The sequence below is a fragment of the Rhinoraja longicauda genome, chromosome 18, assembly GCF_053455715.1.
Source record: "Rhinoraja longicauda isolate Sanriku21f chromosome 18, sRhiLon1.1, whole genome shotgun sequence".
Lineage (NCBI taxonomy): Eukaryota > Metazoa > Chordata > Chondrichthyes > Rajiformes > Arhynchobatidae > Rhinoraja > Rhinoraja longicauda.
Window position 1 is genome coordinate 10,261,577 of NC_135970.1, and position 144,179 is coordinate 10,405,755.

General features: G+C 45.2%; 1 protein-coding gene across 5 annotated transcripts; it reads right to left on the minus strand.

Annotated features, from left to right (window-relative positions):
- Positions 1–18,508: 18,508 nt before the first annotated feature.
- On the minus strand, positions 18,509–103,586 carry LOC144602064 (proline-rich protein 5-like). 5 transcript variants are annotated; one of them, XM_078414747.1, is made up of 10 exons: positions 103,114–103,586; positions 71,614–71,852; positions 67,453–67,742; positions 60,347–60,427; positions 56,614–56,662; positions 49,786–49,843; positions 45,636–45,727; positions 42,439–42,579; positions 39,744–39,882; positions 18,509–19,968 (listed from the first exon to the last, which is right to left on the minus strand). In XM_078414747.1, the coding sequence occupies exons 3-10, from the start codon at positions 67,569–67,571 to the stop codon at positions 19,595–19,597; spliced, it is 1,053 nt and encodes a 350-aa protein (XP_078270873.1). In that variant the 5' UTR covers positions 67,572–67,742; positions 71,614–71,852; positions 103,114–103,586; the 3' UTR covers positions 18,509–19,594. The 5 variants fall into 5 exon arrangements, with proteins under 5 accessions (XP_078270873.1, XP_078270875.1, XP_078270876.1 ...); XM_078414751.1 differs by lacking the exon at positions 18,509–19,968 and adding an exon at positions 23,533–23,667; XM_078414749.1 differs by lacking the exon at positions 71,614–71,852.
- Positions 103,587–144,179: the final 40,593 nt, after the last annotated feature.

The following is a 144,179-nucleotide window of genomic DNA, read 5'->3' on the forward strand; positions in this document are numbered from 1 at the left end:
AAGGGGAAAGTATACAGTTAATGGCAAGACCCTTAACAGCGCTGATGTACAGGGAGATCTTGGGGTCCGAGTGCATTGCTCCCTGAAAGTGGCAATACCCGTACATAGAGTGGTAAAGAAGGCATATGTGTGCTTACCTTCAAAGGTCGAGGCATTAAGTTTCAGAGTCAAGAAGTCATGTTGCAGTTTTATCAAACTTTGGTTAGGCTGCATTTGGAGCGGAAGTGGTGGGTGCCTGGAAGGTGCTGCCAGGGGTGGTGGTGGTGCAGGCAAATATGACGGTGGCATTTAAGGAGCATTTAGATATGCAGATGGATATGCAGGGACTTAGATCACATCCAGGCAGAGGACATTCATTAAACTTGGCTGCATGTTCAACGTGGACATTGAGGGTTGAAGGGCCTGGTCCTGTGCCTTACTGTTCTATGTTCTATGTTCAAGTGCTTGAATTATCTCACCAAATTATCTTCCCTAAGTAATGCCTGCATGAGACAATATTAGCTATCAGGGGACATTGGATTGATTTGGATTGTCACCAAATCCCACATTAATGTGTGGTACCTGTTTATAGTTCAAGGTTTCAAGGTTTCAAGGCGAGTTTATTGTCACATGTACCAATTAAGGTCAGGTGAAATTTGAGTTACCATACAGCCATACTAAGTGAAAAGCACCAAGACACACAACCACATAAAAGTTAACATAAACATCCATCACAGAGGATTCCACGTTCCTCACTGCGATGGAAGGCAATAAAGTTCAATCTGCTTCCTCTTTGTTCACCTGCGGTCGGGGCAGTCAGTCCATCCACAGTCGGGGCGATCAAAGCCCCCACAGCCGATGATCGAAGCCCCCGCCGCGGTGATCGAAACTCCCGCGTCGGGGCAGTTGAAACTCTCTCCGCGGCATGGAGCTCCCGAGTCGGCCTCTTCTTACCTGAGACCACGGGCTCATTTACCCAGCCAATTAACCTACAAACCTGTACGTCTTTGGAGGAAACCGAAGATCTCGGAGAAAACACACGCAGGTCACGGGGAGAACGTACAAACTCCGTACAGACAGCGCCCATAGTCAGGATCGAACCTGAGTCTCCGGCGTTGCATTCGCTGTAAGGCAGCAACTCTACCACTGCGCCACCGTGCCACCGTTCTATTGTATCGTCTCTATATGGCAGTGTTGCTCATGACTACAGCGTTCATGATGAGTTACGTTCAACATTCTTTATCTGAATGTAATTGATAGGGGTCCACAATTCTATCTTTGGACCCTTTGAGTTCAGCCTGAAACTCAAGTGATGTTGGAACCTGGGGACTGCTTATTATCAACCATCCATCTAAGGGTCACTTCATCACCTGCAGGCAGATAACAGCTTGGCTTGGCATCATGTTTGATACAGACATTGTGGGCCAAAGGGCCTGTAACTTTTCTATATATAATCTGACCACCTTGTCTGCCTCAGGACCTACCATGATTGGAGCTGTCCACTTCACTCTTTCTTGCATTCACTAGATATCCATCCTGTTGTAGGAAAGATGCTGTTGTGGGAAAGAGTGCAGAGAAGATTTACAAGGACGTTAGAGTCTGAGCTATAGCGAGAGGTATCGCATGCTAGGACTTTATTCCTTGGAGTGCAGGAGGATGAGGGTTGATCTTATAACGGTGTATAAGATTATGAGGGGGATAATTAGGGCAAATGCACACTTTTACTTGGAGTAGTAGAATCAAGAACCAGAGGACATCGTTTTAAGGTGAGAGGGGAAAGATTTAATAGAAACCTGAGGAGTAACCTTTTCAAACAGAGGATAATGGGTGTATGGAAAAGCTGCCAGAGGAGGTAATTGAGGCAGACACTATAACAATATTTAAAAGACATTTGGATGGGTAAGGTTTCAGTGAAAGATTTAGACGGACAAGGGCCAAACGTGGATAGGTGAGACTTGTGTAGGTGGAGCATCTTGTTCAGCATGGGCTAGTTGGGCCAAAAGATCTTTTTATGTGTTGTATGACAATGACTGTATGATTCCTCTCCCAAATGAACCTTTAGTGAATACGGCACTAGTAGCTGTTAACAAGATATTGGCTTGCTTCCAGGCTTGATGTCTATGTCTGCCTTACTGTCATTATTTCCAGTAGAAGCACCCTTAATGTTTATGGAATTGTTTCCACATGTTGAGGCATCTGTATGGATACAAACACATCTTTCCAATCAAGCTTCAGTTTCCATAGTCAATCTTGTGCAGTATTGCCAGTCAACAATTGCAGTCAACTGCAATTACTTTCAGTTTCGATTTTTGGCCATTGTAACAGACAATACATTGTATTTGACCTGTTTCTTCAATACTTGGCCAGTGAACGTCTCGAGGCTAGCTGTATTTTCTGATGAAGGTCTGATATTTGGCAGGCTTCTCTTTCCTCAGATGTTGCTCGGCTGGCTGAGTTCTTCCGGCATTTCTACTTTTATTTCTGACTCGACCAAGTGCCACCCATGTTTATATGCTCTGCTCTTCCAGTCAGCTTCTGATCATCATTGCCCTGCACTATTACCTCATCATTTTGCTTTAACTTCTTAGATTGCCTTTCATTGAAACTTATAGCTTCTAAACTGAGCCCTCGTGTTTCAATTAACTAGAGGACTGGTTGCAGCCCGATTCAAGTGAAGCCCTTCTCAACACACCAGCTCCCTCTTCCTGAAGTAATTGACCTAAAGTTGAAAACCATTTCTTCCACATCAGTCTATGAGCCACACATGATTCTCTCTCACCTTATCTGCCCAATGCCAATTTACATGGGGTTCTCGCAGTATTTCAGATTGATAAATTTTATAATATTTTATTTTTTAAATTTGGTTTAATAACTACTTCTACTCTTTCAGTAGAACCTCCTTCTTTGCTTTATCTATGTTGCTAGTTTCCACATAGATTGTGACAACCGGATCTTTGCTTTCCCTCTCCAAGTCCCATGCCAGCCCTCAGGAGATGCCTTTGAAACAGTCTTTGCGGCAGCAAAGAGCATAATCAATCTTTCACCATGGGTGCGTTGTCCTCCATTACCACCAGATTTGTTTTCAATCCCACACTTGAATGTACCATGGGGTTGTGATTTGCTCGACCCACCTTCAGTCTCTGCTCTTGTCCACACAGGTTGCAAGAATTGTGCACACATCGGCCAAACCCAGGAGCGGAGCTTTGACCCTTTCAATCCCCGTGCCTGGCTAACTCCAAGTCACACACCTCAGATTGTTTCTGCAGTATCTAATCTGCCAACGGAACAAAAGTGCCCGGGTAAACCTCCCCCTCTCTGAGCCATTGCAGTGTCCACGTCTCTGAGCCATTGCAGTGTCCAAAACAATGACTCCAGTTCACCAACACTGAGATCATGTTCCTTGAGCTTCAAATGCTGGTTGCAGGTACAATAACCAATGGTTTTGTGTCGGAAGGAACTGCAGATGCTGGTTTACACTGAAGATAGACACCAAATGCTGGAGTCTCAGCGAGACAGGCAGCATCTCTGGAGAGACGGAACGGGTGACGTGAAACCAATGCTTTCAGTCGGCTTCTACATACTGCAGATGGAACTCACCTGCCCAGTCATAATACTCTAAAGTTAATTACTTTAATTGCCCTAACCTCATCAATGTCCTTTATTCACCAAAGTCCACACCCTGTAGATATGTCACGTGGTTAGCTTTGCATGATTTGCTGCCTCACGTCAAGGTCTGCAAACACGTGTTGGCAAATGCTACCGAGTTTTGAGCGTGCACAATGCTAATCTCTGCACACGTGAAGTATTAGTGTGCACAGACGCTGTTAACAGGTATACTCTGCTAGGTTTTCCTCATACATGTACTACCAAGGTGTCTGGGCAAGCACCTCTGCAGACGTGCTGCCAAATTATTCGCGTGCACCCAGTGCCTGTCTCCGTGAATGCGCTGCCATGGTCTCAGCACACACGCACAGCTAAGATGTCTGCATGTTCATGCTTGTGAGGTCTCTCCATGGTAAGATCTTCGCGAGTGTGAACTCTGAATGAGCTCTCAGCAACTCTGCACAGGCATCGCCAAGGTCTCTGGGTAGGTGCTGTCAAGTTCCTTATCAATGTGTGCTCCTTAATTTTGCGCGAGCACGCAGAGCTAAGGTCTCTGGACATGCGACACTCAAATTTCAGCATGCATGCCACAAAGGTGCACGCTGCCTGGGTTTGCGTAAATGCTGCTTTGGTCTCTGCACGTGTGCTGCCAGTAGGGCTACCAACTGATCCGTATTAGCCGGGACATCCCATATTTTGGGCTAAATTGGCTTGTCCCATATTAGGCCTGGGGGGGCGCTGTAGGCCAGGACGCCGCCTGACGGAGGTTGCTTAGCAACCCGCCTCCCGGCCCGGGCGGCCGCCATTGGTGGAGCCGGGGTGGGGGGAGGGGGAGAGTCCCGCCCAGTCCTGTCCCATCCCATCCCAGTGCGGGTATGTTCAGTGTGGTGGATCGACGGTGACGGCTCTCCCACTGACGGCCCTCCCACTGACGGCCCTCGGGGGGGCCAGAGCATGTTGCTGCGCCGATTCCACTGGACTCTGGGCGGCATGGGGAAGACACTGAGCTGGCCGGGGAGAGAAGGGGGGACGGGGGAACTGAGGGCAGGCCCAGCGCCAGGCTGGCCTCGCCGCCGCTGCTGCTGCCGCCTTGGCCCACCTCAGGCTCACAGTTACCCGGTCACGTCCAGGCTCAGGCTCCGGCTGCTTCCCCCGGCACCAGGCCTGGCTCTCACGCCGCTACGGAGCCGGCAAACCCGCCCCCAAGAGACAAGCGGTCGAGCCCTGCTCGTACCCGAGGGCCAAGGAGGAGGGCGAGGAGAGAGCGGTGGCTGGCGCTGGGTCACAGCCCTGACCACAGCAAAAATACCGTGCAAGTTCTGAACCGGGCAAAGTAAAGCAAACTGCACTGCTGACAATGGCGTCTGGAATCAGTCTGAGCAAAGCAGGAAATGCATCTTGATTTTTATGCAGAAAAGACATTGATTAAAATAATGTAGATATATATGGAATTATTTTCCTACAAAAGATACGAACTTAATAATAAGTTTAAAAATCTGAAATAATTTGGTGGAGCGGGAGCACGTGGCCGCTGGCTGGGTGAGGTCACGTGGGGCGCTGGCTGGGTGAGGTCACATGGCCGCTGGCTGGGTGAGGTCACGTGGCCGCTGGCTGGGTGAGGTCACGTGGCCGCTGGCTGGGTGAGGTCACGTGGCCGCTGGCTGGGTGAGGTCACGTGGGGCGTGGGGCGGTGACGTCACCTTGTCCCGTATTTGGCAACCCTAGCTGCAAGGGTTGCAACTGCACTAATAAGCCACGGTCTTGCATGCTTCAGCTCACTGCACACGCTGCCACCGTGTCTCAAAGGACCAACATTATTGTGGAAACCAATTTGAGTAAGGTGTGTCAGTGAGCAACAACGGTAAACAGTGAAACATCTTTCAGGCCAACCTGAAATGATCTTGTGGGGTAGTGAATGGGGACCGATGTGTCCAAATAGTCTGCTGTAATAGCAATGCTACAGGGGAAATTGGGTTGAAGTGCATCTGGCAACATCTGCACTGATGCCTAATCAATTTCATTCATTGTAGAAAAGCAGAGTTTCAATCATACTTGCCTGTGAGGAGTTGAGATGAGGGAGAGAGGGAGGTAAGGGGGGAGAGAGAGAGGGAGGGAGGGAGGGGAGAGAGAGAGAGAGAGAGGGAGGGAGGGAGGGGGAGAGAGAGAGAGGGAGGGAGGAGGAGAGAGAGAGAGAGAGAAGGAGAGGAGAGAGAGAAGCATAGAGAGAGAGAGGAGAGTTAGAGGAGAGAGAGAGAGAGAAGGAGGGAGAGAGAGAGAGGAGAGAGAGAGAAGGAGAGAGAGAGAGAGAGAGAGAGAGAGAGAGAGAGAGAGAGAGAGAGAGAGAGAGAGAGAGAGAGAGAGAGAGAGAGAGAGAGAGAGAGAGAGAGAGAGAGAGAGAGAGAGAGAGAGAGAGAGAGAGAGAGAGAGAGAGAGAGAGAGAGAGAGAGAGAGAGAGAGAGAGAGAGAGAGAGAGCAAACAAATATAGGGATGATAGACACAAAATGCTGGAGAAACTCAGTGGGACAGGCAGCATCTCTGGAGAGAAGGAATGGGTGATGTTTCAGATCAAGACCGTTCCCCTTCTTCAGACGGAGTCAGGGGAAAGGGAAACAAGAGATATAGACAATGATGTGGAGAGATATAGAACAAATGAATGAAAGTTATGCAAAAATGTAACGATGATAAAGGAAACAGGCCTTTGTTAGCTGTTTGCTAGGTGAGAACGAGAAGCTGGTGCGGCTTGGGTGGGGGAAGGGATGGATAGAGAGGGAATGTGGGGGTTACTTGGAGTGAGAGAAATCAATATTCATACCACTGGGCTGTAAGCTGCCCACGCAAAATATGAGATGCTGTTCCTCCGATTTGCATTTAGCCTCACTCTGACAATGGAGGAGGCCTAGGACAGAAAGATCAGTGTGGGAATGGAAAGGGGAATGAAAGTGTTTGGCAACCGGGAGATCAGATGGGTCCAGGCGGACTGAGCAAAGGTGTTCAGCGAAATGCTCGCTCAGTCTGCGTACAGTCGATGAGGTTGGAGGAGGTGCAAGTGAACCTCTGCCTAACTTGAAAGGACTGTCGGGGTAGACATTGGCGAGTCTCCTCAACCTCATCTACTGTATCCATTGTTCAAGATGTGAACTCAAGCATTGGCCAGTACCCCAACAGTCCCTTCAGTTTAGTCGATTTTTAAACTGTCGTTTTTTAGAAAAGTTTTGAGAGGGGAATGACTCCATGGATCCTGTGGCGTGGTTCCCAGAGCAGACTGCCCAGCTGGTCTGGCAAAATGCCTCATCGCCAGAACTAACCAACAAGCACCAAGACCTGGCTTGGCTGGCGGTGAGGGGAGCCCTCTCAGTCAGATCCTTCCTGCACCGCCGGAACCTCACTACCGGCGCACGCTGCCTTTGGGGACGGCTGCTACGGAGAGGAGATGGTGGCCCACCTCTTCACAGAGTGTGGATTTGCAAAGAGAGTCTGGAGAGGTCTGCAGGGGTCCCTGTCACGATTCATTCCGAGCAGCTCCGTCACAGAGGACTCTGTGATCTACGGACTGTTCCCAGGGACGCATTCGGAGACTGACATCGAGTGCTGCTGGAAGGTCATCAACTCGGTGAGAGACACTCTTTGGTCTGCCCGAGCTTTGTTGGCCTCCCGGCGGAGCGAGCTGTCCGTCAAGGAATGTTGCCGACTGGCCCGCTGCAGACTGCAGGAGTACGTGCTGAGCGATGCACTGAAGCTTGGTGCAGCCAACGCCAAGGCCCTGTGGGGGAGGACCACAGTCTAGGGTCCTTCCGCTGCTGGACATGGGGGGGGGGGGGGGCAGGGTGTGGTGGAGAGAGACGCCCCTCCAAATAAGGGATACTGGGTTAATGTCTGTAAATGTAAGTGAATGTCTAAGTGAATGCCTGTATCGAATGTGTAACCTCCGGAAATGTCGGATGGGCTTGTTAAAAAAGATGGTTTGTAAATGATATTTATTACTTGAATAAAGTATTTTTTGATATTTAAAAAAAACATTTTTTTTTGATTTTTTTTTGCTTAGGGTAGACCCTAGACTGGGTCCTTCCACTGCAGGACATGGGGGCAGTGTGTGGTGAAGACGCCCCTCCAAATAAGGGATTCTGTGTAAATTTCAGTGTAAATTTGGAAATGAATACCTGTATTGAACGTGTAACCTCCGGAAATATCGGATGGGGTTGTTGAAAAGAAGATGTTTTGTAAATATTTATTACTTGAATAAAGTATTTTTTGATATAACATTTTTTTGCTTAGGATAGGCATGACACCGTGGCGTGCAACATGCTTGTCAGCTGGACATGGCCGCACCACCTGTCCTTTGTTCTTCCAGACCAACACTTTTGACCACAAGTCCTTCGGGCAGTCCTGCATGGATCATCCTGCAGGCACTGCAGGACAAGGACTCAATGGATCTTGTTGCGTGGTTCACTCAGTCAGATCGTTCCTCTACCATTGGAATCCTAGCACAGGTGCACGTTGGCCTCGGGACGCCTGCGACAGAGAGGAGATGGTTGCCCACCTCTTCACAGAGTGTGGATTTGCAAAGAGGGTCTGGAGAATGATATGAGGTTTGCTTGTCATGGTTCATCCCGATCAGCCCTGTAACAGAGGACTCATTCAGAGACAGACATCAAATGCCGCTCTTTGGTCTGCCCGAAATCTATTGGTCTCTCAGCACTGTGAAACGTCCATCAGGGAATATGGTCGACTGGCCAATTCCAGACTGCAGGAGTTGATGCTGAGGGACCCACTGAAGATTGGTGTGGCCACCGCCAAGGCTCTGTAGGGGTGGGCCACAGTCTGTGAGGCAGAGTTTGGCGAGGACACCCCTCAAACAAGGGGAGGCATATCACCCCAGGGATTACATGAGTTTAGAGATACAGCGCGGAAACAGGCCCTTCGGCCCACCGGGTCCACGCCGACCAGCGATTCCCGCACATTAACACTATCCTACACCCACTAGGGACAATTTTTACATTTACCAAGTCAATCAACCTACAAACCTGTACGTCTTTGGCGTGTGGGACGAGACCAAAGATGGCGGAGAAAACCCACGCAGGTCACGGGGAGAATGGACAAACTCCGTACAGACAGCACCCGTAGTCGGGATCGAACCCGGGTCTCCGGCGCTACAAGCGCTGTAAGGCAGCATCTCTACCGCTGTGCCACCATACCACCCAGGAGTTGCTGGGGTGTTGTTGTTTAAAGATTGGTGTGCACACTACCGAATTTGACACTATTCAATGTGTAGACTCTGAGAATGTCTGAAGAGTTTTTTTTTCCAGTTTCTATTTTGTATATTTTTTTAAATTCTGAATAAAGTTTATTTTTGGGGAAAAAAAAACGCCTGTTATTTGGATTACTTTGGGAGAGCGTGAAGTTGAATTACACTACTGTCTCTGCCGTGAGTTTCATATTCTGGACCTCTTCAAAGGAAAAAGATCAATCAACATTGAGAAGAACTTTCTGGAATGTTCACCCTATTCCGGCATCCTGAGCCCAGCAGGCCAAGAGTTTGCTGACGAGACTGGGGAGCATTGTTTATGTGCTTTGGCACTCTGCTGTTTACTTCAAAACAAGGGTTCCAAGTTACTTTTTACTTTAGTTCAAAGATGGTACATCTTCATTTGAAGGAATGTTTAATGTTGCCAGGTGCAGTGTACCAGGTCATGATCTGTCTGCCACTACTGTAGGGTTGATGAGTACTGCATTAAATAAACTCCAGGAATCGACAGAGCTTTGGGACTTGTCTGAAGGTTTACAACCGCCAAGACTCCTTGTGAAACATGCATGAATCCTTTGTTGCATCTTGCCCACATGCATTTGAAGAATCACACAAAATCATATCACATCACTATCACCCTTTGAAAGAGTGTTTTACATATGTACAGCAAATATGGATTATCTCTTAATTGCCTTTATCACAACTTAGAGCTTCTCAACTGCGTTTGTGTCTATAGGATTTTGCTTACTTCTAAATGTGAAGATAAAATCACCCCCCGATTAAATTTGAATTCAATTTGTGTCTTTTTTTGGTGGGTGGGTACTATACCCAAATCCTGGAATAATTTTATCATTGCGTATATCAATCATGTGTTGGTACATCTCTTGTTGCAATCATTTATCAGATGTGCACACTTCTAATTCTTCCTCCAATGAGAACAAGATATTAGTATTGCACCCTAGGAGGTCGAACTTAAGGGGAAAGTATACAGTTAATGGCAAGACCCTTAACAGCGCTGATGTACAGGGAGATCTTGGGGTCCGAGTGCATTGCTCCCTGAAAGTGGCAATACCCGTACATAGAGTGGTAAAGAAGGCATATGTGTGCTTACCTTCAAAGGTCGAGGCATTAAGTTTCAGAGTCAAGAAGTCATGTTGCAGTTTTATCAAACTTTGGTTAGGCTGCATTTGGAGCGGAAGTGGTGGGTGCCTGGAAGATGCTGCCAGGGGTGGTGGTGGTGCAGGCAAATATGACGGTGGCATTTAAGGAGCATTTAGATATGCAGATGGATATGCAGGGACTTAGATCACATCCAGGCAGAGGACATTCATTAAACTTGGCTGCATGTTCAACGTGGACATTGAGGGTTGAAGGGCCTGGTCCTGTGCCTTACTGTTCTATGTTCTATGTTCAAGTGCTTGAATTATCTCACCAAATTATCTTCCCTAAGTAATGCCTGCATGAGACAATATTAGCTATCAGGGGACGTTGGATAGATTTGGATTGTCACCAAATCCCACATTAATGTGTGGTACCTGTTTATAGTTCAAGGTTTCAAGGTTTCAAGGCGAGTTTATTGTCACATGTACCAATTAAGGTCAGGTGAAATTTGAGTTACCATACAGCCATACTAAGTGAAAAGCACCAAGACACACAACCACATAAAAGCTAACATAAACATCCATCACAGAGGATTCCACGTTCCTCACTGCGATGGAAGGCAATAAAGTTCAATCTGCTTCCTCTTTGTTCACCTGCGGTCGGGGCAGTCAGTCCATCCACAGTCGGGGTGATCAAAGCCCCCACAGCCGATGATCGAAGCCCCCGCCGCGGTGATCGAAACTCCCGCGTCGGGGCAGTTGAAACTCTCTCCGCGGCATGGAGCTCCCGAGTCGGCCTCTTCTTACCTGAGACCACGGGCTTCACGATGTTAAAGTCCACAGGCCCCGCGGTTGGAACTTCGATCCCCGGCAAAGGGATCGCAAGCTCCACGATGTGAAAGTCCCGCAGACTCCCGCGGCTTGGAGTGCCCGTCGATCTCCAGCAGAGGCCGCCAACTCCTCGATGTTCGGCCGCAGTGGGGACGGAGATACGATACGGAAAAAAATCGCATCTCCGTAGAGATAAGAGATTGAAAAAAGTTTCCCCCAATCCCCCCCACCCCACCCCCCACATAAAACAAACCAAGGAACACTAAAACATACTTTTTAACACAAACTAAAAATAACAAAAAGAAGAAAGGACAGACAGACTGTTGGCGAGGCAGACACTGCTTAGTAATGCTTTCACTTTCTCGTGTTGCTGGGACAATTTTTACATTTACCCAGCCAATTAACCTACAAACCTGTACGTCTTTGGAGGAAACCGAAGATCTCGGAGAAAACACACGCAGGTCACGGGGAGAACGTACAAACTCCGTACAGACAGCGCCCATAGTCAGGATCGAACCTGAGTCTCCGGCGTTGCATTCGCTGTAAGGCAGCAACTCTACCACTGCGCCACCGTGCCACCGTTCTATTGTATCGTCTCTATATGGCAGTGTTGCTCATGACTACAGCGTTCATGATGAGTTACGTTCAACATTCTTTATCTGAATGTAATTGATAGGGGTCCACAATTCTATCTTTGGACCCTTTGAGTTCAGCCTGAAACTCAAGTGATGTTGGAACCTGGGGACTGCTTATTATCAACCATCCATCTAAGGGTCACTTCATCACCTGCAGGCAGATAACAGCTTGGCTTGGCATCATGTTTGATACAGACATTGTGGGCCAAAGGGCCTGTAACTTTTCTATATATAATCTGACCACCTTGTCTGCCTCAGGACCTACCATGATTGGAGCTGTCCACTTCACTCTTTCTTGCATTCACTAGATATCCATCCTGTTGTAGGAAAGATGCTGTTGTGGGAAAGAGTGCAGAGAAGATTTACAAGGACGTTAGAGTCTGAGCTATAGCGAGAGGTATCGCATGCTAGGACTTTATTCCTTGGAGTGCAGGAGGATGAGGGTTGATCTTACAACGGTGTATAAGATTATGAGGGGGATAATTAGGGCAAATGCACACTTTTACTTGGAGTAGTAGAATCATGAACCAGAGGACATCGTTTTAAGGTGAGAGGGGAAAGATTTAATAGAAACCTGAGGAGTAACCTTTTCAAACAGAGGATAATGGGTGTATGGAAAAGCTGCCAGAGGAGGTAATTGAGGCAGACACTATAACAATATTTAAAAGACATTTGGATGGGTAAGGTTTCAGTGAAAGATTTAGACGGACAAGGGCCAAACGTGGATAGGTGAGACTTGTGTAGGTGGAGCATCTTGTTCAGCATGGGCTAGTTGGGCCAAAAGATCTTTTTATGTGTTGTATGACAATGACTGTATGATTCCTCTCCCAAATGAACCTTTAGTGAATACGGCACTAGTAGCTGTTAACAAGATATTGGCTTGCTTCCAGGCTTGATGTCTATGTCTGCCTTACTGTCATTATTTCCAGTAGAAGCACCCTTAATGTTTATGGAATTGTTTCCACATGTTGAGGCATCTGTATGGATACAAACACATCTTTCCAATCAAGCTTCAGTTTCCATAGTCAATCTTGTGCAGTATTGCCAGTCAACAATTGCAGTCAACTGCAATTACTTTCAGTTTCGATTTTTGGCCATTGTAACAGACAATACATTGTATTTGACCTGTTTCTTCAATACTTGGCCAGTGAACGTCTCGAGGCTAGCTGTATTTTCTGATGAAGGTCTGATATTTGGCAGGCTTCTCTTTCCTCAGATGTTGCTCGGCTGGCTGAGTTCTTCCGGCATTTCTACTTTTATTTCTGACTCGACCAAGTGCCACCCATGTTTATATGCTCTGCTCTTCCAGTCAGCTTCTGATCATCATTGCCCTGCACTATTACCTCATCATTTTGCTTTAACTTCTTAGATTGCCTTTCATTGAAACTTATAGCTTCTAAACTGAGCCCTCGTGTTTCAATTAATTAGAGGACTGGTTGCAGCCCGATTCAAGTGAAGCCCTTCTCAACACACCAGCTCCCTCTTCCTGAAGTAATTGACCTAAAGTTGAAAACCATTTCTTCCACATCAGTCTATGAGCCACACATGATTCTCTCTCACCTTATCTGCCCAATGCCAATTTGCATGGGGTTCACGCAGTATTTCAGATTGATAAATTTTATATTATTTTATTTTTTTAATTTAGTTTAATAACTACTTCTACTCTTTAAGTAGAACCTCCTTCTTTGCTTTATCTATGTTGCTGGTTTCCACATGGATTGTGACAACTGGATCTTTGCTTTCCCTCTCCAAGTCCCATGCCAGCCCTCAGGAGATGTCTTTAATCCAAGCACTCAGCAGGTAGCCTTTGAAACAGTCTTTGCGGCAGCAAAGAGCATAATCAATCTTTCACCATGTCCTCCATTACCACCAGATTTGTTTTCAATCCCACACTTGAATGTACCATGGGGTTGTGATTTGCTCGACCCTCCTTCAGTCTCTGCTCTTGTCCACACAGGTTGCAAGAATTGTGCACACATCGGTCAAACCCAGGAGCGGAGCTTTGACCCTTTCAATCCCCGTGCCTGGCTAACTCCAAGTCACACACCTCAGATTGTTTCTGCAGTATCTAATCTGCCAACGGAACAAAAGTGCCCGGGTAAACCTCCCCCTCTCTGAGCCATTGCAGTGTCCACGTCTCTGAGCCATTGCAGTGTCCAAAACAATGACTCCAGTTCACCAACACTGAGATCATGTTCCTTGAGCTTCAAATGCTGGTTGCAGGTACAATAACCAATGGTTTTGTGTCGGAAGGAACTGCAGATGCTGGTTTACACTGAAGATAGACACCAAATGCTGGAGTCTCAGCGAGACAGGCAGCATCTCTGGAGAGACGGAACGGGTGACGTGAAACCAATGCTTTCAGTCGGCTTCTACATACTGCAGATGGAACTCACCTGCCCAGTCATAATACTCTAAAGTTAATTACTTTAATTGCCCTAACCTCAGCAATGTCCTTTATTCACCAAAGTCCACACCCTGTAGATATGTCACGTGGTTAGCTTTGCATGATTTGCTGCCTCACGTCAAGGTCTGCAAACACGTGTTGGCAAATGCTACCGAGGTTTGAGCGTGCACAATGCTAATCTCTGCACACGTGAAGTATTAGTGTGCACAGACGCTGTTAACAGGTATACTCTGCTAGGTTTTCCTCACACATGTACTACCAAGGTGTCTGGGCAAGCACCTCTGCAGACGTGCTGCCAAATTATTCGCGTGCACCCAGTGCCTGTCTCCGTGAATGCGCTGCCATGGTCTCAGCACACACGCACAGCTAAGATGTCTGCATGTTCACGCTTGTGAGGTCTCTCCATGGTAAGATCTTCGCGAGTGTGAACTCTGAATGAGCTCTCAGCAACTCTGCACAGGCATCGCCAAGGTCTCTGGGTAGGTGCTGTCAAGTTCCCTATCAATGTGTGCTCCTTAATTTTGCGCGAGCACGCAGAGCTAAGGTCTCTGGACATGCGACACCCAAATTTCAGCATGCATGCCACAAAGGTGCACACTGTCTGGGTTTGCGTAAATGCTGCAACCCGCCTCCCGGCCCGGGCGGCCGCCATTGGTGGAGCCGGGGTGGGGGGAGGGGGAGAGTCCTGTCCAGTTCTGTCCCATCCCAACCCAGTGCGGGTATGTTCACTGTGGTGGATCGACGGCGAAGGTTCTCCCACTGACGGCCCTCAGGGGGGGCCAGAGCATGTTGCTGTGCCGATTCCACTGGACTCTGGGCGGCATGGGGAAGGCACTGAGCTGGCCGGGGAGAGAAGGGGGAGCCGAGGGCAGGCCCAGCACCAGGCCCAGGCTTCGACCTTCACCTCCACCAACGCCCGGCCTCACCGCCACTGCCGCTGCTGCCGCCTTTCCCCTGGGCCCACCTCAGGCTCACAATTACCCGGTCACGTCCAGGCTCAGGCTCCAACTGCTTCCCCCGGCATCAGGCCTGGCTCTCACGTCGTTACGGAGCCGGCAAACCCGCCCCCAAGAGACAAGCGGTCGAGCCCTGCTCGTACCCGAGGGCCAAGGAGGAGGGCGAGGAGAGAGCGGCGGCTGGCGTTGGGTCATATCCCCTAACCACGGCAAAAACCAGGCAAAGTAAAGCAAACTGCACCACTGACAATGGCGTCTGGAATCATATCATCATATCATATATATACAGCCGGAAACAGGCCTTTTCGGCCCACCAAGTCCGTGCCGCCCAGCGATCCCCGTACATTAACACTATCCTACACCCACTAGGGACAATATTTACATTTACCCAGCCAATTAACCTACATACCTGTACGTCTTTGGAGTGTGGGAGGAAACCGAAGATCTCGGAGAAAACCCACGCAGGTCACGGGGAGAACGTACAAACTCCTTACAGTGCAGCACCCGTAGTCAGGATCGAACCTGAGTCTCCGGCGCTGCATTCGCTGTAAAGCAGCAACTCTACCGCTGCGCTACCGTGCCGCCCTGAGTCTGAGCAAAGCAGGAAATGCATCTTGATTTTTATGCAGAAAAGACATTGATTAAAATAATGTAGATATATATGGAATTATTTTCCTGCAAAAGATACAAATTTAATAATAAGTTTAAAAATCTGAAAAAAATTGGTGGAGCGGGAGCACGTGACCGCTGGCTGGCTGGGTGAGGTCACGTGGCCGCTGTCTGGGTGAGATCACGTGGCCGCTGGCTGGGTGAGGTCACGTGGGGCGCGGGGCGGTGACGTCACCTTGTCCCATATTTGGGAGTGAGGAAGTTGGCAACCCTAGCTGCAAGGGTTGCAACTGCACTAATAAGCCACGGTCTTGCATACTTCAGCTCACTGCACACGCTGCCACCGTGTCTCAAAGGACCAGCATTATTGTGGAAACCAATTTGAGTAAGGTGTGTCAGTGAGCAACATCAGTAAACGGTGAAACATCTTTCAGGCCAACCTGCTATTGAGGGCGTGCAGCGTAGGTTCACTAGGTTGATTCCCGGAATGGCGGGACTGTCGTATGTTGAAAGGCTGGAGCAATTAGGATTGTATACACTGGAATTTAGAAGGATGAGGGGGGATCTTATTGAAACATATAAGATAATTAGGGGATTGGACACATTAGAGGCAGGAAACATGTTCCCAATGTTGGGGGAGTCCAGAACAAGGGGCCACAGTTTAAGAATAAGGGGTAGGCCATTTAGAACGGAGATGAGGAAGATCTTTTTCAGTCAGAGAGTGGTGAAGGTGTGGAATTCTCTGCCTCAGAAGGCAGTAGAGGCCAGTTCGTTGGATGCTTTCAAGAGAGAGCTGGATAGAGCTCTTAAGGATAGCGGAGTGAGGGGGTATGGGGAGAAGGCAGGAACGGGGTACTGATTGAGAGTGATCAGCCATGATCGCATTGAATGGCGGTGCTGGCTCGAAGGGCTGAATGGCCTACTCCTGCACCTATTGTCTATTGTCTATTATTGAAATGATCTTGTGGGGTAGTGAATAGGTACCGATGTGTCCAAATAGTCTGCTGTAATAGCAATGCTACAGGGGAAATTGGGTTGGTGCATCTGGCAATATCTGCACTGATGCCTAATCAATTTAATTCATTGTAGAAAAGCAGTTTCAATCATACTTGCCTGTGAGGAGTTGAGATGAGGGAGAGAGGAAGAGAGAGGGAGGGAGGGAGGGAGGGGGAGAGAGAGAGAGAGGGAGGGGGAGAGAGAGAGGGAGGGGGAGAGAGAGAGGGAGAGGAGAGGGAGAGAGAGAGAGAGAGAGAGAGAGAGAGAGAGAGAGAGAGAGAGAGAGAGAGAGAGAGAGAGAGAGAGAGAGAGAGAGAGAGAGAGAGAGAGAGAGAGAGAGAGAGAGAGAGAGAGAGAGAGAGAGAGAGAGAGAGAGAGAGAGAGAGAGAGAGAGAGAGAGAGAGAGAGAGAGAGAGAGAGAGAACAAACAAATATAGGGATGATAGACACAAAATGCTGGAGGAACTCAGTGGGACAGGCAGCACTGGACAGAAGTAATGGGTGATATTTCAGATCGAGACCATTCCCCTTCTTCAGACTTGGAGCCAGGGGAAAGGGAAGCGAGAGATATAGACAATGATGTGGAGAGATATAGAACAAATGAATGAAAGTTATGCAAAAATGTAACGATGATAAAGGAAACAGGCCTTTGTTAGCTGTTTGCTATGTGAGAACGAGAAGCTGGTGCGGCTTGGGTGGGGGAAGGGATGGCTAGAGAGGGAATGTGGGGGTTACTTGAAGTGAGAGAAATCAATATTCATACCACTGGGCTGTAAGCTGCCCACGCAAAATATGAGATGCTGTTCCTCCGATTTGCATTTAGCCTCACTCTGACAATGGAGCAGGCCTAGGACAGAAAGATCAGTGTGGGAATGGAAAGGGGAATGAAAGTGTTTGGCAACCGGGAGATCAGATGGGTCCAGGCGGACTGAGCAAAGGTGTCTGCTCGCTCAGTCTGCGTACAGTGGATGAGGTTGGAGGAGGTGCAAGTGAACCTCTGCCTAACTTGAAAGGACTGTCGGGGTAGACATTGGCGAGTCTCCTCAACCTCATCTACTGTATCTATTGTTCAAGATGTGGACTCAAGCATTGGCCAGTACCTCAACAGTCCCTTCAGTTTAGTCGATTTTTAAACTGTCGTTTTTTAGAAAAGTTTTGAGAGGGCAAGGGGTAGATTTGTTAGCTAGTAGATGGGGTGGGTAAAATGAGTAGATTCCCCTCAATCGGTGACATTTCCAGGAGTGTGCAAGAGGGTGTGATCACTGCATGGCCTCACCTGATGCACAGTGCTTTACTCACAGTGAATGCTTAGTTTAGTTTAGTGATACAGTGTGGAAACAGGCCCTTCGGCCCACCAAGTCCGTGCTGACCAACGATCGGCCACACACTAGTTCTATCCCACACGCTCGGGACAATTAACAGAAGCCAATTCACCTTCAAATCTGCACGTCTTTGTAGGAAAACGGAGGACCGGGAGAAAATCCATGTGGTTCTAGGAAGAACGTACAAACGCTGTACAGACAACAGCCATAGTCAGGATCGAACCCGGGTCTCTGGCGCTGCAAGGCAGCAACTCAACCTCTGTGCTGCCCCAAATGCGAACCGATTCCACTCACAAATTGAACTGTGTGGAGTTTACAGTCCATCGGAGCCATTCGATTCATTGAAAGTGCTGCCATATTTTTCATATTCCCCTAACGGCATTGAAAAAGACCATTGAACCCATTGAATCGATGCCAGCTCCAGTGGGATCCCTTCAAGCCTCCACTTACTGCCTCACGTGCCCGTTAACTCCCCATTGATTCCACCGCCCAGGGGACATTTTCAGTGGCCAATGAAAGTACCAACGCAGGTCTTTGGGATGTGGGAGGAAACCCACATGGTCATGGGGAGAATGTGCAAACTCTACACACGGACAGGACCCCAGTCAGGATTGAACCCGAGCTGCTGAAGCTGTGAGCCGGAAGCTGCAGGGACCGCCCCACTGTATCCCCCCATGTAGCTTTCAGGGTGAATGTGAACCCACTCACCACATCGACGGCACCGTGTGGTATTGATGAATATGGGTGTATACAGCTCAGTCCTCTGATCGACTGTGGTGTTTAGTGCATGGAATGGGATCCGTTAATTTGTGTCTTCCTCTGCCACACATTTCAACATTTTCTCCACTGTAGATAAATCTACCGCAGGCCACTCACTGTCTGTAGCTCAACCTCTGTCTTTGAACTTGCCACTGATACAGGGAAGCTACAGTTCACTCTCTTTTAACCAAATGGTTCCACGGTTTATTTGTTACAATGAGAAAGAAGACCTGTTGGAGGTGAAATAACATTAATTTAAAAATAACTTTTGTATGTAGCCTGTGTCCAGTGGGCTTGGTGAAATGCCACCATTTGAAGACCCCCCTATTGAGAGGCAAATGAGCTGACTTTAAATTCTGGTGTGTTTTCACAAGGGCTTACAGTTGAGGAATTGTTCCAGAGGTCCCAGCACTCTCTTTGACTGATTGGTATTGGCTTTGCAACACTCGCACACATATCGCAGTTTGTTCTGCTTTCTCGGAAGTTACTACAAGGGTTTACACTGCTCCCTCGCCTGTCACGTGACACAAGATCATACAAACACATTTTGTAAAGGAAGAGGAAAATAAGGCATTTCATCACACAGAGAAGTGCAGTGAAAATCTTTATCTGAAAATGCTGCAGCTAACTTTGTTTTGAAAGACCAGTTGAAAATTACTTCAGCAATGTCTTCATAAAAGGCAGACTGGCAGTGAAATGAACTGATGGCATTTCTGGACAATTCTCCGTCATGAACCAGTGGTTTATAGAGAGACAGGGGAAGAACAGTCCAGTAGTTAATCAATGCTGCCATCATAGTGCAATCTTGGGTTTTAAAGTCGAGGACTTCTCTCAGTCTTAACTTTAGTGCAAACGTACTACTGCCAGATTGCTTCTTTGCCAGGGCATCCATTACAGAGTGTCCCGACTCAATAGCATACTCTGTCATCATTTCTGCTGGATCGGTTTTGTTTTCAGTTCTGAGATATATTCGGTTGTTACAGTAAAGGCTTGGGCGAGGCGAACAATTCTGTATACATGACCAGCTGGAATTAGACTTGCTGAGTGAGGGACAGCTCTTAAATTAATCCTATCATGGGATTCAGGCAGATCATGGAATTATTTCTTTCCACGAATACTAATGAAGTGTGTTAACCAAACAATGACCTTGTGATCTAGCCAAGGGCTGTACACTTCATGTCCGGAGCCTCCTCCAGCGAGACAGCCATGAACTCCGACTCAGCCTCCTGGATGTTGAGCTCACTGCAGTAGTGTCTGTGGTTAAGGTCGGGCTGCATCAGCAGGCATTTGTCTTCAGAGTCCGGCCCTTCTCTCATCCTGGGGTGCAGCATGGAACTCATGGCCAAAAGCTGGAGCTCCGTGGGTGCGTTGGCCACTGTGTGACGCCGTATGCTCCCACATCTCTCTAAGTAAGTCTCACCCTCCTGCTCAATTAAAGGAGTCAGCACAGTCTCATTCGATGCAGTTACTTCAGAACCATCGCCGAATGAATCAACTGCCTTTGATCTTGAACCTGCAAATCTTCGATCTAGAGGGGAAAATAATAGACATTAGTACGTGACAGTGGTGGACAGGTTATACAACAGCTTGGTTCCATTATCCAGCGAGCGTAAAGGTACCGTGCCACAGCTAGCTGAGCAACTGCCTTGCATTGCTGGAGGCCCAGATTCCATCCTGTCTTGGGCGCTGTCTAAGTGGAGTTTGCACGTTCTCCCTGTGAGGTTCCACTGGGGATTCTCACTTCACTTCATCGCACTTCCCATGACGCGTGCATGTTAATTGGTCACGATAATTTGCCCCTGGTATGTGGGTGAGTGGTGGAATCTGGGGGCAGCTGTTTGATATAGCTTTTAGGGCTAACGGAATCAAGGGATATGGGGAGAAAGCGGGAGTGGGGTACTGATTTTGGATGATCAGACATGATCATATTGAATGGTGGTACTGGCTTGAGGGGCCAAATGGCCTACTCCTGCACCTAGTTTCTATGGGAAAGTGGGAAGAATAAAAAAATATGGGATTAAGGTGAGATTATGCCAAAATGAGTGCTTGATGGTTGGGCCAGTGGGACAAAGGGTTTGTTTCCAGTCTCTATGACTCCAGGAAAAAATGGAATTTATTTTTTAACAGATCAGTAAATAAATAAACAGACATCAGTCAAAGTGGCCTTGAAGCTGTAGGGACTCAACGCAAAGCTTCCTGATCTTATACAGCAAGCAATGTTGTACCAGACGTCAGTCCCATCCACAAAATTGGCCACACTCTCAACCCTGTATTGATGGAGGTTGTGCTGTAGGTTGGGGAGGTCCAGTGTATGGTTTCTACAGCCTTCTCCACACCCAAGTGCCTTGTAAATCTTTTCCAGACAGTCAGGAGAAAAGCATCATCATTGCACAACTCCCTGAACTCCTGTTGTACTCCTGACGTTCTCCTGGATGTCCTTCATCCCAATCCTGATCCTACGTGCTGCCTCGGATCTGTCTCCAGGATAAGACTGGATACGTTCATAAACTAAATTCATAAGTTATAGGAGTAGAATTAGGCCAATTAACCCATCATTATGTGGGTGAGGGCATAGGAAATCAAAATGGAAAGGAAGGCAAACATCACACTGGACCTCCCCAACCTGTATTATCTCAAGATAATGTTCATTTTGGGGGAGTTCCTGTGTACAGGCTCTGCAACTTTTTTCATCATCTATCCTTGTAAGCTTTTCCAGACAGAGAAGGTTCCCAGGCACATGGACAAGAAGGCTACAAAGGCCTTTACAGACTCTAAAGGCTGGCTATTTGTCCCCACCAGGCACCTTTTGTCCCCACCAGGCAGGGATCCGATGGACCAAATGGCCTTTTTCTGTGTCATGATAAGATTAATTTTAATATAAGTAGCAAATAGTTAAGTACAAATTTTAAAATGTCATTTTCAGTCATTTAATATTGTGTTATCTTTAGTTCATGGACAGTAATTAAAAATGCTTCCTTATCCAATAAACCGATCTTCATTGGGATTAAGAAAATCGCTTCCAAATATATCAAGGGATAGTGTGGAAATGACAGGCCAGAATTTCAGAGTGCCTTTAATTGGATGTTAAGCTGCAAATGTTCTCACCTTTATGCCTAAACGCACAGTCATAGAGTCAGACAGGACGGTAAAAGACACCATCTGTACTGATCAAGAAGCACCCATTTACATTAATCCTACACTAATTCCTTTTTATTCTCCATCATATTCCCATCAATGCCCCCAGATTCTTCAGTATATACCAGGTAGCAGGGACAATTTACAGTAACCAATTAACATACCTAACTGACGCATCTTTGGGATGCGGGAGGAAACCAGAACGCCCGGGGAAACCAAAGCGGTCACTGGGAGAACGTGCACACTCAACACAGACAACTCCCAATTGAACACAAGTGCCTGGCGAGTTCAATGCCGCACAAGGTCCTGTCGGTTGTGGCTGTTCATCAGCTGTTGTGTGTCAGACAAAACTATCCACATCACCGCGGCAGATGAAGAGCTCAGCTTTCCTTTCAGTGCTGCAAACGTACGTCGCAAAAGATTATTAACAGGCAGGAACTCAAGACAGGAGAACAGAGGTACGGCTTGAGATAAAATACTATGAAGCTCTTCAGGCAGGAGGGGAGAGGCCGAAGGCAGGGATAGAACAGACTAACAGAGACATGAGTCGGGGTAGAGACACCTCAGTCCGTGGGTTCATTGCTGCATCCCAAGGCTCGTGTGCAGTGGAGGTGTACACGCTGACTTGAGTTTGATAATAAAGGGGTAACTTTTTTACACAAAGGGTAGAAGGTGTATGGAACGACTTGCCAGAGGAGGGAGTTGCGGAAGGGACTTTTGCAACGATTAAGAAAGAATTAGACAGGTACATGGATAGGACAGGTTTAGAGGAATATGGGCCAAACACAGGCAGGTGGGACTAGTGTAGATGGGACATGTTGGTCAATGCGGGCAAGTTGGGCCAAAGGGCCTGTTTCCACGCCTGTTTCCATGACTCTAATAAGCCAGACAGCAGAGTTGTATGTAGAAACAAGGAACTGCATATGCTGGTTTACACAGGACACAAAATGCTGGAGTAATTCAGCAAGTCAGGCAGCATCTCTGGAGAACAGATGCTGTTGACTAACTGATGACTTTTCGGGTCGGGACCCTTCTCCAGTTTGAAGAAGGGTCCCAACCCGAAATGTCACATATCGACATTCTCCAGAAATGCTGCTTGACCCGCAGAGTTTACATCAGACACTGGGTGTGACTGGAACTGATTGTGAGGAGATCAGTGTCGGGGCAAGGCCAAGGGATATAAGCTGCTGAATCCTCAACTCACCCACTTGTCAGAGTAAGGAATAAGTGACGTTTCTCATTGAAGTTGTTTGGGACAGGGCAAACTTCCTGCCCACTGAATTATACCATGGGACCTTTAACAGGCAAATGCATGTACCAGATGGGCGGGCATTCAGTATAACATCCTCTGTAACAGCTGGCACTTGTGACTATTCCACCCAGCCTGAACACAGCTTTGAAATAGCAGCCACAGTTACATACTGCATTCCCCGGGCCTGACCCTACAATCCACTGACCCTGGGGCAGGTGTGCTATTAACTGAGCCAAACTGACACGCGAGTGTGGAATGTTCAAGAGGTGAAAGAATGCACTCTTGGCAACTGATCTGCCAGGGTCGAAGGTCAGGATCGAACCAAAAGCTGAGGTTGCACAAGATCAGATTTGCCTGAACGATCACTCAGGGAAGTCTATGACATGAGAGACAGAGGAACGCATATGAACCAAAAGAAATAGATTCTACATGCGTTGTGGCGATACGTAGGAATTTCCTTAATCGGTGGCATGACAAATGGATGATATTAATGGAAGTTAACACTTTAGTCTAATAGACTTTTAGACTTTAGACTTTTGAGACGCAGCGCAGAAACAGGCCCTTCGACCCGCTGAGCCCATGCCATCCAGCGAGCACCCCATACACTAACACAATCCTACACACTGAGGACAATTTTACAACTTACAAAAGCCAATTAACCTACAGACCTGTACGTCCTTGCAGTGTGGGGGGAAACAGGAGCACCCGGAGAAAACCCACGCAGTCACAAGGAGAATGTACAAACTCCGTACAGACAGCACCCGTAGTCAAGATTGAATCCGGGTCTCTGGCGCTGTGAGGCAGCAACTCTACCGCTGCACCACTGGGGCACCACTGGGCCTACAGAAAGATAGCAAGGAAAGAACTTGCATTTACATTGTGCCTATCACATCTTCAGGATGTCTTAAAGCCTTTTGTAGACCTTTGTCAACCTTTGTTACAGCCTCATGCAAAAGTCAAATACCTTTGAGATGTAGTCACTGTAAGACCAACTGTAAGTCTCATGAGTAATCAATGAGTAATCAAAGAGATAATGACTTGAGCACCTGCTAGATAGTTGGAGAAAGAGTGGCAGACATACCGCTTTGCTTTCCATTTACCAGGAAGAGCAGACAGAGTCCCCATTCAGCGCAGTGCCCTATCCGACAACACAGCAGTCCCTCAGCGATGCATCAGGCTATATGCTCTTTATTGGGAGTGAAACGTCTAGCTTCTGCCTCAGAAGTGAATGTGAAACCACTGGATGTTGGATGTAGCCAGGGACCTTTGGATGCCAAGGAGATGGTGGGGAGAATGGAGAAGGTGGCGAATAGCTGACAAAGCTGGGTCCTTGAGAAACCGCGGCATGGACAGAGAGGGGAAACTGTTGAAGCAAATAAGGTGACAATGGGAGTGGTGAATCAAGGGAAGCTGGAGGGGGAGAGAGGGCAAAGCAGCAAAAGAGGACAATGGATGTGATTCGTGGGGCGACAGCATGGAGTGATTGCACAGAGGGTGGTTGCGGAGAAGAGAGGCAAACAGAGTCTTTAATTGGAAAGGTGCTGGGAGTAAGAGTGGGGATTGTTCAGCCAGTGGTTGTCCGAGGCGACATGGTCTTTAGCCGAATGCAGACACCAAGAGATAACATTTGGGGAATGAATGTGCCGTAAGGAAGGTGATGAGCAAATGATTATTGGAGATGTTCTACCATGGGGAAGGCAGGTGAGGTGATGGTTGTTGAGAGGAAGCAGTGATGGGAAAGGGGAGTGGGCGGGTGTGGTGCGCTCAATACCTGAACATGAATATCCAACCAGCCAGTCACGGGGGATCAAGGAGCTTGGCACAAGAGTGTGCACCTGATCAGAATATGCCTGCAATGGATGTCATGCGAATCCTTTGCCAGACTGAGAACTCAGTGGCATCACTCATTCAGGGTAGAAAGCAGTCTACAGCTGGCTCTGACGCTTGCCAATTGTACTCACATCCTCCTGTATGGCGTGCGTTGAGTTTACATTCCTGAACCTCTTCCTGCATGGCTGCTCGTGAAATTCGATACCCAAATTTAGTTGACCTCTCTAACAGTTCGGAGTGCTTGCCTACCTACTGACCTGGAGGAAATGAGAGCAAACCCATGTGGTCATGGGAGAACGTGCAAACTCCAAACAGGAGGTTCAGGATTACGGAAGAGGTCTGGATACACAAACCTCATCCCTCAGCTTGCAACCCTCATATTATTAAATTGCAAACATGGTTAACAGTGGGTGATGGAATTAAATAAGTACATCTTTCTCCACCATTAGGGGCTACATCGTTGCAGCTGCTTAATCTTTAAGCCCAAGAGGACTGTATTTGCTTTGAAATTATTTAGGAAGATGTCCTGATTGTCTGGAACACATTTCAGACACTGTTTCTTGGGAATGGGAGCCTACCAAGTCTGCACTGATTGTAATTTACACTAACCCCATACTAATTTCATTTTCATTACCTGCAGATTCTCATCACCCTTCTCCGAATCTATCGCTCATCCACACGCAAGGGACAATTTACGGTGGACAATTAACCTACCACCCTGCACGTCTTCGGGACATGAGAAGAAACGAGCACCCGGGGGAAACCCATGCAGTCAAAGGGGGACCACACAAACTCCACACAGATAGCACCAGTGCTCAGGATTGAACCCGGGTCACTTGAACGTGAAGCAGATGTGCCATGATACTGCCCAATTATTGTGCATTAATTGAACCTGCCTCTGCCAACATTTTAAGCACTAACCGCAGACACAGTTGGCCCATGAGTCCTTTTGAGGACCAAAGTTATGCCATTGTTTGTCAGCTTGTGATTGAGAGAATACAGATGAAGTCTTACGCCTGGAGGGTCAATGTTTATGATCTGGATGAGCTCTGACAGCCTCAGTTAAAGCAGATCGTGATTCCAGGGTATGTGATTACGTTAGCTGTCACTGTCTTTACTTGTGGGTACACGGCCCATGCCAGGAGCTTTTTTATGGAGGAGATGGGGCTGGCTTCCAAAGTACGAGAATGATAAATGGCACAGGATCAGAACAATGCAAACAGCACCATCACATTAGGCTGTGTGATAGTCGTAACAATAAAGAGCTTATCATTTTACTAAAAAATTATCAGTTGTTTGTTTAGATTCCAAAGTCCAAGATTACTGTTAACGATATCTGTAGGCCAAACTGTTAACTCATTTGCATAGCAACATAGCTTTCCTTGTTATTATAACACAGGCTGGTGATTGTTTCAGCAAACAGCAGATCCTAACCTCAAGAGACATCTGGGATGAGGGAAGTAAATCGGCATCAGTGCATAAAAAGGATCAAAAGATAGAAGTAATGATTAGTCAGATATATTCGCCCACATGAAATGGCGTCAATATTTGAAAATATTTGCATCTCAGAATCCAGATAATACAGTGTAAAATATGAAAGAATCTACATTTAGTCATAATCATACAGCATGGAAACAGGCCCTTCGGCCCAACTTACTCATGTCGACCAAGATGCCCCATCTATGTGCTTTCTAAACTAAAGAGGCTGAAGTGAAGGCAAGTTATCAGGGCTAACATCTGATGAAAAAAAAGCTTAATATTATCCGTTATAGATTCCTTTTGACACCAATTCCCTTCCTTCTTTACCGCAAAACGTTTTCTAATTTTAAAAATCCCTATTAAGTTGCCCTAAAGCTTTCTGATTTCCAGAGACAAAAAACCTGGAGCCTTGGGGCGGCACGGTGGTGCAGTGGTAGAGTTGCTGCCTTACAGCACCAGAGACCTGGGTACGATCCTGACTGCTGAGTTTGTATGGAGTTTGTACATCCTCCTCGTGACCTGCGTGGGTTTTCTCCAGGAGCTCCGGTTTCCTCCCACTCTCCAAAGACGTACAGGTTTGTAGGTTAATTGGATTGGTATAATTGTAAATTGTCCCTAGTGTGTAGGATAGTGTTAGGGTGCGGGGATCGCTGTTTTGTGCAGACTCGGTGGGCCAAAGGGTCTGTTTCGCGCTGTATCTCTAAACTAAACCAAACTAAACTCAACTAAACACAACTAAACTAAACCAAAACTAAACAAAACAGTGACTGCCTTGTGAAGATTTTGGTTATGTTGTTCTGATCCTGGATCATTTGTTATGTTGTGTCTTGAAAAATTACTTTGATCAATTTCCAGATTGATTTGTTCCAATCTGGAAATATTCTCTATCCACATTCCAGTGATAACCCATAAATCAATCGGATTCCATGATTAGATTTCTGTATCTAACTCACTCAGGGAGATGCCAGTGATAAATCACTGGATTAAAACATTGCAAAAGTCTTGTGATGCTACAAGACTTGGCTTGAACCTCACTTCTAGCAATTGACTCACTCCATTTCACCAGCTGATAATAGGGTTACTGTTATAAAATAGTGGGATTAATTTTCAGATTGGACAAAAAAAAGGCTTTTAGGGAAAGGCATGTGGGCCACCCAGTAAACGTTTTTAAAATTTGGAAGCAGCTTGGTGTACAGTGCATTCAGAAAGTATTCAGACCCCATCACTTTTTCCACATTTTGCTACGTTATAGCCTTATTTTAAAATGGATTAAATTCTTTTTTTTTATCATCAACCTACACACAATACTCCAGAATAAAAAAAAACAAAAACAGGTGTTTAGAAATGTTTGTAAGGTAATTAAAAAGAAATAACTGAAATATCACATTTACATAAGTATTCAGACCCTTTGCTCTGACACTCAAAATTGAGCTTATGTTCATCCTGTTTCCATTGATTATCCTTGAGATGTTTCTACAACTTGATTGGAGTCCACCAGTGGTAAATTAAATTGATTGGACATGATTTGGAAAGGCATACACCTGTTTGTATAAGGTCTCACAGTTAGCAGTGCATGTCAGAGCAAAAACCAAGCCATGAAGACGAAGGAATTGTCTGTAGACCTGAGACAGGATTATATTGAGACACAGATCTGGGGAAGGGCATAGAACAATTTCTGCAGCTTTGCAGGTCCCGAAGAGCACAGTGGCCTCTGTCATTCTTAAATGGAAGAACTTTGGAACCACCAGGACTCTTCATAGAGCTGGCCGCCCGGCCAAACTGAGCAATCGGGGGAGAAGAGCCTTGGTCAGGGAGGTGACCAAGAACCCAATGGTCACTCTGACAGAGCTCCAGAGTTCCTCTGTGAAAATGGGAGAACCTTCCAGAAGGACAACTATATCTGCAGCACTCCACCAATCAGGCCTTCATGGTAGAGTGGTCAGACGGAAGCCACTCCTCAGTAAAAGGCACATGATAGCCCGCTTGGAGTTTGCCAAGAGGCACCTCAGACCATGAGAAACAAGATTCTCTGGTCTGATGAAACCAAGATTGAACTCTTTGGCCTGAATGCCTAGTGGCACTGATCATCACCTGACCAATACCATACCTATGGTGAAGCATCATGCTGTGGGGATGTTTTTCAGCGGCAGGAACTGGGAGACTAGTCAGGATCGAGGGAAAGATGAACGGAGCAAAGTACAGAGAGATCCTTGATGAAAACCTGCACCAGAGCGTTCTGGACCTCAGACTGGGGTGGAGGTTCACCTTCCAATAAGACAAAGACCCTCAGCACACAGCCAAGACAACGCAAGAGTGGTTTCGTGACAAGTCTGTGAATGTCCTTGAGTGGCCCAGCCAGAGCCCGGACTTGAACCCAATCGAACATCTCTGGAGGGACCTGAAAATAGCTATGCATCGATGCTCCCCATCCAACCTGACAGAGCTTGAGAAGATCTGCAGAGAAGAATGGGGCAAATTACCCAAATACAGGTGTGCCAAGCTTGTAGCGTCATACCCGAGAAGATTTGAGGCTGTAATCGCTGCCAAAGGTGCCTCAACAAAGTACTGAGTAAAGGGTCTGATTACTTATGTAAATGTGATATTTCAGTTTTTTCTTTTTAATAACTTTGCAAAAAATTTTAAACACCTGTTTTCACTTTTTAATTATGGGATATTCTGTGTAGATTGATGATAACAAAAATATAATTTAATCCATTTGAAAATAAGGCTGCAATGTAGCAAAATGTGGAAAAAGTGAAGGGGTCTGAATACTTTCTGAATGCAGTGTAAATAAGGAAGGGAATGGGAATGAAATTTTAGGCCAGTGTGTCAATGATACAACAAAATTGGGGGGGGGGACAGTATTTAATGCACATGGGTGCAGGAACTGTGAGAGTGTTGCAGAAATATGTGCATAAAGCAGTCCCACAGTTTTAATTTACTTTCGAGATACAGCACAGAAACATGCCCTTCGGCTCACCAAGTCTGTGCTGAACAGCGATCATCCCATATACTAACACTATCTACGCACTAGAGCCAAATTACAATTTTTACCGAAGCCAATTAACCTACGTCTTTGGAGTGTGGGAGAAAACCCGGAGAAACACCCGGAGAAAACACACACGGTCACAGGGAGAACGTACAAACTCCACACAGATAGCATCCGTGGTCAGGATCAAACCCAGGTCTCTATCGCTGCGCCACCGTGCTGTCCCAAAGGACAACAAGTGTGAATTCATTCACAATGGATTGAGGAAATGTGCAAGTCTTTTCTAAACGTTTAGGAAAACTAAAATTAAACTAAGAACTAAAACCATTCATCACCAATTGCTGGTGGACAGGTAAATCAAAGGAACCAGTAAAATGTGCTTTTATTTCAAAAAGCCATGAAAACAATAACTGCTGTACAAAGTCTCTTGGTCAGATTCATCCTTGATAATGTGTTCAGCTTTCTCCACCATACCTCAGGAGGACACTGTGGCTCGGAAGATTTAATGATGAGGAATTTGCATTCCCTTGGTTTGTATTTCATGCAACGTGGTAAAGGGCATGTTGCCGAGAGAAACATTTCTTCCATGACGGGGGCAATCCAGTATGGATTGAAACTATAGTCAATCTGTTCAGTGGAAAAGCAGGAAGCAACTTTTGTTCACAGAAGTTACTGAAGGATAGAGTTCTTTGGACCATAGGGCTCTGGGCACGGTACCACTTGTGGCTTCCCAAACATGGATTTGTGCATCTTTGAAAAAGATATGGAGGATCAATGGGAAAATGAGATGTAATGGGGATTAGATTATTGTATTTGGGCAAAAAGGTCAGTATAGGATAGGATGGATGGAAGGGCCATTTCTATGGTAAATGCCTCCAGGATAAAATAGGCCTACAGACTGAATGGCCAGTTGTTGTTCTCACAATATCTGCTACTAAAAGCAAGAATAAATCAGCAGGCGCGGCTGTGACACAATGTTTTGTTTCGCACTGTATTTTTAAAACCACTTCCTTGATACCAAAATGGCATCAGTCATTGGCCGTGTTCCTCCTGTTAACACTTGCTCACCATGGTGACGCACACATGCATAGGAGGCTGGCGGACTGCACCAATAACCTGCCAAAGCTCAGGTCCCTCGTTCCCAGATGCAGCTGCATTCGGCTCTTGGAACCTGGGGCCAGATTTCGAAGGCACAGGGGTGACACCTCAGCTGACACAACCTGCAACTCGCACATTTTCAGAGCTAGCATACAAAACACGCAACTCGGTCACTTTCAAATTGATGGCGGAGCACGACTGCAACGCCCTCTTCATTTTACCTTTCCAAGGCCTGGCTCAGTTGCAAGGGCAACGGACCTGTGAGAATGAGACTAAGGTTGGGTTGCTTCTGCAAACTGGGCAGATCTTTCATTTCCTCACTCAATCAAGATAGAATAACATGTTCAGCAACACAAGACCCAGTCAGAATGGAGATGACAGTGATAATTCCCTCCAGCCACAATGCCACACAAGGTCGGGACTAACTTTATGCCCAGTATTTCTCCAGAAATCTGTAAACCAGAATAAAAGCAGCCTGCACAATGAATAAAGAAATTGATGAATTGAATTGATTGAATAATACAGCATGGAAACAGGCCCTTCAGCCCACCGAGTCCACACTGATCACCTCTCCACACTAGTTCTATGTTATCCCACTGGCCGCAATTTTGAGACATAGAGTGTGTTGTGGCAATTTGGCACCATTGTACCCATTCTAATCAGAGTACAAAGGGGCTGACTGACGTGTTAAGTACCCCGCTGCCAGTTCCCTATCTACACTGTACAACGGTAATCTTTCAGGACATCCCACAAATTTTATAATTAGAAATATAATTTAGCAATTCCATTCATATAAAATTTAATTTGGTCTTTCCAAGGCCATGCAAATAAAACCTACATCACCCAAGCACAACTCCTTATTATTATATGAGGGACTGACGCTAGGCATATCTTTCCATCAGTAGATTAAATACTTTACAACCTTTCAGAAAGGAGATACTTGCAGACAAGATAAAGGTTAAGGAAATGTGACAGTTTGCATTTTGCTAGCTGTGAAGAAGAATGCATTAACTGAGAAGTGGTAGACTTGAAACAAAGTTGATACACGCCTCAATCAATGTGGTTGATGGATTGAGTTCTGAAATGCTGAAGAAAGTGGTTGGATAGAAAGGACGAGCTTAATGCCTTGCGGGAGCAAGGAGCGGGGAAAGAACTGGGTAGAATTGCAGACAAAACATTACAACTGATTGAGCATTTGACTCTTCGGGGATTCAGGTAGCCAAACCTGATGTAACCTGAATCCCTAAACAGCCGAACAGTGTAAGAGCTATTGAGAGGTCAGAAGGTCATACGTGACAGGAGTAGAATTAGGCCATTCGGCCCATCAAGTTACTCCGCCATTCAATCATGGCTGATCTATCTCTCCCTCCAAACTCCATTCTCCTGCCTTCTCCCCATAACATCTGACACCAGTACTAATCAAGAATCTATGCATCTCTGCCTTAAAAATATCCACTGACTTGGCCTCCACAGCCTTCCGTGGCGAGGAAAAGAAAGGTTTACTACAAGAAGGAAAACTAAGTTGTCTTGGATCAATTTTAGCAGTGAAGGAGAAAGGACAAAAGGTTGGAGTGTGCTAAAATTGTCCTTAGCTATTATGGTGACAAGTACAGAGGTTAAAGGTATTCAGATGTTAATTAAATGTACAAGAGACTCAAATTTGGGGCTCTTTTGGAAAGAGCACAGATGGTGTAAAATAGAGAGGGAGGATTACCAATGTTTTCCCCCTTTCACCCCAGTTTAATGGCTGTCAATGAATTGGCAGGGTTCCTGGCCTTTTCTAAACGCTTCTGCAACTTGTGACCGCCCCCTTTCCTTTATTCATCCTTGCAATTATCTGCATCCATCTGACATTACTATCTTGTGTCTCCATCACTCTCCCCTCAACTGCTCAAAACTGCATCCGGAACACTGCATGGTGATATATTGGATGGTCTCGAGAGACGGGAGTGCTGTATCAGGGAAGGCAGCACATCTTAAGCACTCAGAGCTGAAAGACAAATTCACCAAGCATTCATCATAGCGTGGCACTGTAGAAATGAGTGAACTCATAATTCACTGAACTGGCGGTTTGATACATCCTTTTGCAATTGGATCCTCGACTTCCTCACCAACAGACCATGATCGGTACAAATTGACAACAACATTTCCTCCTCGATAACGGTCAGCCTCGGGGCAGCTCAATGCTGTGTGCTCAGTTCCCTGCTCTACTCACTCGAATGCCTATAACTGCAGCACCGTTTTTGGAAAGGTTTGGGGTAATTATGAGTCAGAGTATCGGAGAGAGATTGATTATCTAATAGAATGGTGCCAGACCAACAACCTAGCTCGCAACGTCAGTAATAGACAATAGGTGCAGGAGGAGGCCATTCGGCCCTTCGAGCCAGCACCGCCATTCAATGTGATCATGGCTGATCATTCTCAATCAGTACCCCGTTCCTGCCTTCTCCCCATACCCCCTGACTCCGCTATCCTTAAGAGCTCTATCCAGCTCTCTCTTGAATGCATTCAGAGAATTGGCCTCCACTGCCTTCTGAGGCAGAGAATTCCACAGATTCACAACTCTCTGACTGAAAAAGCTTTTCCTCATCTCAGTTCTAAATGGCCTACCCCTTATTCTTAAACTGTGGCCCCTTGTTCTGGACTCCCCCAACATTGGGAACATGTTTCCAGCTTTATGTGTCTATGTACCGCATAGAAGGGCCTGATTTTAATTGGTTTGTGATTTCTATAACCTTCACCCCATTTCTCACCACCCCTCCCCACAGCACAACACTCCCCCACCTACTTTACTAAGTATTTTCACAAGTTCACACGTTATGGGAGTAGAATTAGGCCATTCGGCCGATCGTGTCTACCACGCCATTCAATCATGGCTGATCTCTGCCTCATAATCCGATTTTCCTTCCTTCTCCCCATAAAACTTGATACCTGTTCTAATCAAGAATTTGTCTATCTCTGCCTTAAAAATATCCACTGACTCGCTGTCCACAGCCCTCTGTGGCAAAACTCCACAGATCAACTACCCTCTGACTAAAGAAATTCCTCCGCACCTCCTTTCTAAAAGAGCGCCCTTTAATTCTGAGGCAATGACCTCTGGTCCGAAACTCTCCCACCGGTGGAAACATCCTTTCCACATCCACTCTATCTATGCCTTTCATTATTCTGTAAGTTTCAATGAGGTCCCCCCCTCAACCTTCTAAACTCCAGTGAGTAGAGGCCCATCATATGCTCAAATGCTCATCATATGTTAACCCACTCATTAGACAATAGACAATAGGTGCAGAAGTAGGCCATTCAGCTCTTCGAGCCAGCACCGCCATTCAATGCGATCATGGCTGATCACTCTCAATCAGTACCCCGTTCCTGCCTTCTCCCCATACCCCCTCACTCCGCTATCCTTAAGAGCTCTATCCAGCCCTCTCTTGAAAGCATCCAACGAACTGGGCTCCACTGCCTTCTGAGGCAGAGAATTCCACACCTTCACCACTCTCTGACTGAAAAAGTTCTTCCTCATCTCTGTTCTAAATGGCCTACCCCTTATTCTTAAACTGTGGCCCCTTGTTCTGGACTCCCCCAACATTGGGAACATGTTTCCTGCCTCTAACGTGTCCAACCCCTTAATAATCTTATACGTTTCGACAAGATCTCCTCTCATCCTTCTAAATTCCAGTGTATACAAGCCTCGGAACAGATTGTTAACTTCAAGAGAGAGAGGCTGAGGATCCATGAACCTGTCTTCATCAACGGGTCGGTAGCAGAGTCAACAACCTCAAGTTCCTGCGCATGCACATCTCTGGAGATCTGTCCTGGACCCAGCACTTTGATGCAATCATAAAAAAAGACGAGGAAGGCCTCAACTTCCTTAGAAATTTGAGGATATTTAGCATATTGATGAATACTATCTTCAGCTTCTACAGATAGTAGAGCACATATTGACTGGTTGCATCGTGGCTGGACTAACTTAGTTTAGAATTACAGCAGGGAAACAGGCCCTTCAGCCCAACTAGTCCACGCCGACAACTGATCACCCGTACACCAGTTCTATGTTATCCCACTTATGCATCCTGCCTACGGGTGGCAATTTACAAAAGCCAATTAGCCAACAAACCTGCACATCTTTGGAATGTGTAAGGAAACCGGAGCACCAGAGAAAACCCATGCATCTCAGGAGAAACATACAAACTCCGCATACACAGCACCCGAGCTCAAGATCGAACCCGAATATCTGGCGCTGTGAGGCAGCAACCCAACCGCTGTAACACTGTGCCACACCGGCAACTCGAGCGCTCAGGAACAAAGGAGATTACAAAAAGTGGTGAGCACTGCCCGGTCCATCATGAGTACTGACCTCCCCACCATTAAAGGGGAGGTGCTGCTCCAAGAAGGCAGGTGGCATCATGAATGACCCATACCACCCTGGCCACATTCTCATTGCACTCCCACCATCAGGTAAAGTGTATCGGAGTCTGAAAACTATGACCTCCAGGTTTAGGACCAGCTTCTTCCCAACAACCATCAGACTAAACTTCAAACTACAAACTATCTCGGTTGCACTGGGGCCTTCTGGTTTTTCTTTGTTTTGCACTAATATTGTATTTGCTTTTCATTGACCTGTTTTTTGTTGTTTGTTTCGTTATATTACCTATTGCGTACTATGCTTAAGGACCTGCTCTGCTACTGCAAGTAAGAATTTTGATGTTCCGTTTTGGTACAAGTGACAATTAAACACTCTTGACTTTTGAAGCTAAAGCTTCAAGGAAGATAATATGGTAAGAATCTGAATGAACTGAACAACAAAGTAAAAGAATAAATCTGGATGATGAGTGAAGGATTATGAAAGTAAGGGTGAAATATGTATGTGTGTATGTGTATGTGTGCTCGCATATGTATGCATGTATGTGTGCGTGAGTGTACACATGCACATATAAGTGCACGTGCGTCATGAGTGTACTCGTGTGTGTCTGTCTGCATGTATATTTGTGTTTTATTGTGTGCGTGTATATTTAAGAGTTGTGTGTGTGTGTGTGTTTGTGAGCAAGTGCATGTGTTTATTCAGGTAATAGCCTGATAATGTCCCTGATTCAAGGATGCTCATTCTTTGTACTTTGGCCCTTAGATCAACACATTGCTCATTAGTTTCAGTGGTGAGAAACACAGCACAGAGAATTGCAAGCGCAGCAAACAATTGTCAGCATAGAAAACAACCCTAACAGTTGAAAATCTTTGTTTCTTCTCTGAAAAAGTTAAGATCCAATTTGCGGGAATTCTTGAACAATAAATAGAGGGCAATCAGACATTTTGCATCAATAGCTATTTAGTTGCTTCAGAATCATTATAATTGGTAATTAAATCTCTACCCTGATTTTAAATTTAAATTCGGGGCGACGTTTCGACCCGAAACATCGCCCATTCCTTCTCTCCTGAGATGCTGCCTGACCTGCTGAGTTACTCCAGCATTTTGTGAATAAATACCTTCGATTTGTACCAGCATCTGCAGTTATTTTCTTAAATTTATCAGGGTTGATTTTTCTGCAGGGTGCACTTTAGATAGACTCAGGAGGTTTGGGAAAGCAGTGCAAACATACATTTTACTGGATCAAGGTCATTCAAGTTACCTGAAAATTACCAATGCATCCTTGGTAGAATACATGGGGGGAGAGTTGTAGAGTTATCCAGAGTGGAAACTTGTTGAGTCCACGTGGACATAAAGAATCATTTATCCATTTACTATTCCTACACAAATTCATTTTTTTCAGGGTGTAAGGGGCTGGAGTTGTAATGGATAGAAGCCAGATGAATGAGATTAATTCTTAGTAGGAAAATAAGTGCAGATGCTGGTACAAATCGAAGGTATCACAAAATGCTGGAGTAACTCAACGGGTCAAGCAGCATCTCTGGAGAGAAGGAATGGGTGAGGTTTCGGGTGCAGACCCTTCTTCAGACTGATGCCAGGGGAGGGTGCGGGACAAAGATAGGATGTAGTTGGAGACAGGAAGACACTGGGAGAACTGGGAGGGGGAGGGGAAAGAGAGGGACAGAGGAACGATAGGAAGACAGTAGGAGAACTGGGAGGGGGAGGGGAAAGAGAGGGCCAGAGGAAAATCTCAATATTAATTCTTAAATTAACTCACTGTTCTGCCACTGGCTGCGACTCAAGGATCGAGGTGATTAGGATTGGGTTTAGGTCTGAGATGAAAGGAAGCTTCTTCCATTAGAGTGTACAGCCAGCTCAGCGATTCATCATAGTCAACCTTCTACCTCAACTCAATTTCCCTGCCCAATATGCATGTCCCTTGATTCCTTTAATGTCTCGAACGTTATTGATCTCTGTTTTGAATGGTCTCAGGAACTGAGCCACTGCAGACCATGGGCACAGTCAACTCCAAAGATTTACCACTCAAAGAGTGAAAAAACGACCTCTTATCTCATTCATCCGGCTTCTATCCATTACAATATCTTATTTCATCCTAAAAGGCCTGGCTCATATTCCGAGAGTGAAGAACCATAGTGAAAAAATGTAATTACATTTTTTTTTGCCATTTCCAAATAATGCATCTTGGCACCAGACTGGGTTAAGATTATCATTAGATTACTGTTGATAATGTCAGTGGGGGGGGAATGGAAATGATGGTGGAGTTCTTCTATTGGGCACAATGGCATCCTTATGTGTTGTAATTAATAATTGTTCATATTTAAACAGGATCCTGCTCCTTCCTTCCTACCTGCCTCACACAAGGAGAACAAGGTAGACACAAAATGCTGGAGTAACTCAGCGGGACAGGCAGCATCTTTGGAGAGAAGGTTTGGGTGATGTTTCGGGTCGAGTCCCTCCTTCAGACTGATGTCAGGGGAGGGGGCGGGACAAAGATAGGATGTAGTCGGGGACAGTAAGACTGGTGGGAGAACCGGGAAGGGGGAGGGGATGGAGAGAGAGGGAAAGCAAGGGCTATTTGAAGTTAGAGAAGTCAACGTTCCTACTGCTGGGGTGTAAGCTACCCAAGCAAAATATGCGGTGCTGTCCTTCCAATTTGCGCTGGGCCTCACTTTGACAATGGAGGAGGCCCAGGACAGAATGGTCAGATTGGGAATGGGAGGGGGAGTTAAAGTGCCGAGCAACCGGGAGATCAGGTAGGTTAAGGTGGACTGAGCAGAGGTGGATAAGGAGAAGATGAGTACCAGGCAGATCACTATCAAAGGGTCCATTTTGCAGTCTGTTCGCTGGCCTCCAATTGGGGATTGGGGAAGGTTCCTACCCCTGTCATAGTGGCACAACAATACAGCTGCTGCTTTGCAGTGCCAGAGACCCAGGTTCGATGCTGACTATGGGTGCTGTCTGTATGGAGTTTGCATGTTCTCCCTGTGACTGTGTGGGTTTTCCCGATTTTCTCTCACATTCTAAAGACATGCAGCTCTGTAGGTTAATTGGCTTGTGTAAAATTGTCCCGAGTCTGTAAGGTAGAACTAGTGTATGGGGATTGCTGGTCGGTGGAGAATCTGTGGGTCAAAGGATCTGTTTCCATGCCCTACCTCTAAATTAATGTCCCTATTTTACCAAGGAAGGTTTACACATCTACCTGGAAGGGTCAAAGGTACCTTTGTGTGAGAGTCCAAATGAGGTTTTTTTATGTTACATTACTCCAGAAATTATTGGGAACTCTTTATTTACAACCAGCAGTGTCTGCCTCGCCAACAGTCTGTCTGTCCTTTCTTCTTTTTGTTATTTTTAGTTTGTGTTAAAAAGTATGTTTTAGTATTCCTTGGTTTGTTTTATGTGGGGGGGTGGGGGGTTGGGGGAAACATTTTTTCAATCTCTTACCTCGACGGAGATGCGATTTTTTTCCGTATCGTATCTCCGTCCCCACTGCGGCCGAACATCGAGGAGTTGGCGGCCTCTGCTGGAGACCGGCCCGGCGCTCCAAGCTGCGGGAGTCTGCGGGACTTTCACATCGTGGAGCTTGCGATCCCTTTGCCGGGGATCGAAGTTCCAACCGCGGGGCCTGTGGGCTTTAACATCGTGAAGCCCGTGGTCTCTGGTAAGAAGAGGCCGACGGGAGCTCCATGCCGCGGAGAGAGTTTCAACCGCCCCGACGTGGGAGTTTCGATCACCGCGGCGGGGACTTCGATCGTCGGCTGTGGGGGCTTTGATCGCCCCGACTGCGGATGGACTGACTGCCCCGACCGCGGGAGAACAAAGAGGAAGCAGATTGAACTTTATTGCCTTCCATCGCAGTGAGGAACGTGGAATCCACTGTAATGGATGTTTATGTTAACTTTTATGCGGCTGTGTGCCTTGTTGCTTTTCACTTAGTATGGCTGTATGATAACACAAATTTCACTGTACCTTAATTGGTACATGTGACAATAAACTCACCTTGAAACCTTGAAACCAATATAATCATATAATATAATCATACATCCATTAACAATCCATTTTGCAATCAATGAGGGTCATTTTAACTTGTGCGATGCCTAAAGTGGGTTGATTGGTTTACAGGGAAAAAGAATCTGCAGATGCTGGTTTAAATCGAAGGTAGACATAAAATGCTGGAGTAACTCAGCAGGTCAGGCAGCATCTCTGGAGAGAAGAAATGGGTGACGTTTTGGGTCAAGACCCTTCTTCAGACTGGTCTTCTGTCTGAAGAAGGGTCTCGACCCGAAATGTCACCCATTCCTTCCCTCCAGAGATCTGCCTGACCTGCTGAATTACTCCAGCATTTTGTGTCTACCGTTGATTCGTTTACATCTATCTAATCTTCTCATTGGAAATGAATGACTTTGTGAAATAATTTTGGAAAACTGAAATGTCCCAGATTTATTTCACACAGTCTTTTCCCTTTCCACCAATGCTGCCTGAAATTACTAAACATTTCCAGCACATTCTGTTTGATTTTAGATTTCCAGCATCTACAATAAGTTTATAAGAAGAAACCTTTTTTAGAAAAACATTCCTTAGAAACTATATTGGAGATGAGGTAAATAGACACAAAAACTTGGAGTAACTCAGCGGGTCAGGCAACATCTCTGGAGAAAAGGAATAGGTGATGTTTCGGGTGGAGACCCTTCTTCAGACTGAGATGAGGTGACTGAGCAAAGGTTTAGTTTAGTTTAGTTTAGAGATACAGCGCGGAAACAGGCCCTTCGGCCCACAGGGTCCGTGCTGACCAGTGATCCCTGCACATTAACATTATTCTACACACACTAGGGACAATTTTTACATTTACCAAGCCAATTTACCTAAAAACCTGTACGTCTTTGGAGTGTGGGAGGAAACCGAAGATCTCGGAGAAAACCCATGCAGGTCACGGGGGGAGTACATACAAACACAGTACAGACAGCCCCCGTAGTCGGGATCGAACCCGGGTCTCCGGCGCTGCAAGTGCTGTAAGGCAGCAACTCTACCGCTGCGCCACCGTGAGAGGGCAGGCTCATGTGCAGCTGCCAAGGATATTGAAAATTGCCAAAGAATACCAGCCCTCTCTCATGCCCCTCCAGCAAGTTACAGAAGGCATTGACGTACCAAGAAAGTAGACAGGGTTCGTGATGTTCCTGTCCCTGGGGAGAAATCCATACAAGCCCAGATACGGTGAGACCGCCAACTCTACCAAACGCTCCAGCTGAATGTATTCCTCAGTTGGTCCTTTAGGCTCATGAGCACCCTGGCAGAAAAAGCATCAGCAAATGTACAAGAAAGTCATAAAAAATTGCAGATGCTGAAAATCTGAAATAAGAACAGAAAACATTGGAAATACTCAGCAGATCAGGCAGTATCTGTGGAAAGAGAAACAGTTAACACTTCTGGTCAAAGACCCTGCATTTAAAATGCTCAACAACTGCAGTATTTTATTTTCATGCATTAGCGATCAATTTTACTTTGGCAGAACTGCCTGCACATGAAGTGGTTCCAAAAGATTGCTCCGTAAAATTAGAGAATATGTCAAACTGCCAAGGGTTACACTGAACTTCTGCAGGGGTGTGAGCTCACTCCATGTGCCGGCTGAGAGACCAACACCTCTGCTGATGTGTTGCTGAGCACATTGAGCAGGGGCTCTGCTTGGTCCAGCCCAGAGCAAGCACCACACACGCTGCGCCTGACCTGCTGACCATTTCCAGCACTTTTGCCTTTGTTTCATAAAATTTACAAGATTTGACCTGTTGCTGTGAAGCAGAATGCATTTAGAGTAATGATCCTGCGTGATTTTGCAGGATCTGTGCATGTGCACAGAAATAGATTGTTTTTTAATAGACAAGGGAATTAGGGGTTACGGGGAGCGGGCAGGGAAGTGGACATGAGCTATGGTTAGTATAGTAAGACCTGAGTAATCTCCTGGACAAGTTTCGATCGCCTAGCTTGGGGTCGGAGAGGAATTTCCCGGATTTTTTTTCCCAAATTGGCCTGGGTTTTTATCCGGTTTTTCGCCTCTCCCAGGAGATCATACGGTTCTTTTGGGTGGGAAGAAGGGCGATAGTGAGAAGGGGGTTGGGGTAGGATCAGCCATGATCGTATTGAATGGCGGAGCGGGCTCGAGGGGCCGGTTGGCCTACTTCTGCTCCTATTTTCTTGTGTTCTTGTGTGCATTAGGGTAATGATCCTGCATACTTTTTATCCATTCTTCTGTGAGTGCTTTCCTACTGCAAATCTCTCAGTTTCAGCCACGTTCTGTGGGAAAGTTCATCCCCCGATATACTGTCCAACATTATTTACAATAACCCTCTTAGTTATTTAGAAAAGCCTGCTTTTGGGCAGATGCTATCTTTTAATTCACTTCAAATAGAGGTATAATTCTCTCCTAAAAAATCATGTGTTCAAATGACTTATTCGTTGCATAAAATTATACAGTAATAGGTGTGGGAAAATAAGTGCAGATGCTGGTTCAAACGGAAGGTATCACAAAATGCTGGAGTAACTCAGCGGGTCAGGCAGCATCTCAGGAGAGAAGAGAGACGTTTCGGGTCGAGACCCTTTTTTAGACTGATCAATATTAATAGGTGTTATTTTCTGTTTGTCAGCTGCGTGTTTATATCAGTTTAAAAAGAGTTGTGCTGTTGCTGGAGTTACTAATTCACTTGTAAGTAAGCTTGTCTGTGTGTGTGTCCGTTGTGTGTTTAGGTGCTTTTGAATGTGCATGTAGACGAGCGACTGTTCGTGTGTGTTGATGTGTGTGTTTTTCTGAATGCGTGCATATGTGAGTTGTGCTGTGAGTATGTGCACACGGTAAGCGTGCTTATGAATGAATACTTACGAATGTGTATCACTAAGCATGTGAACATGTGCATGACTCTGTGAGAGTGTGAGTCAGAGAGAGTGTGAGTCAGAGAAGAAGGCAAGATTAGGTTTGGCTTCCCATTGACCTCTAAGTTAAAAATGAAAGGTTGCGGTGGCAAGCAGAGGTGGGTTCAGTAAATTTGAAGCTGCATCACACCAAGGAGCTGAAGATTATAATAAAAAAGATTAAAATGGGATACAGAAAGCCAAGGCCATGAGTGACTGAATCGGATTTGGAGACCCTGCATTAGATATATGGAGTACCCCAGACAGGGCCGTCTTAACGCATGTGCCTGATGGGCACTTGCCCGGGGAGCCCACGAGCATAGGGGCCCCATGCTGATCTGTGTATGTTAAGTGACTTGCAATAAATAAATACTACTTTAAAAATGTAGGTTCAATAAGTGCTTTTTTCGCAACATTTTCGGTCACTAAGTGCTTCTCACAGCGATCTGTAAGTGCTTTTCGCAACAATGTAGCACCCTAAGTCCATCGCTAAGTGCTTTTCGGTAAGTGCTTTTCGCCGGCACGACAGGGGGGGGGGGGCTGGTAGGGAAAGGGGGGTGGGGGAGAGTAATGGTAGGGGCCCTAGTACACTGCTTTGCCCGGGGGCCCATAATGCTGTAAAAACGGCCCTGACCCCAGAGTAACTGCTACATTTTGGTGTCCAGTTCTCCTTCCACTCATAATGGACATTGTACTTTGTCTTTGGAATTGTTACGCTACATTGTTGAGAACTATATTCTGCACTGTCTCTTTCCCTTTGCCCTACATGTACGTGAGTTTAGCTTGGTTGTATCTATATGTAGTATCAGGTTTAATTGGATAGTATGCAAAAGAAAGCTGTTCACTGTACCTAGTGCATGTGGCAATAAACTCAAACCTAGCCTAAAAGGAAGTGCATGCTTTAACCCATTTAAACAATGGGAGACTACATCAAGTCCCTTACCTGAAGCACGAGTAACATTTGTGTGATGGATGGAGGCATGTCAGCATGATGTTGGTGTAGCACTTGCTCCAGATTAGCCTTCAGCAGTACTAGATCTCGGAATCCAAGCAAAGCCATCTGACGAATGGTTAGTTCTTGCCCCTGGCAAAAGGACCAAGCATCCCAGTTAATTACTGTAAGTTTTCCCCTCTGTCACACCAGGTTATTTCTCATTTTAGGTCAGACATTATTTTGTTCCTGGCATTGTACAAATGCTTACCACATTATCGCCTCTGGTTGTAGCGTGAGAAATATATGTGAGTGTATTAATAATAGCTCTCTCTATATTGGGTCAGCCTGGCCTGTTTAGTTTAGTTTAGAGACAGCGCGGAAACAGGCCCTTCGGCCCACCGGGTCCGCGCCGACCAGTGATCCCCGCACATTAACACTATCCTACACCCACTAGAGACTATTTTTACATTTACACCAAGCCAATTAACCTACCGGGGCGTGTCTGACTACTATGCTATGATCAAATTATAACACAGATAAAGAAGTGTCATGTGCTTCTAACTGCCACCTCATCCCTTTGATTTGCCCTACCAGAGATATGTCCTTTATTCTACATATTCCCCTCCCCCAGCCTGCTTTCCCTCCCATCAGCCCTCTCTCCCCACTCCTCTATCCCAACCATCTCTGCAAATGAAAATTAATTTGTTTCCTCTCTTACCCATTTCTGATGAAGGACCTTGGGACTTGAAATGTTAACTCAAGTTTCTCTTTCCACAGATGCTTCCTGACCTGCTAAGTGCTTCTAGCATTTTCTGTTTCAATTTCAGATTCCCAGTATTGAAATGTTTATTTTTATTTTTTACAATAATAGCAATTCTGCTTCACGTTCACTGAAAGCAGAATTGCTATTATTGTAAATTTAAAAAAAACCATTAAAATTTATTAGTGAAGAGTAATTTGGTGTCACATTAATGCACAGGGTAGTAGCTGTACGTTCAGCTTTGTTACTGTTAAGTGTAATTTAATACATGGTTTATTTTATGAAAGTCTCATTTAGGAAGAGTGGGTGAAAACAGTTTTCAGACGTTTTTTTAAAAAGAATGTACCTGGTGTCAAGACTGCACAATCAAACTGGTGACGTTTGGTCAGCACTTTCGAAAACAAATGACAAGGGGAGTCAACAAAAAGTGTGACAAAAATGTGACAATCAGTCCAGCAGCCTGAGGTTTTAAAATAGGCACAAATGTGTGCTATCCGCACCGGCTAAACAACAGTTTCTAGCACCTGCGTGGTTTTGCAGAGGCTACACTGGTCACATTCTGTGCTCCAAGCCTGAGGACACCATGTTGGATTTCTCACTCATGGGTCTCCAGATCACTATTGGGCAAGCTGAGGTCCAGGAACGTCTCCGAAGGCTGCTGGAAATTAGTGCAGGTTTACAAATACTTTGCAGGTACCAAAGGCTGAACACAGGACTTAAGCGCAAGGAACTGCAGATGCAGGAATCTTACAAAGAACACAAAGCGCTGGAGTAACTCAGCAGTCAGGCTGCATCTCTGGATGACATGGGTTGGTGACATTTCGGGTCGGGGCCTTTGAGAGACAGAGAGAAGGCCGTCTATCCCCTACTACAATCAGCTTTACTGCTGCAAACTAGTCATCCCTCCCCAACCACAATCATTCTGAAGAAGCATCCCCAACCCTAAACATTGCCTGTCCATGTCCTCCATAGATACTGTCTGACCTGCTGAATGATTCTAGCACTTTATGTTCTATCTTAGAAATTGCCCTGAAAATGTGACGCTGATTCTTGTTAAACAGACTCACGTGCACTTCCCTTCCTGCATAACTTTTATACTAAACCTATGGAAGTCTGACATGCACAATAAAAGCAGTCACCATTTATGTAACTGATATTAGTACTGGGATATTTTCTTAGATTATACTCAGTCAAAAAAATGACTGCTCTAAAATCGGATCACATTGGCTAAATTGGATCTCACATCGCCCTTGTTCATTTATGCCATTGACCAGTGGGAGTCAGTTATTAGTTATGCATGGGACACCACAGGCAAAAGAGACAGACACACAATTCTTCTTCGTACCAGTCTTGTGGCTCTTTGTGCTCCCATCTAGTTTTGTGAAGTGCTGAGGGCAATGTGGGAAGTGTGCAGTCTTCCTCTGAAGGGGTGGGTGGTTGCTGAAGTGGGTGGGCAGGAGGGTGGATTGGGAGCGAGTCAGATGACGGGTCTCAACCCGAAACGTCACCCATTCCTTCTCCCCAGAGGTGCTGCCTGTCCTGCTGAGTTCCTCCAGCATTTTGTGTCCATCTTCAGTGTAAACCAGCATCTGCAATCCCTTCCTACACAGGCTCTCCCCTTTAACTGTGTAAGTGAGCTTCCACTTGCTCCTGATCCAGAGCCTCGAGCTTCTCAGTACTGTCCTGAGAGCCTCTGGTTCACCCCGAGTGGACAGGGGCCAGAGAATCCCCAGGGGTCAGGAGGGATGACGCATTTCTTCAACGAGGAAGCACATCCTTGAATCTGTATCTCTGCCTGATAATCGTTTCCCACATGCACGGTCTATTTCAGGGATCTGGTGTCAGCCATGTAAATGACGTGGCTTGCCTACTGTAAGGATGGAAGATGTTGGGGACTCTCAGGTGACGGCGGTGGAGGGTGGAGCGGGCAAAGTGATGGCCGACAGGAAGAAGCAGCAGCTGGTGAGAGGGGAGGAAGCCCCACGGTGACTGCACGGCTCCTGTCGGTGGCGGTAGCCTGAAGAAAGTGCTATCGGCCAGGGGCTGCAATGTGAACCGCAACAACAGCCACATCAACCCGGAGATTAAGCAAGTCACCTATTACTTTAGTGAGGGAGTGCCTTGTGCATCAAAGTGTTGAAAATGGCTCAGAGCTTGGCCTCTGAGTTGTATAACTGTACGTGTTATCGTGACTCTGTTGCTTGACTACTTAGTTGGAGGTAACCTGGTCTCTGGTGTCCCAATCACTGTAGGCTGAACACTCACTTGCACACACATGTGTGCATACATGCACACGCAAGATGTATATGTGCACCTATCTATGGATATACTTCCATATAAAACTATAGCACACGCTGGTGTTGCTACTGGATCACAATCTCACCATTCCCCAACCAAACCTTCTCATCCATCATTAACCTTCGACTGATCTGTGCTCACTCCTTACCTGTACAGGGTGAAAAATGGCCTGCAGCATGGGTAGGATTTCAGTGAAGAAATTATCCCAGATTCTCGTTAAAACTTCCAAAATACTTTCGCCTGAGAACAAAAAAAGAGACAGGGCTGGAATTGTCACTTTGGAGTGGTAGAAGCTGTCCAATGGAAACTCGTTAACGTCAACTTTACTCAACAAGTACGATGCACCAGGTCTTTCTAGATGAAGAATGTTGGTGTTGAAGAATGTAACATTTGTTTTATTTCTCAATTAACTAGACTTGAGCTGAACGCTGGGTGAATCATTGCACAGATCTGGGCAAAGACTCTGTGAGTGCTGAATGAAAGGTTAAATTGTGACTCTGCTTGCAAAATGTCACTCAGAATGTTTTCAAAGAAGAGTAGTCTAAATCTCCCTGGCCAACTTTATCCATCCATCAACATGGCCAAAGTAGTTGATCTGATCACTTTTCACTGTGAATGAGGGCGGCACAGTGGTGCAGCGGTAGATTTGCAGCCTTACAGCGCTTGCAGCACCAGGGACCCGGGTTCGATCCCGACTACGGGTGCTTGTCTGTACAGAGCTTGCACAATCTCCCCTTGACTGCATGGGTTTTCTCCGAGATCTTCGGTTTCCTCCCACACTCCAAACTCGTACAGGTTTGTAGGTTAATCAGCTTGTGTTTGTATATTTGGTATAAGCATAAATTGTCCCTAGTGTGTGTTAATGTGCGGGGATCGCTGGTCGGCGTGGACTCGTTGGGCCGAAGTGCCTGTATCTCTAAACTAAACTAAACTGTGAATTTCCATCCATGAGTGGGTGGCACAGTGGCGCAGTGATAGAGTGGCTGCTTTACATCGGCAGAGACCCGGGTTCGATCCTGAATGTGAGTGCTGTCTGTACGGAGCTTGCACGTACTCCCTGTGATTTTGTGGGTTTTCTCTGGGTGCTCATGATTCCTCCCACATTCCAAAGACGTGCAAGTTTGCAGGTTAATTGGCTTCAGTAAATTGTCCCTGGTGTGTAGGATAATGTTAGTGTACGGGATCTCTGGCCGCCGTGGATTCGATGGGCCGAGAGGCCTGTTTCCATGCTGTATCTCTAAACTAAACTATAAAAGAAAGTCGAGACAATCCTAAACCTATGGTTCACACAATGAGAAGACTACCATTAGATGGTGGATTGGAACTGGACACAGTTAAAAGGATCTCTGTGCAAAGGTAATGGTGTTTGTGGTCAATTCTAAATATGTGCACGAACCCGACTGACAATACATTCATTTAATATTTGAGTTAGTAAATTGAAACTGAAGAAGCACGGATAGAATCTTCTGGTGCACACTGCTTTCAGTCAATGTTTGATCATAATGGTCTTTTACAAATTTGTAACCCTATGGCGAGTCCGAAACTTGTTGGTTGTAGACGAAGTTTATTGCAGCCGCAATACACGAATACAGAGTTAAACAACAAGGTACAGGACAACCAATACAAACTTACTGTCTTCCTTGAAGACTTCGCCGAACTGACTAAAACGGGCGCCAAACGCGCACCTGACATCGCTGGCCAATCAGCGATGTCGTTCCCTGGACCAATCCCCATGGTCGCGTTCCCACGTGACCTCGCTGGCCAATCCGAGGGTTCGACGACCTGGACCATTCTCTATGGTCGCTACAACCCTCCAATTATAAAGATCAGAATGAAAAGAAGGGGATTGATATCTATTAAACACATTAGTTGCACTGCACTATGCTCTAACCACAACCCCAGCAAAAGGCAAGTCGCCATCTCTCTGATATCAAAGCGAAGTCTGGATCTTATAATTGGGGCTTAAAGACATTTGTCATCTGGGTTCATGTGGCTAGACCTCTGTTTGAATCCTATTGCTGTCTCTCCCTGAGTTGCATGACTGCTGGAGCTAATTAAGGAAGAGATGTCTCGATATCTGATGTCTGGAACCTAATTGTGCTACATTGAATACACACTTAAAACTTGGACGCTCTCAATATTTGTCTTCAACTCAAAGTGACAGGAGATGGAACATTGTTAGACACAACGGCTGCTGGATGTTCTGCATTGAGTGGCAATATGTTAGATATTTAGCAAACTCATTTTACACAAGAACATAGAGTTATAGTGCTGTTCAGCACGGAAACAGGCCCTTCGGCCCACCTTATGCATGCCGACCATATTGTGCAAGTCTCATTTGCCTGCTGCCCCATAGCCCTCTAAACACTCTCTATACCAGCATCTGCAGTTATTTTCTTATACTCTCTATACATATATCGTTTAAAAGTCGTAATTGTATTGTAGCCTAATTTGGCAGCTCTTTCCAGATATGGACTACCCTCTGAGTAAAAAAAGTTGCCCCTGAGGTCTGTCTTAATTATCTCCCCTCTCACCTTGAGCCTATGGCCCTCTAGATTTAGAATCCTCTACCCTGGGAAAAAGAGTGTAGGCATTCACTTTATCCATGATCTTACACAACTCAATAACATCTGCACGAATGAAAAATGTCTCGGCCTAAACACAATTTCTGGCTGCTCACCCTCCCCTTTGACGATGTTCTACAGCCACTTCAAGACATGCGGTACCTTGGCACTAGGGAGGCAACACACCTTTCTAGAGTCCCATTTGCAGCCACTGCCTGTCCCCCTCTATAGAGTCTTCTATCACTATAGCCCTGTCTGGCTTCATCCTATCCTGCTGTCCCTCAGAACCAGACCCCCCCCCCCACAGACTGGTCTACTGCTGCTGTGTTCTGCTGCACAGTTACCCCCACACCCCAATACTATCCAAAAGGGTATTTGCGGTTTCGAAGGGAATGGCCACAGGAGATTCCTTCATTCCCTGCCTACTCTCTTTATCCTTCTTGGTGGTCACCCATCTGCTTTCCACCGGCACCTTTAGTGTGACCACCTCACTATAACTCCCATCAATGGCACTCTCATTCCCCTTACGATCCTGACATTGTTCAACCACAGCTCCAGTTCCCTTCCCTCCCTGGGTCAGTCAGGAGCTGCAGCTGAACGCACTTCCCACAGCTGGCGTCCTCAGGAACACTGGAAGTTTCCCCGACTTCCCACATCCTGCAGGAGGGGCATACCAGTGCCCTAACTGCCTTTCCGCCTGCAGTTGGTCTTAAGAAGAAAGTCGCAAGAACAAAATGGCACGGTGGCGCAGCAGTAGAGTTGCAGCCTTACAGCACCAGGGACCCGGGTTTGATCCTGACTATGGGTGCTATCTGTATGGAGTTTGTACGTTCTCCCTGTGACCACATGGGGTTCCCCTGGTGCTCCAGTTTCCTTCCACACTCCAAAGACATACAAGTTTGAAGGTTAATTAGCTTTATAAATTGTCCTTAGTGTGTAGGGTAATGTTAGTGTAAGGGGGTTGCTGGTTGGCATGGTCTTGGTGGGCTGAAGGATCTTTTTCCGTGTTATATCTCTAAACTAAACTAAACTAAAAGACCTAACGTTATTTTGCCATCATCCTTTGGATAGCCTCCCTACCGAAGCCTCTCGAGGCAAAGCCACAACACCTCAGCATCAAAAGACAGCACTTAGCCTCTCGAGTCAAAGCCACAACATCCTTAGCTTTGACTCGAGAGGCTAAAGTCTTAGCTCTGACTCGAGACGCTCAATGTTATCCTCAAAATACAGCATGTAGCCTCTCGAGACAAAGCCTGTACACATGTACATCTACTGCTCATCTCCTATTGAGTATTGTTTATCAAGCAGTAACATTAATAGTTTAATTGCAACCTCATGCTGCTTCATTCAGACAGAAATGAATGGAACATAGTCTACTGATTATGAAAGATAGAATTAACACAGAGAGAATTAGATTATCCAATAATTTGAATTAAGCAATGATAAAAGAGCAGCAAAGTAATGGAATTACCTCAATGCTCAAAGTAATGGAATTCTCAGCTAGTTACATATAATGACTTTGCATTCAGCCCAAGATCAATTCACATGGCTTGGAACTAAGAAAGTATAGCAGGCTGAAATGTGTCCTATGTCACATGGGCTAAAATCTCAACGTAGTTTTAGAGGCATACAGAGCTCCGCGTCTGAAGTTTGGTTCTGTTGATGTCAACTTCACTTCATCTTCACCTATTTCTGAGCCCCCAGTCCCTGCCCCCTCACCGACACCGTACTGACCTTCACACACCCTCATCTTTTCTTCCATCAAAATCAGGCCTTTCGAAAGAAGATGGTTCTGCCGGGAAACAAAATGAAGAGTACCTTAAAATTAAAGGGCAAATGACACAACATTTCTATAACTAGATAAAACTATCTTATTTTGCACACGACATATGGAAGTTACATATCATCTATTTGAACGAGAATAGTGATATTGTCCCAGCGATCTGGCCAATGCCAATTAAATGGTAATTGCTTTAATCTCTTTAATTAATATCAGGGGACTCTGTAGTGGTCAAACAGACTGGTACATGCCCGACTTCACAATTTTGACTATATCTCTAAGGTTAAAGGACACAAAGTGTTGGAGTAATGTCAGGCAGCGTTTCTAGAGAACATGGATAGGTGACGTTTCGGGTCGGGACCCTTCTTCAGCTATCTTATTTTGCATTTCACGTCCCAATCCAAAACGTCACTATCCATGTTCTCCAAAGATGCTGCCAGACCGGCTGAGTTACTCCAACACGTTGTGTCCTTTTGTGTAAACCAGCATGTGCATCTCATAGAAACATAGAAAATAGGTGGAGGAGGAGGCCATTTGGCCCTTCGAGCCAGTGCCGCCATTCATTGTGATCATGGCTGATCATCCACAATCAGTAACCCATGCCTGCCTTCTCCCCATATCCCTTGATTCCACAAGCCCCTAGAGCTCTATCTAACTCTTTAAAAAAATTCATCCAGTGAGGTGGCCTCTATTGTCTTCTGTGGCAGAAAATTCCACAAATTCACAACTCTCAGGGAGAAAAGGTTTTTCCTCATCACAGTCCTAAATGGCCTCCCCTTTATTCTTAGTCTGTGGCCCTTGTTCTGGACTCCCCCAACATTGGGAACATTTTACCTGCATCTAGCTTGTTCAGTCCTTTTATAAATTTATACGTTTCTATAAGATCCCCTCTCATCCTTCTAAATTACGGTGACTACAAGCCCAGTCTTTCCAATTTTTCCTCATATGACAGTCCCGCTATCCCGGGGATTAACCTTGTGAACCTACGCTGCACTGCTTCAATAGCCAGAATGTCCTTCCTCAAATTGGGAGGCCAAAACTGCACACAGTACTTCAGATGTGGTCTCGCCAGGGCCCTGTACAACTGCAGAATGATCTCTTTACTCCTATACTCAAATCAATGGATAAGTATTTATCATGGCCTGCACTTTCTCCCATTCACTCCAGCAATGCTTCATGCATCCCAGGGATAAGTGCGTGCAGAGATTTCAGTTGCAAGGTCCTTCCTCTGTTAACAGTCTATGGACAACCACAGTACAGCAACATCAAGACTGTCAAGGAGGTGCAGGTATATTGGATGGGATGGGCTGTTGAAGTGAGGTACACAGTCCTCAGTGTGGGATGGTGATCTCCTTGTTTCTGTATGTCTAAGGTAACTGCTTTGTGCAAATCGTAATGATGTGAAAAGTGCTAAATAACATCAAGTCTTTCTTTCCATTGTGAGACTCCAATGGTGAGGCAAAAGCAAGGTTAAGTGAGTGTATTTTATTGACACTGACCCTTTGTGTGACAAGTCAAGAGGAAGTTGCCGCCCTCTAACATTTACTGTAACTTGTATTCCCATCAGGAAGTGAATGGACAGACAAGGTAAAACTATAGATCACATGATTGTGAAAACGGAGAGAGAAGAGCAGGCAAAAATACTGAATGAGTAAAACAAAATGGACCAATAATCAATGTTATCACCTGAAACACAACAGTGGAGATAGTGAAAGGTGATACCACTTTTGCATTGTGAACAAGACTACTTTCTGATCTTATATATAAACTTCCAAGCAAGAGGGAAGATCAAGGTAAGATAAGAATTGCTAACGAGATATAAAGTACAAGGACCAAAGTATAGATTGGAAAAAGGCCAAATCTGAGGCAATGAAGATGAAGCTAAGGCAGATAAATGAGATAAAATGTTACCAAACCTTTAGGGATCAAACACCAATGGACAATAATTAACTGAGACCAAGAGGAGTTCAAAGGTGATCTCGATCCATACACTACAGAAACAGGCCCTTTGGCCCACTACGTCTGTTCTGACCATCAAGCATCTATTTATGTTGATCCTATGTCAATTACACTTTGTTGCCCCCACATTTGCATCAATTCCCTTGCTGTATTCTACCACTCACTTACATACTAAGGGCAATGGTCAATAAACTCACCCTTGGCAAGAAAATGGAGCATCAGTGAAAACACACACAATCGATACTAAAACTAAAAAAAGCTAACAAAACAACAACAAAAATCGTGAAAAACGGGGTCACTAAGAAATGTGTGAGATCAGGTTACAGAAGAAATTATGAATAGATAAATAACACAAAATGCCAGAAACATTCAGCGGGTCAGGCAGCATGTGTGCAGAGAGAAAGAGTTCATATTTCCCCTTGATGACCTTTCATCAGCATGACGCATTAACTCCAGGTTGATGAAAGATGTGGCCAGACCTGCAATTTCTAGTATTTTGTTTTATTTCAGATTTCAAGCATCGCTCTTTGTTAACTTTTGAAGAAACTTTCCCTCAGAGAAAATCTAACAGTGGAAAAGCTTGAGTGATCATAGGTCAGAAATGGAAAGAATAGTGATGAGTAACAAATTTATTAAGAGCATTTAATTTGGGGAACAGGAGTATAATCTGATAATGCTTAAAACAGATCACTTTCTAGCCATGTGCAGTTCCCAATCAGTACCGCTTACAAGTGAATTTAGGCCATTTTGATATAACTGCATCTCCCACTGTCTGAGTAGGCCCTGCCAAGCACAAAGACAACGAACAGGGCACGTTTGGACCAAAACATCTAATTAGTTTAGAAAGAGTCCACAAACCATACAATAGAAACAATGACGTATTGTGCTTGCTCAAACAACAGGACAAAGAAATTCTGCATGTTAAACAGATTAAAATTAATTGGTTTTGACTGTGAAGCTTGGTCAAAAGGTTATGCTGTTATTCTGTCTCCCATTTGTGCCCAACTATGAACTCCAAAATGGGATATTTAAAAAAAATATCAAGCCTAAATTGGACACCTCCCTGAAGACGCACGTGCATTGCTGTGTCCCATTACCCTGCAACAGGGCGGCACGGTGGCGCAGCGGCAGAGTTGCTGCCTTACAGCGAATGCAGCGCCGGAGACTCAGGTTCGATCCTGACTACGGGTGCCGTCTGTACGGAGTTTGTACGTTCTCCCCGTGACCTGCGTGGGTTTTCTCCGAGATCTTCGGTTTCCTCCCACACTCCAAAGACGTACAGGTATGTAGGTTAATTGACTGAGTAAATGTAAAAATTGTCCCTAGTGTGTGTAGGATAGTGTTAGTGTGCGAGGATCGCTGGGCGGTGCGGACTCGGTGGGCCGAAGGGCCTGTTTCCGCGCTGTATCTCTAAATCTAAATCTAAATCTAAATCTAACTCCTTGGTCCTGGCTGCTCACCTGATTGATTGCTAGTCAACAGAGCTATGCCGTGCACACCTCAACACGGGCCCAATATTGCCAGACGAATCCAGCCTGCACTTCCTGGAGGACTCCACTACGGCTACGGCAGGGGGCATTGCTGACGTCTGTCTGACCGGGAACTCACTCCGAAAGAAAGCACTCTCAAGATTTTCCGACACTGAATTGGTGGGAGATCGAGAGGAAAAAGGATGTGCCCTGTCCTCAGGACCTCCAGACTAGTCGAAAAAACCCCATCAGAAATTAAGCTCAGAGGCACTGGATGCAATTTCACAAGAAACTCCCAAACCCTTTGCAGCAACATTAGTCAATAGTCATCCTGCACGGACACCCACTTGGCTCAGACATTCCAACCTCCAGCCCCTTAATGTTGCTCATCTGCTGATAATCTTTATCAGACTGGATCCGTACCTTCGGCCCATCGTCAGGTTGATGGAACTGCTTCATGCCTCATACATGCATCCAACAGCTTGCCCGCTCTTCATACACGACGTGACCCACCAAGTACTCTGTGCCACACTCACTGACAAGCGACCCTTCTCGTGGGGCAAGCTTGCGTCTGACCACGACAGCGGTCACATGCAGCCACACGATCTGTGCTGACTCACATCTCCAGAGGCAGGTGGTGCAGCGGTAGAGTTGCTACCTTACATCGCCGGAGACCCGGGTTCGATCTTGACTACGGGTGCTGTCTATACAGAGTTTGTACGTTCTCCCCTTGACCTGCATGGGTTTTCTCCGGGTGCTCTGGTTTCCTCCCACATTCCAAAGATGTACAAGTTTGTAGGCTAATAGGCGTTAGTCTACGAGGATCGCTGGTCTCCGCGGACTTGGTGGGATGAAGGGCCTGTCTCTGCGCTGTATCTCTAAAGTAGACTAAACTAAACTCAACTCCCTCTCCACGTCTATTTCCAGTCTCCCTAATAGTCGCTGCTTCCACCATTGCAGGCTGCAGTCTCTACTGCACTACACACTAGGATGAGACGCACACTAAAGGGGTGCAGAAGACTGACCACTTAGCACTGTAGTGCACAAGAGCAGCTTTTAATTGTAAACATGATCGGGGAGGAAAAGGGGTTACATTGTTTTGGGTTTTTATTTTCTGGCTCAGAGAATGTTATTGAATGGGTAATTGGTGCGCTTCTGAAAATATGGTTGGTTGAATGTTTTGCAGACAGCCGTGGTAATAGGGAGTTGTCTTGGTTGCCCCCCTCCCTTCCTCTTCCTGGACCGTGGCAGGCTGCTGCACCCCTACTGGCAAGGACTCCACCCTCAGCGTGGTAAGAGTTTGCACTATTACCTATTTTCAATAGTGGCCTCCACGTCTTCCTTCCAGCAGCTCTGCCTATCATCCGACCCCTTCACCAATCGCACCGCATTGCCTTCAGATGAACTGGGAGCAACTAGTTTAATGGAGAAGCCATCAATTCAGGACAAAGTCCTTCTGTGCGCATGACAGCACTGGGCCTGTATTCGCTGGAGTTTAGAAGGTTGAGGGGGGAACCTCATTGAAACTTACAGAATAATGAAAGGCATAGATCGACTGGATGTGGAAAGGATGTTTCAACTGGTGGGAGAGCCGAGGGCCAGAGGTCATTGCCTCAGAATTAAATGGCACTCTTTTAGAAAGGAGGTGAGGAGGAACTGCTTTAGTCAGAGGGTGGTGAATCTGTGGATTTCTTTGCCACAGAAGGCTGTGGAGGCAAAGTCAGTGGACATATTTAAGGCAGGGATAGATAGATTCTTGATTAGTACAGTTGTAAGAGGTTATGGGGAGAAGGCAGGGCAAAGGGGTTAGGAGGGAAAGATAGATCAGCCATTTTTGAATGGCAGAGTAGACTTGATGGGCCGAATGGCCTAATTCTACTCCTATCACTTCTAATCTTATGACTGGCGAGGGCTGCACCCTCAGTGTGGTAAGAGTTTGCAGCATGAGCCGTGGTAATAGTCACTGTTAATATTTTCACAGTGGTCTCCACCTCCTCCTTCCAGCAGCTCTGCCTGTCAACTGACGACTTCACCAATCGCACTGCATTGCCTTCAGATGAATTGGGAGCAACTAGTTTATGGAGAAACCATCAATTCAGGACAAAGTCCTTCTGTTCCTACCAATCCATTCCCAGCAGACAACAGGCATCAGAAACAATTCAGCAGAACGTTTAGTGTCCATTCTCTGTAAGGTCTTGAGTTAGAATTTTATTGAGATGATTCAGATACTTAAGAGCAGGAGAAGGTTTAAGTTTGCGCACTGGTGGTGATGATGTGGAAGTCCCAATCAAGTAAGGAACAACAAAGACAAAAGGTCAACGAATATAATTAGATGCCATGTGTAGGCAGGAACTGCAGATGCTGGTTTACACCGAAGATAGACACAAAATGCTGGAATAACTCAGTAGGACAGGCAGCATTTCTGGATAGAAGGAATGAGTGCGTTTTGGGTCGAGACCCGACTTCAGACTGAGAGTCAAGGGAGAGGGAGACACAGAAATAAGGACATGTAAGGTGTGAAAATGAGACATCAAAGGGGATGGTGACCATGCAAAATGTAGAATCATTTGTAGATCATTGTTAGCTTGAAGAAGGTGACAATGAAAAATACAGATATAACATTTAATCAGGGGGACAGTCAGACTGGTCGGAGAACTAGGAAGGAGGAGGAATGGAGAGAGAGGGAGAGCAAGGGTTACTTGAAGTTCGAGAAGTCAATATTCATACCACTGGGGTGTAAACTGCCCAAGCAAAATACGAGGTGCTGCTCCTCCAAATTGCGCTGGGCCTCACTCTGACAGGACAGAAAGGTCAGTGTGGGAATGGGAGGGGGAGTTAAAGTGTTTAGCAACCGGGAGATCAGGTAGGTTTAAGTGGACTCAGCGGAGGAGTTCAGCGATGCCATTTGTCACTCAGCTGGAAAGTGGATATCAGTCAACAACCGACAACCTCAGTCTGAAGAAGGGTCTCGACCCGAAAGGTCACCTATTCCTTCTCTCCCGAGATGCTGCCTGACCTGCTAAGTTACTCCAGCATTTTGCGAATAAATACCTTCGATTTGTACCAGCATCTGTAGTTATTTTCTTAAACAACCAGCAGTAAACCTGAACTTTCAATCCCACGTACAGTATCCCAGAAAACCGACACTCCAAAAGGAAATTTGGGATGAGCATGCAAATTTGAGAGCTAACCATTGGAATCCACATTGAGAAGGGGGGTCCTTTTAAACATTGACTTATGAATGCTTGAAAGTTGGTCAATACTGTAATCCAACTGAGGGGTTCAAATAGCATATTGTCGGCTATAGTGAGATACATGAGGAAAGCTATCAATCTTCAAAGCAGTTCTATTTACCTGGAAATAGTCTGTAATGAAAGGACCCAGCTCACTCTTCAGCAGCTGTCTGTGGAGAAAGATGCCAGTTACACTGGACAAACCGTGAGAGATTTAAAGCAGCCTACTGCTTACAGGTCAAAGCAACACGTATCGAACCAGCCGAGCTTCCCCTGACTATGTCCGTCGAACGCTAACAATTTATTACCCCAATTAATTTTATACTTTTTCATGACAGATGGAGTAAACATCTTTCTCTGCGTTGAACCGTCACTTTAATACATTCTCTTAAAATGTGTCAGTGCCATCAATATTTCATGTCTGAATATTCTATCAATGAAATGTTAAATTCCACAGCTGCCATGGTGAGAATTGAACTTGGATCCCTGGATTGCTGCAACAATCCAGCTCCTTTATTGTTTGTTTGTTTTTTATGTGTACATATGTATGCGTGTATATATATATATACATATATATATATATGTGTGTATATACATATATACATATATGTGAGATGTGTATATATACACACACTGAACTTTTTTTTCCTCATTTGTCATTTTGTTTACAGTGTACTATGTTTACATATTCTGTTGTGCTGCTGCCAGTAAGAATTTCATTGTTCTACCTGGGAAATGTGGCAATAAAACACTTTTGACTCAAACACACTGGGTTCAAGTTAATCATCACATTAAGGACCACACCGATCAACTTTTTGTTTTTTTCTTTCCCTTTCCTTCCCCTTCCTGTACTAAAATGCCCCAAAAGTTCTCCCCCACCATAACTGAACAATACAGCATTAACGATAGTCAATTACGTGAACATGGACCACTGCATCTGAAAACATCGTATTTGACCATAATTCAATGTGAATAAATAACGTCCCACGTGTAATGTAATATTTCTAAAAATTAGCTACCTTGACATATTGAAATTAATTTACAACATATGCTAAAGAAGGTGTTATACCAAGAAAAAGTAAAATGGGTGGTTGAAGATTTAGATCCAGTGACATTGAATGAACTGTGATATATTTCTAAATGTGGGCCACACAGGTGAACAGGGTGGCGAAGAAAGTGCTTGGCACGCTTGCATTCACTGATCAGGGCACTGAGTCCAGGAGTTGGAACAACATGTTGGAGCTCTACCAGACCATGGTAAGGCCACATTTGGAGGACTGTGTACAGTTCTGTTCACCATGGCATAAGAAGGATGTAATTACGCTGGAAAAGAGGCAAAAAAGATTCACGAGGAAGTTACTGGGTGTGGAGGTTTGAATTGCAAGGAAAGGCAAGATAGGCTAAGTCCTTTTTCCCTGGAGCACAAGAATCAGAGGGGTGACCTTACAGAGGTATATAAAATCATGGGAATCGCTGGGCGGTGCGAACTCAGTGGGCCAGAGGGCCTGTTTCTGCCCTGTATCTCTAACCAAAACTACTCTTCAAAAACCAGCTGAAATGTTTGAATATCTTCTCAAAATATCTCCGCTCTTAGTATTCGGTTCAGTTTAGTTTATTGTCACGTGTACCGAGGTACAGTGAAAAGCTTTTGTTGTGTGCTAACCAGGCAGCAGAAAAACAATACATGATTACAGTGTATAGATACATGATACGGGAATAACGTTTAGTTCAAGGGTCTGAGGGTCATCAAAGAGATAGGTAGTAGTTCAGCACTGCTCTCTGGTTGTGGTAAGATGTTTCAATTGCCTGATAACAGCTGGGAAGAAACTGTCCCTGAATGTGGTGGTATGCGTTTTCACATTTCTATACGTTTTGCCTGATGGGAGCTGGGAGGAGAGGGAGTGGCCCTAAATCATTTCTCTGTGTTCAGGCCCATTTGCTTCGCTTGATTAACTTGTCAATGTCTAATCTGTTGCACCAAGGCCTATCCACTTGCAAATTGATGGATTTTTAGATAGTAAAGGAATCAGGTGATGTGATGTTAGTGGTGCTGATTTAAAAGACAAGCCACAATCTTATTGAGTGGTGAAGCAAGCACAAAGAGCTAAATGACCCACTCCAACTTCTATCAATTATCCTCTTATGTAGCTGGGTGCTTGTCATGCACATTTGATATAAATTCCTTGTGGGGCAACCTAAGGAAAAAAACTGGACAATGAATTGATAATTCTTTTAGCTAAATATATTTTTGGAAGACAGACGATTTCAGACCACTGCCATTAAGAGGCTGCTGATTGCACTGTGGTGACTCCTCTGCATCTAATGTCAGCTCCCTTATTTAAGGAACACTAAAGTGCCTGGGTTGTCTCATAAACCAGCACCAGCTTACTGTGTTTCCTGAGGCTTTTACTGGGACCCATAAGACAAGTATTAGTCTGCCGGGTTGTAGCGTAGGATAAAGGGAATATAAAAGTCATGTTTTTTTCATTAATCTCTCTTGGAAGCCAAATCCAATTATGGTCTTAAAACCTGTGGAGTGTTTAAAATTTCTTCCCCGCCTACATCAAACATAGAACAGCACAGAAACAGGCCCTTTAGCCCACACTGTCCGTGCTTAACATGATAACGGGTTAAACTAATCTTGTTATCTCTTTTATCCCTCCATTCTCTGCAAATCTATGTGCCTGTCTAAAAGTCTTTAAATGCCACTATCGTATCTGCCTCCATCACCACTCCTAGCAGCACATTCCAGGCACCCACCACTCTCTGTGCAAAAATGAACCTGCTCTACACATCTCCTTTACACTTTGCCCGTCTCACCTTAAAGTTGTGGCCTCTAGTCTCTGACATTTCCAACATGGGTATAAGGTTACTGTTTCAGTTCTTCCTAAAAAAAACCTGTTGCTACCAGGCTAGATATTACATTAGATCGTCAGCAAACATTGTGTCAAGGCTGAGCTTCTTTGTCTGATGTGGTTGATGCATTGACACAGCTTGGTGGCCTCTCAGTTACATGAAACTGCAGTGAAGAATAGCAAGGCCTTGTGGATTGAAGCATTGTATGGAAGACTAGCACCACCAACACTACAACACACTGGGAGACAACTGCTCTGTGTAAGGGCACTTACTTCATGTATTCTTGAAGTAGATGTGTTTCTGTGTTCTTGGTCATTTCCCGTAGCCTTGAGAAGACACTGGTCTTTGCATCACCTTGAAACAACGGAGTACTTGCTATGCTGCTTCAGAGGCAGTTAAGGCAGCCAAGCCAATGTGGGGCATGCAATCAAGATGGGTGAACTTGCATCTCGGGGGGGCATTAGTGAAATTAGTGGGTTTCTTCAATAAACAGGCAGCCTACCCAGACCTTTTACACCTTTTCCTACCTCCAGTTTCCCCACTCCCCCTCTACTTTCAGTCTTAAGATTGGTTCTGACCTGAAACATCACCTGTTCCTTTTCTCCAGAGATGCTCCCTGACCCGCTGAGTTGCTCCAGCACTTTGTGTCTAACTTCAGCCTACCCAACTGTTGTGAAGATCAACCCTGACTCCATGTCCTTCCCTTCCATGAATAGCCCACACCAACTTCTTGTTCTTATGTAATAGGCTGCTTGGCTTATGTTGATCACTTTAAAACAAGACTAATTTTAAAACATTAGTGGTTCTAATTCTCCTAACACTGTCTCCTAAGATATACTAGCAAGCTCTGCACTGGCCTCCAAACTGTGCACTGTTATTTTCTATCTCATTTTTAATGTGAAGAACGACCTCTGTACATTAGCCACCCAGCCTTATATTTCAATATGGTTTACGCAGCTTCACTGGCCTTGACCTTGGAGAGGGTATTCTGTACTTACCTTATGCTTTCATTCAGAGAGTACAATTCATTATCTTGCAAGCTTCCTCCTTGGAACACTTTGATCACGGCTTTATGCACACTGGGAGGAGAACAAAAGGGGAAAAAGAAGTCATGTTACATGGAAAATTGTCATAAAAAAAGAAAGCAAAAACAATGAACTGACACAAAATCATAGACCTTCAGCACGGTTTCTCAAACCTGCCATGTAATCATCAGACCTGCAGCACACTGTCCACTCACTAACTGTACCAGAAATGTCCAACTCCATTATCCTTGCACAATCTTCTGATGAAAGGTTATCAACCTGAAACATCAACACTGCTTCTCTCTCTCCAGATGTTGGATGACCTGCTGAGTATTTGCATCATTCTCTGTTTTTAACTCCCCCTCTACTAAGCTTGTTTTTCTTTCTCGTATTAATTGCGTATTCTCAGTTTGATGTTGCCAGATGACTTCATGGACCGCACAAGAGAGCGATCAAGAGTCATCTACACTGGTGTAGAAACAGATTTCTCTTTTCCCAAAGAGACCACTGATTTTTTTGTAACCTTCCAACACAGTGGGGAGAGTCACTGTGATGGATGTTCATGTTAAATTTATGTAATTGTGTGTTTTGTTTGCTTTTTACTATTATGACTGTATGGTAACGACATTTTGTTCAAATTCTTTTTGAATGACAAATAAGTTCAATTCAATTCAATTCAATTCAATTCAATTCAATTCAATTCAATTCAATTCAATTCAATTCAATATTCAGGTTGCAGGCTATTGCATGAGTTTCAACAGGCCACTGGGATTAAATGACTGAGGAAGGGTTCCGACCTGAAAAGTCACTTATCCATGTTCTATAGAGAGGATGCCTGACCACCTGAGGTACTCCAGCACATTGTGTCCTTTCTTTCTCGTATTAATTGCGTATTCTCAGTTTGATGTTGCCAGATGGCTTCATGGGCCGCACAAGAGAGCGTTCAAGAGTCATCTACACTGGTGTAGAAACAGATTTCTCTTTTCCCAAAGCTGATCAATAACTCTCCAGAATCCCTGCTACAGGTACCGTTGGTGGTATGGCCTCAGTCCCAACTATGCTGTAAAAAATTACAGCCCGCTGTGTGTCATGTTATAGTCATACAGCACACAAACAGGCCACCTGCTCCACCGCGTCCATGCCAACCCATTTACACTAATCCCACACTAATGTCAAAAATGTCATTAATTTTATTTTTCCACATCTTCATAAACTCACCCAGATTCTACCACTCGTCTTCACGCCAGGGGCGAAGGAATGGGTGACGTTTCGGGTCAAGACCCTTCTTCAGACTGATGTCAGGGGGGGCGGGACAAAGGAAGGATATAGGTGGAGACAGCAAGATAGAGGGAGAACTGGGAAGGGGGAGGGGAAGAGAGGGACAGAGAAACTATCTAAAGTCGGAGAAGTCAATGTTCATACCGCTGAGCTGCAAGCTGCCCAAGCGAAATATGAGGTGCTGTTCCTCCAATTTCCGGTGGGCCTCACTATGGCACTGGAGGAGGCCCATGACAGAAAGGTCAGACTGGAAGTGGGAGGAGGAGTTGAAGTGCTCAGCCACCGGGAGATCAGGTTGGTTAAGGCGGACTGAGCGAAGGTGTTGAGCGAAACGATCGCCGAGCCTGCTGAGTTACTCCAGCATTTTGTGAATAAATACCTTCGATTTGTACCGGCATCTGCAGTTATTTTCTTTCACGCCAGGGGCAATATACAGTGGCTAATTAATCTACTGACCCAAACATCTCGGGGAAACTGGAGCACCCAGATCCTTGTGATCACAGGGAAAATACCACAGGGACAGCACTGAAGATCATATTTGAACCCGGGTCTCTCGAGCTGTGAGGCGGCATTTATACTAGATGTGCCACTGTGCCACCCTCAGTATTTACAGGCGTGATCGCTGCTTCACACTGCTGAAACAGTGTTCTGAATCTTTCACCTTCCAGTGAATTGCCAAGGGATAATTGACACAGGTTTGTAAAAGGGACAGCTGATCGCTGCCCTTTGAAAAGGATATTTTTTTGTTCCTCAGCCAAGATCAGTTGCTGAGGCAATTAGTTTAGTTTTAGAGATATAGTGTGGAAACAGGCCCTTTGGCCCACCTGGTCCATGCCGACCAATGAGTCGCCGTACACTAGTTCTATCTACATGCTTGGGACAATTTACACAGGCCAATTCACCTACAAATCCTGCACGTCTTTGAAAAGCACCTGGAGCAAAGCTGCGTGGTCACAGGGAGAGTACAAATTCTGCACCTCTAAACAGCACCTCTAGTCAGGATCGAACCCGGGTCTCTGGCAGTGTGAGGCAGCAGCTCTAAGGCTGAGCCACTGTGCTGAAATTAGGAATAGATTTAACCCAGAGAATAAGGAGGACATTTTAATAAACTGTTTAGAAATCCTGCAGTCTAACACGATCACTGTGCCACCCAATGTGACAGTAAGTGGGAGAAAGTGGGTTCTTGGTGGAGATTCCCTCAGGTAGGACCTCCTCGGTATCAGTGATAACGTGGTGCAGGAAGGGGAAGAGCTGTGTTAGTCCAGTTAGCCTTGTTTGTCCTCTACTCATCTCCAGCTGGCCTAGTTAGTCCTCTGCTGGTCTCCAACTGGGTTCTACTTATGTACAGCTGGTCTCGTTTGTCATCCACTGGTGCCCAGCTGGCCTTGTTTGTCCTCTACTGGTGTACAGGTGGCCTTGTTTGTCCTCTACTGGTGTACAGATGGCCTCGTTTGTCCTCTAAATATAAATCCAGTTTCAAAATACATATAGGGTGTAGTCCTCCCAGTCTCTATGTAATTATAGATAAAAGGTTAAAAGAGAACTTATATATTAAAAAAAGATTTTTTAAAAAAATAATAAAAAAAAAAAAAAAAAAAGCTCAGATTTCCAACGTGAATGCGAGTGTCAATAAATCTCTCTGTGGGAAGGATCTGGGTCATTATGTGAAACATGAGTCAGAGGTTTGTGGATTTGAATCACATCCTATATCCGGCACATAATCTCAGCTCGAAGTTTCAGTGCAATGTGGAGGAAGTACTGTATTCTCAGGCATTGCCCTTTAGGCAGCATCTCCTAGTAGGACTGGGTCATGGGGTCCTCAGTGACCTTAGATCAGGTTGAGCAGCACCTTCTCCTGGGAGTCTTGGCCAATACAACACTTTCAACCTTGATGTTTATGGGATCCTTGCTAATCACAAGATGGCCGCTGATGTGATTCATTGTGGGCTGCCTTTAGATATTTCTGAAAGATGTTGTGCAAATGGAAGAATTGAATTGAAGAAAATTGAATACATTTTATTAGCCAAGTAATAATAATAATAATAATAATAATAATATAATAATATATTCCTTTATTCGTCCCACACCGGGGAAATTTACAGTGTTACAGCAGCAAAGTGGAAAGCGAGAGATCATTCATTATAAATAAAAGATACATAAATTGTCATCAGTTTTCTGTGTGTTCTTAGCTGTTACTGTTGACTCGTCTGCTGGGAGCAGTGCTGGTTGTGCAGTCTCACAGCAGCGGGAAGGAAGTACCTCCTATATCTCTCCTTCACGCACTTGGGGTGAAGGAGTCTGTCACTGAAGGAGCTACTCAGTGCAGTGACAGTGTCCTGCATGGGGTGGGAGTCGTTGTCCAGCAGCGATGTTAGCTTTGCCAACATCCTCCTCTCTCCCACCACCTGCACTGAGTCGAGGGGGCATCCCAGGACAGAGCTGGCCTTCCTGACCAGCTTGTCAAGTCTCTTCCCTTCTGCCGCTGAGATGCTGCTGCTCCAGCAGACCACTCAATAGAAAATGGCCGATGCAACCACCGTGTTGTTGAAGGTCCTTAGGAGTGCCCCCTGTACTCCAAAGGACCTGAGTCTCCTTAGCAGATAAAGTCTGTTCTGGCCCTTCCTGTATAGCGCATCAGTGTTTTCAGTCCAGTCCAGTTTATTGTTGAGGTAGACACCGAGGTACTTATAAGAATCCACCCTCTCGATGTCCATTCCCTGGATGTTCACCGGTGTCGGGGGGACCTGGCTGCGCCTACCGAAGTCTACCACCATCTCCCTGGTTTTCCCCGCGTTGATCCGGAGGCAGTTCCACTAGCACCAGTCCACAAACTCCTTGATCAGTTCTCTGTACGCCCTGTCCTCGTCACCCGTGATGAGGCCAACGATGGCAGAGTGGTCAGAGAACTTCTGTAGATAGGAGTCTGCAGAGCTGTGCCTGAAGTCCGCAGTGTACAGGGTGAACAAGAATGGCGCTAGCACTGTTCCCTGCGGAACCCCAGTGCTGCAGACCGCCCTGTCGGAGACCAGGTCCTTTGTCCTCACATACTGTGGTCTGTTGGTGAGGTAGTCCAGAATCCAGGATGTATACATACAAGGAATTTGCCTTGGTGCTTTGCTCTCAAGTAACAACACTATATACAGTAAACAATTAAGAATAAAACATTATAATTTAAACATGTGAAGAATGAAATAAAATGCCAGAGCAAAAGGAGGCTACAGACTTTTGGCTGTTGAGTAGAGCTACTGCTCGTGGAAAAAAGCTGTTTTTATGTCTGGCTGTGGCGGCTTTGACAGTCCGGAGTCGCCTTCCAGAGAGAAGAGTTTGTGACCAAGGTGAGAGGGGTCAGAGATGATCTTGCTCGCTTGCTTCCTGGCCCTTGCAGTGTACAGTTCGTCGATGGGAAGAAGGTTGCAGCCAACAACCTTCTCGGCTGATCGAACGATTCGCTGCAGCCTCCGGATGTCATGCTTGGTGGCTGAGCCAAACCAGACCATGATGGAGAAGGTGAGGACAGACTCTATGATGGCAGTATAGAACTGAACCATCAAGCCTATGGCAGATTGTGTTTTCTCAGCTGCCGCAGGAAGTACATCCTCTGTTGGGCCTTTTTGACTGTGGAGTCGATGGTGGCCCCCCATTTAAGGTCCCTGGAGATGATGGTTCCAAGGAACATAAATGACTCCCCAGATGTGACTGTGGTGGTGTTGATGGTGAGTGGGGGGAGGGGATGGTGAGCTTTCCTAAAGTCTGTAATTAGTTCCACTGTCTTAAGAGCATTGAGTTCCAGGTTGTTGCAATGGCACCAGGACGCCAGCTATGTCACTTCCCGTCTGTAGGCCGATTCCTCCCCATCCTGGATCAGTCCAATCAGGGTTGTGTCATCCGCAAACTTGAGGAGCTTGACAGAGGAGTCTGTGGAGGTGCAGTCTTTGGTGTAGAGAGAGTAAAGGAGAGGTGAGAGCACGCAGCCTTGCTGTGCTCCTATGCTGAGGGTTTGCGGGTCCGAGATGTGCTTTCCCAGCCTCACATGCTGCTTCCTGTCCATCAGGAAGTTGATGATCCACTGACAGAGGGGTTCAGGCACAGTCAGCTGGGAGAGTTTGGAGTGTAGTAGCTCTGGCACAAAGGTGTTGAGTGCAGAGCTAAAATACACAAACAAAATCCTAGCCTAGGTCCCCTGGCGGTCTAGGTGCTGGAGGATGAAGTGCAGGCCTCAGTTGACTGGGTCATCCACTGATCTATTGGCCCGTTATGCAAACTGCAGGGGGTCCAGCAGAGGGGTTTGTGATATTTTTCAGGTGGGCCAGCACAAGTATTTCAAGGGTCTTCATGATTACAGAGGTGCTTCAGTGACAAAGTGCTTCCTTATCACCGCCAAGCTTGACGCTTTTCTCACCCTTTCCCCCCCCACCACTACCCCGCACCCTACATAGACCAGCTTCCAACTCGGACCAGGAATGGGTATCTGGGCTCTTCCTTTAACCTCTCTCAAACTGAGATTCTATTGAGTCTGTCAGCATTCACCAGAAACCATGTTCTGGAGTAGCTGTGGTATTTTCACTGACATTATTGACATCCCTTGTCATCTTGATTTCCCAGAAACCGTAATGCAAGTTTTTGTTTTAGGTAAATGCACAGAGCTTCACACATTTACTACTACATCATTGAAGTGGCATTATGTGACTGAAGCAGTGTTTCTCACACACTGCTACAGTGACAAAGGACATGAATGCTACCCTGCATCATAGTTTCCTCTGTGTCGATGGAAATCTTTAGCTGATGGAGGAGAACCTGCTTTGCACTTACAAGTTCCAAGTTCAACAAGTTCTAGGACTAGAATTAGGCCATTCGGCCCATCGAGTCCACTCCGCCATTCAGTCATGGCTGATCTCTGCCTCCTAATCCCATTTTCCTGCCTTCTCGCCATAACCCTTGACACCCGTTTTAATCAAGATCTACTCAAGGTTATTGGGGGCATTTGGGAATATTGCGATGTTCATTCTATATGTTTAATGCCTGCTTCAAGGACCTTATCTACCATGGACAATCCCTTTGCTCTTAGTGTCATAGAGATATGCAGCACAGAAACAGATTCTTTGGCCCACCGAATCCACACTGACTATCAGTCGCCAATTTTATAATAATCCCAAGACAGACACAAAATGCTGGAGTAACTCAGCGGGACAGGCAGCATCTATGGGGAAAAGGAATGGGTGACGTTTCGGGTCGAGACCCTTCCTCAGACTGAAAGTCACGGGAAAGGGAAACAAGAGATATAGACGATGATGTAGAGATATATAGAACAAATGGATGAAAGATATGCAAAGTCCACAGACACGGACACAGCCACAACCCGAAGTCAGGTTAGAGCCCGGCTCTCTGGTGCTGTGAGGCTGTGCCACCCCTTCCTTGGCTGAGCGAGTGGTGTATCCCTCATGCCAACTACCCTCTGGGTGATTGCCAGTGGAACACTAACGTCTGGAATTGTGGAAGGTCCAATGGTAAAATCTCACTTAATACTATTTCACCTAAGTATTTTATAACCAACTGTCAGTCTTACATCCATACAGGTTAGGCTGGAAAGTAAAACTCATGGCCAGGGGGTAAAGAGATTGCGTGTAAACTTGGTCTGAAGAAGGGTCTCGACCCGAAACGTCACCCATTCCTTCTCTCCTGAGATGCTGCCTGACCCGCTGAGTTACTCCAGCATTGCGTGTAAACTTGTTACTCCAGCAACCCAATTTCCAAGCAATGCTCCATGTTGGTCACCTGCTTTAAGTAGGCTCAAGCGCTCTTACCTGTTCCAGGCCTTGTTGGAGCCCAGCAGTGCAGCCTGCCTGGCTGCATGGAACCGAGGCAAGTCGCTGAGCACGGGGGAGCTCAGAAAGCGAGGCCTGGGTCTGCGGAAAGAGCCCATCCCTCCTTGGGCACTGCCACGGGCACCAAGCCTGGCTCTTCGCCTCTTCGTCCTGAGGCCAGGGAGCTCTTGCGGTGGAATGTCACCTCCAGGGCTTTGGTTAAAGTTAGGGCATCCGTACTAATACAACCTCCGGCTCCTTCCAGCGAGGAAAACAGCATGAAAAGGAATCTGTAGCAAAATGATTAAAAAAAGCTTCAATCAAACATCGCTCCTGATCCATGTTCTCTCAGTGAGAGTAATTCCATTTAGTGAAGGGGAATGTCTTTTGCCCCATTCAGAAAGGATAAGGACTGCACTCAATGCATTGACCCACTGTGCAGGTTGGCTCATCGTACAGTGTGCCATCTCAGCTAAGTGTAGGTTTCAGAGTCCAGAGACTTTGGGCGTTCAAATCCATCCAAATGCACGACAGTCCAGACTACCAGGCTGCTGTAATACCGGGAGTGTACTGGACTGCCTTTTCAAAGGAGATGTTAAGCCCAGGTCTGTCCATTCTTAAGATAATAGATATATTAAGATCCCATGAGACTATTTTAATGAGGCGTGGAAGTTATTCTCTCGAGTGTTCTGGCTGGTATTTATCCCTCAACCTGCATCAAACAAAGAGATAATCTGGTGATTTATTCCATTGCTTTTCTTGCAGCTTGTGTGTGCACACTGGCAAGTTTCCTCTATGACAACAACAAACATATTTATATAGCACCATTAACCTAGGAAAATTTTCCAAGTTGATGAAAGGTAAATACTTGGGACACATATGGACAAATGTGAGCACCCCAAACAGGCTGATTTAAGGGAGAACCTAAAGATAAAGAGGAGGAAGGAGTTAGGAAGGGAATGCCGGATCCTTGGGATTTGCTGGATGAGAGAACAATAGGCAGTGTATTCAAATCTTAGATGTAAACGTGGAGTGCTGAGATTTCAGCTCGGTTGCAATGATGGGGTGGTGAATCTGGGGAATTCATCGCCACAGATGGCTGTGGAAGCCAAGCTAGTGGGTGGATTGTAAAGGAAGATTGATAGGTTCTTGATTAGTAAGGGCGTCAAAGGTTACAGAGAGAAGGCCGGAGATTGGGGTTGAGAGCGAAAAACAGATCAGCCATGATCAAATAATGGTGGAGCAGACTCGATGTGCCGAATGGCTCACTAATTCTGTTCCTATGTCTTATGGTCTCATGGAAGGGTCAGATCTGAAAAAACAAGAATTTTAAATTCAAGGTATTGATCCTACAAAGAGCAGCAAATAAAGAGGGAATTGGGAGAGGGAATATGAAATCAGTTGGACATGGGCAGCAGAGTTTTGGACTATGTCAATTTTATAGAGGGTAGAATGAAAGGAGCTAGCCAGTATTGTGTCGAGGTAGTCAATTTTAGAAGTAGCAGATGGAGTTAAGGGTTTTAAAAGCAAACTAGTTTGAGGCAGGATCTCAGTCCTTCGGGGATATGCAGATACACCACTGATTACATTTCAGAAGTATTTTACTTACATTAACGTATTTTGGGACATCTTAAGGTGGCGAAGGATTGTTCATAAATGCTAGTTTTACTTTTCTTTCCTATGTTCCTTTACCACAGAATTATAAAAGAATAGAAAAATGCCAGACTTGTGCACTTGCTCTGATTTCACCTCCATGATCTGGACTCACAAGTAAAAATAAAGTGTAGAGACAAGGAACTGCAGATGCTAGTTTACAAAAAAAGGACATAAAGTGCTGGAGTAACCCAGCGGGTCAAGCAGCATCTCTGGAGAACATGGATGGGTGACGTTTTGAGTGGGGACTGAAGAAGGGTACTAAACCGAAACATCACCTATCCATGTTCTCCAGAGTTGCTGTCTGACCCGCTGAGTTACTCCAGCACTGTGTGTTCTTTTTTCTTAAAATAGTGTGCTCCACCTTCAAACCTTGGATGCATTGTCGCTGACGATCATTTCTTCCATCAATGATCGTCAGTAAAACAATGCATTTTTGCAATTAACAGGCTCCCGGTTCAATGTTCAGTTATCTGATCTTACCCAAGGTCACAGCTGGGATGGTGAAATTGGCCTCTGCGGGTGGGGAAAAATACCGTGAGACTGAAACGTGTGTGTGCATTCAGTGAAAGCATATTGGGTTCAGGGGAAATTCCATTTGTGGTTAAAGAACCTGTAGTCACTCGTAGTTTAGGCTTGCAATGGGCTCTTCCGCAAGGACTCCTACATGATGCTAGTAACAGCACTTTGAAAATAACTTCAGTGACTGCAACTCACTGCGGGACATGAGAAAGCTCTATTATTAATGCAAGTCAAAAATCTCCAGAAATGGAAGCAAGGAGAATTGAAAACAACATGTGTTTCAACAGGCAATGTGCAGTCTTGATATTTCCATATAAGGAAGGTTTTGCAGTTTGCCTTCTGGCCAGCTTTATGATTCTTGGTCTGTACTTACAAAGGACACATCGACAATGCCAACATGATGAAACACAATCTTTCATTAGGGGGTTAAACGGTGACACAGTCCAAACGAACCCCCTTGGTCTCCCTTCTCTAGCACCCTGTACATTGTTAGAGAAACAAGCTACGCAAGCTGAAAGGTTTTGTGTTTTGCTGCTGATGCTGATTCCTGATGGTACAGAGCACGACAGCTGAAGGCAATTGTTTGGACTAGCACCTGCACCCCACAGGCTTCCATGGCAAAGGACAGCATTTGCCTATCAAATACTACTAATTGGTTTTGCCTCGTGGCTCTGGAGAGGGTCCAGAGGAGGTTTACAAGAATGATTTGAGGAATGAGTGGGTTAACATATGATGAGCATTTGAGCATATGATGGGCCTCTACTCACTGGAGTTTAGAAGGTTGAGGGGGGGACCTCATTGAAACTTTCAGAATAATGAAAGGCATAGATAGAGTGGATGTGGAAAGGATGTTTCCACCAGTGGGAGAGTTTTGGACCAGAGGTCATTGCCTCAGAATTAAAGGGTGCTCTTTTAGAAAGGAGGTGTGGAGGAATTTCTTTAATCAGAGGGTAGTTGATCTGTTGAGTTTTGCCACAGAGGACTGTGGACGGCGAGTCAGTGGATATTTTTAAGGCAGAGATAGACAAATTCTTGATTAGAACGGGTGTCAAGGTTTATGGGGAGAAGGAAGGAAAATCGGATTATGAGGCAGAGATCAGCCATGATTGAATGGCGTGGTAGACACGATCGGCCGAATGGCCTAATTCTACTCCCATAACGTGTGAACTTGTGAAAATACTTAGTAAAGTAGGTGGGGGAGTGTTGTGCTGTGGGGAGGGGTGGTGTGAAATGGGGTGAAGGTTATAGAAATCACAAACCAATTAAAATCAGGCCCTTCTATGCGGTACATAGACACATAAAGCTGGTGTAGCTCAGCGGGACAGGCAGCATCTCTGGAGAGAAGGAATGGGTGACGTTTCAGGTTGAGACCCTTCTTCAGACTGGTTAGGGATAAGGGAAATGAGAGGCACGTCATTTTCATTATCCATAACCAGTCTGAGGTAGGGTCTTGACCTGAAACGTCACCCACTCCTTCTCTCCAGAGATGCTGCCTGTCCCGCTGAGTTACTCCTGCTTTTTGTGTCTATCTTCGGTTTAATCCAGCATCTTACACACTTTTATGCAGAAACCTGGTTGGAAAATCAGAGGGGAAAATATCATTCATTGTTTTTTTTGCTGAAAGTCAGTTTTGGTAATGTTGTAGATGTCAAATACTAGATCTGGCCAGGGAATTGACTTCCTACACCAGTTGATCCCAAACTGATGGTAAACCATGCCACAAAAGTTTTGTAACATTTGTCGGGGTTTGTCTCAAGGGAAAATCTCTAAATCTAAAAAAAGATCTAAAAACCGAAACTGTTCAATTTCACTTGCCAGTACAGAGAGCAGTTGTCAGTGGAGTTTCATCCAGTTTAGTTTAGAGATACAGTGTGGAAACAGGCCCTTCTGCCCACCGAGTCTGCACCGACCAGTGATCCCCACACATTAACACTATCCTACACACACCGGGGACAATTTACACTTATACCAAGCCAATTTACTTACAAGCCTGTACGTCTTTGGGATGTGGGAGGAAACCGAAGATCTCGGAGAAAACCCACGCTGATACGGGGAGAACGTACAAACTCCGTACAGACAGCACTCCTAGTCGTGATCGAACCCGGGTCTCCGGTGCTGTAAGTGCTGTAAGGCAGCAACTCTACCGCTGCGCCACCGTGCCGTTCTCTATTGGTTGACTGAGTTGAATGACCACTTGGCCCAGTCTGATCAGGAACTCATCCTTACTGCATCAAAACAAATGCCAAACAGAATTTTATTTTCTTTAAATGCATTTTTATTTGCATGGCAAACTTTATAGTTTATGCTTTGTGGGCAGATAGAAACATAGAAACATAGAAAATAGGTGCAGGAGGATGCTATTCGGCCTTTTGAGCCAGCACCGCCATTCATTGTAATCATAATGATCATCCACAATCAGTAACCTGTGCCCAACTTCTCGCCATATCCCTTGATTCCACTAGCCCCCAGAGCTCTATCTAACTCTCTTAAATTCATCTAGTGATTTGGCCTCCACTGCCATCTGTGGCAGAGAATTCCATAAATTCACAACTCTCTGGGTGAAAAAGTTCCTTCTCACCTCAGTTTTAAATGACCTCCCCTTTATTCTAAGACTGTGGCCCCTGGTTCTGGACTCCCCCAACATTGGGAACATTTTTCCTGCATCTAGCTTGTCCAGTCCTTTTATAATTTTATATGTCTCTATAAGATCCCTTCTCATCCTTCTAAACTCCAGTGAATACAAGCCTAGTCTTTTCAATCTTTCCTCATATGACAGTCCCGCCATCCCAAGGATCAATCTCGTGAACCTACGCTGCACTGCCTCAATTACAAGGATGTCCTTCCTCAAATTAGGAGACCAAAACTGTACACAATACTCCAGATGTGTAGAAATAAACAGAAGAGAATTTACTTCATCTCTGTCATTCTGAAATAAAGCAAGAAAAATCCCCTGGGGTTTGAAACATAAGTTTCCAATAAATGGAAATAATTGAAGGCAGATTACATTACAAAATACACTGTATTTTTTAAAGGAACTTGGTGTCACCAGTGTAGTTCATCAGCTTGGTGATCTCAATTAGCACAATGGGTGGTTCCAGGTTACAATACATTCTGGGCTTGCTATTAACTTTTAATACATTCTCTTGATTTCTTTTGTTCATTACACAATCATTTGAAGATCTGCACTGTTTTGTCCAGGTTTGCAGCACACAAAACCCAGTTGTTATTCCAAAGATAGACTGGAGTAATGGGCCTGTCCCACTTAGGCGATTTTTTAGGCGACTGCAGGCGACTGTCAAAGTCGTAGCAGATCGCCAAAATTTTCTTTTACCCGACGTCAATGACCACGACAATGCCGAGTCAGGTCGAGATTACATCATCTTTGGAAACATCGCTAAATTCCCACGCTGTCAATGCTTCTCCGGCGTCCTAATTTTCGCTGAAATCACTGACAAGTCGGTAAGTACTTGAGAGTTTTGAAATATAACATCTTGCCCAGGTTACTTCAAAACCAAGCTTCACGGTAACAAGGTATAAAGTGGATTGACTTCCAGTTTACTAATAGCAGTATTAAGAAATTTAAATTTGGGTTAAATGGATTTTTGTGAAAAGTGTGTGGGCATTCTTTGAAAATGTACGGGAGATGCATATCTGGTTTCTGGGTTGCATATCTGGGTTGGGAGCCTACTTTAAATGTAATGGCTGATGGCCATACACATCGCGGAAATTCCCACGCTTACCTGACCGTCAAACTGTCGCCTCCAATCCACCTGTCAAATGTCCTGACGGTAAATAAATTGGTTAAACACAAGTATTTTATGGTATCTTAAAATGACTTTACTTATTTTAATATTATGTGCTTCTAAATGCATCTAAGAGAAACTAGCAAACCTGGGGACAGCATGCGACAGCGCCCGCAATAAGCAACGATACCTGGCCACAAGCCAGCTGTCGCTGAGAAATTTCACTCCGGTTGATTTCTCAGCGACTCGCTGAGATCCACTACGATTCTTTGAAGACTCCTCACGATCATGCCCGCGACACCCCGGCAAACTGTCGGCAATAGCCTATTCGCCGGCAGTCGCCTTAAAATCGCCTAAGTGGGACAGGCCCTTAACTAAGCGGGACAGGCAGCATCTCTGGAGAGAAGGAATGGGTGACGTTTCGGGTCGAGATCCTTCTTCAGACTCGACCTGAAACGTCACCCATTCCTTCTCTCCAGAGATGCTGCGTGTCCTGCTGAGTTACCCCAGCATTTTATGTCTATTTTCGGCTTAAACCAGCATCTGCAGTTCCTTTCTGCACACACGGTTGTTATTCTGTAGGTTGACTGGGTTGCAATGTAGCATTGCCTTAGTTTTTTTCCCCACTACCAACCTAATATGAGACCATGAGAGTCGATGAGATCTGTGGTTTTACCTGTCAGGAGGTCTTAGCAGTGATGCTATTGAGACAATGTTTACACGGCTGTGACAGAGATGGTAACAGGATCTGTGACAGCATGAGAGTAAGACTGAGTGAGTCTGTGAAAGAAAGCAACCAGTGTCTATGAAACCTTGGCGCTATCATTAACATGGCATTCATGTGAGTAACAGTAAGCTTCTCTGTGCGAGACTGTGGCAGTCAGTATGTAAAGGTGAGAGTGTCCGTAGACTGAGACTACCAAGGAATGATTAGAATGCGGAAATGAAAACAATGAAAACAATGTTAGCCAGATTCCTAGCATAAAGGTGATCATCGGAATTTATTGGATTCTGGAATGGATACTGTGGATTGGACATCAGTAAAGATAACACTGCTACTCAAGGCAGAGAACACAGAAAACTATAGATCAGTAACCTCTCACTGGCTGGCTCCACCATTAGAGCAACATACCACTTAGGTTAAAAGTGATAAAATTAGTCAGAGTCAGCGTGGTTTAGTGAAAGGGAATTTGTATTTGAGTAATCGAGTAAGAGTATTCTAAGATTTTAACTAAATGGTGGATAGGGGTAACTTGTCAATTGAACAAATCTTCACACTTCAGAAGACAAATATTACATAAGAGGTTTTTACATAAAATGATGGCTCATGAGATTGGAGTAACCCTTGCCTGCAAAAACATAGAAAGTTAATATGCAGTTACAACAAATTATCAGGAAGGCGGATGGCATGATGGCACAGCAGTAGAGTTGCTGCCTTACAACGCTTACAGCGTTGGAGAATCCGGTTCGATCCTACCTACAGGCACTTGTCTGTACGGAGCTTTGTACGTTCTCCCTGTGACCGCATGGGTTTTCTTCGGTTTCTTCCCACACTCCAAAGACGTACAGGTTTGTAGGTTAATTGACTTGTTATAATTGTAAATTGTCCCTCGTGTGTAGGATAGTGTTAATGTGCGGGGATCGCTGGTCGGCGCGGACTCGGTGGGCCGAAGGGCCTGTTTCGGCGCTGTATCTCTAAACTAAACTAACTAAACTAAACTAAACAAGTGGTAAGTGTGCAAAGGAGATGTAGTAATTGCGTACTTAAATCTTATTGCAATTGTTCAAAGCTTTGGAGAAGTTTGAAGTTTCAGACCATATGCAAGGAAAGAAATACTCAGTGTAGTTTGGATTCACTGACGTAATTGCTGTGATGAAGCGTTGTCTGATGGAGAGAGATTGGGGAAGTTGGCTCATGGTCACTGGAGTTCAGATGAATAAAAAGCAATGTAATTGAAACATGAAAGGTTCTGACAGCGACTGCTGAGATTGATGCTGAGGCTGTTCCATCTCCTTGCAGAGTGTGGAATTAAAAGAGAAAAAAATCTCAGGATGACGTGTTGACCTTTTTGGTTTGAAATGTGGAGACATTTTATCTGGAGGATTGCAAATTCCTGGAATTCTCTCCTCCAGAGAGCTGCCGAAACTCATTCCTTGTGTTTATTTGCACCCAAGATTGATAGACTTTTGGAATACCAGGTGAATCAAGGAATTAGTGCATTGGATGGGAATGTGGTTGAATGAAAGGGAGATCATCGGTGATCTCACTAAGTGCAATCGTTACAGCTCATTCCTAGTTTCTATTCAGTTGCACAAGCATCATAACCTACACTCAACACTGTCCCTACCAGAGATTCATGTGTGCAGTTTATGTTTGTGGTTATTTAAGAGCCAATGGGAACAGAATTGTTTGGCTGATTTTTGTTTCCTCTGGTGAGTTTGGCAAAACATCAGGAGTGATGCACAGATAGGATTCTGCAGGGACAGTTACTACCGAAGAAAAAGATACACTCAGAGAAAAGAACAAATTTACTTAGACTCATGAATGACCCATGAATTTTCAGAGAGCTCTGAAAATATCACCATCCAGTTATACTACGATTCCCATGCTATTAATGACTGGCAGGTAGTTGACAACTGTTTTGAGTTATAGGAAAACTATCTGGAATCCGAGTTATTCTATGCTTCAGTCTGTGTTGCCAAATGTAGAAGTGGTTTTATATTGAGTCTGAGATTTGAAAACATTACAGGTGTAGTTAATCTTTCAGAAAGGCAAGGGAAAAGGTTGTCGAAAAAATGCTTACACTCGTACCTGTTTATGTATAAGCTGGCATGTTTATGAGCACATAACTATGTGTCTATATAAGTGTGTTTGTGTTCATATGTGTAGATGCTGTGAACAAACATCTCATTTGAAAATGTTCAAATGTGCACTCCCTTTTTACTACTTATTGGACTCTCAGTACTGACAGGACTTTCAATGGTTTCACACCAAGGGAACTAATTTCCTGTAAACATTTTACCGCTGATGTTGCCTTGATGCTAATAGTAAAATATGTGGAAGAAACCACATAACCTGTTTGCATTTGTGGTGCTGCAGACTGCCATCTAATCTGGTGCCTGCTCAGGTGGTAACCTCAATGACAATTGCACCTGAAGGTTTCCCAAAGAATTTATTTTCTGAGCAACGTATTTGATTTAAGTGAACCCATAGAAGCCTTTCAAAGCCAGATCGCTAAAGTTTCCAAACCAAAATGGTTCCTTGTACATCTATATACTAAAACTCTCGTTTGTTTGTTTGTTCATTCCTGAACTACAGCCAAAACGGTACACGACAATTTTAGGCCCACCTTCCTCACCGTCGTCACTTTGGTGCTAATGGAAGAAGTTTCATTGAAATTGGTGTTATATTTTTTAAGTTATTCACATTTTAAAGTTTAAATCTATCTCCTAGGGAGGGGGAAGGGAGGGAGGGAGGATAAGGGGGGTTGAGGGGGATGGAGAGGGGGGGAAGGGTTGAGGGGGAGGGGAGGGGTGGGGAGGGGAGGGGGTGGAGAGGGGAGGGAGGGGGAGGAGGGAGGGGGAGGGGGAGGGGAGGGGAGGGGGGAGAGGGGAGGGGGAGTGGGGGAGGAGAAGGTGCTGCACCAATGCAGGGGAGGTTTGGGCCCAATGGGTCCACTTGGTCTAGTTTTCATATATATATACATAAAACGTCTTCAAAGAATCATCACAATATGTTATCAGGTGGCTATTCAATATTTTTTAAACAGGTGCATAAGGGAGTGATTTGCCTATTTCTTTTTTAAAATTATGAAGAGAATTGCAACTTATTTGTAAAAATCTTCCTTCCGGTGTGCCCAATGTCTTCCTATGAAGTCACTGAGCTGTATACACTTACACTACGGAAACAGGCCTTTTGATCCCACTGACTACATTTTATTCATCAACCACCCATTTACATTAATCCTGCACAAATCCCATTTTATTCTTCCCACACTCTCATCAATATTCTCCAGATTCTCCCGTTTACCTCCACACGAAGGGCAATTTACAATGTATGATTAACTTACCATTTTGTACGTCTCAGGTATGTGGGAGGAAGTTAGGCCGCCCAGATGGAACCCACACGCTCCCAGGAAAGACGTGCAAATTCCACATCGATACCACCCGAGGTCAGCATTGACAGCACCCAAGGTCTCTGATACCATGAGGTACTGCCTCGACTGCCTCGACTGAACTACGCATGCCTTAAAATGGAGTACTGAGCCAAAAACTGTCCAAAGTGTTCAATTGCATTTGGCAGTCAGGTTTGCAGCTCAAGCTTGTTGTGTTGTGAGCCACAGCAATAAAACTTATACCCCTGCACTTTTCGCAATCTACCTAACAATCTTTTAGTGTCTTTAAATACCTTTATTGCTTCAAGGCCTCAGCCTTTTGCAAGAGCCTAATCTTTGGATAATTGGATCTCATGGGAGTCAGGATGAATTGCTAGCTGTTCATTTACAGCATGTGCAGAGTGCCCAGCCTACACAGTGTGGGGTGGGTAATGAACAGAATGTCTCCTCCACTTCAAAGGATCTAAGAAGCTTTTTAAAAAATACAACTTTGGGAAAAAAACAAGATTGAATTGTTGATGATTTTACCTTGGGCAAGACTGCCACAATCTTTTTTAGATAATATTCAGGGGAAACCCTGCTGATTAGATACAGAAATGGCTTCATGGTAGGTAGCAGAGGGTGGTGGTGGAATGTTGTTTTTCGGACTGGAGGCTTGTGACTGATGGTGGTACGACACAGGGTTCAGTGCTGGGACCATTGCTGTTTATCACCCATGACAAGGACAATCATTTGGATGAGAATCTGCAAGGGATGATAGGTAAGTTTGCAGGCAACAGTAAAATAAGTGTCGTCATGGGCAGAGAATGACGATGTTTATCAAGAATTACAATAGGATCTTGATCAGCTGGGCAGGTGGGCCAAGGAATGGCACATGGAGTATAACTCAGATAATTGTGAGATGTTGCATTTGGGAAATCAAACCAGGTCAGGACCTTGACAGTTGACGGTAGGGCCTTGTGGAATGTTATGGAGCAAAGGGGATCAAGAGGTACAAGTACCCAGTTGTCTGAAAACGGCTTCACGGGTAGATGAGATGCTGAAGAAGACTTTGGGCAAGTTTGCCTTCATCAATCATGGAATTGGGTATAGGTGTTGGGACATTACGTTGCCAGTGTACAAGACATTGGCAAGGTCACCATGCGACAGGAAAGATGCCATTAAGCTGGACAAAGTGCAGAGAAGATTAATGAAGATGTTGCCAGGACTCGAGAGCCTGAGCTATAGGGAGAGGTTTGGCGACTAGGATTTTATTGCTTGAAGCTTGGGAGGTTGAGGGGTGACCTGATAGAGGTGTATAAAATCATGAGGGGAATAGGTAAGGTGAATGCAGAGTTTATTTTCCTAGAATAGAGGAATCAAGGACTTGAGGGCATGAGTTTAAGGCACGAAGCGATAGATTTAATAGGAACTTGAGGCATAACTTTTTCACACAGAGGGTGGTGGGTGAATGGAACGAGCTGCCAGAGAAAGTAGTTGAGGCAGGTATGACAACAATATTGAAAAGACATTTGGACAGGTACATGGATAGGAAGGTTCAGAGTGATATAGGACTAGCTTAAATGGTCTGGTCAGCCTGAATGAGTTGGGTCCAAGGGCCTGTTTCTCTGCTGCATGACTCTATAACTCTAAGAGACAAGTAAATTTAGTGCAGCTGAACATTAGTGTCTGTAATCATGGTTTAATTTTATTTAGAGTTGAAGAGCAAGAATGATTTCCAGGCGGCAACAGCACCAGTTAAAAGGAACATCATCAGACTCAAAGCCATTTAAATACCAGACTTCTGGGGCAATTCTTCTTAACTTGCAGTATTGCATGCTGGCATAATCAGTGATGATGCATTAATTTAAGGTGTCACTCTTCTCAAAGATGGGTCTCCATTTAAATAGTTGCTTGATGTTCATTCCGACCCCAACCCATCCCATCATTGCTTAATGTTATCCGGGTCATGATCGGTTCTTTATCCAAACTACTGATCCTCTACACATCTGTTTAACACTGCCTTCTCTTCCTCTCTAGCCCTATCCACCATGATCCCCTCTCTACCCCATTCTGATCCTCTTCTGTGTCGCCCCAATCGTTAGCAGCCCATTTCCCCCAATGTGGGGGCTATTAGAAGAAAGGCTTCAGATGGGGCAACGTGCCTGTTGCTTGCTCTACCACACAAGGTGCTTGAGACCCGGGTTCGATCCCGACTATGGGTGCTGTCTGTACATAGTTTGTCTGTTCTCCCCGTGACTGCGTGAGTTTTCCCCAAGATCTTCAGTTTCCTCCCACACTCCAAAGACGTGCAGGTATGTAGGTAAATTGGCCTGGTATGAGTGTAAATTGTCCCTAGGGTGTGTAGGATAGCGTTAATGTGCGGGGATCGCTGGTCGGTGCGGACTCGGTGAGCCGAAGGGCCTGTTTCAGCGCTGTATCTCTAAACTAAACTAAACTAAACATGGTTTTCAAAAAAAAACTAATTTGCGTAAATCAATAATTGGCATAGCATAGAGGATTATGCTACAAAGGCTAAAGAATAACAACCACACATTTACATAAGCTCAATGTACGTCTAAATAACGTCACTGCTAAATGTAGGTATGGTCACGTAGTCTATGTCTTGGAACTGTGTAATCTGATGAATGCCACATACACTTAATTGATAATCAATTGTAATTATCCTATGAAGCAACCCATTTACTTAATCCTTTGAATACTACCCAATTATTCCTGATTCCTCTTGAAATTTTGCAGATGTACAGTGGAGTCTAACAAGGACTGACAGCAGGTCGCCCACATGGGTATTCTGCCACAGTAAGTCAAGTCATTAGTCATCCATAAGCAGAGGCCATTTCTTTTCACTTTCAATGTCCACTCAACACCCTTGTAGAACTGAGAACAAGAGCAGCAATTCCAGGTGCAATCGCATTCATTCCCATTTCTCTCGTCCATGATTGCTATACCATACTTCCTCACAGTGTAGGAGGCCATTTGGCCCCTCAAATCTATTGCTGCTCGCAGTGCAATTACAATCCCACAAACCTCACTCACCCACGCACTGCGCACAATTTAAAGCGGCCAACTGGCCTACCACTAGCACATTTTTGGAATGCAAGAGAAAACCAAACCAAACCAACAGAGTCACAGGGAGAACATGAAAACCCCACACAGACAGCACGGGAAGCCATTATTGTACTTGGGTTACTGGAGCTGTGAGGCACAGAGCCGGCAAATCAACAATTCCTACTCTTTCCACTGATGTTGACTCCACACAGACTAGGATTTGTAACTTCTGACCTGTCATTCTGCCTGGAAAACTAAAGCCTACGTTTCCCCGAAGAAATTACCGAAGTTAGTTGGTGCGATGGCCTCCATCACCTCCAACGCCGAGATGAAAGGAAGAAGTTGTAAATGCTAAAAATAAAAATAAAAATCGCGTTGGCAATAAACAAGGCCGATGACTTAAAATGAAAGGCAGCAAGACATGTCACCCAAAACGGATGCTGATTATATCAGTGCTGAAATGAATCAGCTGTATTGCCAACTTTCATACACAACACAGTAAACTGATTATATCAGTTAATGGGTTCTGTTTCAGCTACCACTGCAATGCCTGTACATAGCAATCTTTACAGCCGAATGTGGTTTGAAATACCTATATTCTAAAGAAAACAACATCACCCTTACATCAAAGTTTTTGTTTCTGTAGAAATGCACTCACTGCCTGAACTGCACAACATCGCCACCATTTTATGTTTCTGTTTCCAGTTTTCCACATCTGCAGTATTTTGTTGTTATTCCAGTTACGTTTTGGGGCTTTTCCAGGAAGCATTCTTCAATGAGTGTTTACGGCACTGGGAAGTTGGGTAGAGCTGGTTAAGCTGGGCACAGCCGAAGCCACAAGCGCGATCACGGTGGAACTGAGATTGGTGTTGGGTGAACTGACAACTCACTCAGAATATGTCTGATAGTGTTTCTCAGTGGGGTCTAGTAGAACACCAATGCTTCTTTTTGTCCCAATATGTCTCACCCTTTGTAACTCTGCGGGATCACATCTCTCCCTTGTTTTAATGGAGGCTGGATTGTTAGGAGTATTTAAAGTGGAGGCGGATATGTTTTTGATAGATTGGTGAACTGAGACCTGTGGGCAACTGACCCAGAAGATGACTTGAGACGAGCGAAGAGCAGCCACAACCATATTGAATGATGGGGCAGGTTCGAGGGGTCAGGTAGCTTCCCCCTGCTCCTACATTCCTGTATTATTGTAGCTGAATAAAGCAGCCCCCACATTATGGCCTGTCCGGTTATGGAAATCGGCTCTAAACCAGTTCACAAATTACGACTCCCAACATTTGTGATATGGAATTAAATTGTCTCTCACGGAATTTATGTGAAATAAATAAATAAATAAACACAAAAGTGGCCGTTCTTTGACTCACATTTCTTACCGCACGCACAGGTGATGTTTGGTTTAGTTTATTATTGACATGTGTACTGAGGTACAGTGAAAAGTTTTTTGTTGCATGCTATCCAGTCAGCGAAAAGACTATACATGATTACAATTAAGCTGTCCACAGTATACAGATACAGGATAAAGGGTATAGGAACATAGAAACATAGAACATAGGTGCAGGAGGAGGCCATTCGGCCCTTCCAGCCAGCACCGCCAGCACCGCCATTCATTGTGATCATGGCTGATCATCCACAAACAGTAACCCGTGCCTGCCTTCTCCCCATATCCCTTGATTCCGCTAGCCCCTTGAGCTCTATCTAACTCTCTTTTAAATTCATCCAGTGAATTGGCCTCCACTGCCTTCTGTGGCAGAGAATTCCACAGATTCACAACTCTCTGGGTGAAAAAGTTCCTTCTCACCTCAGTTTTAAATGGCCTCCCCTTTATTCTAAGACTGTGTGCCCCCTGGTTCTGGACTCGCCCAACATTGGGAACATTTTTCCTGCATCGAGCTTGTCCAGTCCTTTTATAATTTTATATGTCTCTAGAAGATCCCCTCTCATCCTTCTAAACTCCAGTGAATACAAGCCTAGTCTTTTCAGTCTTTCCTCATATAACAGTCTCGCCATCCCAGAGATCAATCTCGTGAACCTACCCTTTGTCGTTTCTGGCGACGAGAAAGTTACACAACGATCATCGAACAGTCTTACTTTACCCTGCACTCTCGGTGCCCCCCTTTGCTGACGGCGTTTTATATAAACAAACAAATAACTGGACACTACCAGGGATGCCAGATCCTTCAACATTCCCCTTGTACCACAACACCATTCAAACCATCCTTGCACACACAAACACAACATAGAACAGTGCTGAAGACAGACACAGAGTGCTGGAGTAATGTTTATGGTATAATGTTTAATGCAAGATAAAGCCCGGTAAAATATGATTAAAAATAGTTTGGAGGTCTTTAATAAGACAGATGGGAGGTCAGGACCAATCTATAGTTGGTGAGAGGACAGTTCAGTTGCCTGATAACAGCAGGGAAGAAACTGTCCCTGATTCTGGAGGTACGCGTTTTCAGACATCCGTACCTCTTGCCTTATGAGAGAAGGGGGAAAAGGGAATGACCAGGGTGTGACTTGTCCTTGGTTATGCTGCTGGCCTGGCCGAGGCAACGGGAAGTGTAGATGGAGTCTATCGAAGGGAGGTTGGTTTGCGTGATGCTCTGGGCTACGTGCGGCTTTACGTTAGCGTGTAAATCGTGATAAGGACAAGTTTCAAGGAACACAACCCCCTCCACCCCGATAATACAAAGGCCGCCTGCACTTGGGATCCGCAATGGAGAGCCATTGGATCTCTGCAAATACCAAGCTGCTGCAGATGATTACGCCGCTGACCATCGATATCGTAACAAGGTCCAGCGTTGCAAACAGACAGGTCTACATGTGTCCAGATCAATTCAGGACCCCGAGAAAAACAATAGCACTTTCAGAAAATGGTTCTGGATGAATGACAACAAGCAAGGAATATTTCTTCACTATTTATCTCCCTTTTAACTCCTTCGTTAAAAACAGAGCGCCAGATCTCACAAGAAAACAGTAGATAATACTCATCAGCCTCTCTGCAACCACCATTGTCTGTTCTTACATCAGAGTTCCAGCATTTGCATTTCCTTTTCTTTTCATTTGTTCCATCAATCACATGCTCATCTTCCTCATGAAAGGCCAATTAAGAATAAACAATGGTAAGTCATTGATGGGATTTGTGTGATTTCACAGTTATCTGTGCCGATTTTACATCAGCCCCTTCTCTGTTCCTTCTCAATGACAGTGAGACTTGTTTTTGAATTTGTCCTCCCCTGACCACTCACCCAGGACTGTTACACCAGCTCGGTTCAGAGGGCAAACCACCGATTGACTCCAAGGCTTGTGTAGGAAAATAACTGCAGATGCTGGTACAAATCGAAGGTATCACAAAATGCTGGAGTAACTCAGCAGGTCAGGCAGCATCTAGGAGAGAGGGAATGGGTGACGTTTCCGGGTAGAGACCCTTCTTCAGACTCCAAGGCATTGTTAGCTTAGAGATATTTATCTGCACACGAAAACCCAGGGACCACACATCCTTTCAGTACCAAGAGGACCATTCGGCCCATTGTCCCTCTGCTAGCTCTTTGAATGTTCAAGCATTAACCTTACGCTTCATGCGTGTTTTTTGTTATTTTTCTTTCAGCATTCCCTCCTCGCTTCAGCGCCAGTGAGTATCTGAGAATGCCGGGTGAGCTACGAGAGCATGAGAGGATCCAGCATCTTTTAAAATGAGGGCATGAGAGGACCCAACATCTTTTAAATAGTTTAGTTTAGTTTAATTTAGTCTAGTTATACAGCATGGAAACAGGCCCACGGTGTCCGTACCGATCAGAGATCCTCACATATTAACACTATCCTACACACACTAGGAACAATTTACAATTATACCAAGCCAATTAACCTACAAACCTGCACATCTTTGGGGTGTGGAAGAAAACCGGAGATCCTGGAGTAAACCCATGCAGGTCATGGGGGGAATGTACAAATTCCGTACAGACAAGCCCCCGTAGTCAGGATCGAACCTGGGTCGCTGGCGCTGTAAGACAACAACTCTACCACTGCGCGAAGGGGAATCAGTGTGTCTTTTGTTCCCAGGAACCTCTGTCAGCCATTCTCAACTTTCATGTTCAGCCTGAATCCAAGCATGGTCGCCGGCTAGGTATGTACAGGAGGGACACATCAACCTTAGTCCTCCACTCCATTTGCAGCTTTGTATTGGGACAAGATATACCAAGCAATATTCCAATTTGAGCCTGGGATTCAGATGGTTCCTGGATATTAGCCCAGTGTTTAGCTGGGTCATTCTCCCAGGTCAGAATCCTCCCAGCCAAACCTTGCTTTTTTTTCCCCAGACCACCACCACCCCCTCCACTTCCTTTAACACGTCCATCAACCTGAGGTGGTGAGCCCCTGTCACCAGCTAGCCGAGCATAGAGTTGTTCCCTGTGTCACCGGCCTGTTAAATCCTCAGCAAACCGGGTTCCTGAAGAAATACTTATCTCGCTCATTTTTGTCAATATCAACAGAACAAACAAGGGAAGACACAAAGTGCTGGGGTAACTCAGCAGGTCAGGCAGCGTCTCTGGAGAATTTGGGACTGGACCTTTCTTCAGACTGAAGATGAAGGGCCCCGAGCCGAAACATCACCTGTCCATGTTCTCAAGAGATGCTGCCTGACCCTTTGAGTTACTCCATCACTTTGCCCTTTTTGTCAACTGCATCTGCAGTTCTTGTATCTACAGAACTGACAAGGGATTTGATTTGAAATAAAAACAGAAAATGCTGAAAGCACTCAGGCTGCATCTGTGGTAAGAGAAAATGGTTACTAACTTGAAGCGATCACTTTGTTTCATTTCACACAGGTGCTGCCTGACCTGCTGAGAGCTTCCAACATTTTAATTTTCGTTTCAGATTTCTACACCAGTATTTTCATTTATGGATTTGATCTGCCATTTCAGAACATAAATGGTTAGCAACCGGATAAGCTGGCAGGACTTGGCAGACCGAGCTAGACCGTTCCGTGAAACAGTCGCCCAGTGATAAGGTCATAAATGATAGGAGCAGAATTAGGCCATTTGGCCCATCAAGTCTACTCCACCATTCAATCATGGCTGATCTATCTCTCCCTCCTAACCCCACTCTCCTACCTTCTCCCCGTAACCCCTGACACCTGTACTAATCAAGAATCTATCTATCTCTGCTTTAAAAATATCCATTGACTTGGCCTCCACAGCCTTCTGTGACTGTAGACTGTGCTTGGTCTCGGCATGTTAAGGAGACCACTTTGGGAGCACCAGAAGCAGTGGATGAGGTTTGGAGAGGTGCATGTGAACCTCGATCTCACCTGAAAATGGGCAATTTTCAGTGGATTCAGCTGAGAACTTCTCGTGGGGGGAACCTGAGGATTCGACCCTACTCTTTACATGAAGAATATCTCCTGAGTGGTCGTGCTCTAATGATCCTTTGACGAAGAAATACTTATTACTTTCTGTCGAAGACTAGTCAGAGTCCAGCATTGGATGGATAAGAAGCAAGAGGGCGAGGAATAGGTGGGAGAGGGGAACAGACAAGAGTGAATACAAGAGCAGGCTGATCGCTCATGAGGTGGGGAGGACAGGAGAGGAAGGCAGCAGGTTTGGGGTACAGAGGAGTGGTTTGGTACAGGAGGAGGAAGTAATGCTGACCCAGGGAAGAACCCTGCAATCTCCAGGCCTCCGTATGCAGAAGGTAACCACTGCTCTGAGCCCAAATAAGAAAAAAATAAATTTAAAAGCTGACAGCAAAAGTTAGGAAATCACCTGCCCTACATTTCCCCTAAGTTATTATTTTGTATGAGAATCAAGCAAGCCATGCTTTGCTTTGAACAGAGGGTGAGTCATACTGAACATAGCACACCCACGGTCCTGATCTATCATACCCATGCACATTGGTTTCCCAATCTACAACCGGTAACCATGAAGGCCAGAATGTATGTCTCATCAGTCTCCATCACCTTCAGATCCACCACAGAACACAGGATGCAGAGAACGATATTTATTTAAAGAATATAAATTCAGAGCCTACATTGCCGGGAGTGCCCCGAAGCCTCAGCATGTTTATTTAGCGGCTTGGCGATCCATGCAGATTAGAAAGGTCATGGTGTGATTTGTGGGCTTGGGTGAGAGAGATTACCTCAGCTCAGGCTGATGGTAAGTGCTGAGTGGTGGGCGAGGACAGATCAGCCCCGAGTTATGCTCTCGCCTCCATCCAGTGCCCAACAATACAAGTGCACCTGTGTCGAAGCAGGAACAGCAGCTGCAATGACCTGCCAGTTGAAAGGTTGGCCAAGAATCAGCGTGGTTTTAATCCAACTCACCTAATGGATAATTGAAAAGACAAGGGAATGCCCGTTTCACAACTGATCCTCCTTTGAAGTCATTTATTTCACAAAATGCTGGAGTAACTCAGCAGGTCAGGCAGCATCTCAGGAGAGAAGGAATGGGTGACGTTTCGGGTCAAGACCCTTCTTCAGACTGATGTCAGGTGGGCGGGACAAAGGAAGGATATAGGTGGAGACAGGAAGATAGAGGGAGAACTGGGAAGGGGGAGGGGAAGAGAGGGACAGAGGAACTATCTAAAGTTGGAGAAGTCAATGTTCATACCACTGGGCTGCAAGCTGCCCAAGCGAAATATGAGGTGCTGTTCCTCCAATTTCCGGTGGGCCTCACTATGGCACTGGAGGAGGCCCATGACAGAAAGGTCAGACTGGGAGTGGGAGGGGGAGTTGAAGCGCTCAGCCACCGGGAGATCAGGTTGGTTAAGGTGAAAGTGTTGAGCGAAACGATCACCGAGCCTGCGTTTGGTTTCGCCGATGTAAAGAAGTTGACATCTAGAGCAGCGGATACAATAGATGAGGTTGGAGGAGGTGCAGGTGAACCTCTGTCTGAGTTACTCCTGCTGAGTTACCTGAGAACCTGCTGAGTTACTCCAGCATTTTGCGAAATAAATACCTTCGATTTGTACCAGCATCTGCAGTTATTTTCTTACACTCCCTTGAAGTCAGATCCACATGATTCCTTCCAGTTCTAGCCCGAAAGACCATGTTGTGGATTAACAGGCTTCAAGTGTGTGCCTTATGAGTGCGCTGCCTTGTTAATGGAACATAGAAAGTACAAAACTCGACTAGGCCCCACAGCCCACAATGCCCGTGCTGAAAATGATGCCGTCAAACTAATCTCCTCTGCCTGAACGTGATCTACATCCCTCCATTAACTGCATGTCCATGTGCCTATCTACTGTTGCAGAACCATGGAAATAGGCCCTTCAGCTCATTGGGTCCATGCTGACGATCAAACACCCATATCTGCTAATCCAACACTAATCCTTCCAACATTCCCATCAATACATGTTATTAATGTAAATCCATCGCTAAGGGAAACGGATAGTCTCATCGCATGAAGAAACGTTTGCTCCCGGTCTGGTGCTTGCACCAGTTATTTCTGCATACCTCCTCCCGCTTTCAGATAACTGTTATAAATTTGCAACTCATTCTCTCTGATTCGAGCTATTGTGTATCAGAGGTCAGCAAATGTTGGCCACAGAATGACAGTACGACAAAGAAAACCAGAACTAAAATAAACATAAATGTTAACAGCCTGTCCAATGGCCCAACTCAGATTTCTATCTGTTGATTGTTCCTGCCAACAGGATCAATTTGCCAGCAGGAGGAAAATAACACTTTCCGTCTGAAGGAAATGTGATTAAAACAAAGCTGAAAGCACTGCAGAGCGGGCAGGATGTTTGTTTGAGATGCAGAGTCTCCAAGTTGTGTACACTTTGGCCTCAGATTTGGCTGAATCCTGAAGTGCTAGTTTTCCCTGGATGTGTAGCAAGCATAGAAAGATCTAACCCCCCCCACCCAACATGTGGCACATCGGTAGAGTTGTTGCCTTACGGCGCTTGTGACTACGGGTGCTGTCCGTACAGAGCTTGTATATTCTCCCCGTGACCACGTGGGTTTTCTCCGAGGTCTTCGTTGTCCTCCTCCACTCCAAAGACGTACAGGTATGTAGGTAAATTGGCTTGGTATAAGTGTAAATTGTCCCTAGTGTATGTAGGATAGTGTTCATGTACAGGGATCACTGGTCAGTGCTGACTCGGTGGGCCGAAGGGCCTGTTTCCACATTTAAACTAAACTAAACCACCTTCCCACACCCATCACAGGTACATCCTCATCATCTCCTCCCATTATGGAGGTCCCAGCAGTTTATGGCTGCGTGTGTACCTGTCCCTCAGCTTATACTAATCACTGGCTGGTCTTGGTTGGCTATTTAACTGTGGGCTGGTATTGAAAGTGACCTGTTGCCTCTCCAAATGTATATATTCATAATTATACATATTTCTAATAGGTCTCTCCTCAACATCTGGCATTCCAGAGGAATCAATCTAAGTCTGTCCAAACTCTCTCTGTAACTAATGCCCCCTAATCCGGGTATCACTCTGGCAAACCTCCGTGTTCCAATCCCTCCACATCCTTCCTGACTAAAGACCTGCACACTATATTTGCAAATGCGACATAACTAAAGACCTATGGAGCTGCATCATGACATCCTGACTCTTATACGAAAGCAAGCCTACCTTATGCCTTCTTTATCACAATTCTCACAGATGGTGAGTACTATTGACGGTTCCACTATATTAAGCACCTGTGGGCAAGGTTAGTTATGCATTGCACAGAATAGAGACCGAAGGGGGGTCTGCTCAATTATAACCCGTGTTGAGGATTTTCATGAGCAAAACTCCGCATCAGTGCCAATGACCAATCTCGTGACCAGGACACTTCTCCATCACTAGTTTCTCATTAGTATCCTCTTCCACCCGATCCCTGTGTAATCTGCAATGGATTACAATAACATTAGAAGGTATTTATTCACAAAATGCTGGAGTAACTCAGCAGGTCAGGCAGCATCTCAGGAGAGAAGGAAACGTCGCCCATTCCTTCTCTCCTGAGATGCTGCCTGACCTGCTGAGTTACTCCAGCATTTTGTGAATAAATACCTTCAATTTGTACCAGCATCTGCAGTTATTTTCTTACAATAACATTAGATATCCACCAAGAACACAGTAGCACCAGCCCCCAAACCCACTCCGCCCATTTTATCGAAATATCAGAACTTATGGATGCCATCAATTGTCCTAATTGTGGAGACAGAGCGCTCCTATGCTCCTCTTCAAGTTTTATTCACAAAGATGACACATGGCAGCTTCAAAGAGGGTCTTTTCAGATAATGAGGGTACTGAAGATTGTTGTAGGTGGAAAGGTCTGCGAGAGCTACCGGAGCAGCATGCAACTGGGGCAATGTGACTGTTGTTTTATTGTTGGTGCACGATCAATTGTATAATTTGCTTCTGTTGTTTGGAAGGACTTAATGATCTTAAATTTAAATCACTGGCAAAGCTCTCCCTGTTCAGGGACTTGTCTGAAGGCGAAGTTTCAGTGGGCCACACGGTGCCTTCCTAATGAAGAGAGTCCAGTGAAGGTCAACCTCCTTAGACGTGTTTGGTCACGGTTGTTTAGGAATTCTTTGCCACAGAAGGCAGTGGAGGCCAATTCACTGGATGTTTTCAAGAAAAAATTAGATTTAGCTCTTAGGGCTAAAGAAATCAAGGGAAATGAGGAAAATGCAGGAACGGGGTACTGATTTTAGATGATCAGCCATGATCATATTGAATGGTGGTGCTGGCTCAAAGGGCCTAATGGCCTACTCCTGCACCTATTTTTCTATGTTTCTATGGTCTGAGGTCAAGCATGTACAACAAGATCAACTCATTCTTCAATGGACCACAAACAAATGATACATGTGGATACATGTTTTCACTAGTAGGAGAGTCTAGGACTAGAGGTCATAGCCTCAGAGTTAAAGGACGCTCTTTTAGGAAGGAGTTGAGGAGAAATTTCTTTAGTTAGAGGATGGTGAATCTGTGGAATTCTTTGCCACAGAAGGATGTGGATATTTTTAAGGCAAAGATAGATAGATTCTTGATTAGTACGGGTGTCAGAGGATATAGGGAAAAGGCAGGAGAATGGGGTTAGGAGGGAGAGATAGATCAGCTATTATTGAATGGTAGAGTAGACTTGATGGGCTGCATGGCCTCACTCTACTGCTATTCCTTATGATCTTATGAAGGGAGTGCTGTGATAAAATAATGTTCTGAAGCTGATCACGTCAGGCCATGTGTTCTGCTGAGGGATACAATGTGTTTCCTACACACAATACTGTTCACCAGTGAGAATTGCAGCACGACATGCATAAATAAGTTCATAAGTTCGAGGAGCAGAATTAGTCCATTCGGCCCATCAAGTCATCTCCGCCATTCAATCATGGCTGATCTATCTTTCCCTCTCAACCACATTCTCCTGCCTTCTCCCCATAACTCCTGACACCCTTACAATCTGTCAAACTGCATCATAAAATATCCATTAACGGCCTCCACAGACGTCTGTGGCAATGAATTCCACAGATTCACCACCATCTGACTTAAGAAATTCCTCCCCGTTTCCTTTCTAAAGGTACTTCTTATTATTCTGAGGGTATGGCCTCTGGTCCTAGTTTCTCCCACTAGTGGAAACATCCTCTCCACATCCACTCTATCCAGGTCTATTTGAGTAAATAATAGTCAATAGACAATAGGTGCAGGAGTAGGCCATTCGGCCCTGCGAGCCAGCACCGCCATTCAATGTGATCATGGCTGATCATTCTCAATCAGTACCCCGTTCCTGCCTTCTCCCCATACCCCCTCTCTTGAATGCATTTAGAGAATTGGCCTCCACTGCCTTCTGAGGCTTCTCAAAGCAATTGCTTCTCAAAGCAATGTAGATTCCTATTTATCTGTGCAAAAACATAACTTTTCTCTTAAAAATACTATTTCCTTAAAACTTTAATGTCAACGTGGAGTTTAGTAATACGTATCACAATTCTAAATCCACCATTCACAATTTCACCCAAATGGTAAGATGCAGTATCTCCATTTTGTAGATTTGGACATCGTTAACCCGGGTTGGGACAATGCATTGGTGACGTGGAGTCTGTTTGTCTCGTAGAAGCTATGCTCCATATTGCTGACATTGCTGGTATTATTAATGTTGCTAACAGAACATAGAATAGCACAGGTGCAGGAACAAGCCCTTTGGCCCACTGTGTCTGTGCAATCATGATGCTAATTTAAACTGCACATCTGCAGCATCTGCGGCATGTATCCCTCCATCCCCAGCCTTTCCATGTGTCTGTCCATATACCTCTCAAACACATTGGTATTAGTTTAGTTTAGCTTAGAGACACAGTGTGGAAACAGACCCTTTGGCCCAACAAGTTCATGTTGACCAACTGTTCACACTAGTTCTATGCTATCCCATCCTATGCAACAGTGGCAATTTACAGAAGCAAATTAACCTGCAAAACTCCATACAGACAGCACTCTCAGTCAGGTTTGCATCCGTGTCTCTGACACTCTGAGGCAGCAACTCTACTGTTACACCACTTTGCCGCCCTTGTTGTATCTGCTTCCATCACTTCCCCTGGCACCCAATTCCAGGCACCTACCACTTTCTGTGCAAAATACTTGCCTCGTAAATCTCTTTTAATCTTTCCCACACTCACCTAAAAAGGCCTGTCCCACTTAGGCGATTTTAAGGCGACTGCCGGCGACTAGGCTGTCGCCAACAGTTCGCCGGGGTGTCGCGGGCATGATCGTGAGGAGTTTTCAAAGAATTGTAGTGGATCTCGGCGCGTCGCTGAGAAATCAACCGGTTTGAAATTTCTCGGCGACAGCTGGCTTGTCGCCAGGTATTGTTGCTTATTGCGGGCGCTGTCGCATGCTGTCCCCAGGTTTGCTAGGTTGTCTTAGATGCATTTAGAAGCACGTAATATTAAATTAAGAAAAGTCATTTGAAGATACCATAAAATACTTGTGTTTAACCAATTTATTTACCATCAGGACATTTGACAGGTAGATAGGAGGCCACAGTTTGACGGTCAGGTAAGTGTGGGAATTTTCACGATGTTTATGGCCATCAGTGATTACATTTAAAACAGGCTCCCAACCCAGATATGCAACCCAGAAACCAGATATGCATCTCCCGTACATTTTCAAAGAATGCCCACACTCCGCACTAAAATCCATTTAACCACGTTTAAAATTAAATTTCTTAATACTGCTATTAGTAAACTAGAAGTCAATCCAATTTATGCCTTGTTACCATGAAGCTTGGTTTTCAAGTAACCCGGGCAAGATGTTATATTTCAAGACTCTCAAGTAATTACAGACTTGTCAGTGATTTCAGCGAAAATTGGGACGCCGGAGAAGCATTGATAAGCGTGGGAATTTCTCGATGTTTCCGAAGACGGTGTAATCTCGACCTGACTCGGCATTGTCGTGGTCATTGTCGTAGGGTAAAAGAAAATTTTGCCGATCTGCTACGACTTTGACAGTCGCCGGCAGTCACCTAAAAAATCACCTAAGTGGGACAGGCCCTTAAGTGACTTTACTATCTTTGCAAATGAATTCTCCATCCGCCCGCTCAACAATCCTTCAAACTCTTTCAAAACTCGAAAAATTAATTTTTCTTCAACCCCTTCCCCATGAAATGAGCTTGCAATCCTTTCGATTGATTTTAACAACCATTTCTGAGAGTATTTTTGCAAGTCTCTTTTGTGCTTTTGCTGGTGTTTCTAATTTGTGATGTGGAAATTAGAGCTGTTCAAGTAAAATAGTAAAATATATTATGTTCAAACATTATTTGCATAACCTAGTTTAGCCAAAAGCTGTGACAAACCATTCAACATACAAGTGGCTTGCCTTTTCTGCGCAGGTCTTCCAACTCTACTGGGTCAAATTTGGATACTGAAAACTGAGTTCAGAACATGGACCAAGGCCAAGTAACTGGAAATAAACATGCCCAGAGCAAAGTTACGGCATGCTCATGTGATAGATATGTCGCCAGTTGGGAATCTCAGTTATACATTTAATTTAGTTAACATTTACCATCAACCTATGGGCCAAACATGGGCAAATGGGACCAGCTTAGATGTGGCATCTTGGTCAGCATGGATGAGTTGTACAGAAGGGCCTGCTTCCGTGCTGTATGACCCTATGATTCCATTACTCCGTAATGATTCCACATGGTTGTTGTCTTGGCTTCCTTTCACGCACACATCTGTTAGAGGTTGTCAGTCTTTTGGAAGATGTATTTTTCCAGGAAATGTTGTCTTGTGGTTTCAGATGCTCAGTAGCTCGGCTGGCATTTTCTTATCTGTTTTAAGAGATGTTGCCCAGAGTAATAATAGGCAGAAAATAGGGTATTTGTGTCTGTGCATTCAACAAATGTCTCTTTAACTACAGTATACGTCTCTCTCTACGTTCATAGATGGGATTGAGCGGATCGATCTCCCAGCTGGCATTTCTCCACATATGTCACCTTTAGGCACCTCCTGAAATATTTCTTACACCATTCCGGGTATAATGGTTCTGAATCCAGCCAGTGGGTTGTCACAAGAAATTGCAGATGCATGAATCTTGAGCCAAAAAAAACAAAGTATCGGAGGAACTCAGTGGGTCAGACAGTATCTCGGGAGGGAATGAATGGATGGTTGTTGTTTTGGGATTCTTCTTCAGTCTGCCCATTTTCTCCCCAGATGCTGCCTGATCCACTGAGTTTCTCCAGCTCGTTGTGTTTTGAACAGTAAAGTATCATCTTAATGCTAGCTGTGCATGTTTGATCTTTTCGGGCCACCCCAGAACCATTTGCTGAGGAAGCATCTTTAACTCAGCATTTTTGTCTCTCCCTTCTCTGACCTGACTCAGCTTTGTCGGTTTCACCTTTATGAGGTGGTATACTTTCACGCCAAGATCTCTCATCTCGTGCCTCTCTTGTGGCAATACACAATACAGTACGTATGCTATGCACAAAATGCTGGAGTAACTCAGCGGGACAGACAGCATCTCTGGAGAAAAGGAATAGGTGACGTTTTGGTTCGAGACCCTTCTTCAGACTGAGAGTCAGAGTAAAGGGAAATGAGAGATATATAGACAGTGATATAGGGAAAAATTATAGAACAAATGAATGAAAGATATGCAAAATAAAACTGCAGTTCCTTCCCAGTACATCTGCCAGCACCATTTATTTTCTTATGTTGTTTATTTCGTGCAAAATCATAATTTTAAAGACGCAGAAGTAATTGCTGTAGTCACAGAGTTACAGATTTATACAGCACAAAAACAGGCCCTTCAGCCCAACTCATCCATGCTGGCCAGGTTGTCTACCTGAACTGGTCCCATTTGCTTGTGTTTGGCCCATGTCCTTCTAAATCATTCGTGTCAATATTACCTGTCTAAATGTCTTTTAAACTTTGTAATTGTACCCGCCCCCACACCTTCCTTTGGCATTTCATCCCATATACCTAAAGCATTTTGTGTAAAACAGTTGCCCCTCGAGTCTCTTTTAAATCTTTTCCCTCTCACCCTATAACACTGCCCTCTAGTTTTAGACTGCCTTATCCTAGGAAAAGAAGCTGTGACCATTCAGCTTATCTATGCCCTGATGATTTTATACACCTCTATAATGTCACCCCTCAGCCTCTTACACTCCTGGAAAGAAACGTTCCAGCTTATCCAATCTCTCCTTATAACTCAACCCCTCCAGTCCCGGCAATATCCTCACAAATGTCCAGTAGGCACTCTACATAGATTTTATTAGTCGGTTTACATTAGGAATCAGTGATTATTTTCAACTGCAGAGAGAGATGAAGAACTTCACTTATTCATATACAACAGCTAATGTTCTCTAGGTTGTATCTCTTGCCGCTCGGCCAGTGTGAGTGCTTTAGACTGAAATCCTGTCAACCTGCCCTCTTGTAGTAGTGCTGCATACTGGCCACTCAGTCGAGGCAGCGACCTGTAATATGACAGTTTCATTATGTTGTATGGCTAAGTCAGCCTGTGCCACTTCCATAAGTTTGATAAAACTAGTTTGTGACCAGTGGCATTCAGCACCTTCTTTCACTGATACTCTCAGGTTTGTTGCATGTTAAGGGAGCGAGCGGAACAAAAGAATACATGGAGATACAAGGGACTGCATCTGGGGCTAGATTGGTGCAGAAAGTTTACAAGTTCTTTATTGAGCTAGAGCGAGCGTCTCTCTCACCATGAAGATTTCACCCAGTCACAGAGTCATAGAATAAAACAGCACAGAAAGAGATCCTTCAGCCCAATTCATCCATGCCAACCAAGGTGCCCATCTATGTCCATCTGCATATCCCTCTGAATCTATCCTATCCACGTACCTGCCAAATGTCTTTTCAATGTTGTTATTGGACCTGCTTCACCCACTTCCGTTGACAGCTCATTCATTCCGTGCGCTTAGTGACATTACTCCATCTCTTGGATTTTGTTTTCAATCCTTTTCTTCATATACTCTATCTATCTATCTGTCTGTCTGTCTATCTGTCTATCTGTCTGTCTGTCTGTCTGTCTATCTATCTATCTATCTATCTATCTATCTATCTATCTATCTATCTATCTATCTATCTATCTATCTATCTATCTATCTATCTATCTATCTATCTATCTATCTGTCTGTCTGTCTGTCTGTCTGTCTGTCTATCTGTCTATCTGTCTATCTGTCTATCTATCTATCTGTCTATCTGTCTATCTGTCTATCTGTCTATCTGTCTGTCTGTCTGTCTGTCTGTCTGTCTATCTGTCTCTCTGTCTGTCTGTCTGTCTGTCTGTCTGTCTGTCTGTCTGTCTGTCTGTCTGTCTGTCTGTCTGTCTGTCTGTCTGCTATTAGTTATCTATCTACTAACTAATATATTTATCTAATAACTATTAGTCATCTATCTAATAACTTAGATATCTATCTAATAGCGATTAGTCATTATAATAATAATAATAATGCATTTTATTTATATAGCACTTTTCATATACTCAAAGACGCTTTACAGAGATTTTGAGTGGGTTACATTGCTGGTTTCATTTGGGGCTTAAATGATGAAACATTTAATTGTTTCATCAACATTCTCCAGGTATATTGGGATGTTGTGTTGTCTCCTCCATCTTGTGGTTTATTGAAATCAGGTACAGTTCCTCAGCACGTCTCATAGAACATAGAACAGTACAGCCCAGGGACAGGTCCTTCAGCCCACTATGACTCTGCTGAACATGATGCCAAGACTAACTCTTATCTGCCTGCATGTTATCCATATCCATCCATTCCCTGCATATCCGTGTGCCTATCCAAAGTCTCTTAACTGCCACTATCATAGCTGCCTCCACCACCATCCCCAGCAGACTGTGGCAGCCACTTACTAACCTCTGTATGGAAAACATGCCCCGCACAACTTCTTTAAGCTTTGCCCCTCTCATCTTAAAGCTGTGCTCTCCAGTATTTGATATTTCCATCCTGGGGAAGTTCTGACTATCTATGCATCTCATAATTTTATATACGTCTACCAGGTCTCCCCTGAACCTCGGCGTTTCAGAGAAAACATTCCAAATCTGTCCAATCTCTCCCTATAGCTAATTGCCCCCAATCCAGGCATCATTCTGGTAAACCTCCCCTTCACCCTTTCCAAAGCCTCTACATCCTTTCTGTATTGAGGTGACCAGAATTGTTTGCAGTAATCCAAAAGCTGGCCTAACCAATGTCCTAGAAAGCTGTATCCTGACTTCCTGACTCTTATACTCAAACTTCCTGACTTTTATTCTCAATAACGAGTCCTTCTATAAAACACATGACTAACTTATTTCCCTTTGTCTACCCCTCTGAATTGGGTCACATCAAGTTACGGAACTTCAAGTTCCAGAATGCTGTCATCACGAGTTGTTTTGTTTCAAGATATTCTCCTTCAGCTACCTATCTTCCTTCAGTTTATCAGTGAATAACTTTATGTATAACCCGGGTGTTCTAATGTTATGTAACTCTCTTCTCTCCAGGTTCATCTTGAGGTTGATAGTTAACGATTTGTTCCTTACTCTTTTTCCAATCTGGATAGTAGTGTGGATTTCTCTAAGGACTGTCACATTTGGCCAATTTATGTGGATATGTGGTTCCCGTATTCAGTGTGCCCTCAAACTCTGTCATCTTCCATGCTATGGAAGTTCTGATTTTGCTTCTTTTCAACTGGTTCTCTCAGTCTCATTTCGTAACTGTGTTTTTGCTTTAGATTTGCACATCTCCTAGAAAAGGTTGCTTCGACTACATAATCCTGCACTTTGATCTGCACGAAGGCCATTTTTTTGTTCCACTGTGATGACATTTACCATTCTTCTTTCAATCTGATTGTTGTAATTTTTGTTCCGTTTCCAGCAGTGTCAACCCTGCTTCCTTTTGCAAGATTGATGTGGAGCTTGGCCATGCAGGTTATCATGGTCCTCATGTGGCCTCCAGGCTGTACCTAGGGCCTGTGCTATCAACGTGTAGGGCAGGCTTGCCAATGCTCAGCCCCAAATGTGTGGGTTAACCAACCTTTCTTGCATTTACCAACTATGTATTTCAGCCTTGAATTGGAACAAACAGGTTCACATGGTTCCTGCCTCAAGATGTGGAACTCATTTAGGTGAGAGGGGAAAGATTTAAGAACTGAGGGGCAATTTTTTTCACGTATATGGAATGAGTTGCCACAAGGGGTAGTTGAGGCAGGTACTATAACAACATTTAAAATTCATTTGAACAGGTGCATGGATAGGAAATCTTTGGAGGGATATGGGCCAAACATGGACAGGTGGGACTAGGTGTAGTTTGGCATCTTGGTCAGCATGGGCAAGCTGGGCCGAAGAGCCTGTTTCCATGCTGTATGACCCTACAACTCCATCTGTGGGTCCAGTGATTCGATTTCAACATGAGGTGTGTGTGTGTGTGTGTGTGTGTGTGTGTGTGTGTGTGTGTGTGTGTGTGTGTGTGTGTGTGTGTGTGTGTGTGTGTGTGTGTGTGTATGTGTGTGTGTGTGTGTATAATAACTACATTGTTGTCAAGGTTTTTATTCTCTGACTCATGTACGGTGGAAAGATCCAATTTTTTCTTTCCCATCCGTAATAGGATGCATGGACCTGCTCTTCATCATACATGCTTGTACTCGCTGGAATTTAGAAGATTGAGGGGGGATCTTATAGAAACTTACAAAATTCTTAAGGGGTTGGACAGGCTAGATGCAGGAAGATCGTTCCCGATTCAAGATTCAAGATAGCTTTATTTGTCATCCAATATTGGACGAAATTCAGTCACCCACAGTCCAACAATAAAAGCATTAAATAGGCATTCAAATTACACAACCCCAAAAACCCCCAAAACACAGTCCAACAATAAAAGCATTAAATAGGCATTCAAATTACACAACCCCAAAACCCCCAAAAACACAGTCCAACAGATGTTGGGGAAGTCCAGAACAAGGGGTCACAGTTTAAGGATAAGGGGGAAGTCTTTTAGGACCGAGATGAGAACGTTTTTTTTCACACAGAGAGTGGTGAATCTGTGGAATTCTCTGCCACAGAAGGTAGTTGAGGCCAGTTCATTGGCTATATTTAAGAGGGAGTTGGATGTGGCCCTTGTGGCTAAAGGGATCAGGGGGTATGGAGAGAAGGCAGGTACGGGATACTGAGTTGGATGATCAGCCATGATCATATTGAATGGCGGTGCATGCTCGAAGGGCCGAATGGCCTACTCCTGCACCTATTTTCTATGTTTCTATGCCTTTTAGAAAATTAGACTGCCCATTCATATTTTTTATGCTTAAAATTGTCCTCACGCCTGCAGAATGTTGTCGGTGATATTCTTTCAAGTGAGGATGAACCACGGATAAACTGTGCATTCCCAGGTGAAGGCTGCATACAAGTCAAACAATTCCAAGTGGTGCAAGAAGGTTTGCTCTGATCCTCGCAAAGCCATCAAGAATGCCAAGAGACAATAACTGGACAAACTTGAGTCCCAATATAATCATCCAGGCACCCGCAGTGTGTGATATGGTTTGGATACTGTAACTGGCTGCAAAACAAAGTCGGGCAACATCACTGGTAACAGTGCGGCCCCACCTGATGAGCTTAATGCATTAGGTGCTCGCTTTGAGCAGAAGGTCCAACGGCAACCATCCCATCAGACTCAAGTGTCACTTTTGCAGAAGTTAGATCGGCCTTCCTGAGGGTGAACTCATGGAAAGCAACTGGCCCGGACAGAGTCCCTGGCCACACCCTTAGGAACTGCGGGGACCAAGTATAGGGGGTATTCACAGACATCTTTCATCTCTCTTTAGTCTGTTCCAAGGTATCCACCTGCTTCAAGAAGACCACTATAATTCCACTGCCGAAGAAAAGCAAGATCTCATGCCTTAACGACTACTGTTCCAATGGCCTTGACTTCCACCATCATGAAGTGCTTTGAGAAGCTGGTTGTGGCACACATTAAATCCAGTCTACCAAGCAGCCTAGACCCACTGCAATTTGCCGACCACCACAACAAGTCCTCAACCGGTGCCATCTCTCTGGCCCTACACTCATCCCTGGAACACTTGGATATGAGAGACACCTGCGTCATAGACTGCAGTTCTGCCTTTAATACTATGATCCCACCCAAGCTACAGTGGTCTCCAAACTCGTGGAACTTGGAATCAGCACTCACCTCTGCAACTGGATCCTCGGTTTCCTGACCAACAGACCACAATCAGTGAGGTTAGGTGACAAATCATCCCCTATGATAATGCTCAACACTGGTGCTCCGCAAGGATGCCTTCTCAGTCCCTTTGCTGAGCTTCCAACCGCCAAGAAAGCTCACAACGCCTCTACTTCTTTAGAAGGTTTAGGAAGTTTGGCATATCCCCAACAACTCTCACCAGCTTCTACAGATGTGCCATAGAAAGTATTTTATTGAGATTCATCACAGCATGTTTTGGGAACAGCTCCATCCAAGACCATAAGCAATTGCAGAAAATTATGCATGCAGCCCAGACCATCGCACTAAACCTGCTCCCTTCCGTTGACACCATCAACACTTCACACTGCCTCGGCAAGGCCACCAACATAATTAAGGACGAGTCTGACCTCAGACAGCCTAGCCTTCTAACATCTCCCATCTGGCAAGAGGTATCGATGTGTGAAAACATATACCTCCACATTCAGTGACAGTTTGTTTTAGACTTTAGAGATACAGCGTGGAAACAAGGCCTTTGGCCCAGCGAGTCAGCACCAACCAGTGAACATCACGTACACTGACACTATCCTGCGCGCTAGGGTCAATTTACAATTTTACCAAAGCCAATTGACCTACAAACCTGCACTTCTTTGGAGTGTGGAAGGAACCCAGGGCACCGAGAGAAAGCCCACGTGGTCACAGGAGAATGTACAAACTACGTACAGACAGCACCCGCAGTCAGAATCGAACCCGGGTCTCTGCCACACCGCTGTGCTACCCCAGCTGCTATCAGGCAACTGAACTGTCTGATCACCTACAAGAGAGCAGTCCCGGGCTACCATCTACCTTATTGGGGACTCTCGGACTGTCTTTAATTGGACTTTTCTGGACTTTATCCTGCACTAAACATTATTCCCTTTATCCTGCATCTGTAGGATGGCTTGATTGCAATCATGTATAGTCTTTCCGCTGACTGGATAGCACGCAACAAATAACTGTTCCTCGGTACACGTGACAATAAACTAAACTTAACTAAAAGTTTCCCATACTTACCTTGTCCTGGAAAAGCAATTTCCCTTTGATTGAGCAATGATACTCTGTCTAATTAAATCACAATGCCGAGCGTCTCTAGTATTGGAAGTCAGCTTTTTGCCAACAAGTTTCTCTCTCCCTCCTTTCCTGGATATCAATGCGACATTTGCTAAAAACTTCTTACAATTTACTATACTGCCTGAAGCTCCTAAATTATGAAGATGTCATAATTATTAACCACAGAATCGTAGTCATTCAGCACAAAAACAACTCTTTCCACCCTGTGACCATGTCCTTGCTGATTACCAAACACATCTCTACACCGATTCCATTTTCAGGCACTTCCATCACGGCCTTGCCTAATATAAATACTTCTTTAATGTCGTGGGAGTACATGGCTCCACCATCCCCTCTGGCTCTGCATCCTTGCCATTGCGGTCGACGTATAGCTGATAGAGACATTCCATTTTGGATGCCCTCCCCAATGTGAATATCAACGCTGTCCCTATTTCAAATGTGCATTCAAAGATTTCAAACCACAAAAAATGAGAATTGGTGCCCAGGACAATTAGCACAATTGGAGAAGATAGACACAAAAAGCTGTCGTTGAAAGACTGGAGCGACTAGGCTTGTATACACTGGAATTTAGAAGGATGAGAGGAGATCTTATCGAAACGTATAAGATTATTAAGGGGTTGGACACGTTAGAGGCAGGAAACATGTTCCCAATGTTGGGGGAGTCCAGAACGAGGGGCCACAGTTTAAGAATAAAGGGTAGGCCATTTAGAACTGAGATGAGGAAAAACTTTTTCAGTCAGAGAGTTGTGAATCTGTGGAATTCTCTGCTTCAGAAGGCAATGGAGGCCAATTCTCTGAATGCATTCAAGAGAGAGCTGGATAGAGCTCTTAAGGATAGCGGAGTCATGGGGTATGGGGAGAAGGCAGGAACGGGGTACTGATTGAGAATGATCAGCCATGATCACATTGAATGGCGGTGCTGGCTCGAAGGGCCGAATGGCCTCCTCCTGCACAGATTGTCTATTGTCTAGAACAGGCTGCATCTCTCGAGAGACAAGAAATGGGTCGACCCTTCTTCAGATGAACAACTATATCACAAGTAGATAAGAAGTATATAACAAGTACACACCAATGTATGATAGGAGCATGTAAAGTTATGAGAGGTACAGATAGGGAAGACTGTCTTTTTTGTTCCAGAGTGGAAATGTCAAGGACTAGAGGACATACCTTTAAGGCGAGAGGGGCAAAGTTCAAAGACGTGTGGGGCATTTCTATGAAAACACACAATACGAGAGTGGTGGGAGCCTGGAACACACAGCGTGGGGTGGTAGTGGAGACAGATACCATTGCAGCGTTTAAAGAGCTTTTAGATAAACACAGATAATTAAGGCAACAGGTTTAGATGGCAGATAACAGAGTTTATCTGCCATCACGTTCTGCATAGACATTGTGGGCCGAAAGGCCTGCCCCGGAATTGTTGTTGTGTTCTATGTAACAAACTGCAATTAAAATCTGCTGTTAAAATGGAACAGACTACAGAAGAGGCCTTCTTCCTATCATTTCGACCACACAGTCATCAGTGCCATAAGGAGCCTCAATACCTCACCTCATCACACAGTTACAAGATCTCTGAGATGCCGTCATTTAAAATGAGGTAAGTTGAGACTCATTTAAAGTGTCTACATCGGTGTCAAAGAAAACAGCGGGACGGGTTTCACTGCTGAAGTTCAGCACGGGTGTGAGAGGTTGCCTGATCTACAGAGTGAGTCTCTTGGGAAGAATCTGAGGAAAAGTCAAAGCATGGAACTAACACACAGAGAACAAAACATCCCGCTTTAAAAAGAACCCCATCGAGTGGGACACCTCAGTCAGTCTGGTCTACACGTAGTGAAGGCGGACTTACCCTGCAGTTTGTACAGCACACTGGGGTCGACTGGTTGCCCGTGAAGCGACTGGGAGACATTGAAGATGGAGAGAGGGGAGGTCCCGGGGCAGCGGCGAGCACTGGTGTGCTGCGCTGGCGTGGACTCTCTCTCTCTCTCTCTCTCTCTCTCTCTCTCTCTCTCTCACACACACACACTCTCTCTCTCTCTCACACACTCTCTCTCTCTCTCTCTCTCTCTCTCTCTCTCTCTCTCCCTGTCTCTCTCCCTGTCTCTCTCTCTCTGTCTCTGTCCTCTCTGCCTCTCTCTCTCTCTCTCTCTCTCTCTCTCTCTCTCTCTCTCTCTCTCACATTCTCTCTCTCTTTCTCTCTCTCTGTCTCTCCCTGTCTCTTCCTGTCTCTCTGTCTCTCCCTGTCTCTCTCTCACACACACACACTCTCTCTGTCTGTGTCTGTCTGTGTCTCTCTCTCTCTCTCTCTCTCTCTCTCTTTCTCACTCGCTGCAAGCTCTCTTTATGCACGACTCCAGGCTTTATGCGGTAGGCGTAGTCGCGGGTATTTCTCTCGTCTCCCCCACCTCAGGTGCCTCCTCTTTGGACTCAACCCAACTGTTGCGTTTCTTTTGCGGCGTTTCCCTATCCCGTCTAAAAATAGAAATGGAAGCAAATAATGGGAGTGAAGATGATTTAGTCTGGTCTCAATCTAGTCACTAGAACGCGAGGACCATGTTTTGCATGGGATAGTCAAGGAAATCAAAGGAAGGTGGGATCGCAGCTGACAGATCCACAAAGGTCCTGCATTTCGATAGCGCCCTCACATCCTCACTGTGGAAGGTAGGGAAACGAGCAGCCGGTATTTGGACTTCTAGACCAATAACCACATGTTATGGGTGAATAAATATTAGAAACAAGGAACTTATGAACTGCAGACGCTGGTTTATTTTTTTTTAAAGATACAAAGTGCTGGAGTGACTCAGCTGGTCAGGCAGCATCTCTGGGGAGAAGGCAGGAGAATGGGGTTAGGGGGAGAGATAGATCAGCCAATGGCGGAGTAGACTCGGTAGGTCGAATGGCCTCATTCTACTCCTATCACTTATGACCTTATGAGAACATGGATAGACAATAGACAATAGACAATAGACAATAGGTGCAGGAGTAGGCCATTCAGCCCTTCGAGCCAGCACCGCCATTCAGTGCGATCATGGCTGATCACTCTCAATCAGTACCCCGTTCCTGCCTTCTCCCCATACCCCCTCACTCCGCTATCCTTAAGAGCTCTATCCAGCTCTCTCTTGAAAGCATCCAACGAACTGGCCTCCACTGCCTTCTGAGGCAGAGAATTCCACACCTTCACCACTCTCTGGTGTCGTTTCGGGTCTATTACTTACAAAATTCTTAAGGGGTTGGACAGGCTAGATGCAGGAAGATTGTTCCCGATGTTGGGGAAGTCCAGAACAAGGGGGTCACAGTTTAAGGATAAGGGGGAAGTCTTTTAGGACCGAGATGAGAAAGTTTTTTTTCACACAGGGAGTGGTGAATCTGTGGAATTCTCTGCCACAGAAGGTAGTTGAGGCCAGTTCATTGGCTATATTTAAGAGGGAGTTAGATGTGGCCCTTATGGCTAAAGGGATCAGGGGGTATGGAGAGAAGGCAGGTACGGGATACTGAGTTGGATGATCAGCCATGATCATATTGAATGGCGGTGCGGGCTCGAAGGGCCGAATGGCCTACTCCTGCACCTATTTTCTATGTTTCTATGTTTCAGACTTCTTCAGAGTAAATATGAGTTCGGGCTTTGGGGATACCTTTCCTCTTCTTCTGGCCCAAGGGTCACCCCCCCCCCCCCCCCCCCAGTAACGGGACTGTCAGTCCAAAATTGAAAGTCCACATGCCACCCTTCCCACCTCACAGCAAGCGTGTGACTTTTGATTTAGGGGTATCACATTACAGAACGCTGAAGTGAAAGCGACGGGGGTGGAGAACGTGACTTCGGCATCGTGTATCGAAGACATTTAGTGGTTGGTGTGTGCTCACTCTGTTGCAACTCGCTTCTATAATTATGACCTAATTTATGTTGTTGTAATTTTGAACCCAACCTATCGTCTTCAACGTTTAGCCCTTTGCATTTAAACGTTCTACTTCAAAAATTGGATTCCGATTTATCTGAAATCGTGGTTGGCAAGAGATTCAAAGTGAGAATTGAAAAGGGGACATATGCAAAAACAAATAGGAGAACATGTCGACGTTTATAAGGTGCCACATTATTACCATGGTAAAGATCAGGGGGGTATGGCATATTTACATGGAAGTACATTGTGAGTTATATCGGGTATAAGAAAATAACTGCAGACGCTGGTACAAATCGATTTATTCACAAAATGCTGGAGTAACTCAGCAGGTCAGGCAGCATCTCGGGAGAGAAGGAATGGGTGACGTTTCGGGTCGAGACCCTTCTTCAGTCTGAAGAAGACTTCTTCTCTCCCGAGATGCTGCCTGGCCTGCTGAGTTACTCCAGCATTTTGTGAATAAAGTGAGTTATATCGGCACGCATTACATCTTTCCCCATACCTCCTACAGAAAAATGGGTTTCACCTGCTAGAGCACCCAGGCCATTAGGAGAAACCAAAAGAGACACAAAGTCCGAAGAAAAGTCCTCCATCATTTTATGTCAATCTTCGGTGTAAACCAGCATCTGCAGTTCCCTCCTACACACACCACACATCCATGTTCTCCAGGGATACTGCCTGACCCGCTGTGTCACTCCAGTACTTTGTATCTTTTATTTGTAAACCAGCATCCGCAGTGCCTTGTTTCTACATTAGGAGAAGCACCTTGATTACACAGCGGTATTATTCAGTCTGAAGAAGGTCTCGACCTGAAACCTCACTCAGATTATTAAGGGGTTGGACACGTTAGAGGCAGGAAACATGTTCCCAATGTTGGGGGGAGTCCAGAACAAGGGGCCACAGTTTAAGAATAAGGGGTAGGCCATTTAGAACTGAGATGAGGAAAAACTTTTTCAGTCAGAGCGTTGTGAATCTGTGGAATTCTCTGCCTCAGAAGGCAGTGGAGGCCAATTCTCTGAATGCATTCAAGAGAGAGCTGGATAGAGCTCTTAAGGATAGCGGAGTCACGGGGTATGGGGAGAAGGCAGGAACGGGGTACTGAATGAGAATGATCAGCCATGATCACATTGAATGGCGGTGCCGGCTCGAAGGGCCGAATGGCCTCCTCCTGCACCTATTGCCTATTGCCTATTTGGGATATTGTATCGCCGACCAGATCCACTTCAAGAAGCTGATAGGACTTCAGTGCAATGTTCACCAGGAGAGACAGTTGGATGGAATGGACAGGGGGAGATGAATATAAGACACAGTCACTAACTGGTAAAATAAATTGTTGCAAGAGCTTTCGTTGCACGGTGTTTTCACAACGTGGAACTCATTGCCATATAAGAACATCAGAAATCGGAGCAAAATTAGCCACTCCGCGCTCACCCCTATCCTGCCATTCAATAAGATCATGGCCGATCAGTTCAAATACCCTGTGTAAGGAACTGCAGATGCTGGTTTAAACCGAAGTTAGACACAAAGTCCGAAGAAGGGTCGAGATACAAAACGTCACCCATCCCTTCTCTCCGGAAATGCTGCCTATCCCGCTGAGTTAACTCCAGATTTTTGTGTCTGTCTTCAGCTCAAATATAAGAAAATAACTGCAGATGCTTGTACAAATCGATTTATTCACAAAATGCTGGAGTAACTCAGCAGGTCAGGCAGCATCTCGGGAGAGAAGGAATGGGTGACGTTTCGGGTCGAGACCCTTCTTCAGCTCAAATATCCTGTCTGTTTCCCTTGATGCCCATATTGGCCAAACCTCTCTGTGTTTCAGCCCTGGATATGTTGAATGATTTAACCTCCACTCCTCTCTGGGCTAAAGAATTCCAAACATTCATGATCCCGGGAGAGGAAATTCTTTCTCACCTACATCTTAAATCGATGAGCCCTTATTCTGAAACAATGCCCTCTAGTTGCAGTGGAGCATCATTTCAAGAATTCTTGAGGATTACATTTGAGTTTTACTATTGTATTTATTTGTCACACGTATCAGATACCAACCGATGGCGTTATTGCTCGCCGCAACTTCACAGCACATTAGATGCTACAATAAATAAGTAAACGATAAAGTGGCAGTTATCCTAAGTAAAACTAGCCCACGATAGATTGTCAGCATCTACATTGACAAACCCCCGAATATATTTCAGTGAAAAATAAAATCCCTCATTCCCTTCTGAGTTTTATCAAGGTTGAGCTCCATTATCCCAGAACTAAACTTGGCGAACCTTCTCTGAATTGACTTCAGATCTATGCCTTCTTAAATAAGGAGAGAAGAACGGCATATTGTTGTTTTAGCAAAGTGTAGTAAGATCTTCCTACTTATATCTGCCCCATTGCAAAGGCCAGGAGTCCTCTGTTTACTTAAATACTTGCTGTCCTTGCATGTTCTGTATTTATGAATGAGGACTTGTAGATCGTTCTGTACTGGGATTCTGTAATCTCTCTCCATTTAAATAATATTATCTATTAATTCTTCCTACCAAAGTGGATAATCTCACATTTTCCCAAATTATACTCCACCTCTAATTTTTTTCTCTCTCACTCACCCGATCTAAATATCCATTTGCTGGCGCTGTTTTTTTTATCCTCGCTACTTGTTTTTCCCACCTTTCTTTGTATTATTGGCAAATTTGCTAATGAGGCGGATACTTCAGAACACTCTTGTGCACTTAAGAGGATTAATTAATTAGAAAGGATATGCGTGCCATCAAGCAGCATGAGAAGAAGCAGTTAGAATGGAAGGAAGTTGTGTAGAATATAAATAGTAAAAAATGTATCAGAAAGCAATACTTATCCAGTGCAAAGAAAATGGATGAAAACATGAGTTGGGTGTTGCAAACATAAAAACGTACAAACTATTATTGACAATGAAACTAATTCCTGTTTTCTTGACCTTAGATTGATTACTAACCTGCTTTTCGTTTTGTACTCCATGCCTCTCAGAATGAGTATATTTTCTAGTGTTGTTTCACTGTTAATTCACAAAATCATCCCAAAATATCCTCACAAACATCCACCAAAGCAGTAGTATCCCTAATTTCTCCAATATCCTTGGAAGCATTCCTATTTCCCAAATCTGCACCTGTCTTTTCTACAAACCCACCGAAATAAAATGTGGTCTCTCTGCAAGGTTCCAACCCTGCTTAAGTCATGAAATGACCCAACTCAATGTCATGTTTGATATCAGAGTAGATCGTGCTGGCAAAGGAAGGCACCCATCGTCACTCCATGCTTAATCCTGCCAGAATCGCAGAGAACCAATCTCAGAGGCACAGTTTTTCTTTTAGCCAGCCATACAGTGATTAATTTGACCAGATTCACCTGCCAAATATCAAGGACATCACAGAAGCCAACCTGTTTGTGCAAGGCCGTTGTGCAAGTTATTCCTGCAGGTTTAACATGCTGCTGTGGGTTCTAATTTCTGTGGAGGTCCAGTGTAGTTGGATGTAACAGATATCAATCATTCCCTTCTTGTAAGCTACCATCTAACCTTGGCAAAATGTATTCCACTGTGGCGATTCTTCTGCTCTCATAGGATGAATCTGCCAGCGATATTAGCACGGGGACTTACCAGGCCTAAAAGGTTGCCCGTCGCTTCCACTCCCTTGCGATTTGCATCACCCTGGCAACTGGAATAATATGATTAGGTTACATCAGTCGGCAGGAGACAGCCAGCTTTACCTCTCAAACCCTTGCCTCCATACCATCAGGCCATTCGTCCAATATCAAGCCTTGCTGGAGCCTTAATTCCTTTCCGTATAACAACGGGAAGAATTAAGTAATCTTATCTTTTGCATCTTCTCGTTGAACTCCACACTCCAGAAGGCTGCAGAGGCCAAGTGAATGGGTATTTTTAAGGTGGAGACTGACAGATTCTTGATTAGTACAGGTGTTAGGTGTTATGGGGAGAAGGCAGGAGAATGGGGTTGAGGGGGAAAGATAAATCAGCCATGATTGAATGGTGGAGTAGACTTGATGGGCCGAATAGCCTAATTCTGCTCCGATAACTTGTGATCGTATCACTTTATAGCTGTTTCTATGCCCTGGGTTGAGAAGAAACCGACTGTCCACAGCCTCATTGAGCAATCTGATATCAAGTTGAACTTCTGAATATATAGCTCACTCAATCTTGCCTCTGGGTCCAGAGCCAAGGGTCAGGGCCTCAGCTTGTGGGGTATGTCATCTAAAGCCAATATTAGGAGAGATGTCTTCATGCAGAGGGTGCTGAAACTGTGGAATTCTCGACCACAGAATGCAGTGGAGGCCGAGTTATTAAATATCTTCAATAAGAAGGTAGGTTATAGGTTAACAAGGTAGTTCTTCATGGCAAAGGGATGAATGGATGTGAAGAGAAGCTGGGAAGAGGGTACTGAAGTGGATGATCAGCTAAGATTATGTTGAATGGTGGAGCAGGGCCAAATGGCCTCCCCCTGCTCCTCTCATATGTTTCCATTCCTTTCCGGACTCAATTAGTTCAAAGCTCCTTCGATGAGCCTCAATCTTCAATGAACATCAGCTACACTGTTGACATTCTTTCCTCAGCATGTCCCATTCACACATCGTTCTTACACCAGTTCCCCAGCGTCATCCGTTTAAAAATTCTCTTTCTCATGTTACTCCCCTTTGCGTCAGTCGACAAAGTTCCTAATTTTGTGAGCGTTGAATCAGTGTTATGAATTGTTTGTCGTGTTCGTTGTGCAATTATAAATTCTTAGAAATGCTTTCGACTGAACTGCTTGGTGTGGTGAAATTGCAGGGAAGTGCACAGTAGACAATGCAGGCGATTTCCTATTCAAGACACACAGCATAGTAATAATTTTGAGTCTCGGCCCTTCCATTCATGGTGTGCACAAGGGGTGGGAGATTTGGTTCATGGTGTGGTAGGCAGCAGCATGAGGGTGAATTTGCATCTTGCTGTGAATGTGAGAAGAGAAAGATGGAGAAAGTGTGAATGTCGTCAGGCTTCTGTTTTCCCAACGGGTTAAAGTGTGAACAAATCACAACCAGAAATGGCCCGTTTGCCTGCACAAATTATGTTCCGCTCAGGAAGAATCTGAAATGGCGCCAGCAGGTGGCTTTGTGGATAGTTGAACCAAGGCAAGGTGGCATGGATAATCTTTTCACAATGTTACTTTCTTGTGTTACAATGACTTTTTTTTCTGTAGGCACTCCGTATTGAGTGGCTGCACAGAAACCATCTCATTGTAATGCAAGCCTAAAAATTAACCTCCTGTGATACTAAGTGCATATTCAGGGGTTTACAGGGAAGGAGATTGCTTATATTATCCATGGTTCATTCTGTGCAATTTCATCCTGCTATCATTTCGTGCAGGGGAATGAGTATTTGGGCTGTTATTGAAAAACCTTGAGTCCGTGGACAGAGTAGCTCTGTGTAAATGGTAGAAAGAGTGCACAGCTACAAAACTACTTGCCTCCTGCCCAACCTGTGGAGAAGTCAGCACTTCCTACACTGGCCCACTTAGCACTCAGTAAAGAAGAATGGAAACAAGGGATCCTCGATCTCACAGGAAGGAAAAAGAAGAGAAAGAAGAATAAGAAGAAATAAATGACAAGTGATTAGCCACGCAAGCACAAAAGACAAAGCTAAGGGGAGATCAATTGTGTTCAAAATTCTAAGGGTTTTTTGATGGAGTAAATAAGGCAAAGTTTCACAGGTCCGCTTCCCCAAACTAAGGAAGCTGCAATGGAGGAAGTTCAATCAAAGTTCATCCTACTGATTCCTAGTTGTTGAGTAAGGGCGATTGTACCAATATCCCGTTGATCTTAGAAAAATGAGAAATTATCTTGTTGAATTGTATAAAATTCTTCGGAAGTTTTATGGGGTCGATACAGAGTTGCCAGTTCTCCCAGGAAGGTGAGTAGAAGGAAAAAAAAGTGCTTGAGTAACTCAGCGGGCCAGGCAGCATCTCTGGAGAACATGGACAACCTATCCATGCCCGCCAGAGATACTGCCTGACCAGCTGAGTTACTCCAGCACTTTGTGTCTTTTTTTGTAAACCAGCATCAGCAGTTCCTTGTGCCTTGAAGGTGAGAGATATTTCTTCATTCAGAGGGAGGAATATCTTTGCAATTCTCTAGCCAATGGAGATTTGTTTGTTGCATATATTGAAAACAGAGATCAAAAGATATTTGGATATTAAGGGACTCAAGAGATATGGAGCTAGTGCATACAATGGCTCTGAGGTAAAAAAATCAGCCACGATTGTATAGGAAGGAACTGCTGGTTTAAATCGAAGATAGACACAAAATGCTGGAGTAACTCAGCAGGACAGGCAGCATCCCTGGAGAAAAGGAATAGGTGACGTTTCGGGTCGATACCCTTCCTCAGACCTCAGAAGAAGGGTCTCAACCCAAAACATCACCCATTCCTTCTCTCCAGAGATGCTGACATTTTGTGTAGAGCCACAATTGTATTGTATTGAGTGACCAAATCGCCTGCTCTTGCTTCTTTTCCTTCTGTTTCCACACTCTAGATGGTCAGTAGACCATAGGAGCTGGGAGCTTCATCACCCATCCTCTGTGATTGCAGGTAGACTTCCCTTTCAGTGATCTGCTGAGATTTATAATAATAATAATAATAATAAACATTTATTTTATATAGCGCTTTACCAGGTGCTCAAAGCGCTTTACAAAAACAGTCATAACATAAAAACAAACAGACAAACTATCCTGACGGAGAAGCGGCGAACAAACAGCGCCAGCGTCCTCTCACGTCAGGGTCCGGCAGTAGACAACAAAAAGCACAGGACACACAGATACAATTTTAACACAAACAGCCATCACAGTGATTGCTCCAGGCACACCCTCACTGTGATGGAAGGCAAAGAAAAGTCATTATCTCCTCCTCATTCTTCTCCCGTGGCACCACGAGGCGATCGAGGCTCCCAACTTTTGAAGCCCCCACCAGGCGATGGAAAGTCCGAGGGCTGAGCCGAGCCGAGCAGGCCGATGAAGGTCCTGAGCCCCCGCCGGGCGATGGAAAGTGCCGCGGCCAGGCCACGCAGGGCGATGAGGGGCCTACGGGCGGGTCGATCGTACCTCGCGCTTCGGGGCGGTCGAAGCTGCTACGGCTGGAGCTCCTGAAAGCCGGTCGCCAGCCAGGGACCTGCGAGCTCCCGATGTTGCGGTCTGCAGGGCCCACGGCCGAAGCCTCCGAGATGGTAAGTCCAGGCCCTGCGACCGGAGTCTTCAAGGTCGATCCCAGCTGGAGGCCGCCGACTCCACGATGTTAGGCCGTAGCGCGAACGGAGATACGACACGGTAAAGGTCGCATCTCCTTTGAGGAGGAGATTAGAAAAAAAATGTTTCCCCCACCCCCCCCACCACCCCCCACATAAACAGAGTTAAAAATAGAACAAAACGTACATTAAACGATGACAATAGACAAAAAAAAAAAAAAAGACAGAGAGACTGCCGGTGAGCCGCAGCTGCAGAACGTATCTAGAGCTGAGAGTGCTTCTGAATGAATGACAGAGTGATGAAGTACTTTGGGACTGTGTTCCTTGGAGCATAGACATATGAGGTCCTGAGGGGGCCTGACAGGGTAGATGCTGGAATATTTTCACTCGTGGGACTCACAAATAACTGGACATAACATAAAGATAAGGGGCGGGCCATTTAAAACTGGGGTACATAGAAATTGCTTCGGGAATCCTCTGTGTCAAATGGTGGTGGAAGCTGGATCATTAGAAGTATTTAAAGTGGAGGTGGATAAATATTTGATGGATCCAGGAATAGAGTGGCATGGAGAAGTGGCACAGAACAGTTGAGGCCAGGATAGATCAGCCTTGATCATATTACATGGCAGAGCAGGCTTGAAGGGCCTGATGGCTATTCCTGCTCCCATTTTCTTGTGTTTTTGGGTGAGACCTTGAGAAGTGACTGTTTCTGACTCACCCTGTGACCTGGGGTGTTGGTGTGGACCCTGTCACCTGGGGTGTTGGTGTGGGTGCATGATGGGATAGTAGTCGGGATACTCGGAGGCAGGGGTAAGGATATGTGTGGGTGTACGTGTGTGTGCATGCAACCTTGCATGTATGTGAACACGTATGTGGGAAGAGGGCACTGGAATGAAGGTGTAGCCTGTTTAAGAAGTAGAATTATTGCAAGTTAATAAGTCACCATGCTTGTGGAAACTTTATTAATTATGTGTCATTTTGTATTGATTTCACTCAAATGAATAATTGTTCATCTAAAATCCATGCAGAAATTTGCTACGGCTTTGGATTCCAGTCATAATAATCAACAACATTAATATTTCATCTTCTGCAGGAAAGTAAGTTCTTTCAAAATGTTAGATAGAGACGAGGCCATTGGTCTGATGTAGTCAGTTAAATGTTTTTTGTGTGGATAACTCTACTTCCCATGGCAACCACATGCGATCGGTGGAGTGAAGATGTTCATTGCTGCTAAAGTAATGTTTTAAGCAAATATTAAAACAGAAACGCAAGGACCGTTTTGGTCAGGTGCGGCCATTATGTAATGGACCGACTGCCATTATTTTGATGATAATGAATTATACTTATATTTATGGGAACTTTCCCACAGTTACTTCTGAGGAGATATATAACAAGCTTTATCGCCAGGTTTTGGGTTTAGTGTAAAATACTTTTTTGTGTAGGAGGGATCATGATGGCTTCGATGATGACGTCATCAGTATACTCCTGTGCCGACCATGTGTCCAACCTCCCTTGACTGAAATATGACATGGACCTGATAGGCTGAAAGGCCTCCTTCGGTACTATAATAATTCCACAAATTCAGACTGTCACAGTGTATTGTTGAGTGAGTACTGCGTCGTTGGGCATATCATCTCTTGCATACAGTGTTAACCTGCACTCCAGTTTGCCCTCCAAGATGGACTTTGATAGGGGGCAGGGGTTTTCTCCCTGATGACTTTTGACAATGTTCATCCCTCAATCAACATCAACAAAACAAATCATCTTGGACAGTGAGACTCGTATGGGAGAAAATTGGAGGCTATGAGTTCCTGAGGCGAATTGAGGAAATGTTTCTCCAAAGTGCTGAAGGTGGCACGTAAAATGCAGCCTGAGTTGGTGAAACATAGTGTCAGCTTAAAAGAAATACAAAACCTAAGAAATGAAAGGTGAATTTGGAGAAGTAACTCATGAACCAAGACTTAATGAGCAAGATGAATCCCCATTTCCTCTGAATCCACCATTGACATTCTTCACTTATTACCAGGGTATATCGATTGCAACTGTTTTTAAAGCTTATTTTCATTCTGAACAGGAGTAAACAATTAGTCAAACCATGGAGAGACTTCAATGAAGCTTTCTCTAGTCATTACCAAACTGTGGCAGATCTTTACTCCAAGTTTAGGCTGTGAATAAAAGTGAGAGTGGGCCACTAATAACAGAAAAAAATCACATGGCTGTTCTTACTTACTGTCTTAGTCACCTCAATTATTTTTCAATCACCATCTAACAGGAAGTGGATAGCTACCGGGCAAAATATATCGTATTCTTGATGATGTGAAGAGTTAGTTTCTCTGTTCAACAATAACATTGACGGGAATGTAGCTTTGCTCTGCAGTGAGATTCCCGCAAAGGAAGCTGGAATCTATTATTAGTGAAAACAACGCATCCAGTTTCACAGACTTGGTCCCAGTCCAGTCAGTTTGAGGGCACCGATTGTTTGCACCCAACTAGCTCTGATCCTTATTGTAGATACTGGAGCTTTAGAGCCTTTCAAACTGCAGGGGTGCAGGGAGGGGTGGAAGGGCTGGTGGGAGGTGGAAGGAATGGTGGGGGTTGGAGGGAATAGTGAAGGCTGGAGGGGATGGGGTGGGGATGGTGGGGATGGAAGGGGTGGAGGTGATCGTGACAGGTGGTGGGGATGGTGGAGAGTGAAGGGGGTGGAATGGGTGTGGTTACAGGAGATGGTTGGAGCTGGAGAGGTTGAGGTGAGTTGATAGTGAGGGGTGGAGGTGATGGTGGGATTGGAGGAGATGGTTGGGGGTAGAGTGGATGGTGGGGGATAGAGTGGATGGTGGGGGATAGAGTGGATGGTGGGGGATAGAGTGGATGTTGGGGGGTAGAGTGGATGGTGGGGGATAGAATGGATGGTGGGGGGTAGAGTGGATGGTGGGGGGTAGAGTGGATGGTGGGGGATAGAGGGATGGTGGGGGTAGAGTGGATGGTGGGGGGTAGAGGGATGGTGGGGGTAGAGTGGATGTTGGGGGGTAGAGTGGATGGTGGGGGGTAGAGTGGATGGTGGGGGGTAGAGTGGATGGTGGGGGTAGAGGGATGGTGGGGGTAGAGTGGATGTTGGGGGTAGAGTGGATGTTGGGGGTAGAGTGGATGGTGGGGGGTGGAGTGGATGGTGAGGGGTGGAGTGGATGGTGGGGGGTAGAGGGATGGTGGGGGGTAGAGGGATGGTGGGGGGTAGAGTGGATGGTGGGGGTAGAGGGATGGTGGGGGTAGAGTGGATAATGGGGGGTAGAGGGATGGTGGGGGGTGGAGTGGATGGTGGGGGGTAGAGTGGATGGTGGTGGGTAGAGTGGATGGTGGGGGGTTAGAGGGATGGTGGGGGGTTGAGTGGATAGTGGGGGGTGGAGTGGATGGTGAGGGGTGGAGGGGCTGGAGGAGGCTGGAGGGAATGGTGGTGATGGAAGAAGTGGAGGAGGGTGGGGGGATGTTGTGGGGTGGAGGAGGGTTGGAGGAGTGGGGATGTTGGAAGTAGGAGGAAATGGTGGGAAATGGATTGGATGCAGCTCAGAAGATCTTTGATCAAATCATCTGCTGCCTCCTCTCTCACTTCCCTGCCGGAGCCCCAGTGCCAAGTGGCACAAAGGCATGGAGGGAGTGGAACCAGTGGCAGAAGGCAGATCGCCATCTTACCCTTGCCCAAAAGTGACGGCTCTGTTGTTTGAAGTGTCTCGGTGAAGTTGACATTATAATGAAGAGCCCAGGAGGGAATGTCTTGGTTACACCCGGAATTGAAATATACTCACCAGGCCGGGGTCCTGGTGATGTGCTCAGCAAGGCAGGTTGAATGGAAACTTGAGCCCACCCGGCAATGGCCTGGAGCCCATATAACAAATAGTAGATAGAACCATACAGCATAGACACAGGGACTTCATCTCAACTCATCCACGCCGACCAAGATGCCCCATAAAAGGTAGTCCCATTTGTCCGCATTTGTCCCATATCCCTCTAAATCTTTCCTATTCATGTACTTGTCCAAGTTTCTGTCAAATGTTGTTTTTGTACCTACCTTAGCTACCTCCTCTGGCAACTCATTCCATAGACCCACCATCCAGACACTGGCACTGGATTACAGGGTTAAATCCAAAAACTGGTACTGCATTCAGTGGTTTGAACCAAACACTGGCACTGGATTGTGTAAGAAGGAATGGCAGATGCTGGTTTGCATTGAAGATCGACACAAAACACTGGAGTAACTCAAAGGGGTAGGCCACATCTCTGGATAGAAGGAATGGGTGACATTTCAGGTCGAGATGTTTCAGCCTGAAGAAGGATCTTGACCCGAAACATCACCCATGTCTTCTATCCAGAGATGCCACCTGTCCCACTGAGTTACTGCCACTGGATTACATGGTTTGATACTTAGGAGTCACTAATTTGGGATTTACTGAGGCAGATTTCTTAAGGAATACTGAAATACTGCCCGGCTGTGCTCAGTTTGACCAGTGCCTTTGTTGACCAAGATGCCCCATAACAGGTAATCCCATTTGTCCTGAGGCCCTAATTCTGGGTGCTCCGATCATTCCTCTGTCCTCTGCGAGTGGGCTGCATGTGAGGTAACACAGTGGTGCAGCGGTAGAGTTGCTGCCTTACAGCACTGGCAGTGCCAGAGACCCAGGTTCGATCCTGACTACGGGTGCTGTCAGTACGGAGTTTGTACATTCTCCCCGTGACCGCGTGGGTTTTCTCTGAGTTCTTCGGTTTCCTCCCACATTCCAAAGACGTACTGGTTTGTAGGTTAATAGGCTTGGTATATGTGTAAATTGTCCCTAGTGCGTGTAGGATAGTGTTAATGTGCGGTGTGATCGCTGGTCTGTGCGGACTCAGTGGGATGAAATGACCTGTTTCCGCGCTGTATCTCTAAACTAAATTCAAGAGGGTGCAGCCTCTGGCAGGAGTGTGCAGGCCGCAGTTCACGAGACACCTGGCAACCCCTATGAGCACGTGCTAGCCGTGTTAGACCTGTTTTCAATGGCAGTGCCACTCGTGATTCTTGCAAGACTGTTTGTCAGTGTGAACATGGCACCTTGAACAGAGCAGTACAGGAAGATGCCCCTTGGCTCACAATGTCCATGCTAAACATGATGCCAAGTTCATGTAATCTCCTCTGACTGCACGTGATCCTTATCCTTCCATTCCTTGCAAATCTACAAGCCTATCCAAGTGCCTGGTAAATGCCACCATTGTATCTGCCTCCACCACCACCCCTGGCAGCACGTTCCAGGCACCCATCGCTCTGTGTCAAAACCTTGCCCTGCACATCTTCTTTGCCCCTTACATCTTAAAGTGTTTAACATTTGCAGCCTTGGAAAAAGGATCTAACTGGGTGCCTTTTCTATGAGTCATAGAGTGTCATAGAGTGTGATATGGTGTGGAAACAGGCCCCTCGGCCCAGCTGGCCCACACCGGCCAACAATGTCCCAGCTGCACTAGTCCCACTTGCCTGCGCTTGGTCCATATCCCTCCAAACCCGTCCTATCCAGGTACATGTCTAACTGTTTCTTAAATGATGGGATAGTCCCAGCCTCAACTACTTCTTCTGGCAGCTTGTTCCATACACCCACCACCCTTTGTGTGAAAAAGTTTCCCCTTCCGATTCTTATTAAATCTTTTCCCCTTCACCTTGAATCTATGTCCTCTGCTCCTTGATTCCCCTGGGCAAGAGACTCTGTGCATCTACCCGATCTATTCCTCTCATGATTTTGTACACCTCTATAAGATCACCCCTCATCCTCCTGCGCTCCATGGAATAGAGACCCAGCCTACTCAACCTCTCCCTACAGCTCACACCCTCTAGTCCTGGCAACATCCTCGTAAATTAGATCAGAAAATGGAGATTTGCTTAAATTACCTAAGGATATTAATCAGAGATTTTTGCAATTTTATCAGTCATTATATTCATCAAAAATAACAGATAGTTCTGCGCAGATGCAAAACTTTTTGCAGGAATGTAACCTTCCTGGTTTGAATGTGAGTGATAGAAATTTACTGGGCGCAGAAATAACTATGAAAGACGTTGAAGAGACCATTAAATCCATGAAAAATGGGAAGACTCCTGGGCCTGATGGCTTAAATAATGAATTTTATAAAAAATTTAGTGATTTGATCTCTCCACGTTTGCAAACTGTATATAGTCACGCCTTTAAACAACAGAGATTACCACAAACTCTGACTGAATCAACAATAATCCTCATTCCTAAAAAAGATAAGGATTCTGAAGACCCTGGTTCGTATAGGGCGATAGCTCTTTTAAATACTGATCAGAAGATATTAGCGAAAATCTTAGCTCAGAGATTAAGTCTAGTTATAGATAAATTGATACATCCCGATCAATCAGGCTTTATAGCCAAACGATATTCATTTTTCAACTTGAGACGCTTGTTCAATATAATTTATTCAAATAGACTATTAAATGAAGATTTAGCAATCATCTCGCTAGATGCTGAAAAAGCATTTGATCAAGTAGAATGGCCCTATCTTTTCTCAGTGATGAAAATTTTTGTTCATGGGTGAAACTTTTATATACATCCCCAACAGCTAGAATATTAACTAATCAAATGCTGTCATCTAAATTTCATTTATCTAGGGGTTGTAGACAAGGATGTCCACTATCACCGCTTCTATTTGCCCTTATTATAGAACCACTTGCTGAGAGTATTAGATCAAATCCAGATATTCATGGCTATAACACTAAACATACAACCAATCTTTTCTGAACCCTTTCAAGCTTGACAATATCTTTCCTATAACATGGTGCCCAGAATTGAATACAATATTCTAAATGCGGTCCCACCAACATCTTATACAACTGCAACATGACCTCCCAATTTCTATACTCAATACTCTGACTGATAAAGGCCATAGTGCCAAAAACCATTTTGACCACCTGATCCACCTGCGACTCGACCTGGTACTGATTGAGAATGATCAGCCGTGATCACATTGAATGGCGGTGCTGGCTCAAAGGGCCGAATGGCCTACTCCTGCACCTATTGTCTATTGACCTTCAAGGAACCATGCACCTGTACTCCTAGATCCCTTTCCTCTACAACACTACCCAGAGGCCTACCTGGGTAGGCCTACAACACTACCCAGAGGCCTACAAGGGTCTTGCCCTTGTCCCAAAATGCAACACCTCACATTTCTCTGTATTAAATTCCATCAACCATTCCTCAGTCCACCTGGCCAATCGATCCAGATCCTGCTGCAATCTTTCACAACCATCTTCACTATCTGCAAAACCACTCACTTTTGTATCATCAGCAAACTTGCTAATCTTGCCCTGTATCTTCTCATCCAAATCATTGGTGTAGATGACAAACAATAACGGGGCCAGCACCGAACCCTGAGGCACACCACAAGTCACAGGCCTCTAGTCCAAGAAGCAACCTTCCACCATCACTCTCTGTTTCCATGGAGCCAATTTGCTCTCCATTCAGCTATCTCTTCTTGGATCCCATGCGATCTAACCTTCCAGAGCAGCCTTATTGAATGCCTTATTGAAATCCATGTACACAACTTCTACAGCTCTGCCCTCATCGACCTTTTTGGTCACGTCTTCAAAAAAATCAAATCAGATTTGTGAGACACGACCTCCCATGTACAAAACCATGCTGACTATCTCTAATCAGCCCTTGCCCATCCAAATGCCTGTATAACCTATCCCTTAGGATACTCTCTAGTAACCTTCCAACTACAGATGTTATGCTCACCGGCCTATAGTTCCCAGCATGTTCCCTGCAGCCCTTCTTGAAAAGAGGCACAACATTTGCACCCTGAGTCTTCTGGCACCTCTCCTGTATTTAAGAACGACTCATAAATTTCAACCAGGGCTCCCGCAATTTCCTCTCTGGTTTTCCGCAATGTCCTCGGATATATCTGAGATTTGGAGATTTGTCGTCCTTCATACACGACAGTGCCTTCAGTACTTCTTCGACGGTAACACTGACTGCTCTCAAGACACTTCCATTGACTGCCCCAAGTTCCTCCGTCCTACTGTCTTTCTCTTCGGTAAATACAGAGGAGAAATACTCAATGAAGACCTTGCCTATCTCCACACAGAGGTGACTGCTTTGATTCCTGAGAGGTCCCACTCTCTCTCTCTAGTTACCCTTTTCCCCCTTATGTATTTATAAAATCTTATGGGATTGTCCTTAATGCAACCCGCCCTTTCTGCCCTTCTGATCTCCTTTTTCAGTTTACTCCTCAGCTCCCGAAATTCCTCCAGAGATGCACTAGATCCCAGCTGCCTATACCTGTCCCATGCATCCTTCTTGTTTTTGACCAACACCTCAATTATGCCGCTTATAATTTTATAAACTTCTATCAGGTCTCTTGTGTAGGAAAATAACTGCAGATGCTGGTTCTATCAGCTCTCTCCTCAGCTTCGATGCTGCTGAGAAAACAATCCACGTTTGTCCAATCTCTGCTTATAGCTAGTGTCTTCAAATCCAGACAGCATTGGTAATCCTCTTCTGCACTCTCTCCAAAGTCTCCACATCCTTCCTGCATAGGGTGACTGGAATTCCACACAATACTCCAAATGCAGCCTAACTAACATCCCACAGACTAATATCCCATGCAATATGACTTCCTGATTCTTATACTCAATGCCCTGACCTATGAAGGCAAACATGCAATACATCTTCTTTACCACTCTTATCTATTTGTGTTGCCACTTTCAGATCCCTCTGTACATCAATGCTGTTACGGGTCTTGCCCTTAACTATATATTTTCCCCATACATACGACCTCCCAATACCTCATACTTGCTCAGATTAAACTCCAGACATCTCGTGATCTCCACAATGGGATCTCAATGACAGCTCGATGCTCACACCAAACCCCTCCGCTGAAATGTTGGTAACTGCAATGTGGGAACCAGCCCCTTGCTGACTGTCCCACTTCCTATTGGTTGAAGGATGCCCAGGCTGGCTTGCAGAGTTGTGATTGAATTTGGCAGAACGGATAATGAAGATGTTTGATTCTGCACCAAAAGTGCTTTGGTTAGCAGGCAATGTGTTGTTTGAAAAGGTTAAACAAGGAACTACAGATGCCGGTTTACACAAAAGGACACAAAGTGTTGGAGTAACTCAGCAGGGACAGGCAGCAGTCCTGGATCGGTGACGTTTCGGGTCAGGTCTGAGTCCAAAATAGGGGTCTGACCCGAAACATCATCTATCCATGTTTTCCAGAGATGCTGCCTGTCCCGCTGAGTTGCTCCAGCGGTGTGTGTCTATCTTGAGTCAGAACATTTTTGACTTGGGACTTGCATCTTGCACATGTGCCAGAATGACACATTTTATCCCGGACCGAATCTTCAAAGCCTGATGATTGCTGTGCTCAGTTGTCTGACTCTCAGCTCTTAGTCAGAAGGTTGTTAGTTCAAGCCACAAGAACTTTTATGTTAACAAAACCTGGGTCTGCCATTATAACATAGTCCCAAGCCACAAATGTTCCGACTCACTCCTGACCCGAAACGCCCCCGATCCAGGACTGCTGCCTGACCCTGCTGAGTTACTCCAACACTTTGTGTCCTTGTGTGCTGCATTATCTGAGCCCTTCTTTTGCAAGAGCAATTTGTAAAAATTCCCATGGCACTGTTGTGAAGATGGGGAAAGGACCTTAACCTGTTGCCCTGTCCAATATTTATTCACTGACTCAACATCACTAAAAGCAGATGATCTAGTCATTATTAAATTGCCATTTATATGTTCTATGCATGAACTGGCTGCCACGCATCCTTTGTATTTTAATATTGACCACATTTTAGAAATTACTTCACTGGTTGTAAAGATACCCTGACTTTATTAAGCCATTAAAAAAATACAAATCTTTTTATAAACGGTGGGTTTTGAAGACTCTGAACGGCACTCAGTGCCATACTAAAACACAGTTTGTAAACTAGTTGCCTGGATTTAGTTGAGTTGCTGGTGATGTTAGTTAGTCAACTAGTTAGTTAGATTATTGTCACCTATACCGAGGTACAGTGAAAAACCTTTTGTTGCGTGCTATCCAGTCACCAGAAAGACCATACATGATTACAATCAAGGCATCTACAGTGTACAGATACAGGATAAAGAGAATAACATTTAGGGCAAGATAAAGTCCAGTAAAGTCTGATTAAAAGTACTCAGAGGTTCTCCAATGAGGTAGATGGTAGCTCAAGACCGCTCTCCAGTTGTTGATAGGATGGTTCAGTTGCCCGATAACAGCTGGAAAGAAACTGTCCCTGAATCTGGAGGTGTGCATTTTCACACTTCTGTACCTCTTGCCTGATGGGAGAGGGGAGAAGAGGGAGAGATCAGGTTGAGACTTATCTTTGATTATGCCGGTGGCCTTGCTGAGGCAGTGTGAAGTGTGGATGGAGTCCATGGAATAGAGGTTGGATGGTGTGATGGTCTGGGCTGTGTCCACAATTCTTTGCGATTACTTTCTGTTTTTGTTGGAGCTGTTACAGCACAGCTGCTTCACAGCTCCAGTGACCTAGGTTCAATACTGACCTCTGGTACTGGGTGTGTGGAGTTTGCATGTTCCTCCGGTGACCATGTGGGCACTCCAGTTTTTTTACCCAAATCCCAATGACAATGAATTAGTAGAATAATTGGCCATGGTAAACTAAACCAGGTGCTAGCTGGGTAGCAGGAGAATCAGGATGGAGTTGATGGAGGATAGGTTACGGGGCAAATTAGTGGAGGATTGGATTTCTCTGCGAACTAGCATGGACGAGATGGGTTAAATGACCTCACTTTAAGTTGCAATGAAATAAACAAACATAGAGAATGTTCTCTCCTGAGGATATGCAGTGGCTCCACACAATGTGCACCAACTGAGGCCCGATGGACTGAATAACCTTCTTCAATGTCAGAGGAATAATAAGGACTGTATTCCCCCTCTCAGCGCTGCCACTGTACCATGACTCTTGCACTGCCTCCCACATAGCCACGTCCGACTGCTGCCAGCTACACTGAGGAGACGCAGTCTGCAGCTAAGCCAAGATCAAGCCCATCTGCAGTCTGAGCAGAGGAAGAGCACTGGGATGGCTGAGCCCCAAGAAAACGCTCTAGTCTGTCCTTTCGTGCCTTGTTTCTGTTGGTTTTGCCGATCAGTGGCAGTCAGTTTGTGCCTATGCACAATATGACCTGATTTCACACCATTCTACTTTTGTTAACTTTGCGGTGTTTATATTCCAGCAGTGTGGTGAAGCAGACAATGGAATGATTGATATCAAAGGGAAGCAGGAGAGTGTGAATAATGAATTGGCATTGTGTTTGCAGGAACTGCATTGGATAAGCTGTTGGACAGCCCAGGCACAAAGGGGCTTTTGAAATAATTCTTCCTATCCTCTGCTTCCTCCTTCTCATTGTTCTGCCCCAGAACCTCATTGTCCAGCCGGTGGCAATTGCAATGTCCCTGTCTGAAGAAGGGTCACGACCCAAAACGCCACCCATTCCTTCTCTCCAGAGATGCTGCCTGTCCCGCTGAGTTACTCCAGCATTTTGTGTCTATTTCCAGTTACCTGACACAACGCAGAAGAAGCCCAACTCAGCCAATTGATTGCATGTCGTTTCACATTCCCCTTCCTATAACATTCTCTCTACATGCCCATCGACTCACCTTAGATCCCCGTTAACCAATACGAAATGGTGATGTACAGCAGACCATTAACCTGTGGGAGGAAACCCGAGCCACCAGGGGAAACCCACGCAACCACAAAGAGAACGCACAAACTACACACAGACAGCACTCCAATACTCATAGGATTGAACATTTGGTGGAGTGGTGCCTCAACAACAATCTGTCACTTAATGTCAACGAGACCAACAAACTAATCGTTAATTACAGAAAGGGGAATTTGCGAGCCCATGTGCCAGTGTTATTGGGGAGTCAGCAGCGGCGAGAGTAATGGGCCTGTCCCACTTAGGCGATCTTTTTGGCGACTGCCGGCGACTGTCAAAGTCGTAGCAGATCGCCGAACTTTTCTTTTACCCGACGACAATGACCACGACAATGCCGAATCAGGTCGAGATTACACCGTCTTCTGAAACATCGCGTAAATTCCCATGCTGTCAATGCTTCTCCGGCGTCCTGGTTTTCGCTGAAATCACTGACAAGTCGGTAAGTATTTGAGAGTTTTGAACTATAACACCTTGTATGGGTTACTTAAAAACCAAGCTTCACTGTAACAAGGAATAAACTAGATTTACTTCCAGTTTACTAATAGCTGTATTAAATTTTTTTTTTAAAAAGTGGTTAAGTGGATTTTTGTGAAAAGTGTGTGGGCATTCTTTGAAAATGTACGGGAGATGCATATCTGGTTTCTGGGTTGCATATCTGGGTTGGGAACCCACTTTAAATGTAATGGCTGATGGTCATAAACATCGCTTACCTGACCGTCAAACTGTCGCCTCCACTCTACCTGTCAAATGTCCTGATGGTAAATAAATTGGTTAAACACAAGCATTTTATGGTATTTTGAAATGACTACTTATTTTAATATTATGTGCTTCTAAATGCATCTAAGAGAACCTAGCGAACCTGGGGACAGCATGCGACAGCGCCCGCAATAAGCAACGATACCTGGCGACAAGCCAGCGGTCGCCGAGAAATTTCAAACCGTTTGATTTCTCAGCGACGCGCCGAGATCCACTACGATCTTTGCAAGACTCCTCACGATCATGCCCGCGATACCCCGGCGAACTGTCGGTGACAGCCTAGTCGCCGACAGTCGCCCTAAAATCGCCTAAGTGGGACAGGCCCTTTAGTCGCTTCAAATTCTTGGGCATTGACAACTGTCCTGGCCCGGCACATCAATGTAATCATGGAAAAAACCTACCAGCACCTCAACTCCCAGAGCAGTTTGAAGAGAATACTCTAACAAACATTTGCAGATGAACTGTAGAATGTATCCTGACTGGTTGCGTCGTGGTCTGGTGCAGCGATTCCAATGTACAGGAATGCAAGATGCTCCAGTGAGTGGCAATGTCTTCCCAGCTGTTAACAGGCAACTGAACCACCAAGAGTGCAGCCCTCACCTCCCATCTACATCACTGCAGACCTTTGAGCTATCTTTAATCAGGCTTCATTGGACTATATACCACACTTAAAAATTGTACCCTTTATCCTTTATCTGTACACTGGGGACAGCTCGATTGTAACTGTGTATAATCTTTTCATTGATTGGATAGCACAAAACAAAATGCTTTTTACGGTACACATGACAATAATAAACTGAACTAATGGCGGACTCAGCCTAATCTATCATGGGTGCAGCCTGCCCCACCATAGAGAGCATCTCAGTGAAGCCACCATCCTCAAGAAGGCATCATCTGTCATGGTGGATCCATGTCATGTCCTCTTTTTGCTGCTACCATCGGATAGTTTTTGTGGGTACATATGTGTGCATACGTGTGTCATATATATGTGCATAGGCCATATATATACACACACACACACACATATATATATGTGTGTGTGTGTGTGTGTGTGTGTGTCTGTGTGGGTATATATATATATATATATATATACATATATATGCGATCTACATCTGTGTGTATTTGTGAGTATGTGTAGGTGTACACGCATAAAAACTTTTTTTCTCTCTCGTTTATTATATTGTTTATAGTGTACTATGTTTACATATTCTGTTGTGCTGCTGCAAGTAAGAATTTCATTGTTCTATCTGGGACACGTGACAATAAACACTCCTGACTCTCTCTTGACTCTTGAGGTACATCAACCTGAAGTTGCACATGACTAGGTTCAGGAAGATTTCTACAACTATCAGATTCTTGAAGCAACTTGCACAACACTAATCCTACCCATACAGTGCCCTCCACAATGTTTGGGACAAAGACTCATCATTTATTTATTTGCCTCTGTACTCCACAATTTGAGATTTGTAATAGAAAAGATCACATGTGGTTAAAGTGCACATTGTCAGATTTTAATAAAGGCCATTTTTATACATTATACAATGAAAGTAGTCATGTTTAGTATTTTGTTGCATATCCTTTGCATGCAATGACTGCTTGGAGTCTGCATGGATTCATGGACATCACCAGTTGCTGGGTTTCTTCTCTAGTGATGCTCTGCCAGGCCTGTATTGCAGCCATCTTTAGCTTATGCTTGTTTTGGGGGCTAGTCCCCTTCAGTTTTATCTTCAGCATATAAAAGACATGCTCAATTGGGTTCAGATTGGGTGATTGACTTGGCCACTCATGAATTGACCATTTTTTAGCTTTGAAAAACTCCTTTGTTGCTTTAGCAGTATGTTTGGGATCACTGTCTTGCTGTCGAATGAACCGCCGGACAATGAGTTTTGAGGCATTTGCTTGAACTTGAGCAGATAGGATGTGTCTATACACTTCAGAATTCATTATGCTACTACCATCAGCAGTTGTATCATCAATGGAGATAAGTGGGCCAGTACCTTCAGCAGCCATACATGCCCAGGCTATAACATCCCCACCACCGTGTTTCACAGATGAGGTGGTATGCTTTGGATCTTGGGCAGTTCCTTCTCTCCTCCATACTTTGCTCTTGCCATCACTCCGGTTTAAGTAAATTTTCGTCTCATCTGTCCACAAGACCTTTTTCCAGAACGGTGGTTGCACTTTTAAGTACTTCTTGGCAAACTGTAACCCGGGCATCCTATTTTTGGGGCTAACTAGTGGTTTGGATCTTGCAGTGTAGCCTCTGTATTTCTGTTCGTGAAGTCTTCTGCGGATAGTGGTCATTGACAAATCCATACCTGACTCCTGAAGTGTTTCTGGTCTGTCGGACAGGTGTTTGGGGATTTTTCTTTATTATAGAGAGAATTCTTCTGTCATCAGCTGTGGAGGTCTTCCTTGGCCTGCCAGTCCCTTTGCGATTAGTAAACTCACCAGTGCTCTCTTGCTTCTTAATGATGTTCCAACCAGTTGATTTTGGTAAGCCTAAGGTTTGGCTGATGTCTCTAACGGCTTTAGTCTTGTTTCTCAGTCTCATAATGGCTTCTTTGACTTTCATTGGCACAACTTTGGTCTTCATGTTGATAAACAGCAATAAAAGTTTCCAAAGGTGATGGAAAGACTGGAGGAAAGACGAGGTGCTGAGAGCTCTCTTATACCTGCATTAAGGAGGCATTTAAACACACCTGAGCAATTACAAACACCTGTGAAGCCATGTGTCCCAAACATTACAGTGCCCTGAAATGGGGGGACTATGTATAAACACAGCTGTAATTTCTACATGGTGAAACCAAAATGTATAAAAATACCCCTTAATAAAATCTGACAATGTGCACTTTAACCACATGTGATTTTTTTCAATTACAAATCTCAAATTGTGGAGTACAGAGGCAAATAAATAAATGATGGGTCTTTGTCCTAAACATTGCGGAGGGCACTGTATAATAGAAGACTACTGACCTCCTCTTGCACTGCCCTGGACTTGTTTACTAATTGAAAATTTGACTGATGCTTTTATTTAGCACGGTCTTTGTTCTTTTATTGTCTTGCAAATTTTATGTATAATTGATGTACAATTTATGGTTTGTGTTCTCTAAGTGTGTGCTTGTGATGCTGCTGCAATTATCATTTTCATTACACCTCTACCTTGCCGCATATATAACAACAATCCCAACTTGATTTGTGCCAGGAGCTGTATAGCAACAGCACTAACTTCTGCACCACCATGCTACCCCCTACTGCTAACTTCTGCACCACCTTGCCACCCCCTACTGCGGTGCTCCATCCAGAAAGTTCCAAACAGCGAAGGCATTGCTTCTGCATTGCTCAGTCGTCCGGCTCTGTCGCATTTCTTGTTGCAGCCCAGGCTAGCTTTTGCTCTCTGGGTGGCCATGCACACAGGGGATGCAGCTGTCAGTGTGGACTCTCACATAGCTGCAGCCAGCAGCACAGGTCACCAATCAGCCACAGAGGAAAGAAGGCTAGCTTCATTGAGTCCTTCTCTTGACAAAATGCTTCCAGCACAGTGCACTCTGTTTATTGGGCAGCACGGTGGCGTAGCGGTAGAGCTACTGTCTTACAGCGCCAGAGATCTGGATTCGATCATGCCTACGGGGGCTGTCTGTACGGAGTTTGTACGTTCTCCTCGTGACCTGCGTGGGTTGTCTCCGAGATCTCCGCTTTCCTCCCACACTCCAAAGGCATGCAGGTTTGGTATGAATGTAAACTTGTCCCTGGTGTGTGTACGATAGAGTTAGAGTGCAGGGATTGTTGGTCGGTGCGGACTGAGTGGGCCAGAGGGCCTGTTTTTGCGCTATATCTCTAAACTAAACCTAACTAAACACCGTGTATGAAGAAACTGCTGGTTTAAACCGAAGATAGACACACAATGCTGGAGTAACTCAGCGGGACAGGCAGCATCTCTGGAGAGAAGGAATGGGTGACATTTCGGGTTGAGACCCTTCTTCAGACTCGTCTCGACTCGAAACATCATCCATTCCTTCTCTCCAGGGATGCTGCCTGTCCCACTGTGTTACTCCAGCATTTTGTGTCTATCTTTAACTAAACAGTCTTGAGAGTCACCCTTTTCATCAGAGGCACAGTCATAAGACGTCATGGCAACATCCGTAGTCCATGCATTAACACCATGAGATGATGCATTGGTGAGTGAGGGACTGCAAGGATGTCCACCTCACCCATGTTATCACAGGCTAGGTGCCTGTTGGGCTGACCATCGCCTAATCTCTGTCAACCCGGCTCCAAAATTCGGTGCTTATAGGAGTGTTGCCATAAGAAGATAAGCACAAAATACTGGAGTAACGCATTGGGTCAGGTAGCATCTCTGTAGAGAAGGAATTTGTTTTCTACCTTTTCATACCTCTAGTTTCGCTCTCCCCTGACTCTCAGTCTGAAGAAGGGTCTCCACCTGAAACGTCACCTATTCCATTTCTCTAGAGATGCTGCCTGGCCGGTTGAGTTTCTCCAGCATTTTGTATCTATATTTGATGTAAACCAACATCTGCAGTTCCAACCTACACATTTAGTTTTAGAGATACAGCGCGGACACAGGCCCTTCGGCCCACCGGGTCCATGTTGACCAGCGATCCCCGCATATATTAACACTATCCAACACCCACCAGGGACAATTTTTACATTTACCAAACCAATTAACCTACATACCTGTATGTCTTTGGAGTGTGGGAGGAAACCGAGGATCTCGGTGAAAACCCACGCAGGTCACGGGGAGAACGTACAAACTCCGTACAGACAGCACCCGTAGTCGGGATCGAACTCGGGTCTCTGGCACTGCATTCGCTGTAAGGCAGCAACTCTTCTGCTGCCCCACCGTGCCGCACAGAATTTGTTGCTGTAAGAAGCAACACATCATGTTGCTGTCAGAAGATCACTGTAGGATACCGCAAAGATAACTGTTCCCAGAATGCTACGTAGCCAACGTGTTATGTCCCAGACTATAGAAGTGGCCATCATTGGCAGCTGGGATGAGACTCTTGGTTTCTGCAAGACTCCAGGACTAGTTGGGTGAGAATAACCAGGGCTTTGAAATTGGGAGCACCAGACACCTGTAGAATTGCCGCAGCAGCCAGAAATCAAAGAGCGACTATTCTGCCGGTAGTTGATTTTCTTAAAAAACCTGTGTAGGAAAATAACTGCAGATGCTGGTACAAATCAAAGGTATCACATAAAGCTGGAGTAACTCAGCGGGTCAGGCAGCACCTCAGGAGAGAAGGAATGGGTGATGTTTCAGGTCGAGACCCTTCTTCAGACCTTCTTCAGACCAGACTCTTAAAAAGCCTGGTGGATATCTCACCTGCTGCTGGACACGTGCTTAGTTAAGAACGACGTTAGCTTGCGTGTTTAGCGTCGAAATAGCTGTGTCGGCATCTAATCTGCTTACACTGCAAACCTCCAGCAACTGTTCAATGCACACGTGCTCAAGCCCTGACAGGTGTGATTCCTGCCGCATGTGCATTCATGTGTTGTGGATGTTTATTTTGCCCAGGCAGCACCTCTTGCAACCCATAAACTGGTGCTTCCGATAGCAAAGCGGTGCTGTGCATTAATGCTGAGGCAGACCACTGCCTGGACTTGAAGACCACTGCCATCTACTGGTCAGGTGTTGTAGCACTCAGCAGAAAGAGTTCTTCAACACGAGGCACGAATGATTGTTGAGCACTGAATAGAGACTGGTGTAAAACTGGTCATTGTGAATCAACACTGAAATATGTATGAAGCACGTGACTCACTAACACTTGTCAAACTTAAAATTAGATATACAAATGAGGAACTGCCGACGCTGGTTAAAAAAGAAAGACACAAAGTGCAAATCGCAGGAGTAACTCAGCGGGTCAGTCAGCATCTCTGGAGAATATGCATATGTGACGTTTTGGGTCGAGACTTTTCTTCTGAAGAAGAGTCCTGACCCGAAACATTGCCTATCCATGTTCGTCAGAGATGCTGCTGAGTTACTCCAGACCTTTCTGTCTTTTTTTGAAATCCAGTATCTGCAGTTCCTTATGTTTAAGTCTGTCTTTTAAATGTTGTCTATGTATCTGCCTCAACAATTTCCTCTGGCAGCATAATTCCGTATACCCACCACCCTCTGTATGAAAAGTTCCCCTTCAGACTTCTTTAAATCTTTCCCCTCTCATGTAAACCTATGCCTTTAAATGCTGGAAACTGGTGTGAAAAATAAACTGCTGGAAGCAGGTAGAGCAGCATCTGTGAAGATAATCGGATGGTCAACATTTCAAGTCGAGACCCTACATCGGGACCCAAAACCCCTATCATCCCTTTGCCTCCACAGATGCTGGATGACCCTCTCAATTCTTCCAGAAGTTTGTTCTTTTGGTCATTTTTTACTTCTCTTCACTCTAATTACACTTCTCTTTATTTTGTTGCTTAATGTCACTTTTTTCGTAGACAACTGGTCAGATGTTTACGCGTTACATGATATCTCTCAGACTAGTTTAGTTTAGTTTAGAGATACAGGGCGGAAACAGGCCTTTCGGCCCACCGAGTCCGCACCGACCAGCGATCCCCACGAATGAACACTATCCAACACATCAGGGACAATTTACGCTTATAGCAATCCAACTTTCAAACAAACCTGTACGTCTTTGGAGTGTGGGAGGAAACCAACGTTTTCGGAGAAAACCCACGCAGGTCACAGGGAGAAAGTAGAAACTCCGTACAGACAGCACCCGTAGTCGGGATCGAACCCGGGTCTCTGCCATTGCAAGCACTTCTTCTGTCGTATGTCTTTTAGACCTGCAGCTCCGTTGAGGCGAGCCAGGCCAATGTGTCATCGTCCAGGTCAATCAGACCTCGTTCACCATTCGGTATTTGGGGCAACTGGTGACTGTGTGCTCCACTGTCTGTGTGTTGGGTCCCCACACTCGCAGGACGCACTGTCCACGAGACCCCACCTCTTCATCGCTACTCCATAGCATCCGACGCCTGTCCTCAAGCGATTGAGGGTTATCCACTGCTTTCGGGGCAAGTCCTGGCCAGGGACGTCCATGGGTTCACTGATGTAGCCTAGATGGTTCCGCTGACTTCCAGGGGAAGACAAAGACAGCCTCTACGCGGTCTCCCCCACGAGTAGCTTACAGGCTCATAAGCCCTTAAAGCGATAATAATGTCTTTAGAGACCGCAAAAAGCCATGCCTCCCCAGGCCAGGCGACACTGTCAAATGCTGCCAACTGTCGAGGGTTAACGCTACTGCAGCTCAACGTCAAAGGCCTTACCACCGCCAAGCTCAACGTCATCGAACAGATTGCCATCAAAAACATTGCAAGCACTGTAAGGCAGCAACTCTACCGCTGCGCCACCGTGCCGCCCATATAATGACCCAGGCCCTGGTACAACCCACTGTGTACCTGGGCTCACCTTAGACCTGAGGACAGGTTATGGATGGTCGTGTCAGGGGGGCAGACACACTCCACTTTGGTTATTTTTCTTTATTTCAGCTTTTATTCATGTGTTTAATTAATTTACAATATTTACTGTATTTCAACAATGTTAATCGCTATATTTTATGAAATAATATTTATTTATTTAAAATAGTGAAAGCCATTTAAATGTCTGTGGGTTGTAGAGTAATTTAATAATGGAGAGTTGAGCCTGTGACAGGAGCGAGCTGTGAAAGGCCATCAGGGAGGTCCTGGGAGCAGCACCTTGCCTTCCAGCGGCTGACGCCTGGTTGCCACATGAACCCTGCATTGCCTCATGGAAAGGCCACAGCAGGAAGTCAATGGATCCCACAGGGCACCTGAGGCAGGGGCTGGGTCATGCATGGCCAGATCCATTGCATAAATAGTTCCTCATTGTGGGAGCTGGCAAAGAGCCTTGCAGCTTCCATCTAAAGTTGACTGCCGGCATAGCTTTGATCCAGTGTAACTTTAGTGCCAGGCATAACATGTGGATGTATTGAATGCCTCTGCTCCACTCCCGACACACTGGGTACCACATTTTGATATATTGACATGCAAGCTGTTGAAGAGGAATTGCCAGAATTTCTTATCCTCTCTCAATCCTATTCTCATGGCGATTGCTACCAAACCCTGAAATCCAAGCTAAATTTATGACATAATTTTTTGTAATTTCTGTTTCCTTATTTTTACTGAGCATCTATTAACCCACATTAAATCCCGCTCATTCACCTTACAAAATTTGCACTCGATGCCCTTCCTCCCTCAACCTACAATCCTCCATGATTACTGTACCTGTCCAACTTTGACTTTCGATGCATTCCATTGACTTCATCCTTCCTCAAGAGCCTGAATTCTGGATTTCACACTAACCAACCAACCGACCGACCGACCGACCGACCGACCGACCGACCGACCGACCGACCGACCGACCGACCGACCGACCGACCGACCGACTAACTAACTAACTAACTAGCTGACTAACTGACTAACTGACTAACTGACTAACTGACTAACTGACTAACTGACTAACTAACCAACTAATCGACTAACCGACTAACTAACCAACTACCTAACCAACTAACTAACTAACTCTCCATCTCCCTCTTGTGGGAGGAAACCGGAGCACCCAGAGAAAACCCACGCGGTCACAGGGAGAATGTACAAAATCCATACAGACAACATCTTTGGTCAGGATCGAACCTGGGTCCCTGGAGCTGTGAGGCAGCAACTCTACCACTGCACCACCATTCCCCCCATCTGCTAATCAACCACCCACCCCCCTCCCCTCACCAGTATCCACCTACCATATGTCAGGTTTTGCCTACCACCTGCCTTTTCCAACATGGTCCCTTTTACTCCGTCAGACTGAAGAAGGGTCCAGAACTGAAACATTTCTGACCATTCCCTCCATAGATGCTGGCTGACTCACTGAGTTTCTCCAGCACTTTTGTTTTGTTCAGGCATAGATGTCGTACAAGATGCCTGACAACAAGGTGAAACGTGGTAAATGAGTGCGTAGGTTCTTAATTCATTTTGTTGATATCTGTTTGATTAGCTAATCAGGGCTGGCCTCTTTGACACAGCTGGTTTGGCAAGGTTTACACAATAGTAGCATCCTTGTATTTACACAATGCAGATGTGGTTTGCCAGAAGGGATAGCTCTCATTCTTTCACTAAATTAACTTGCGTTTATGGTTTATTTATTATAAAGGAATTTCAGGCTTCCACACAGGAATTTTTGGGCAAATGCAGGAATTTTAATGGGACATAGCTGCTGAAACATGCTTCCTCCTGCAATTACAGTGGAACTGACCCCTGCCCTAAACTTGCAGTTGTTCCTTGTTTACCTCATAACAGCCATTTCAGCACAATACCTCTGCTTGTTCCATACCCTCTGGTTTCCTCCACAGCTATTATAAAACAACCACCTGGAAAATTGATGGTACCACTAAACTCAGTGAAGTAATGTCAAATACATAACTCCAATTCTGCCTTAAAACTCTGATCATGAAAAAGCCATCATTTATGTCACATTTGATGACTGACCTTCTTGCTAGGTAAACAGGTTTTGCCCCACCTTTTCTATGAAATGCGTCATCATTTTAAATACCTTTATAACATATTTGGATATTAAGACAATCAAAGGATACGCGGGCAATGGTGAAAGATCAAACATGATACACTCAGCAGGTCAGAAATCTTCTTCAGTGAGAGAAACAGAGTTAATGTTTCTGGTCAAAGACCCTTCATCAGATCTACATTGAGTTCTGATGGAAGGTCTTCAACCTGAAACATTAATCCTCAAGAGGGTCAAGAGTATTTCATTGCCAAATGCACCAGGAACAGAACAACCAACCTCTTACGCTATGACACAACAAATAAATATATAATAAACAACAACACTATACATTATCAATTAAACAATAATATAATAAATTATCAGCTTTTCTTTCCACAGATGCTGCCTGACTTGCTGAGTGTTTCCACCATTGACTGTTTTTATTTCTGCTTTGAGTTGTTTTGCTCACTGCTCCTTTTGGGGTACTTGTCCTAAGGTCATAAGGTCACAAGGAATAGGAATAGAATTAGGCCACTCGGCCCATCACGTCTACAGCAAAGAAACAGACCCTTCAGCCCAACCCATCTATGTTGACCAATCTTATTAAATAGTGCACCAGGTATGAAGGGCTCCACGGCCTTTTCCTGCTTCTGTTTCTTGTGTAAATCTTCACTCTACTGTAATGGGCAACTTCACTAGCATCTCCACAGAACATAATTCCCTCATCCGTGTAACCCTATAATGAAGAAAGCATGCTTCAAAGACTAACCTCTGTGGACAAAAGCTGAAGTGAAGTCCAAAAGGGAGGCATTTGATAAAACCAAAGCTAGTAATCAGTTGGGGTATAGATAACACAGCGTGGAGGTTGAAGGACAAAATAACTATGAAAAGATTGGCAACCAAACACATCACATTGCACGCAAGAATAGTTAGAATGGGTGGTATCATTTATGAGAAAAGGGGAAAATCATGGCACCTCACAAACTGCTCAGCCACTTCATGGCCATCGCCTGGCCCCATCTGTGGACGAGCCTGCAGTTGCCACATTGACCTCATCAATTGTTGATCTTACAACCGATAGATCCAGAGGGGAAACAATCCGCCCTCAATTCTGAGAGACCATCGGGGTTGGAAGAAGAAGGTGACTGGACCAGCAGCCCTTGTTCTAGGGTGGCCCTTTCCAGTCAAATGCCACTGTGGCCGACGATGAATTTAAATTAAAATAATTAAATCAATGTCAAGTTTTAAAAAAAACACGTGCCATCTCAGTAAAAGTAATGATGAACCACAGGATTGTTGCAGAGCATTATCTGTCTCATTAATGTCCTGCAGGGGAGGGAATCTGCCGCCCTTATCTGATCCGGCCCATTCCTGCCTCCAGACCCATCAAGGTGATGAATGATTTTTAACCCCCTCTGACTCCTTTAGTGCTCAGAAATGGACAATAAACATTGGCACTGCCAACAACATTCACATCTTGTGAAAGGATGACATTAAAAAAATTCTTTGAACTCGATTTTTACAATGATGGTGGTGTGACAATAGAGATGTTCCAAAGGAACATTTTTGCAAGAGCTGCTCTTGGCTCATAAATGGGCATTATGCCATTGACAAACGCAGTCAATAGTGACCATCACAAATGTTCAGGTGCTCGAAGACTAGACAATGGTCAACATAATGTCTCGATGCCAGAATGAAAATGGCATACTGGGGTATCTACTGACATGATCTGGCATAAGTTGCAGGAAACTCCATTTGTGATGAATGAATTGACCGCACAAAAAAAGGTTAATGTATGTTTGGTAATATCTGGATAAATGAGGACGTTTTTCTCAAACCCAGCCCCCGGTCCCATTCTTGGCATCCTCAGTGGCCGGGTAACTAGAGATCACGATACTGTCAGAGACATGATGGACTGAATGGCCTTCCAATAGCCCAATCATTTTCTATGGGTCTGGTAGCATGTCACAGTGGAAAAGTCCCAGTCACTAAAGATCCACTGGTGATTATTTAATCCAACATGGTGTGACCTTGCTGGGCTTCATGGAGCTGGTGATGATCACATGCAAAAATCGAGTTATAGAAAATCAAAAGCACTATTGATACCAATATCTGAAATGCATACACTCAGCAGGTCAGGAATCGTCTTCAGAGAGAGAAACAGAGTTTATGTTTCTGGTCAAAGACCCTTCATCAGCTCTACATTGAGTTTTGATGGAAGGTCATCAACCTGAAACATTAATCCTCAAGAGGGCGATATTCACCAGAGACAGAACAACCAACTTCTTATGCTATGACACAACAAATAAATATATAATAAACAACAATACTATAAATTATCAATTAAACAATAATAAATTATCAGCTTTTCTTTCCACAGATGCTGCCTGACTTGCTGAGTGTTTCCACCATTTACTGATTTTATTTCTACGTTGAGTTGTTTTGCTCACTGCTCCTTTTGGGGTAATTGTCATAAGGTCATATGTTCACAAGGAATAAAAACATAGAAACATAGAAAATAGGTGCAGAAGGAGGCCGTTCGGCCCTTTGAGCCAGCACAACCATTCATTGTGATCATGGCTGATCGTCCATAATCAATAACCCGTGCCTGCCTTCTCCCCATATCCCTTGATCCCACTAGCCCCTAGAGCTCTATCTAACTCTCTCTTAAATCCATCCAGTGATTTGGCCTCCACTGCCCTCTGTGGCAGAGAATTCCACAAATTCACAACTCTCTGGGTGAAAAGGTTCCGTCTCACCTCAGTTTTAAATGGCCTCCCCTTTATTCTAAGACTGTGGCCCCTGGTTCTGGACTCGCCCAACATTGGGAACATTTTTCCTGCATCTAGCTTGTCCAGTCCTTTTATAATTTTATATGTTTCTATAAGATCCCCTCTCATCCTTCTAAACTCCAGTGAATAGAATTAGGCCACTCGGCCCATCAAGTCTACTCCGCCATTCAATCATGGCTGATCTATCGCTCCCTCCTAACCCCATTCTACTGCCTTCTACCCATAACCTCTGACACCTTGAAAACCTCTTGATTGTTGTCCTATTCATCTGCCACACAATGAATTCATTTGTACTTCTAATCATCATATCATATCATATATATACAGCCGGAAACAGGCCTTTTCGGCCCTCCAAGTCCGTGCCACCCAGCGATCCCCGTACATTAACACTATCCTACACCCACTAGGGACAATTTTTTTATTTTATTTTTACATTTACCCAGCCAATTAACCTACATACCTGTACGTCTTTGGAGTGTGGGAGGAAACCGAAGATCTCGGAGAAAACCCACGCAGGTCACGGGGAGAACGTACAAACTCCTTACAGTGCAGCACCCGTAGTCAGGATCGAACCTGAGTCTCCGGCGCTACATTCGCTGTAAAGCAGCAACTCTACCGCTGCGCTACCGTGCCGCCCTAATAAAAGAGAGGAACTTGGGGTATTCGGTTCATGCCAGCAACCGTTTTAATCGTGAGCCGATTTGCTTTTTAATAATTAACTGATGAATATTCTCTGGTTGAACAGGATCTGTCAGCATTCGAGATAGCACAAGTAGAGACCGAAGACTCGAACAACAATGTTAAACAGAGTGATCGAATTTCGGAGCCAGGCTGCGTGTCGGGATGAAGAACGATCGTTAGTGGACAATCAACTGGTCCAGCTCACGAAAGGCAGACTGGTCACTCGAGGTGGAAAACTGAGCTCCCCAGATGGTGTCTGAGTCAGGTCAGGAATGTGGCACTCAGCAAGGAAAGAAGTTATTTCAAAGAAATTCTCACATCACAGGGAAAGTATTTACTTCAGGGTAATGCCGGACATCGAAACAAACATACAAATCCAGCTGTGGATCGTTGAGATCCCAGAATTTATGAAGAGATCATTCCTAATTCATGGGTTATATTTATTTGCTTATATAACTGTGCTCAGTATAAAACTTAATCAAATATTTAGTAAGAGCTTTACCTCTAAAATGAGTACATGGCAAAATAAATCAGAACTAATGGAGTTTTATGTACGAGGTATTTTTAAAATAGGTTTTTAACTTTTTCTTTTATGCTTGTTTGAAGAGTAGGTTGATAGGCAGAACAGGGCGGCAATCATTTCCAAGTCAATACAATTGCTGGACCTGAATAAGATTGATAAGACAGTGGCAAAAAAAGGTTTAGCAAAACACAGGGTGCTGGAGGAACTCAGCTTGTCAGGCAGAATCTGTGACGGAAATGGACAGATGACATTTCATGTCAGGACCCTTCCTCAGGGCGTGCAGCGTAGGTTTACTAGGTTAATTCCCGGAATGGCGGGACTGTCATATGTTGAAAGACTGGAGCGACTAGGCTTGTATACACTGGAATGTAGAAGAATGAAAGGGTATAAGATTATTAAGGGGTTGGTTACGTTAGAGGCAGGAAACATGTTCCCAATGTTGGGGGAGTCCAGAAGCAGGGGCCACAGTTTAAGAATAAGGGGTAGGCCATTTAGAACGGAGATGAGGAAAAACTTTTTCAGTCAGAGAGTTGTGAATCTGTGGAATTCTCTGCCTCAGAAGGCAGTGGAGGCCAATTCTCTGAATGCATTCAAGAGAGAGCTAGATAGAGCTCTTAAGGATAGCGGAGTCAGGGGGTATGGGGAGAAGGCAGGAACAGGGTACTGATTGAGAATGATAAGCCATGATCACATTGAATGGTGGTGCTGGCTTGAAGGGCCGAATGGCCTCCTCCTGCACCTATTGTCTATTGTCTATTGTCTATTGACAGGTTATAGTACAAGGGAGAAAACTGGAAAAGAGAGATGGGGTAGGACTTCCCCTTACAGGACATTCCAAAGAGCCTTAACCAATGAAGTTGTGAAGGGACGTTGCCATTTTCATGTACCTGTACTTTAGGGTTGCCAACTATCTCACTCCCAAATAAGGGGCAAGGTGACGTCACCTCATCCAGCCAGCGGTCACGTGCTCCCGCTCCACTAACGACGACCGCCCGGGCCGGGAGGCGGGTTGCTATGCAACCTCTGTTAGGCGGTGCCCGGGCCTCCGTACCTACACTGTCCGTACCTACACTGCCCGGACCTAGTGTCCGGACCTACAGTGTCCGGGCCTACAGCTTCCGGGCCTACAGCGCACCCCCGGGCCTAAATCGGGACAAGAGCAGTCCCGTATGGGACAAACCAATTTAGCCCAATTAACCGGGATGTACCAGCTAATACAGGACAGTTGGCAACCCTGCTGTACCAGCTAATTTCCTCACAATGATAGCAGTGCGATTTATAATCATGTTTTAGTGGTGTTGCTTGAAGGATAAACATTGGCCAGCCACGCATTGCCAAGGATGATATAACTGCACTCCTTCAATGTAATGCTGTGGGACTGTCTACGGCCACCTGAGGGAGATGAGGACTCCGTTCGTTCTCCTCAGCACATGGCCAGACTGTCAGCCTGAGTTATGAGCTCAGGCCTCGGGACTGCGATCTTGAACTCACAACATCTGTCTTGAGGTGGGAATGCGTCCCAATGTGCCACAGATGACGTGGTAGAAATGGCACTGGGATGTCCTATTAAAGTCTCCTCTGATGCGTTCAAAAATGGGAGAACCCCCTCCCCCCCATCCCCCCACCCCCCAACTCCCTCCCCCCTCTTGGAATAATTGCCAGAGAAAACCCGTGCCAAGTTATTAATGTGTTCCAAGCTGGAGCTGATGGGCCAATATCAACAAAGACTGCAGCTCCATCCTCAGTCTGGATACTCATTGACCTCTCCGTGACCCAGAGTTCTGTTTCTGATGCAATAGCTTGAGAAGATTTCTTCCAGTCACCCTGTGCCAAAAGTATGCATAAGGGATTTTTGTTTTTATTGCAAGCTTTTTTGTTTCTCTCTCTGGTACAGTAAATTTTGAGCAGATGTTCCTTTGGCAGATTGCAATGTGAACGTTGTTACTCAGTATTCCCCAGGCTGCAAGGGGAGACTCCCAAATATACCAGCGTACTCCAGATATTACACGCTGATTCTCAGACCTCGTATTCTGATGATATTAAACTTCCACCAAATACACTTAGGCATTTTTCTTTACAAAGTTTCAGGCCTCGGTTGAACCTCTGTATCAGCGTTCACTGCCGATCACCATGTCTGAGATATCAGTCAAATGGATTTTAAAAAACAGATGGAATTCAGTCAACTAAAATACTTTTGAAGTCTTGGCCCCATTTCGAAAACCTATGCTTTAAACTTGCAACGGTTCTTTAAATAAACCTACTCTCTTTTGAGAGGAACAGAGAGTGCTCTCTTATATTCACAACTGCTACTCTAATTCGAACTGTTATTAAACTCTACTTCGAGTTCAGAGTTTAGAGACACAGCGTGGAAACAAGCCCTTCAGCCCACCGACTCCACGGCGATCATTGATCACCCACACACTAGTCCCATGTTATCCCCATTTTCGCATCCTAGGGGCAAATAACAGAAGCCGACTAACCCATCAAACCTGTATGTCTTTGGAATGTGGGAGGAAACCGGAGCACCCGGAGGAAACCCACGTGGTCACAGAGAGAACGTGCAAACTCCACACAAACTGCACCTGAAGTCAGGGTTGAACCAAGGTCTCTGGCACTGTGAGGCTGCAGCTCTACTGCTGTGCCACTGTCTTGAAAGCAACGAGGCCACAATCTGAGCTCGTCAAAGTTGGTTCTTTTTTTCCAGGTTTACCAAAATAGAACCAAGGCGAGCTAGCAGCTCCGCTTTTGTTCTAGAACGAGGGGTTAAAAATAAAGGGTTGATCGTTTATGACAGAAATGAGGAAATATGCGTTCTCTCTGAGGGTCACAAACCTTGGAACTTCTTTGCTCAAAAGGTGGTGGAAGTAGAGTTCGAATAATTTGAACAGAGAGGCAGATAAATTTTTGATAAGCAAGGAGGTGAAATGTTATTGGGGGAGGCAGGAATGTGGAAATGAGGTCAGCTACGATCTTATTAAATGGGAGAGCAGGCTCATGAAGCAGAGTGGAGACTCCTGCTTCTAATTTGTATGTTGTATGTTCATTTGTATGTGCATTAGTTAGCATAGGTTACTCACGTCATTAATCTATAGTTATTAAATTATGATGAATTAAAATGAATATCAACAGAAAACAAGAAACCCTGGAAATTTGTACGAGGGCTGACATGAGATTTTTTTTGTGTAGGAACGAACTGCAGATGCTGGTTTATACCAAAGATTGACACAAAAAGTCGGACTAACTCAGCGGTTCAGGCAGCATCTGTGCAGAAAAGGAACAGGTGACGTTTCGGGCTGGAACCCTCTTCATGCGTTTGAGGGTCTGTTTGCAATTTTTTCTATTCCGTTCCTTAATGGCATGACGTGAATGGTGAGTGTCTTATGTTTTCAAACCATGGTTCACAAAACCGTCAGGAGAACAGAACCTCCTGCTGAGCGTTCCAGGAATACCGTTCCTACGAGAAACCCTTTTTGTCCCATGTGGAAGGTGGTTGAGAGCCCTGAACCTTGGGCACCTTCATCAACCAGAATCCACAACATCCTCCCAATGAGAGGGGATGCCATGACAGGGTCAATGGCAGCCACCTCACAGCCTAGGCCCTGCTGCCACTGGGCACTGAGGGACTGCGCTGTGCTCAACAGCCTCACAAACACCTCACTGGTGCTTTATTTATGGAGGAAAGGGAGTGATGCTGACACATTATAAAAGGATGTTTTGATCATCATCATCATCATATATACAGCCGGAAACAGGCCTTTTCGGCCCTCCAAGTCCGTGCCGCCCAGCGATCCCCGCACATTAACACTATCCTACACCCACTAGGGACAATTTTTACATTTACCCAGTCAATTAACCTACATACATGATCATCAGATCATAAGTGATAGAAGTAGAATTAGGCCATTTGGCCCATCAAGTCTACTCCGCCATCCAATCGTGGCTGATCTATCTCTCCCCCCCCAACCCCATTCTCCTGCCTTCTCCCCAGAACCTCTGACACTCTTGATGATAGAATGAATGCAGACAATACATATGCCAACATTGGATTAATTGTATATTTTATAAGTAAAATATATTTTTCACAGAAAAATGATATCATGACAGAGGATCATTGCTGTACATTTTTTGTCCATCTTTTGAACATCAAGAAACACAGAGATAGACACAAAATGCTGGTGTAGCTCGGCGGGTCAGGCAGCATCACTGGAGAAAAGGTGAAGAAAGAGGGTCTTCTTCTTTGAAGGAGGGTCTCGACCCGAAATGTCTCCATGTGCTTTTCTCCAGAGGTGCTTCCTGACCCACTGAGTTCGTCCGGCACTTTGTGTTGGTGTAAACCAGCATCTGTAGTTCCTTCCCACACAACAAACACAGAGGATCTCTCTGTCCTCGTAGCCTAGCCACGATACTGTCCGGCCCTGTGGTCTTGAGCTGCCTACATCGCAGATGAGAGTTCTGCAACATCCTCTCTCGCTGCTCCCACTCTGTGATTCCTCCGACTGTCTCTCTACATCACTGTCTATAATCTCTCGTTTCCCTTTTCCCTAACTAGTCTGAAGAAGGGTCTCGACCCATTCCTACTCTCCAGAGATGCTGCCTGTCCTCCAGCTTTTTGTGTCTATCTTCAGTTTACACCAGCATCTCTGCGGCTCCTTCCTACACATGCACGACAGACTTATTCCTGTCTCATCCTTTCACCGAGGGGAACTGCTGCTGAAACAGTGGCAAGTCCTCCGGGATCTCCCGGCTTTCAAGTGTTGCTGAATAGAAGCTGGGGATTCCTGGAGACAGGCTCTGATTAACTGCTCTGGACAACTGCCCTGGACAACCGCACGGTTTTGGTGAACTCCTCATGGGTCCAATGCAGTGGTGCAGATTTGATCAGATTTCCAGCTGTCAGGCTGGGAATCCACATGCTGAACCTGCGCCAGGTTAACCCAGCACTCACACTGAAATCAAGGAGGACAAATGTCTGCTGGGGAAAAGTAAGTAGACCTTCACTTGACTTACTTCAGTTAGCTTAAATGCACTCATAGAAACATAGAAAATAGGTGCTGGAGGAGGCCATTTGGCCCTTCGAGCCAGCACCGCCATTCATTGTGATCATGGCTGATCATCCACAATCAATAACCCATGCCTGCCTTTTCCCCATATTCCCTGATTCCACTAGTCCCTAGAGCTCTACCTAACTCTCTTTTAAATTCATCCAATGAATTTGCCTCTGCTGCCTTCTGTGGCAGCGAATTCCACAAATTCACAACTCTCTGGGTGAAAAAGTTTCTTCTCACCTCAGTTTTAAATGGCCTCCCCTTTATTCTTAGACTGTGTCCCCTGGTTCTGGACTCCCCCAACATTGGGATCATTTTTCCTGCATCTATCTTGTCTAGTCCTTTTATGATTTTACACGTCTCTATAAGATCCCCTCTCATCCTTCTAAACTCCAGTGAATACAAGTCTAGTCTTTCCAATCTTTCCTCATATGACAGTCCCTCGTCATCCTTTGAAATTTGTGCACCGAGCTTCCTAATCCTATCACTCCAGAAGACTTTTGGAGCATCACTTTTAAAAAACAAAACTTGGAAATACTGGAAATACTTTGCGGGTCAAGCAGCCTATGAGAAAAGGGAAACAGCCAATGTTTTGGATCTGCAACCCTTCATCAGAACTGGGAAAGAGGGAGATGCAGGTTAGTTTTCAGTAGGGGAGATGTGTGAACGCCAGTAGTTACCAGCACATTAATCTTCTTGGTCTGCGTAATTACACTGTGG

What these genes read in the sequence shown, in the direction of transcription:
- LOC144602064 (XM_078414749.1), bottom strand. Translation starts at nt 67,571, where the DNA reads ATGGGCTCTTTCCGCAGACCCAGGCCTCGCTTTCTGAGCTCCCCCGTG. An exon ending in AAAGATGAGGGTGTGTGAAG is followed by an intron (nt 45,728 to 49,785) that starts GTCAGTACGGTG and finishes TTTTGTTCTCAG; the next exon opens with GCGAAAGTATTTTGGAAGTT. An exon ending in GAACCCTGTCTACTTTCTTG is followed by an intron (nt 19,969 to 39,743) that starts GTACGTCAATGC and finishes TTTCCCCTCTAG; the next exon opens with ATCGAAGATTTGCAGGTTCA.